Source organism: Nylanderia fulva, unplaced genomic scaffold, assembly GCF_048542155.1.
Source record: "Nylanderia fulva isolate GAGA-0341 unplaced genomic scaffold, ASM4854215v1 Scaffold84, whole genome shotgun sequence".
In the NCBI taxonomy this organism is placed as follows: Eukaryota; Metazoa; Arthropoda; class Insecta; order Hymenoptera; family Formicidae; genus Nylanderia; species Nylanderia fulva.
Window position 1 is genome coordinate 1 of NW_028190961.1, and position 144,179 is coordinate 144,179.

Here is a 144,179-nt window from a genome sequence, read left to right on the forward strand (position 1 = left end):
TCCTCCATCGAGCAGTGAGTATTCCAAACGCACATTCTATTGATCGTCTAGCGTGACTTAATCTATAATTGAATTTTTTTTTCTTGTGTCAAGATTATTTCGTGGATACGGCCTTATCATAAATGTAGTAACGGGAATGCTTCATCTGCGACTAATACATACGGCAACTTTATATTACTATTCGCACTAATACATTTTGCCGCAGGTAATTGAAGCGATTTATCGTAGAATCGTTTGGAATATTGTGCTATCACATTGTCTTCCTTCACTGCCAATATCCACAACAGTAAAACGGTTGTTAGCATCACATATTCCAAGAAGAATGAGGCTGTGTTGTCCTTTATAATTATAATATGTAGAACCACTATTTGGTGGTGCCTACAAAATACAAAATGTAGATTAATGAAAAAATTTTAAAAAAATATTAAAATTAATAAAATAAAAAATAATTAAATTTATAATCAGATAAAAAAATAATAAAATATGATATAAATAATAGAGTAAAATAAATAAAAAATTAAATAAATAAATAAATGTAAAATAAATTAAATTAATAATAAAATTAATATTAAAAAATTGTGCAATTTATACAATATACTTAAATATATTTAAATAAAAGTTTTTACCTGTATGATAACATGTTTTCCATCAAGAGCTCCAATACAGTTGTTAAACTGGCAAATATTTTCAAAATGTTCTGCGATGTTTTGCCAATTAATTGTACTCGGTTGTAAAAATACTTCGTCTTTAAGAGAATTCCAAATAGCGTCACAAGTTTCGGAGACAATTTTGGAAACAGTATTATGTGCAATATGAAAAGCATATGATATTGAGATTATACTGTCTGTCGAGGCTTACTATAAGAAAGCACGTGAGCCAGCTATGACAACAATGTGACCAAGCGAGAGGTCATGGAACGTATGCGAAATTTGAGGACTTACGGGCAGACACAGTTTAGCGTTCGTACCGAGACGATGTAGAAAGAGTTTATTAGTAACCGTCGTAGCGATTAGATGTAGAGTCAATTTAGCTGTCGTCCTTTGAATAGACATATAGTTAGGCGACAGCCGTCGTACTCAGACGACGAAGAAGAACGAAAGCAATGTATTATTTGTGATTATTAAAGTATTGTTGGAGCAAACGATTCAATTATCCATTACAAGCCTTTACACTGTCTCCAGAAGCTAAATATCGCAAAGTTACTTGCAAACGAGTGCGCGCAGGTATTGGTGTTTGGACAACCAGTTTCTTTTGTAATATATGGTTTCTTTTGTAATATATGGTTCAATGATACTTAGCAGTTTTTCAAATGTTTCTAATGACATCCGAAAGTAATTGAAATATTTTTCTTTATCTATATATTCCATTTCGCGAACCAGATTATCGCTCGCTCCCTGCATTATTCTTCTTTCTTCTGAAAATATTGATTGTACCCAATACCGACGTTTATTTCTCTTTTTATTCTCTCTCTCACGTCGTTTAATTATTACATATAATAAATGTAATTTAAGCATTCGTTTCCGAATGATTTGCTTTTGAAATGCAGAATAAGATCTATTCCTAAATGAAATCCATAATCGACAAACGCTATATAGAATATCTTGTGCTTCCATAATTAAAGAATTTATTTATCTGTCAACAGTATTATTTTTTTTAATTATTGTGTTTTGTTTATCATCGCGATTCCGCTGATGTATCTCTTCTAATGTCCCATGAAGCGGTAAACGCGGTAGCGGAATTAAGTTTCAGCCAATCATGAAATAGATTTACATTTACGTCAAAAATACATGTTATAAAAATCAAATTCTATTGTTCACCAGTTTATTATATATATTATTATATGTATATTAAAAGCTATTCCAACTATTATAAGTATTGTAAATAATATAAAAAGATTGATTTTATATCATTCCGCGTAATCCGTTTCCGCGTATTTCGCTTCATGGGACATAAGAAAAATGGAAAAGACGAAGTAAAGAAAACGGAATGGCTGTGATTGGTTGCGCTGGTTCCGCGCGTTTCGTTCCGCTATGAATTTCCGCTCAATGGGACGTCGGCCTAAGATTCTGGAAGTTTTCTAAAATGGAGATTACTTCATCGGCGGTCAAATTGCCCGTCATAAAATCACAAACGACGCCAACTAATGCTTTAAATAACAATTTTAGCATAAACTCTTCTATAGCTCTATCAACAATTGTGCAGTTCATTTATAAATTGTAAAAGAAGTCAAAATTGTCCTCGGGATATCTTATAATTTCTACTCTTAATTTCCCTTTGGGAATATAAAAGATTTTCTAAGAGGACTGTGAACAAATCAGTATCTATTAATCCTGTAGCTAAGTCAATTAATAGTCCAATAATAATATCGATAATAGAATAAAAACCTATTTTCCTGAGTTTTTGTACAGTCTTATCCGAAAATTTATTAAGTCCCATTTGAATAGAAATTAACGAATAGATAGTTTTATTTTATTTTATTGGGTATTTTATATGGGTATACAGATGTTACTTTATTTAATTTTGCAAATAAGCTGTGTATTGATCTATTTCCGTATGTCTCTCTGGTAATTATTGATCCTTTAATCTTATATTTAAATCGATAGGTGCATGATAGCTCTTCGCTTGTGAGGTATCTTCTTTAGATTTGGATTTTTGGTTTAATTCTAGGTAAGTTAATAGGTCTGAAGCGGCTGCCAGGAGATCTGGAGTGTGGCCTTCCGTAGGCTCAGTTTTAATTCTGTTAGACGCGGGTGTTAAAGTTGCTTGTGAATTGGTAGAGTTAGAAGAAATGCTAGTCCTCCAGAAGCTGCAATATGTATCGAGGGAACGAAATTGTCTGGATTGTTTTGATGCGAGGTTTATTAGCAATCTGTTCGCGTGTTAACCAACGCAGGCACGAGGCTACATGCTTTGTACGAGTCTTTACGCCGGCTCGATGGTTTCGTTTACTTCGCCGTTCGTTTTTAGCTTTCCGATTGCTCATCTACAATGGAGTTACCAAGTAGAGATATTTTATCTAAATTAATTAGAATGTGTCTAGATCAAAATATTTATTTGGTTTTATGTAGTAAGGGGAGGTAAATCTCGGGTAATTCTCGGGTGGTGAAAAATGTTTGGTGGTGGGAAATAAGGCGAATCATCAAGGGCAAAAATGCACTTCTCGACAATTATAAAAGAATAGAGGAAGAAGGCGCAAAATCATCAAAGGCAGAAATGTACTGCTCGATGATTATAAAAGAATAGATCGAGCAGGCGCGAAATAATCAAGAGCAGAACGCAATGCTCAATGATTATTAAAGCATTGACGAGACGAAAAAGAGGTGTTCGTCAATAGAGAAAGAACGCGCAAAATCGTCAAAAGCAGGACGCAGTGCCGGACGATTATGAAAGAATAGAGGAAGAAGGCGCAAAATCATCAAGGGTAGAACTGTACTGCTCGATGATTATAAAAGAATAGATAGAACAGGCGTAAAATAACCAAGAGCAGAACGCAGTGCTCGAGGATTATTTAAAGCATTGACGAGACGAAAGAAAGGTGCTCAACAATAGAGAAAGAAGACACAAAATTGTCAAGAACAGAACGCAGTGCCCGACGATTATAAAAGAATAGAGGAAGAAGGCTGAAAATCATCAGGGCAGAAGACAGAATTTTGCACTGCTCGACGATTATTAAAGAATAGGGGAAGAGGGCACTGGCGAATAATAGTAGGATGATATGATAATTATTGATCTAGCGCGACTTCTGAACAGAATTCAGATTCTCATGCAAGTAATGTATTAGAGAAGTCTTTGTTAGTGTGAAAGGTACTTACCTTGCGTTGGATGAACTTTTATAGCGTCAATCTGCAGCACGTTTATCTGCCGTCACCTTCTTAGAAGACCTCGGTCGGGATGCGCGTAGCGAAATCAAAAGTACACAGATTCTATGCTTTAAAATTCTTTATTGTAACTTTCTTTACTTTACAAACTATGCACGGTCAAGAATTAATGAAGAAAGTCAACGTCGTCGACAGCGAACGCATGACAAAGTTTCGTACAGAAATTTAGAGTGACACAATGAGATGCAGTATTTAATGTGCCGTAATATGCCATGTATAATTATGCCGCGCAAATGCTAGGACCGCAGAGCTTATATATACTCACCGAAATCGGGAAAAGTCCTTGTGCTTTGCGCTCTTTGATGGGGGTTCCTTCATAAACTGTATCTCGAGATCATTGATGCAAGTGATATGTGTGAAAAAAAGGAGGAGAGCCAATGGATTGTCTAGGAGAGCAAGAGTTCCAAATAGAGGCAGAATTTATGACATACATATGAGCTTTGGCGCGTAGGGTATCGAGGCGATGCGATATGGAGGGAGGGTGCATAACAATTCGGCCACGATACAAATTTCAAGAAGCGTCGAACAGTAGCGAAGGTTTTCGGCCGACAAAGAGCTGAGAATTATGTCGCCTTAAAACTAACGGATATAAATTCAATCAACATGATTATTTTAACGAGCGTATTTCAGAGAGTTTGCGCATAGATGTGCTTATTTCTTACAAACGTGAAATCGTACAATTCATATAATTTATTTTATATTACTTAAAATTGAGGAATAAAATTATAAGGTAGAAAATTATCGCTAATATATGAGCGAGAGCGCTGAGAATTTCTAAATTATACAATTACAATTCCACGATGTAGTGGCGAGAGTTCGGTTTATATATTTCGATTACATGATACAATATATGCCCTTTCTCTTAGTTATATTTACGTAAACCTTATTGTAATTTATTTATTATAAATTAGATCTTAAAATCTTAAATTCTTAAGATGTCATTTTTGGTGAGATTATTCAATAATCTAGAAGGTAAGGTTTCGTGAATATAATTGACAAGTTAACGCCCGATAAAATGGCGTTTCTCAGATTAGGCATCGCTAGAGATTTATGGAATCTTCATAATAACTTTATCAAGGCTAAAGCCTTTATTATAAAGGTGGTTGAAGCATTTTATCAATCATTCGAGTATTCGAAATATTATAATTATATTATATTATTATGTTATGATTTTATAAGTTCTATTGTTTCTTAATTTTGAACATGTTAGTGTCGCATTTATATGCGGTTCAGTTAGTCGCACGAATGTATACGTGTGGTTGGAAGTATGCGCTCCGGTATGGTCTAGTGACGCTGTCCAATTGGCTGAGCCGCTTAATTAGAACTAGAAGACCCTATATGTTAGTACGGTTAGTAAAATCGTCCCAATAATTATAAATAATGAATAATAATAATGGAAGAGCAGTCGCCCGGCAAGCGGAAGGTCTTGGGTTCGATTCCCGATTCAGCCGACTTTCGGACCAATATTTTTCTCGTCTATTTCTTTACAGGGGATGTTAGGAGAAGGAACAAGGGGAATTTCTGAGATCCCAACCATAGGATTCAAATTCCTTAGTTTCCAAATTTTCTTATCTTAATTTGTCGCAATAACATCGCGTTTGGCTCTTTAGTCAAGATGAATATGATGATTTAAAAATTGGAGAGCCGACTTAAAAATATTCTTATTAATAATAATAATATTGAGAAATACAATTGCGTTTCTTAAGTAATTATTTAGAAGAATTTGTAGCGCACAAAAATACGGTTTCGAAAAATGACGGAATGTTACACTGCCTTTGCTGTTCGTTCAATTGAACTTCACCAATAGCAACAAACTGCTGCGGCAGTATGCTGTACATGAAATGATACTTTTAGTCGGGTTTAATAACATCCGTAGTTGTAAGACTGGCCAATCACAGCCGTTCCTCTGAAAAATGGAACGGCTGTGATTAAATTCAAAAAGTTAAAATCGGGGGACCAAATTAAAGAATATAAGGCCGATTTTTCCAACTTCCTAGTAAGTTTTATCCGACAGGTACCATATTTTCGTCTCCTTTCAGATAAATTCTAAAAAAAGAGACGAAAGATATGCTACTTGTTAGGTAAAACCACTGATGAAGTACTGTTAGGTTCTAACAGTACCTCGTCAGTGGTAAAACTCAAGATCCGTAGATGAACGATGGGAGAGGAAGTAAAGTCGTCGCATTCATATTTCAGCATTTGGCCTCAATATGGCGCCGCCAATCCAGCCACCAAACAGCTGTTCAACTATAGTTTTTTTTTTCACTAAAATTTCGTATGACACACACCGACATATAACACACATAACTTTGTGGTCTCAAAATGGCGGCTCATGCAACGACCTTCCCCTCCCGTCGTTCATCTACGGACCTTGGTAAAACTTACCAAGAGTTGAAACATAAACGAGTATAGAAGCACGGTTCTCGGTATCCCGTGGGTCGCACGAGCTGAGGTACTTTGCTGTAGTTTACGTCACGTATACTATACTGAAATGCTATAGATAGTACAGTATACGTGACGTAAACTACAGCAAAGTACCTCAGCTCGTGCGACCCACGGGATACCGAGAACCGTGCTTCTATACTCGTCTATGGCTTAGTTTACATTAAGCACTTGATACGCGTATCAAATAGTAAATTACTAGTAAATTGGTTCAGTTATTGGCTGACCAGTTCAAATACACTAATTGATACGCGTATCAAGTGCTTGATGTAAACTAGGCCTACAATCTTTGACCGTGCTTCTACCAGAGAGAAGAATGAGAGGCGCCAGGCCGTCAATCTTCGTACGACGTTTTTTCTAGGCTGCGCACTAGCGTCACGTATATCCATCGACATATAGAATGGACTGAGCATTGCGATATGTAAACGCGCGCCTGCTTTAGAGTGAGAGGTACTACATCTGAGGCCTATGTTTGTCTCTCTTGCAAGCTTCTGATTTGTTATTTCGTCCCCCTCCAGAATTCTAGCAGTAACATAGCATTAAATTTTTGACACCTCACCTTCGCCTACTCGCTTTGGAATAACGTGAAACGTTTATCTTTATCTTTAAAAATTAAAAAATGGTTTTAAGGTGTTTTGTGTGCAAAATTACGTATGATAAAAATAAAAAGGATATACAAATGCATAAGTAAGTACATTAAAAGTATTTTTTATAGGACATTATTGTAACACATTCTTTAAACATATTGTTTTAAAGCTGTATATAATTATATTATATATACGTAACTTGCATAGTTTTGTTAAATATATATTAAAATTATATATTATATAATAAAATTAAGATATGTAATAGTATGTAATAAAAATTGTGTAAAGTAAAATTATAAAAAGTTAGGTTAGATTATGCGTTTTACAAATAAGAGATATTTAGAACATTATTTTAAATATTTTGTAATATAATAATAATTGAATTATACAATATAAAGCTAGTAATACATTATCATTATTTTCAGAGTTCCAGAAAAAGAACACATAAAGAAATTGTGGTTATCTGCATTAAACATCAAGCAGATTAGTCCAAATGCAAGAGTGTATTCAAAACATTTTAATGAATTATATTTTATATTTTATAATAATGTGTAGTATTGTAATTTTTTATAAATGTAAATAAATAAAATTTTCTATATATCAACAATATAATTTTTTTATTATTTATAACATTAGTATAGTGTGTAAATAATAATAATATTTATAATAAAATTTGTAAACATATATCTATTTATAAAACTTTATAATTAATAAAATATTAATATAAATATAATATAAATTAAAGCAAATTTATTGTTTATTTATAAATATATTAAATATATTAAAACAAATTTTAAAATAAATTCTAAAAAAATCTATTGACTACACATTTCATAGAAAAATGCACATGGTCCGCAATTTTTTTAGACGGCCCTGCAAAAAGAGAGACAAACATAGGCCTCAGATGTAGTACTTCTCACTCTAAAGCAGGCGCGCGCTTACCCATCGCGATGCTCAGTCCATTCTATATGTCGATGCGTATATCCATTTTACGGCCGCCCGGAACTACATGGCCACATCCACTTTCGATGTCGGTAAAAGAGCTACTTTTGTTTCATGTCCGTGCTGTACATCCACAATTTATTCGGCTCTTTACAATGAAGACCAGAGGGTAGATTGTGTATCTTGGGTGAGTTGCTCACGAGGTAAAAATTACAAAAAGTAAGGAAATTTACTAGAGTACCCACGGTTTCATTTGTCGATATCTAGTAAATCTTTTCACTTTTGTAATTTTCATCTCGTGAGCAAACTCACTCAAGATACACAATCGACCTCCAGAATACCTATTACGATTATTTGGGTGAGTTTGCTCACGAGATGAAAATCACAAAGGTGAGAGATTTACTAGATTTTGACCAATAGAAGCGTAGACAACCTAGTGAATCTCTCATTTTTGTGATTTTCACCTCGTGAGCAAACTCACCCAAAGAACCGTAATAAGTACCCAGAGTTCAAGATAAATGATTTGGACTTTTTTTTTTTACTAATTTTAAGTTATAATAATTTTTAAATTTACAATGCATCACTATACTACACGTTTATAAATTTCGTTATGTTTTGAAGCAAGAACTATTTTAATTATAAATTTAAAGTGTAAGATAGGCAATAAGAGCCAATCGCGGAAGACAGTGCGTTATTCCAACGAAACTAAATTTTTTCGGATAAAGGATCTGAATAGCCTCAGTTGGAAGAGCAGTCGCCCGGCAAGCGAAAGGTCTCGAGTCCGATTCCCGATTCAGCGACTTTCGGATCTATATTTTTCTCTTGGATTTATTTATTTCCGTAGGGGGTTAAAGGATTATTGAAATTAAATCTCAAAAATGAGATTATTTCATATTTTAAAATCTTGGCCGTGACCAAGTAAAATTTGGTGCCTTGTGCACAGATATTTAATTCTAACGAAAAAATTTAGTTTCGTTGGGATAACGCACTGTCTTCCGCGATTGGCTCTTATTGCCTATCTTACACTTTAAATTTATATTTATATTACAGAGCCGTGTTAAACTCTTAACTTATATTTTAATTATATATACTTAATATCTATATTAGTAGTATTAAAAACACATTTAATACGTATGTATTTTATATTATTTATTAAAAATAAATGTATAATAAAATCGATCTAAAAATTAAATTATTGTTATTAAATAGTTGCAAAATACAGTTTAAAAGGCAAATTTGTTAATATATGCAATTAAATATGTTACATAATGTAATATCTGTACATAAACCGATTGTGTTATTTTTATCAATTATTTTTGTCGATTTTAGTATGCACACATACTCCCACACGCACATTTACATATTTGCTATTCTTACTATTTTGTATTATTTAGAATAAAATATTCATTATAATTTAAAAAACAACTTGTATATATTTTATCTTTTAAAAATAATCAAATTTTTTAAATAACTATTCATGTTTTATCAAATAGTATAATTTTTACACTTTACGATATGGAAAAAGTAATTTAATAAAAAAAGTAACAAAAATAATCCTTTTTTTACTACAATTTAAATTATTAATACACACATTTTTGTATACATATATACATTATACATATAAAAAATATTTATTTCCTGCAAAAAAATAATAAAAATATAATAAAAATATAAATACAAATACAAAAAGATATAATAAATATTGTAAAATAATATAAAGTAAATAAAGTAATAAATAATGCAAAATATTAATTTAAAAACTTACCGAAAATTAATAAAAATATAAAAATTATTAATAATATTGTTATATATAACAATAAAAAGATAAAATAAAGCATATTTATATTGAAATATTTTTTTTTTTCTAAATTTCATATTGTGTTCTACGTTATTTTATTATTATTTACTATTATTTCATGTTATTTTTTTTCTTTACTTTTTCATTAACTTACCTTCTTGCTTACCTTTATTTTTAAAATTTGATAGTATTTTCTGTCTTTTTCTTCCAATTTTACTTTAAACGGAAGAAGGAAATAATGGAGGAAAAAAGTAAAATTGGAAGAAAAAGACAGAAAATAATATAAAATTAAAAAAATAAAGGTAAGCAAAAAGGTGAGTTAATGAAAAAGTAAAGAAAAAAAATAACATGAAATAATAGTAAAATATAATAAAATAACGTAGAACACAATATAAAATTTAAAAAAAGACAAATAAATATTTCAATATAAATATGCTTTACTTTATCTTTTTATTGTTATATATATCTTGTCTTAGAATTTTGTCATTGTAAAAAGAAATGTTTGTTATACAACTGTATCATGATCGATATTACAATCATTAAAAATATGATTACAAATCATGTTACATTGAATAATAAATTAATATTATCTTTCTGTAATAAGAAAAACAAGTATATGAATTTTTTTATTTCTTAGAAGATTGCAATCATAGTTGAAATAATTGCATAAATCGTTAACTAGCAGATATAATCACGGAATGAATAAAAGGTTTAAATACAGCCATGCTAAGAAATATTAAAATCATCCCAGCAAACACTGATATAATTGTTACATTGCTATAATAAAACGGAATATAACAGGTAATATAACGTGTACGTTACATGTAACATCCATGTTAGTTGTAATTTCCCACTCATAGATGTAACATTTTAATATAACATATATTACATTGTAGTTATATTGTAATTATATACCAAATAGCACATTAATGTATTGATAAGTCAATGCTATCTTGGGATATATATAATGACAATATAACTACAATGTAATATATGTAATATTAAAAATGTTACATATATCTATGAGTGGGAAATTACAACTAACATATACGTTACATGTAACCTTAGAGCATATATACCTGAAGGGGGAATTGCTTTGTCTGTCGTGCTAAAAATCTATGTCCAAGTTTGGTGCAAGAGAGAAAGATAGCTTTTAACCTTTATCCGCAATGCGCAAATGTAGATGACGTCACGGTGACGTCACGCTCACCGCGCCGTTTGAAACTGGAAATGTAATTGGTGCTTTCGCTAATTCGCGTTTGCGCATTGCGAACGGAGGTAACAATCTACCCTTCTCTTTCCTTAAAAACGTGGTTCTCTCTTGCACCCAACTTGGACACAGTTTTGCGCTCCTATTCCCCTTCCATATCTATATGTTCTAACTGTAAGCATGTAACATGCTTGAGTATATAACATTTATATACTGTGTTTGCTAGAAACATGTATGTACATACATAAATATTTATTACTTATATGAATTTTTTAAACAATTTTTGTGTTCTACGTTAATAAATTTTATTAAATATAAATTATTTAACATTTTTTATAAATATGTTTTAATAATAATATATGTTTTTCAATTATAGCATTTATAAAAATAATTTACAAAATTCTAATTTTTAATTATTTAGAAACTGATTTTGATATTGATTTTTGTTATAAAATTGATTTACAATAAAATCAAACGTTTTTTAGAAATAAAGATCTTTTAAATTATACACTATATGAAACTATGGTATCTGATTTTACGAATAAAATATTTTTTATTTTTTATATCTACATGTTTCAAATGTAAATAAAAGTTAATGCAAAAAATTCTTCAAATTTTGATCTTTAACATTTATATAATATTATATTGGTAAAAATGGATACTAGTATAATTTTGTTAAATCTTTACATGTAAAATATATCCCATTATCCTCCCCTATTTTCTTTTTTATAATTAAAAAATAAAGTAATAACATTATTTAACATATACAGGGTGTCCCATAATTCGAGAATCACCTTTCATGGGCAGATAGAGCGTGTTAAACTGAATAGAAAATTCATGTATCATTTTGCGATATTCGTAATAATTATTGAGTTATTTATTAAAATATCTAAACGAATAAGCAAGTAGAAAGCATTATTTGATCGAGAGGTGGCGTCATGCAGCGAGCGGCGACCAATGTAATGGCGCCGAAAAGTAAGATGATACTTTTGATACTAAGCGGTACATGCACACCGAGTCCGGCCTACCGCTTTCTACCCGCTCATTCGTTTAGATATTTTAGTTAATAACTTAATAATTATTACGAATATCGCAAAATGATACCGGACTTTTCTATTCAGTTTAACACGCTCTATCTGCCCATGAAAGATGATTCGCGAATTATGGGACACCCTGTATATACTTATCACGTACTTATAATTCTAGTGTATTTACAATATTTATATTTCTTTTTATATTTCTACCCATACAGCACTGATAGATTGCAAAAACATTACAACAATCTTTCACCGCAATATTGCAATATTGCAAATTCACTGCAAAATGTTGCTACATCATTGCTGTTGAATTGCAGCAATGTTAAAATGTCCGCTTTTTGGAAGATTGCAACAAAATATTACAACAATATTGCAATGTTATGAATTTGCAATAATGCATTGTTATTGCAACCATAAACTAATGTTGCATATACAGGTATATACATGTAAATAAATCATTAATGAAAATACGTTGTAGTTAATTTATATATATTACAATATATAAAGTATAGAATTTGGATTACATGCAATATTTCCGAAATATTAATGTCATGTTGCTACAAGTGTGCTGGAATTTTGTGCACCTATATCTCTGCAATGTCTTTATAATGTTGCATTGCAACTTGCAATATTGCAACGTTGCTGCAATATAATTGCAATAATCTGTGCTGTATGGGTATCTACACTTTATATTGAATAAACAAATATAAGAATATAATATATTTATAATAGAATGTTTTATATAATTTATTTACAGAAAAAATTATTTTAAAGAATTAAAATATCAAACAGATATATATTATTATATTTTTATTAATTTTTGGTAAGTTTTTAAATTAATATTTTACATTATTCATTACATATACTTTATATTATTTTACAGTATTTATTATATCTTTTTGTATTTGTATTTAAACTTTATTATATTTTTAATATTCCAGGTAGCAAGTATTAATACACACATTTATGTATATATACATTATACATATAAAAAATATTTATTTCCTGCAAAAAAAAATCTCAAGTAGCAAGCTCGTCATTAAACATCAAAATGACGTTATTTTGACGTTTAATGGCGTCAGCTTGCTACTTGAAATTTTTTTTGAAGGAAATAAATATTTTTTATATGTATAATGTATATATACAAAAATGTGTGTATTAATAATTTAAATTGTAGTAAAAAAAGGATTATTTTTGTTACTTTTTTTATGAAATTACTTTTTCCATATTGTAAAGTGTAAAAATTATACTATTTGATAAAACATGAATAGTTATTTAAAAAATTTGATTATTTTTAAAAGATAAAATATATACAAGTCGTTTTTTAAATTATAATGAATATTTTATTCTAAATAATACAAAATAGTAAGAATAGCAAATGTAAATGTGCGTGTGAGAGTATGTGTGCATACTAAAATCGACAAAAATAATTGATAAAAATAACACAATCGGTTTATGTACAGATATTTCATTATGTAACATATTTAATTGCATATATTAACAAATTTGCCTTTTAAACTGTATTTTGCAACTATTTAATAACAATAATTTAATTTTTAGATCGATTTTATTATACATTTATTTTTAATAAATAATATAAAATACATACGTATTAAATGTGTTTTTAATACTACTAATATAGATATTAAGTATATATAATTAAAATATAAGTTAAGAGTTTAACACGGCTCTGTAATATAAATATAAATTTAAAGTGTAAGATAGGCAATAAGAGCCAATCGCGGAAGACAGTGCGTTATCCCAACGAAACTAAATTTTTTCGTTAGAATTAAATATCTGTGCACAAGGCACCAAATTTTACTTGGTCACGGCCAAGATTTTAAAATGTGAAATAATCTCATTTTTGAGATTTAATTTCAATAATCCTTTAACCCCCTACGGAAATAAATAAATCCAAGAGAAAAATATAGATCCGAAAGTCGCTGAATCGGGAATCGGACTCGAGACCTTTCGCTTGCCGGGCGACTGCTCTTCCAACTGAGGCTATTCAGATCCTTTATCCGAAAAAATTTAGTTTCGTTGGAAAAAAATAAAAAGATAAAGTAAAGCATATTTATATTGAAATATTTATTTGTCTTTTTTTAAATTTTATATTGTGTTCTACGTTATTTTATTATATTTTACTATTATTTCATGTTATTTTTTTTCTTTACTTTTTCATTAACTCACCTTTTTGCTTACCTTTATTTTTTTAATTTTATATTATTTTCTGTCTTTTTCTTCCAATTTTACTTTTTTCCTCCATTATTTCCTTCTTCCGTTTAAAGTAAAATTGGAAGAAAAAGACAGAAAATACTATCAAAATTTAAAAATAAAGGTAAGCAAGAAAGTAAGTTAATGAAAAAGTAAAGAAAAAAAATAACATGAAATAATAGTAAATAATAATAAAATAACGTAGAACACAATATAAAATTTAGAAAAAGAAAAATATTTCAATATAAATATGCTTTATTTTATCTTTTTATTGTTATATATAACAATATTATTAATAATTTTTATATTTTTATTAATTTTCGGTAAGTTTTTAAATTAATATTTTGCATTATTTATTACATTATTTACTTTATATTATTTTACAATATTTATTATATCTTTTTGTATTTGTATTTAAATTTTTATTATATTTTTAATATTTTTTTGCAGGAAATAAATATTTTTTATATGTATAATGTATATATGTATACAAAAATGTGTGTATTAATAATTTAAATTGTAGTAAAAAAAGGATTATTTTTGTTACTTTTTTTATGAAATTACTTTTTCCATATCGTAAAGTGTAAAAATTATACTATTTGATAAAACATGAATAGTTATTTAAAAAATTTGATTATTTTTAAAAGATAAAATATATATACAAGTTGTTTTTTAAATTATAATGAATATTTTATTCTAAATAATACAAAATAGTAAGAATAGCAAATATGTAAATGTGCGTGTGGGAGTATGTGTGCATACTAAAATCGACAAAAATAATTGATAAAAATAACACAATCGGTTTATGTACAGATATTACATTATGTAACATATTTAATTGCATATATTAACAAATTTGCCTTTTAAACTGTATTTTGCAACTATTTAATAACAATAATTTAATTTTTAGATCGATTTTATTATATTATACATTTATTTTTAATAAATAATATAAAATACATACGTATTAAATGTGTTTTTAATACTATACTAATATAGATATTAAGTATATATAATTAAAATAGTTCTTGCTTCAAAACATAACAAAATTTATAAACGTGTAGTATATAGTGATGCATTGTAAATTTAAAAATCATTATAACTTAAAATTAGTAAAGAAAAAGTCCAAAATCATTTATCTTGAACTCTGGTCTTCATCGTGAAAAGCCGAATAAATTGTGGATGTACAGCACGGACATGAACCAAAAGTGGCTCTTTTACCGACATCGAAAGTGGATGTGGCCATGTAGTTCCGGGCGACCGTAAAATGGATGTACGTGACGCTAGTGCGCAGCCTAGAAAAAACATCGTACGAAAATTGACGGCCTGGCGCCTCTCGCCTCTCATTCTTCTCTCTGCTTCTACACTTGTCTATATTCTGTGACATAACCCCCAAAATATTTGATAGATTTGGTTGTGTACAGTGATAAATAAGTCGAAAAAATGTCATTAAAAAGAAAATTGACGCAGACTGATTTGCGTAAAGCGATGAGCGAGCACAAGAAGAGGATCGGTACAATTAAAAAGATCGACTCACCATTAGCAAAATATCCTTTTGATATTAATTTTGCAAAAAATTTACAACGTATTTTTAATCCTTAAAATAGTCACATTATTACATAATTTTTGATTATAATCTCAAATCAATTAAGAATAAATGGTTTTTTAATTATATTATATTTTATCCATTAAAAAAATATATCTCTGTTTAATTTTAATTAAGAATTTTCAGAACTTTAACAATCAATAAAGCAACTTGAGTTAATATGAAAAGCATTAATTATAATATACATTTTATCAAATAATTATTTTTATTATTTTATATAATTCTGGTGACAATTGAGTTTGAAAATATCTTTAACTGATAAACACATATACAGATTCAGGTCAACTTATGTGCATTTTATGCAAATTGGTTGTACGCAGTGAAACAGTTTGGCCTGTTCATTTAAACTCCAAAACACATAAGGAAAATGTAGCATTAGCAAAAGTGGCAAAACTGGAAATGGAAAGCTTTGCAAAGACATCTAACGTTTTACCATTCAAAAGACCTTCTTCTCCATCTCAAGACAATTTTGCAAATAAGAAAATAAAAGGAATATTGAAAAATTCTAATCGTCCGGAAGTGCAAACAAAGTCAAGTTTATCAAAAGATTTCTTTCATAATAATAATTTAAATCAAGTAAATGATACATCTATGCAAAAATTAGAAAATGAAGATACTATAGCGAGTACTGCAGATGTGCAACACATGGAAACAGAAGTAGAGAAAATAAAGGATACAAATCCAGCTATTCTTCCAGAAGGATTTTTTGATGATCCAATAATGGATGCTAAAGTAAGATTGATATCAAATAAATATAACATTACCAAAATTTATTAACAAAATTTATTTAATAAAATTATATTAATTTAATATTTATTAGTATAAATAATAATAATACTTAATATATAATACAATAATAATAATATTTAAAATATTTAAATTCACGCTCTTATAAATATTAAATATCTAAACAATTAGTAAAAAGACCACTAAAGAGCATTAAATCTGGATGTAATATGAAATATTTTGTGTTTATTAAAGACAGTCAAATTTGGTATACGTTTCGGCTGTCACAGCAGCCTTTCTCAATACAAACATAAAAAAATAAAAAATATAACAAATTGTAGTATAGAAATTAATTATTAGTATAAACATTAAACTTAAGATATGCGAATGAACGGTGTAAAAATTACATTTGCTCTGGTGTCGAGACTTTAGGACTATTTTGTTTAATGCTTACGGTGTTAATAATGTGTGAGACAAAGATAGTTAGAAATTATATACAACATGATATAAATTACATAAGTTAGAGATAATTGAAGACAATTTTCATTGTTGGAAGGCGATAAGATGCTTGTCAAATGATGTATATGTGTAGTCAAAGTCATTATTTAAAATCTCAATTTGTAATCATTTCTCAACTGAAGTAAAATAAAAAGTAAACTGTAGTCAAATGTTGTGTGTGTGGATGGTATAAGTATATTATGTTTCAACATCTTAGCACAAACAATTCTTAAGACATACTGAACAATAATATTTAATAAAATACAATAGAAAAAATAGAAATTTTTAAATATTACAAATATTAATAAATAAATAAGTAAAATAAAGTAAAAAAGAATGAGTTCATAGAAACATTAGATATCAAGTACTATTTCATTGAAATGCAATAGCATATTCAATTAGACTATTCTTTTTTCAATTTACTATTCTCTTTTTCTTCAATTACTCTTCTACTTTTCCATCTACTTTTTAATTTTTTTGTTTTCAGGTACGTAATGTTGAATATAAAGATCCTATTGAAGAAGAATGGGAAAAATTTCAAAAAGAAATTAAAGAAGAGACTGCGCAATCTGCACAGATTATTGCTGATGATCAGGAGGAAGCAACAACAGAAAGGCAATTGGATGAAATTGAAGAGCAAATTAGGCATTGGTCTAGGTAAATATATTTTCAGTATTTATATTTGAGAAATTAAATATGTATATATATATATACATATATTAAAAATTAATTTATTTATTAAAGGGTAATAGATCTTGCAAAACACATGGAACAAGTGCAAGGTACTGATAGAAAGAAAGAAAATATTGATGATGATGTATTAAGCAGTGATGAAGCAGAATTTGAGGAGTTTCTCGACTGGCGAGCAAAAAATTCGTATAAATAAATCATTTTATGTGTGTACAGTGATTTTGTAAATAATACTTTCTTGACAAGAAAACTATTTATTTAAAGTTACAAGTGTATTTTTCTTAATTATCTATACATATTTGCTGTAACTTTTTCCTTAGCTATAAAAATTATTTTAAGATTGATAAACTTATGACATTTTCATGTTTTAAAGATTATTTGTTACATAGTCATTGCAAAAAATGTTAATGCATCTAATTAACTTTGTATTAAATTTTTGTTTGAAAAAAATAAACAACTTATTCATTATAATTTGTCTTTTTCGTATTTTCACGATTTATTTAACTTTATATATAAAGATTTCTTATTCTATTTATATATATTTCTGTGTGATATTTAAACCTTGTCAATTTGACTACTATTCTAGACTATTCTAGACTAAATAACTGTTAAGGAAAAGATCAAATTAATATAATTCTTGTACAGTGTGTATTAAGATTTTATTAAAATGAATTTGAAGAATCAGAATATAATAATAATAAAAGTTTTAGATACATCATTTGATATAGATTACTTATTAATCGTTGTAAGAGTATTAAACTATGTAATACGAAAAGTATAATATAAAGACATAAGATATGCTAAGTCGCTAATAAAATTAATATAGATATATGTAATTACGATATAGGTCATACATTATTTAATAATATCTGCTTTCATTTTGCACATATTCTTTACAAAATGAAATGAAAAATCAGAAGAAGTAGAAGTTATACAATATATTCATAACCAACACCTAATCATATTGTATTTATTAAATGCTATCAATATTTTTATTTGATTGCTTTCAAAGTATGCAATATAAATTGTTTAATGAGATCCTATATATATAAGTACGATACAATGTGATCAATAAGCGAGTTGCTTGGAAAATTCTCATTGCTGCCCAAAAATCCATCACTATATCGATATTTTTTTAAAGACTCTATATTGGTATAATTATAGTGTTAAAATATTTGTTTTTATTTCCAAATTTATTTGTCGCGTAAATCTGCATTTATGTTTAGATCAATATACAATTTGTCGTCAATACAATTTTATACACAGGGTGTCTCATTTAATTCGGGCACACATCTTGAATTTCTCCATTATATTCTAAAATACGGTAAAAAATGGAGGAAAAGATTATGTAAAATTTTATTATGAATATATACAAAATTTTTCTAGATTATATTTTTTTCTAAGAATTTTATTTTTAATAAGGCTAACGCGATTTTGTAATAGGACTATATATTTTTATTAATTATCGTATTTCGGAGATAAGAAATAAATTATTAAAAATTTTTTTTATTGAGAAAAAAAGAGGCTTTTGCAGTGCCATCTAGCTTGAACTTTGAAAAATTAAGTAACTGCCCTCAGTGTTCAATTGGATGTTTTTTGAAGGCATCCAATATGTAACTTTTATGTAATCTTCAATATGAAAAATCCAGAAATGTATGAAAAATAGATTGTTTTTACGATGATTTTGTTTATAGATAATTATTTTTACCACTTAAGAAGATGCTGCCGTTGTTCTGTTTTACCGATTTTAAATTAGGTTAGATTAAGTTTACTTTTTATTGAATATACAGATTGAAAAATCCTCCACAATGAAAGTACTGATAATAATGAATGGGAAGCGCTGTCCGACAACTAATTTTTGCTGTTTTATGCCTCGACATCGATTTCGTACGCAATTATACATACATAATTAATTCAAGTACTAATCTTTTGATACAGGCTTTTAAACTCTTAATTTTTATTACTTTTGTATTATTCTTTGTATTATTCATGTCATCTCTATTGGGAGCGCCATATTTTGTGCACAAATAAACTGCAGAACTTTTGCATCAAATAAGTATTGTTATCAGCTGATGCAAGAGGCCAATAAAAAAACTGTAATTTTTTAACTTGTATTGTTTTTTTATACGAAATTACAGCACTTCCCGTTCATTGTTATCAATATTTTAATTGTGAAGAAGAATTTTTCAATTTATATATAGCCAATAAAAAGAAAAGCCCTTGAACTCAAAGTCGGTAAAAAAGTTATGATCAGCATCCCCTTAAATATGCATATTTCCTTTGAAAATTTAAATATAGCTTCGACAATTACCCAACATTATCCGACGTTATCTAAGTAGCAAATTAAGCAAACTGATGTTATTGGATATCGAAATGACGTATGCTTGCTACCTTAGTGTTTTTATACGAGGTTTCTGAATTATGGCCGATTTTTCCAACTTCTCAGTAAGTTTTACTTGACAGATAGCATATTTTCGTCTTTTTCAGATAAGTTATAAAAAAGAAGACAAAGGTGCTACTTGTCCGGTAAATCTTACCAAGAGTTGGAACAACCGATCCTTAGAGATATAATTGAATTATACATATATAGGTATTAAAGGTAACTGAACTTTTTTTTATCGAATCATTTAATTTATAGCCCAGTAAGCAAAATGCGCGCAAAATGTTAACAGATTGATAACAAATTTTACATGAATGTTGCCAGCAAATTGTCATCCGTTATATTCATAGGATAATGATTTGTTAGCAGAACCTGCTTACAGAATCTGACAGCAGATTAACAATAGAAACCGAGAAAAATCTTGAGATCAGATTGTGTGCGCGCAGATCCTGCTCGGTTTCTGCTTTCTGCTAACAATTTGACCTATAAAGTCATATGTTAGATTCTGTCGGCAATTTGCTGTCAGATTCTGTGAGAATAGTTCTGCTCGATTGTTGACACCAATTTGTTGATTACATCAGTAATATAATTACTTCTGCAACAAATCTGTAATCTCTTTTTTATGATAACATTTGACATCAAACATTTATTGGCATGATCTGATATCGGCAGACTATCTGATTTGGCTCCTGGGAGCATTTTAAATGGACAAAAATATGCAAAAATTTTTTGATCATTGAGTTATGAGCTATTGAAAGAAATTCTTATAGTTGAAAAGTATACATATATATACGAGGTGTGGCAATAAAGAAACCGGACTCATGCTCTAATCCTTTATTGAAAAAAAATCAGACAATTGAAATGTTGTCCCCTTCAATGTAGTCCCCTTCCCGATCCCTACACCGCTCCATGCGAATTTTCCATTTTTGGAAGCAGTGCTGCAGGTCTTCTTGTGTTATGCTGTTCAAGAGTTGCGTCGCTTTTTTTTCATTGCATCCACGGACTCGAATCTGGTTCATTTGAGCGCAGTTGACGAAAAACAACATTCCAGTGATGGAACATCCACCGTACTCGCCGGATCTAGCACCGTGCGACTTTTTTCTCTTCCCGAAAGTCAAATCTGCGCTCAAATGAACCAGATTCGAGTCCGTGGATGCAGTGAAAAAAAAGCGACGCAACTCTTGAACAGCATAACACAAGAAGACCTGCAGCACTGCTTCCAAAAATGGAAAATTCGCATGGAGCGGTGTAGGGATCGGGAAGGGGACTACAATGAAGAGGACAACATTTCAATTGTCTGATTTTTTTCAATAAAGGATTAGAGCATGAGTCCTTCTTTCTTTATTGCCACACCTCGTATATATATATATATATACAATATATATATAAACGTGTAACGTACACGTTATATTACCTGTTATATTCCGTTTTATTATAGCAATGTAACAATTATATATCGGTGTTTGCTGGGATATATATGAACAATATATAATGGATGTCCGCCTTTCAATATATTTATGTAGCTGTAAAATATTAAATAAAAATTTTTTATAATTATATCTATTCTCATACATTTTTGCATATAAAAAAAGTCATATTATAGATATGGATCATTAAATTGATCTTGATCTCAGTTATTAATTACAATGCGATAATAAAAATTGTAATTTATCATATAAAACAAAATGATCGATGACCTTATATATTGAAGTCTCAAAAAATATCATCTTGAGAAAATTTTTGTTTATTATAATATTTTTTCCTTTTGACAAATAATCTTTTCCTTCGTTTATTTTTCAGATATTATCAAAACTTAATGAAGATATTCTAGATGCCCAAATTATGTGTACATACAAGATTTCACTTAAATAAGTAACAGCAGAAATATTTTGGATGGACAGAGTAGATTATATATATATATATATATATATATATATATATATATATATATATATATATATATAATCTTTTTTGTCATTTTAAATATACTTTTGTTAAAAAATACTATAATCACAATGTGTCGTGAGTCATGTATGCAACTATCATCAACAACGATAAAAGAAGGCAGACAGAAATACTCGTGAACAATATAATATATAAATGCAAGCATAAAGTTGAAGAATATACATATAATATACAATAAATTTTAGCGCGATTCTCAAAAGCTTATAATAATAGAATATTAATATATATATATATATATATATATATATATATATATATATATATATATATATATATACATACCGCATAGTCTTTCAAGAGCAAGCAATGTTAACGCTCAGATTATAAATCTTATCGTTATATATAGGTAAGAAAAAAGCACTTATTTCGTTGACTTACATTATTATACAGTAATTAATGTGTTCATCTGTGTGTAAGTATATAGAAGTACAATATTATAGTATCAGTGCTGAAGTGATGATAGAAGACTCGCAAAAGTTCGTAAATTTGTAGGAGCATTAATTATTTTTCAAGATTATCAAAAAGTACCGTCGATTCTGCTTCACATGTTATATCATTGAAATGATCATCATTTATATATGCTTTGTCTTTCCTTATGCAAAATCGTTTACTTTATTGACGGTAATATAATCGTCATTTTACTGCCTAATTTCGGGACAATATAGTACTCTTATGCGCTTCTACGACAATTGGGACACTTGTGAAAATATCGAAATTAATCGATCAAAGTGAACCGATGAATAGAAAAATCTCGTTCATCAGAAATTCTGTAGACATGTTATAGAATATCGCTAATTTATCTTTTCTATTATCGCAATAACTTCTTTATATTATTAATAACTTTTCTTTTATTGTGTGTATATACCTAGGTAGCAAGCGTACGTCATTTTGACGTTTAATGACGTCAATTTATTACTTGGGTATATATACACATATATTGGTCAATGAACAATTGTAGATTACTTGCATAGACATGACATTTTGTAATTTTGCTGAAATTTTTCTATTGAATATTCTTTGGGAACGAGGAGTGATCCAAACACTTCCCCATATTTGGATCACAACATCATTTCTCATAATTCGCTCTATTATCTATTCCTCAATACAATATTAAGGAAATCGAGCATCCTAATTTATCATCATTGAGTTTTGGTCGATTTGTCGATTGATAATATAGTGGATTGGTTTGGCACGCGATCATGCGCAATGCAAACACTTTTGAGATGCGTACAACTGTTAAAGGTACAATCTCACATTTACGAATTGTTTAGTGGATAATTATATTATATTATATATATATATATATATATATATATATATATATATACATATTCAAGAGTATAATTAAGATTGAAGCTAATTATACAATAATATACACATTTGAAATCGAATCAGTGTGTATAAAATGAAATTAATTCTAATAAGAGAAAGTTTAATTATACATATAATTATTTATCTACGCTTATTATCGACTTATAATAAATAAACAATGACATCGAACAATGAAGAAGATTATATATATATATATATATATATATATATATATATATATATACAATACATACTTAAATATGTTTGTAAGATTCAATATTACAAAGCACCAGCACTTTCGAAAATGTTATTTTTTATTGGCGTTGTTTATTTTTACTGACAATGAGAAAACTTTCTTTACTGAGAAATAATCATAATGTGCGAAACACATGACTTAATTCTTACTCATAGAATTAGTGATTTTGTAGAGTTATAGAGATATACTTATTATACACTAAAGTGTATGAGTGAGCATCTTTGAGTAATAAAGAGAGAATAGGCACTCTGTTTGTTCCTGCTTTTCCTTTTTTTCTTTTTTCTTTTTTGTTTGAGAGCGGAGAAAAAGATTTGTGCACAGCTCATAGATATATTTGGATATACAGTTCCGTATCGTCGAAAAGCTTTCAACTATATATGTAGATATAATTATATTTTCTAAAGTTTATAAGAAGAAAGGAGGATTCGCTCGCTATCCTGCCAATGGGGACCATGATCTATCTAGATCTATTTTATACTGATCATTACGTGATTGATCTTGGGAGGGGGAGGGGAATTGCTCTCTGCTGTAACGCTTATACACAAAATTCTTAGACCTATTTTAAAGATAATTTATACTATATAATACTTATTATCGCTTGCAATCGCACGATTCTGGAACAGAAATTTTCCCCGAATTTTGTTTTTGAATCGTTCCGACGACGTCGATTAATATGTTTTATGTCTATTTTATTATAATTACATAATATTTCTTGTGCATTAAATTTAATATCATCAAGTATACAGCGTGTAACTAAGCAAAGGTATACGAAGTACACTACTATCAGGTGTAGGACGATAGACTAAATCGAAAAATCCTGAGCAGTTTTTTAATCTGAGCTTTATTTTTGACGCTATAAATTGTTAAAGTTTGCCAATTAGCGCGCTATAGTAGACGCCGCCTTATAGTAGGCGTACTAAGGTCTACTAAAGCAGTGCCTATACGTTGTTTTCCGTTGTAGCCACGCGCTAATTGGCAAACTTTAATAATTTATAAGGTCAAAAATAAAGCTCAGATTAAAAAATGGCTCAGAACTTTGCGATTTAGTTTGTTGTCCTGCACCAGATGGTGTGCTTTGTATATATATCTTTGTTTAATTACACCTTGTATATACGTACATACACACATGCCATGCATCATCCCTGATGCTTTCGTTTCATTGCATATGCATCTATATTAAAAATAATAATAATAGTATTTTTTCTTCGCCCCAAATATGCGACTCCACTAAGATTGAATCCTACGATATATGCCAAAGTGACAAAGAACTTAGCTCATTTTGGGCCATCTATATATATATATATATATATATATATATATATAATCACTATTCGTCAATTTTTAGAGAGAATACTAAAAGCATTAATAAAATTAATAAAAAAAAATAGTTTAGACACACTCAAACTTCTGTTAAAAGTTATTTTATTAATTTATTGATTTTTTTATAAAAGTCAACCTAAGTCGACAAATTCAGAAGTTATCCAGATATTGGCATTCAGATATTTGGTACATCCTATATATCAAATAAGCTTCACATAAGTGACCGCCATTTTTTCATATACCCAGCAAACACAGTATATAAATGTTATATACTCAAGCATGTTACATGTAACGTATATGTTAGTTGTAATTTCCCACTCATAGATGTAACATTTTTAATATTACATATATTACATTGTAATTATATCCCAATAATAATTATATTGTCATTATATCCCAAGATAGCACTGACTTATCAATACATCAATGTGCTATTTAGTATATAATTACAATATAACTACAATGTAATATATGTTATATTAAAATGTTACATCTATGAGTGGGAAATTACAACTAACATGGATGTTACATGTAACGTACACGTTATATTACCTGTTATATTCCGTTTTATTATAGCAATGTAACAATTATATATCGGTGTTTGCTGGGTAGAAATATTTTTTTAAAATTGCTATAGTTTAGCATTACATATTCTTTTATAATGTAGCATATTAATATTAATATATAACCTTTATATGATATTATATATATGTTTTATTAATATATGTCTATATATGTATACCTATTTATTATTGTATATGCCTATATTTATTATAATACCTATACCTTATTAATATGTTTATTGTATTCTGGTCAAGAAAGATTGAATAATGCTGATTACTATCAGATATTAGTTTACTATCAGTTATGTATATTAGATGTCGCTCATCTTTAGCCATTACCATGCTCTCCATTTTGCTTATTTGATATTTTTAAAAAGCTATTTATGTAAATTATTTTTCGGTTAATATCGGAAAGCTATCGAAATTCTCATCATCATCGAATATACATAGAATTGAGTAATCTCTGTTAATATTTTTTATCTTCCATTACGTGACTTAAAACTGTTTTCTCTATTCAATATTTTGCTCTTAGCATTACAATCTGATGATATACATCTGAATAATCTTGCAATGGAAGGCAGTATACAAATGCTGCTGCGCCAGCTTTTTTTATCAGGCAAATGGATTAAAGACTCTGTATATGCTAAATGTGATTAAAATACCTGAGATTTTGAAGTTGCCATTCATAATTTCCACATATCAGAGTTTTGTGATCAATCGTGAACGATTAGAATGATGCAATTGATATCCTATTAATCAGTAGGAATGATCATTTTTAGAACAAATTCTTCATTTTGAAGATAACATCTTTATCAACGATAAATATATCATCAAATATTTTTTTTCGAAATCTTACGCCTTAATTGTTGATCATTGACAGAAAAATATCGATTTTATTATTTTAGTATTCAATATATCTGCAACAAATTAATTTGCAACTTTTTTTTTTAAAGTAAAGATGATTTTCGAAAGTTTCTCTCAAGTATCATTTTTAATTACCAAATAAAAAAGAACTTAATAATTAGAAATGTTTTGCAAATAGATAGAAAAATCGTAAGTATGTATATATATATATATATATATATCACAAATTAATATATTATAAGTCTTCAAATTCGAAATATATATAGTTCTGTGAATGATCTAACAATAAATAATCTAAAAATGGGCCAAGTTCTTTAAACACAAACAGTTAAGTGTGGAGTAATAATATATTAAGCGAGTTTATTTCTGTGCTCCTCGTGACCCAAGTAGCAAATGTGCGTCATTTTGACGTCAAATGACGTAATTTTTATGTTTAATGACGTCAGTTTGCTATTTGGGGAGTAATTATAATAGCGATAGCAATTATAATGATGACAATGTTGATGATAATAATAATAATAATAATAATAAAATAATAATAATAAAATAATAATAATAAAATAATAATAATAAAATAATAATAATAATAATAATAATAATGCGACAGTATAATAGTGACAGTAATTAACAATAAGAATAACCATTAAAATATGCTTGCGAGAATAATCACAGCTATGTATTGCATACGGATCACAGAATACGGAGACAGTAGCTAGACGTTAGAGAAATAATCTATACAAATAGTATAAATAGTGCTAAGCTTGTATTAAAGGGATCCTAAACTACGGCCTGTTTTACCGATAAAATGCTCATTTTTCTGTACGCTTTTCTTGTTATTGGTTGCATAGAATAATAAATCCTTTTCCACGATTAAAGTACATATATATAGAAACAAAGCCGGAACCTACTAATTTTATGTTAAAAATAAAAAAAATTTTAATTAATTTTTTTGTTTAGAATTTCCTTAATATTTGTTTTCACACATACATATGTATCTATTAATATATTTTATAGATCATTTTGCAATTTGAGTATATGTGTACATATATATGCATACATACGCATGTTCAATACAATGTAACTTTTATATATATATATATATATATATATATATATATATATATATATATACATATATATGTGTGCGTGTGCATATATACTTATTATTTATTATGAGTACATACAGGGTGTTATAAAAGTACCGGAACAGCAGAATAACTCAAAAAATATGTGTCCTAGAAAAAATGTTAAGTAGTGGGTTTTTATGATTTTTTCCTGGCTATCTGACAATGACCTTAGCCAGGAAAAAATCATAAAAACCCAGTACTTAGTATTTTTTTAGGACTCATATTTTTCGAGTTATTCTGCTGTTCCGGTACTTTTATAACACCCTGTATAATACTCAATTGATAAATTTCAATTTATTAACATTACTATAAATACGACAGCGCAGGCACTAAATTACTGAAATATAATTATATTGGACTACCGTCGTTTATGTATTCTTACGGATTTTATTACATTGCAAGTTTTCGATATCTTGTGCGATTAATAAAATATTCGTATAAAATTGCGTGTCCAAACTTGTATATATAATTGTGTATACAATCGTAATGTTTTTGGTCTATCTAAAAACGGAATTTTTTTTATACAACGTGTCAGATATCTGGTCAGAAATCAAGTATGTTTCTCTTGAACATGATAAATGCATGTGCAATATTTATCGTACATTGTACGTGTATGATGTACGTATTATTATTTTTAATAAAGTAATGTAAAAAGCATATTTAGTGATATGTTGTAAACATAAAATCATAGAAATCAAATGTGTCATAAAGATAAAAAAAGTAATTAAAAGAGAAAAATGGTGATAGAAGAGCTAACACTCTCATAGCTGTTAGCAATATTTCTACAATCTTAAAATATATATCTTAAGACTTTGTGTGAGATATATGTGTGCATATTCTTAAGAGATTACTACAAATTAAATTTATGCCGCTACTTTTTAAAGAATCATATCTTTCAATATCCGTCAATCCCTCAAAAATTCTTCTATTACTTAATTTTATCTTATTTTTTACTTTATTATTAATGATGAAAAACTATGAATTTCGGTCTGATACATAGTTTTGCGTTATTATAGTAATCATTACCGACGTTGTCAGCGTTAAATTCGACATACGTTTACATGTTTAATAAGCTGAATTTATTTTCAATGTCATCTGTATCACACACATGAGCATCGAACTCTAAATCTAATCGCGTATTTAACTATTTTCGAAATTAATATATTAACTCGGTAAGAATTGCACCGAAGATATTGTATAATTTCATAGCGTGAGTATTTCTAAATGTAGTAAAGAAAAATTATTCTAATAATACATGAAATAAAAATATATTATATTATAATCGTGTTATCATTTTTCTTCACATCACATCATCGCTCATTTAATTCAACATAAATGTATATAACGCTTTTTGTGTTCTTTTTTATTACAGGCATTGCAAAATATATCAATGATCAAGTCTCCGAAGAAAAGAAAAAAGTTTATTCACATAAATATCTAAAATTTAAGTTTCTCAAGCTTTTTTAGTTTCCTTAATCTTGGGTAATTTCTTTAAGTTTTCTCTACATTATATACATATATATATTTAAAATAAAAAAGAGAATATTTCAAATTTTCGTGTTCTGTTTCCTTTGTTAACATTTAAATAAAAATATTATAATAAAAATATAATAAATTTAAAAAAAATAAACAAAAAAGAAGCTTTTAATATACTTCTAAGAAAAAAATTTGTCAAAGCTTATCTTCTTTAAATGAGAATTGTTTGAAAAAATGTACTCGCGCACTCTGATTACATGCGTACATAATTAACGCGGTTATTATTCAATATTACGATTGTGGCTTAATATTTATTATATTTGTTTAAATAAGGTTATATATAAGAAGATTAAAACGTTCTTTCAGCTTATATACATTTCCCTTCAAAATCTATAATGCATTGCGAAAATGGCGCGGAGCCAATGATAAAACATAACTCTATTAGTTTAGCAAAGGTGACATGTAGCCTCGCGTGGAAAGTCACGGGCTTGCTAGGCGAGAAAGGTCCCAGGTTCGAATCTGACTCGATCCTAAATATCTCATATGTCTCATAAGAGGTTTTTAGAAAAGAATTTGTGAAAGAAGGAGAAGCAGTTAAAGAAATTATAATTGTAAGGTAAAGTTTGTGCTTTATGGTCAGGTTATAAGAAAGTTAAAGTAATATTGTAAAAGATTCGAGAACGCTCCTTAAAAAAGCGCCTCTATAACCTCAAGAGAATCAAATAAACGTGATTTATTTATTAGTTTAGCACTTTAGCGACTGCGTACTCTGTATAGCATTATGGATAATCGAGGGGAGGATGTCTAAACTTTCTTATATATAATCTTAAGTTTAATTATCACCACATAGCATCTAAATACATCTGGCAACGGTCCTCGCTTTTAATTTCGTACTTTCGAAAGAGAAATGTCACTTGAAATACTCTCCTCTGGTCCCTTTCCATTGGCTTATAGCGAATCAAGTTCGTAGCATCGCTTTCGATATAAAGGATTAAACATTAATATCCCACGATTATCGTCTTTCCGCGTTTATCTATCGATGGTGCAACATTATATCGAGAAAACTTTCAGAGAAAAGGCTTGCGCGTTTGATCATCTCGATCATTGCTTTGACATTGAAAATAATTGTCCTTGTTTCTATTGAATTTAATATAATTAATATAATTAATTAATATAATTTATACTGTATATATGAATCTAATCAGCATTAAACAAAGAAGCTATCGTATCAATTTTGTGTTTATAATTCTATTAATATTAATTGCTGTATGGATCAATAATTTACAATCGCAGTTGCTATTTTCCATGAAATAATTTTCTTTATATTAGTATAGATTTTTTTCTCCCTATTGGACTTTTCATGGATTATTCCGCAAGCGAGTACTGTATCTTCTTAATGTACAGATGGGGTACTAATTATATATATATTATATATATATATATATATATATATGTAATTACTAATATAATCCTCGTTAAACAGAATAATCAATTGCGGTGCTAAAACCGCTTGGTCCGAGAAATATGTTACACATTCACACTTTACACACACACACATTGGCGCACTTTGATTGAAAATTAAAATAGCACAAAGCAAATCAATGAAAAAACTATGTACATTAATAGATGAATAAGTAATAAAGTTACATCGTCCAATACAAATTGATATGACATTTTCCATCTGTTTTCAATTTTAAGTAATATTAATGCATTGTGATAACTATTTTATTAATAATGTTTTTTCAAATATTCTCCCTCTTTCTCTCTCTACTTTGAACCTTCTATACGCTGTTCAACAAGAGAACGTGTATTGGATTGGACAAAAATTTCATCCATTTCCAATTCGGGCAAGTTTTCGTCTTTCACTGTTTATTTAACTTGTCAAGTATGTCTATAATAAATGGCACCAGGCTCCCGAAGCATTGAATCACTGGTATCTCTTTCTATTTTGTTCGTTTGTGCACGTTCTCTCGTTGAATGGAGTATAGAATACTTTCCAACTCAAATATATTGAATGTATGTATCGAATTTCAAAATCAGTTTCTTATTATTTTCATAACTACACAAATAACATTTTATACATATATTAATAAAATTTATTTTTTCAAAACAAAACATATGAAAGTATTTTTTCTACATTTTTGACGCGCATTTGCAGAAGAAATCACATTTACTTGTACTACTATTCAATGACTCTTCAAAATAAAGATTTTTAAAAACGAAATATACATACACATTTATAGAGTAATAAAAATACACACATATATATAGAGTAATAAAAATTATGCCAACGCTCGTGAGCAGACAGGGCAATAAACTGAGCAAAAAAGTCTTTTACCATTTTGTGATTTTCGCAATCATTAATGAGAATGTGAAAAAAATCGGCCAATCCGCGCAAATAGATTAGTGTATTAATTATGTGGTTGTTGAGCGCGCAATGAAGCATTAGGATTAATAATGAAGCATTTAGTTATGTATATATTGCACAATCGCGTAATTGTCTCTTCTTACCATGCGAGATGATCGATTTATTTATCAAAAATTAATCATTGCGAAATGGTAAAAGACTTTCTTTGACTTAATACGAGAGGTCTCTACTTACATATCAGAGTTGATTACCAAACAATCTTTGGCGCGTGTATGTGTGTTAATTTTGATTATGTCAACAGAAATATATATATGTATAAATATTTTTGTTGATTTATATCCCAGCAAACACCGATATATAATTGTTACATTGCTATAATAAAACGGAATATAACAGGTAATATAACGTGTACGTTACATGTAACATCCATGTTAGTTGTAATTTCCCACTCAGATGTAACATTTTTAATATAACATATATTACATTGTAGTTATATTGCAATTATATACCAAATAGCACATTGATGTATTGATAACTCAGTGCTATCTTGGGATGTAATGACAATATAACTACAATGTAATATATGTAATATTAAAAATGTTACATCTATGAGTGGGAAATTACAACTAACATATACGTTACATGTAACATGCTTGAATACTTACATGTATATAACATTTATATATCGTGTTTGCTGGGATATATATACCCAGCAAACACAGTATATAAATGTTATATACTCAAGCATGTTACATGTAACGTATATGTTAGTTGTAATTTCCCACTCATAGATGTAACATTTTTAATATTACATATATTACATTGTAGTTATATTGTCATTATATCCCAAGATAGCATTGACTTATCAATACATTAATGTGCTATTTGGTATATAATTACAATATAACTACAATGTAATATATGTTATATTAAAATGCTACATCTATGAATGGGAAATTACAACTAACATGGATGTTACATGTAACGTGCACGTTATATTACCTGATATATTCCGTTTTATTATAGCAATGTAACAATTATATATCGGTGTTTGCTGGGTGTGTATATATATATATATATATATATATATATATATATATAAATCATAGACGTAGGAAGTATCTGGACGGAGCGTAAAGTACCCCTTTTAGACGAGGGGTTTGAAGCCTGAGGGGTGAGAAGGAAACCTGTGGCAGCCATCTTGATTGTACACATGAATATATGTTGACTCTTCTAATTTCACGGAACGCGACGTTATTTTAACGTTTTTTTCGTGACAATGCATCTAAAATAGTTTAGTGTGTGAATCGGTGTAATTATAGTTTATTGTGTTGTTGCGTAATATATTGTGTTATTACGCAAAAACGTGAAAAATAACGTGAAAATAACCGTGAACCGTGACATTAGTCTTTACCAGCTGCCATCTTGGTTGTTGAATTCGTGGAATTAGTCTTCATTCTCTTCACCCCTTAGGCTTCAACCCCCCTGCCAAAGGCTTCGTCCAGACACTTTCTACGTCCATGATATATATATATTTCGTTTCTGAAAAATCTTATTTTGAAGACTCATTGAATCATATAATACAAGCGGAATGTAAATAATTCTTCTGTAAATGCACATTAAAATATATACATCCCAGCAAACACCAAGTAACAATTATATTACTGTTTAGTTAAAATTTCCCATTCAACAATGTAAATGTAATATAACACGTGTGTTACATTACATTTACATTGTTGAGTGGGAAATTATAACTAACAGTAATATAATTGTTACTTGATGTTTGGCACATACTTATAAAGCGACTTATTTTAATATTTTATTTATATAGATCAATAATTTTAATAATATTAATAATTAATTCGAACTTGAATGCCCTTATCACTGTTTATTATTCAATTTAATCTATTAAGATATATAGTTTTTCTCATTAAAATAGCATAATATAGGCGTTCGAATAATATGTATTACTGATAATTTACATCATTTTATGCGCTGTTTTTTCTCTAAATATGATTTCTTCATATAATATCTATCAAGATAATGCAAAAAATTAATCCAAAATTATTTTGTTAATTTATTATTCATTAAATATGAAAATATCAATTGTCAAAAAAGACATTTAAAGAATTTTTCGTAATTAACGTAAATAATTGTTTTACTGTTATTAAAGAACAATAAAATTACAGCGCAATAAAATATATATATATATATATATATATATATAATTTACGAGTTATTAATAACTTATTATGCCTCAACCTTATCTAGACTTCGACGCTTGAAATTGTCAGTGTCGCGATTTATTTAATTATTATTTAAGTAAAGTATTTCTCGATGAATATTATTAAATTAGCGAATACAAAATTTTCATCTTTCAATTATTTAACAAAGTCTAGAGCAACAAACCAATTATTCGTGGATGTATCGAAGATATATAGATGGAGGTAACGACCTTTTATGTAGCGCCGTGTATGTTAGCTATACAAGATTATAGTGATAAACGGGAATGTTGATCGGACCATTTGTTGCAGCGGAAAGACGATTTATTTATGCCTTTACGTCGATCTCGACGGTGACGTTCTCCGAAACAGGATCGGTGACGTTGTTCATATGATTTGGCGATTTGTTGGATTTCATCGAAGCACCCGAAGCGTTCCCACTGCTGGTACGACTCCCACGTCGAGATCCTGGCTGTGACCCTGGCGACAGAGATTTTCTTGCTAAAGTATCGCGTGCTTTCGCATGACAGCGCGGCAGCACGACGCGAAAAGCCAGAATAACTTTAAGCATGAAGACCTGCGCGAAAGAAACGCATTAGTCAGAGCAAAATAGTCAATCATTAGAACGTCCCAAGTAGCAAGCATACGCATTTTGACGTCGAACGACGTCATTAGACACCAAAATGACGTCATTGTGACATTTAATGATGTCAGTTTGCTACTTGGGATAGGGCGAATTCGCGTACGTGCGTGTATAATGATACATATTATAATCCGTTTAATAAGATAATGTACATCGGTCAAAAATTTATTAAACGTCAAAATGACGTCGTTTTGACGTTTAATGACGTCAGTTTGCAATACTTAAGGCACAGATCGATGCACATTTTCTCCGTTAAACGGAGTATATAGATTTCTTTTTCTAATGAGAAAAAATTTACTTAACTTAAAACACACACAAAAAGTATTGGCTATAACAGGGGATAAATTTATCAATTAGGGGAGCAATATATTTCTATAATAAAATATAATTATACTATAATCTCATATATTGTCAAGGTCATGACCTTCAGTAAGATTTGATAAATTTTATTATAAAACTGTATTAATATATCTTCGTAAGTTATATCCAATATTTCATTGATAATACGTTATTTTACAACTTTACAATAATACTGTAATAAAATGTTTTTGTAATATAATATTGTTACATACATGTTCCTTTTATCTTGCTACTACGCGACGACACCATGCGAAATTATTTCGTATTTAAGGGGATCCTAAACGCCATGCACGTATACACAATATTGGCAGCTTGTACATATAAAATAAGATCAGTTTCAAATAGAAAATGCTTGAATAAATATAAATAAACTTTTAGATATAAATTTAAAAGCCTAATAAGAACGATTATCGTATAATAAACTTCCGTGCATATATGTACGTCATATATGTATGACGTACATATATGACGTACATATATGCACGAAACTGCTTGAATGAATATAAATGAACTTTTAGATATTATCTATAAAAGTTCATTATTTATATTCATTCAAGCATTTTCTATTTGAGACTGATTTTATACTTACAAACTGTCAATAAAAAGAATAACCAATCTAAAAAGAAATAATTGCTCGGTCGATAAAACAGAGAGTTTAGGACCTCTTTAAGGGGAAATTAGAACGCTTTCTCCTTTGTTAATATTAATACTTTAATTTGTACAGGGGGGCGGGAAAGATTTATCAATCTGTAAAGTCTCATATATCTTTGATTACAGAATTATAAATTCTAAGCATTCACAATTCTGTAACCAAGATATATAAAACTATACAGATTGATAAATCCCCCCCCCCCTGTACAAATTAAAGTATTAATATTAACAAAGAAGGAAGCGTTCTAATTTCAGATAAAAAAACAATCGGTATAGCCAATAAATAGATTTATAGTTTATCTGACCTCATATTTTGTCGATAAGAAAGGAAAAAAACATTTGACTTCTCAAGAATGTTTAGGATCCCCTTAAGGTAATCTTGAAACCGACCTGTTTTATCGACAAAACATTTATTTTTGTGCACGCTTTTTTATTGGTTGAATAGAATAATAAATGCTTTTCTACGATTAAAGTACATATAGAAACAAAACGGAGATCTATATTGATTTTATGTTAAAACCCAAAAATATTTAATTAAATTTTTTTATTATAATTATTTTTTATTGTTATAATTATTGTGATAAAAAGTTTATTCATGAAAAAATGTCCATACATTCATTTTTATTTAAAAAACATTTAAACATCCCCAGATAGCATTTATAAAATATTTAAAGAATATTTATAATAATCATTTTAATATTTTATAAACATTTATCATAAATATTTTATAAATATTTTTGGAGTCTTAGATTTAATAGATCATAAATATTTATTATAAATTTATTATAAATATCAGAAAATATTTACGATAATTATTATAGTAAATATTATAAATATATTTATTAAATCATATTATGATATAGATTTTTTTAAATTTATATTTTCTTTATAATAAATATTCAGTAAGAAATTATGAGTTATAAAGACAGTCAACGATTTCTTAATCAAAACGATCGGTTGATATAGTCTAATCTAAAATTTGGTTGATTAGATGTTTTTGTGTTTTTCAAACTCTATTAGCCATATAAAAAGTTAAAAATGTGTAAAAAATGTTTATAGTAGTATAACTTATTAGACATTTTACTATACATTTTATTAGACATTTATTTTAAAATAGAATATACAATTATAATATACACTGAATATACTTATTAGGTAACAAAGTAGTTTAACAAATAAATTTACATATATATCTATATATACGTAAATTTATTCATTAAAAGACATTCTGTTGCAAAATGTAGCTCAAAAATATAAATAATTTCATGACATTTTATTAATTTCTGTTTTTGCCAGCCTTATATAATTCTCACGACTAATATAGCAAATACGAAGAAGATACGTCACATAGCAGTAAATGAAAGAACTAACAATTTAGTTAAAAAATATTTACATAATTATTACTATAAATATTTATCTTTACATACCATAAATATTATATGAAATATTTAATTAATTTAATCTACGTTTTAATAATATGTTAAATAAAAATTTTTATAAAATATTTTTAAAGTATTTATAATATTTGAAAAAATATAAATATTTATGAATCTTTATCATAAATATTGTATGCTGTCTGCTGTCTGGGTCCTATATATAGATAAATTGTTTATCTTTGATGTCTATATACAATATATATACGCATTAATATATCTCCGTAAGTTATATCCAATATTTCATTGATAATCTAGAATTTTACTTTAGGGATTTTTATATATTGTAAATAATTTAAGCAAATATGTTGCGGCTAAAGTTTTTCAAATGTTACTCAAAGCCATGACATCTTGAGAACGTTTTAAGATCAAGATTGTCAAAGTCAGAATTATTGGAGCCAGCTCCAATAACAATCGATATTGTTTACATATTGTATATTTACACTCATGCACACAAGTGTATGTATATACATATATGTTTGTATATACATATATATATACATATGTATATATATGAAACCTTTTATTTTGAATAATCATAATAATATATGTATATATATGTTGTTAGAATCATGATTGACTCTGAATAACGTTCAGAATGTTTCAACAATTACGTTTTGTTGTTTGTTAAAAAGTTAGAAATAAATGAAAGTTTGTGCAAAGTAAGAGATTCGTACATAGACTAACCAATTACTAAAGTTCATTATTGGATTTATATATGGAAATTTATATTAGATTATATATATATATTAGATTTTATATATCAAGAGACACGGTAGTGTCTCGCGACCAGTTAAGGGCGTAGCGGAGACACCGTGTATCTTAACGCGAGTCGGACATTTGAGTCTTTATAATATTTCGAATCCTCAATAATGGCTGAAGCAATCGAGTTTATACTAGACTTAATCGATAGATTGAGTTCGAATTATATAATAAAAGTGTCTTTATTTCTGCTCTACGTGATTTGTAAGCAGAGATATATAAATGCAAAGTCGAAATATGAAAAATTTCTATTAAGAAACGTCCCCGTCATCATTATCATCATCATTATCATCATTATCATCATCATTATCATCATCGACCACGCATACATAGTAGTATCGTGCTACACGTATTCACACGTATACAACACATGCGCACACATATATCACACGTACACAACACATGCAAGATGCATGTAGTGGTAATTTTGTCCATCTCGCACGTTTTACAACAGATGGCGATAGTGGCGCTCCGCCATATCGGCAGCGTGCGGGGTTATGTTGGCTAACTCTCTCTCTCTCTCTCTCTCTCTCTCTCTCTCTCTCTCTCTCTCTCTCTCTCGCTCTCTCGCTCTCTCTCTCTCTCTCTCTCTCTCTCTCTCTCTCTCTCTCTCTCTGTCTCTCTCTCTCTCTCTCTCTTCTCTCTCTCTCTCTCTCTCTCTCTCTCTCTCTGTCTCTCTCTCTCTCTCTCTCTCTCTCTTACACACACACGCACGCACACACACACTCTCTCATTCTCACTCACTCACTCACTGTTCGTCTTGTGCACTTATTTAGTACATTCATGATCGGCAGCGTGCGGGGTTATGTTGGCTAACTCTCTCTCTCTCTCTCTCTCTCTCTCTCTTTCTCACACACACACGCACACACACACACACTCTCTCATTCTCACTCACTCACTCACTGTTCGTCTTGTGTACTTATTCAGTACATTCATGATTAAACATCTATATGCATTAATGTGAAATTTACTTACAATTAGTTTACTTGAAATATTCAATCTCTAAAGTGTTTATCTTATAAGATAGACAAAAAAATCTGAGTAAATAATAAGAAAAAAAAACAAGGATTATTATTGTCATAATTTTTTATCAATTAAGTACTCTCAACTATCCAATAATTAAATAAATACGTACAAATGTGCGCGCGTGTACACACATACACATATTGATATTAAAGAGATTGAAGGAGAGGAAGGAGAAGATAAAAATTTAAATATTCACATATATTTTCAAATATTATATATGAATTTATAGTTTACATATCTAATTAATAATGAATTTCTAATTATATTAAACATATTAAAATAAAGACATACATGTATTTATCAAATGAATAAAATTATTGAATACAGACTTAAAAAATTTATTAAACATAAACTTAAAAAATTAATTAATTAAACATATTCCAAATTTAGAAAAAATAAACTTTATTTATATATGCAACAGCTTTTTAAACTAAATTTTTAAATTCTATTTTATATTAGACAATTATCTCAATCAACATCTACGTCCACATTAGCTGCACTGCAGACTACCTCTACAGCCACATTATCTGCTCCGCGGATATAGCGTTATGCCAATACGATACATTACATGTACTTACTTACTTGCCTTTACTGTACCAACTCTTGTTCTTTCCACGTAATCATGTTTTTACAGTTATCGTTTGCTGTATATCTTCCAGCAAACTTTATTTCGTGTGAAGTGTATTTAATTAATTAAATCTCTGCGAAAGATTGAGAAGATGAAGGGATAATTCAAACTATGAAGACATGGTTACATGGAAAAGACAAGAGTTGATACAATAATAAAGACATACATGTATTTGTATCCTGCTGGCATAAGGTTATAGAAGTTGATTGAGATTGAAAAATAATAATGAAAATAATAAAAAAAATAAAGACACATGTATTTGTATCGTGCTGGCATAAAGTTATAAAAGTTGATTGAGATTGAAAAATAATAATAAAAATAATTAAAAAAAGGAAATATTCAATCATCATTTAAAAGCATATTTGAAATCTGTAGAATAAACAGTTTTTGCAAAAAATGTGGAGCATTAGAGCTCTAGTAAGTCTAAAAATAAATGTAAACATCAATTAATAATAACTGATGTTATATATATATTATATATATAAACCAATTTGTTGCAATATTCACTATAAAAGGTTGTAAGGGTAAGATGGCTAAAAGTGAATAATTTAAAAGATAGTTAACATAATTTTACATAAACTGAAATATTTCATAGAATAAAATATTTGTAATATTTCGAAGTTTATGTAAGATTATGTAAAAATTATACCTTTACAACTTTTTATAGTAAATATTGCGAGGAATCGATTTATATGAGAAAAATTAAGGTAATTCTATTTTGAAAATATAAGTGACCTTTAAATAACCTTGAAAATCGCCGTTTAGGAAAAAGTCTGTGTCAACTTTTTCTTTTTCGAAATCCTGCAACTTTTATCTAAATTTAATAGAAAATGTATAAAAAATGCTCGACATTAGTACACACACACACACACACACATATGGGTAAATTTATATAAATAGGGTGCTTTAGGAGGAATGATCAGGATTCTAGGATATGATTGTACACATCATTTTAAGCAAAGAAGTTTAGATAAACATGTTTAATAATTGTTCTATTCCGCTCATAAAAATATACAAAAATGAATGATATAATCTCTAAAAACTCACCTTTAAAAAAAGGTAAAAAAAGGCGACCAGTTAAGGGCACGCCATTAACAAAAATTATCCATTGCAAACCCATGTAGAATCCTATCCTATTGCAAACCCATGTAGAATCCTATAAAAAATTAATCATTGCAAACCCATGTAGAATCCTAGGCAAAATTAACCATTGCAAACTCATGTAGAATTGTATTAAAAATGATCCATTGCAAACTTATGTAGAATCCTACATTGCAAACCCATGTACAATAGAATTGTATGAAAAATTATCGATTATAAATTCATGTACAATCGTAACAAAAGTAATGAAATAAAAAAAAAATTGCGCCAAGTGAAAGTAGAAACTTGTACCAGTGGAAAATTAAAGTTGCAGACATATATAGAGTCGTATAATGAATCAGTAAAAATTTAAATTTGCAAATGTAGAATCGTACCATAAAAAAACTTATCTTTTAAAAAAAAAGATAAACAAGATGCCAAGTCCATGCGCCATGTAAAAAAGAAATAAAAAAATTTTAGTTAAAAAAACTGGGAGCGCTGCTAAATAATATTCTAACAATATTAAAATTAAATTGTTACTTTTAAACTCATTACAGTTAAAATATGTTTTGTGTTTAAATTAATTAATGTTACTTTAAGGTGCATTGTAATTTTGAAACTTAGCAGCGCGCCCAGTTTTTTTAACTAAAATTTTTTTATTTCTTTTTTACATGGCGCATGGACTTGGCATCTTGTTTATCTTTTTTTTTAAAAGATAAGTTTTTTTATGGTACGATTCTACATTTGCAAATTTAAATTTTTACTGATTCATTATACGACTCTATATATGTCTGCAACTTTAATTTTCCACTGGTACAAGTTTCTACTTTCACTTGGCGCAATTTTTTTTTTATTTCATTACTTTTGTTACGATTGTACATGAATTTATAATCGATAATTTTTCATACAATTCTATTGTACATGGGTTTGCAATGTAGGATTCTACATAAGTTTGCAATGGATCATTTTTAATACAATTCTACATGAGTTTGCAATGGTTAATTTTGCCTAGGATTCTACATGGGTTTGCAATGATTAATTTTTTATAGGATTCTACATGGGTTTGCAATAGGATAGGATTCTACATGGGTTTGCAATGGATAATTTTTGTTAATGGCGTGCCCTTAACTGGTCGCCTTTTTTTACCTTTTTTAAAGGTGAGTTTTTAGAGATTATAAAAATAAACTCCGCTATATAAGTCCCAAATCTGGGATTACATCAAACAAGAGATAGGAAAAAGGAGAAAGAGGGGGGGAGAGGAAGGGAGGAGGAAAAGAGAGAGAGGGAGAGAGAGAGAGAGAAAGAGAAAGAGAGAGAGAGAGAGAGAGAGAAGAGAGAGCGAGAAGAGAGAGAGAGAGAGAGAGAGAGAGAGAGAGAGAGAGAGAGAGAGAGAGAGAGAGAGAGAGAGAGAGAGAGAGAGAGAGAGAGAGAGAGAGAGAGAGAGAGAGAGAGAGAGAGAGAGAGAGAGAGAGAGAGAGAGAGAGAGAGAGAGAGAGAGCATAACCTCGTTAAAAAATTAGGATTCATCTGGTCCGGAGGATAGCATCTTTTAAGAGCTCCTTAGGGGACAAAATTGCTGTCTTGTAAAAAAAGAAAATTTAATAATAAGTTTCAAAATATAATACAACGTTAGATCGTGAAATGCTACAGGAAACTAACTTTAATCGAAAATAACCTAGTCTTCCAGGTTTGGGGTTAAGGCGTTAGGCCAGCTAGCTAACACTTGGAAAAAGATAGAACATGCATGCTAAAAACTTGCCTCGGAATTTCGAACGGATCAACTCGAACGATATATGGTAAAGAAAAGGCTTATGAACGTTGTAACGGAATACACAAGGCAGTGAAAATAAAATAAAGAAAGTAAAGCGGGGAGCACACACTTTCGCATAAACGTAAACATAAAAATCTTGATTGGTCTATAAACGTATGCATAAAAAATTCAACTAATCGAATTTCTTATGCATATGCTTATGCGCTTATGCAAGAGTGTGTGCTCCCCGCTTAATAAGTGAGATGGAACAATTGAAGATTAAGGTAACAATCTTGAGAGAAACAAAGAAAAAAGGGCATGAAATAGAAATGTTGTAGAAATACATACACATTTGTTCAATGAGATTTCCAAGGGCTCATATGCTAAAAGGGAAGTGGCAATACTATATAATTTATAAAATTCAAAAAGCATATCATTAATAAGGACTTGTATCAACAAAAATATAAAACTTAATATAATATAATAATTGGCCGAAGAATAACATTTCTAGATGTATACACTCTATCGAATGACGAAACTGCAAACCAAAGATTATTTTTTGGACTACCTTAATCAGGTTATGCAGGGATTTGGAGCAACTAGAAAAATTATTATTTTGGGAGATTTTAATAGTCAAAGTAATAGTCGGGTTGTAGAATTCAAGATCACAAGTGAGTAGGACTATATCGAGAAGAAATACCAACAATAATGGAGAACGATTAATCGACCTCTGTTCATCAAACGCACTCATCAAAATAACCAATGGATTCTAAACACAAAAGAATACATAAATACATCTGGGAACAACACACAAAAATCAATCATAGACTATACATAATTGTAAAACAAAACACGAAATTTAGAATACAAGATGTACGAGTACAGGTGCTACCTGTGGATTTGACCACTATACCTGCTTAAGGCAAGAATTTGTTTATCCAAATGAAAAGAAAGAGCAGAAGAAGACATTCACCCCGAAACATGTTCTGAAAACGAAAAGACTGATTATCTCAAATACAATCTGGAAAACTTAATGGAAGGAAGTACTAATTGTAAGTACCTATATCAGCAAAGATTAGATAAATGTCTAAACAAACTGAGGGAGGATTCACACCTTGGCAGAAAAGCAGAAAACATAAAAACAGAAGCCAATCAAAACTTGCGTTGGCAGTAAGCTTACTAGATAGTAAATTCGGTGGTAGTAAACTTACTGCCAACGCGAGTTCTGATTGGCTTCTGCTTTTATGTTTTCTGCTTTTCTGCTAAGGTGTGAATCCTCCCTTAAAGATTTTTGTGAAATGTATCAAAATATAATTGAAAACCTACACAAAGCAGAAAATGAAGCTCTAGGAAAAAAGGAAGTTAGGGCTAAAGCTCAGCGTTGTTTGGCTGTACTTTACGTAACAATTACTCTTTTGTTATAGAAAAAATTATTCAAGACTTTCAATTAATTTTTTGGTGAGGAATAACGCATGTACTTAGTGAGCAGTCTTTAAGTAACATCCTGTATAATACTAATACTAGTTTTCTGTTTTAAAGTTCATTTTTTAATTGTTATTGTATGATATTTCCATGATATTTTATTCTCGAGGTACACCATTTTAAAGACATTAAACGGCATCACCTATCTTTCTTTGAATTTATTGACTTTCTTGGATTTTCATAACTGCGCTGAAAAAGTCTCGAAAGAAACAAAAGAGTCACTTGCTTTGTTGGAAATGGGACTTTGTATAATAAGGTTGTCTCGGGTGCTTTTTAGCAAGCAACACAGGCAACACAAAGTCACACTGTGTGCGACACAAGTGCTTTTCTACTATTACGCAATATAACACAACTCAGCTCTTTAGCTAAGTCGCTTTGTGCTCAATTGTGTTACACTAGTGTTACACAGTGTTTATCTGTGTCTTTCTTACTGAAAGGCACCCTTAGTAAGATGTGAATAAAAAACTTAATACAGCTAACTCTCTATGCTGTGAATGACAAAAGTGTTGAACGCACCTTGTGAAGCGTTTGGCGAGTGGGGTCTCAAGGAAACCATCGAGGGTTGCCTTGATGGCATTCGTACACTTGCTCTTGAACCACGTCTCTCCTGAGCGTGTAAGAGTTTGTTCTCTCTTAACAGCGATACGTTCATCAATCGTGCGTTAGGTGTATTAAAGATGGTGCGATTCTCTCGCCAGCGAGCCCTGCAATTTTACATCGTGCCAAATGAGAATATATTTGAATATAATAGATATGGGTAAAATTAAACAAAGGTATACGAAGCACACCATCTGGTGCAGGACAACAAACTAAAACGAAAAGTCTTGAGCTATTTTTTAATCTGAATTTTATTTTTGACGCTATAAATTGTTAAAGTTTGTCAATTAGTGCGTAGCATAGTGTAGGCGCCGCCTTAATAGACGTACTATAAGCCTTACTAAGGGCGATGCTAATTTTCAAATTTTAACAATTTATAGCGTAAAAAAATTAAGCTTAGATTAAAAAATGGCTTAGGAGTAAAAACTCAAAAGATTTAGTTTGTTGTCCTGCACTTGATAGTGCCCTTAGAACATATAGATATGGAAGGGAAATAGGAGCGCAAAACTGTGTCCAAGTTGGGTGCGAGAGAGAACCACGTTTTTAAGGAAAGAGAAGGGTAGATTGTTACCTCCGTTCGCAATGCGCAAACGCGAATTAGCGAAAGCACCAATTACATTTCCAGTTTCAAACGGCGCGGTGAGCGTGATGTCACCGTGACGTCATCTACGTTTGCACATTGCGGATAAAGGTTAAAAGCTATCTTTCTCTCTTGCACCAAACTTGGACATAGATTTTTAGCACGACAGACAAAGCGATTCCCCCTCCAGGTATATATGCTCTAAGATGGTGCCCTTTGTATATCTTTGTTTAGTTACATCCTGTGTATTTAAAAATTAGAAAGAAAGAGAAAAAAAACAGAAAGTTTTTTATCTAAACAGAACAAAAGATCCTACACTAATTCACTGGAAAATTGCTTTCCATTGAATTTGCTTTTTTGATAAATTATAGTTTAAGGTATTTTGATCAAAAAATTTGATAGTTTTCAAGCTAAATAATTATTTCAAAGCTAAATGATGAACAGTTACTGAATTACAACCAGTCCAACAAATTGCAGAGCTCGAGTTTTTCGTGTTTAGTTGGCTGTAAATCAGTAACCGTTTATTATTTAGCTTTGAGGCTATTACATTTTCTGTTTAGCACATCATAAACTACAACATATGAAAAAAATCAGCTGATCTTATCAAGATTTGTAACTCAGTAACTGTCAATTATTTATAGCTTTAAAGCTTTACATTTTTTAATCAAAATGCCTTAAACTATAACATCACGAAAATTGAACCAATTCGACGGAAAGTCATTTTCCATTAAATTAGTGTGGGGTTCATTTATAAATGATATATAATGTATAAACAAATCTATAGATGTAATTTACAAATATTAATACGTCATATATTTGCGCATTTATCAAGATAATACACATGATAATACATTTAATTATGTTTAATATCAATCGGGTTGCTTTGCTTACTTGCTGAAGAGTCTAAGAACGACGCAAATGATAATAAACATTAATGCCATGCCAACGAGAACACCGATCATTGCTGGATCAATGTATTGGAGACTGGGTGGCTCTTTGACTTCGGCTGAAAACAAAATAATCGATTAAAAACTGCAGAAATAGAAGTAAATTTCAATGCAAAAGGCTTCCGGATGGATGCCGCATGATTGAACAGCGTAATGCCGACGTTTCGCAAACGTTGCACTTTGCATCTTCAAGGCTGAGAGCTCCGATACTGAGCCTTCTTGGGTTATGGTCCTTATATACAGGGTGTCCCAGACCACCCGTATACTTTTTTTCTTTCAAAAATAAACATTTTAGGGAAAAACGTTTAAACAAAAATTATATGGTTTTCAGAGGAACATAAGATGGTGCCATTGATTTGACTTTGAAAAGTTATTTGAAGGTCACGTAAAGGTCAACTTTAATTTCTTAAATAGAATTACCTATTTTTCATTACATATTCTTGTAGGTTATCTCAACAGCTTTCCAAAACCCTATAATAAAGTATTTTTTCATGGAGTACTCTTTGAATTATAAAGGTTTGAAGCTAACAATTTTTTTACATAAAATGTAAAATATCTTGTAAAATATTCAATTTTCGATAATCATGCCTTAATACTTTTCTGCATAATATAATAAGATACCAATCAATTGGTATAAAGAAAACAAATAATTGTTTTAAAAAGAATATGTAATATTCAACATATATGTAGCTGCATACTTTTTTTATAAGCAACTATGTATTTTTTTACAATTGATTGGTATCATTATTCCGGAAAAAAAGGCTTCCGGTTCCGGTGAGAGTGTGAGTGACAGGTGTGTGAAAGCGTGGCAGGTATTTGTGAGGAAAGAGTGAGAAAAGGGGTGAGGAGAATAGGAGATAGGAGGTGAGAGGGCGTAGGAAAAAGAGGAGGATAGATTGAAAGGATAGGAGAAGGAAAAGGGGTAAGGAGTTAGTAAATAGAAAGCAGGAAAAGGTGAGACACGTGGACACGTAGACACGTGGAAGAAAGAGAGTAGGTGTAGAGAGCAGGTGCAGATAGAAAGATAGGGAATTTAATAGGGAATTCACTAGGGAATTCACTAGCGAATTGGAGCGAATTAGAACATAGAGTAAGTGAATCAAAGAAAGAAAGCGATAAGAGAAAAATGAATAAGGAGGAAAAGAATGTTAGTGAAGAGAATAGTAGAGATAGGAGGATAGAGACTACTAGAGATAGGATGGTTGAGGAAGGGGGAAAGAGGGGAGATGAGGAGGAAGTAAAAAAGAAGGCAGGGAGGCCGAGAAGAGTAGATGAGTTAGCGAAAGAGAGGAGGAGCAGTATGGGATGTATAGAGGATTTCTTGAAAAGGAAAAGGGAAGAAGGGGGAGAGGAGGATAAGGATGAAGAGGAAAGAAGTCTGAGAAGGAGCAAAAAAACAGAAAGGCTGAACAGAGAAGTAGGGGGGATAGAAAAGGAGGAGTTAAAGAGGATGATGGAGGAGATAGGAGAGAAGATTACAGAGAAGTTGGGTGAGGAAATAAGAAAATTGAAGATTGAAATATGGAAAAAGGAGGGGGAATGGAGAGAAGAAAGAAAAGAAATGGGAAAAAAGATAGAAAGACTGGAGGAAAGGGTGATAGAGTTGGAGGCAAGAATAGAGAAGAGAAGTAAAAAGGAAGAAAGAGAAAGAGAGGGGGGGAGAAGGAGGGAGTAAGGGGTTAGGTGAGTCAATAATGGGGAAAATGAGAGACATAGGAAAGAAGTTAGAGTGGAAAGAGAAAGAAGAAAGAAGGAATAACATCGTGATAAGAAGAATAGAAGAAGGGAAGAAAGATGTAAAAGAAAGAGTGGAGAAAATAATGAAAGAAATAGGAGCGAAAACGGAAATAGAATGGATAAGAAGGTTGAAAGGAAAGGAGGGAAAGGAAGGAGAAATGGTGGTTGTAAGACTAGGCAGCAGAGAACAAAAGAGACAGGTAATGGAAAAAAAGAGTCTGTTAAGAGGAAAGAGGGTGAGGATAGAGGACGACCTAACATGGGAGGAAAGAAAGATGAAATGGAGAATAATGGAAATTGCGGAGGAAGAAAAGAGGAAAGGGAACAAGGTGTGGACAAACTACGGTAGGATAAAAATCAATGATGTTTGGTGGAAATGGGAAGAGGAAGAAAGAGTGCTCAAGAACTGGAAAGGAGAAATTAGAGAAGGAATGGAGAAAATGGAGGTGGAAGAGGGGGGCATGAAGACAAGAATGGAGGAAAAAAAGGGATAGAAGAGGGGAGAAGAGAAGAAGGAAGGAAAGGAGAAGGGAAGAAGAGTAGTAAAAAGAGAAAGGAGGAGGGAGAAAGGGAGACGGAGATAGAAAGAAGAAAGGAGCAAGAGAGAAAGGAAAAAGGAGAAGTAAGAGAGGAATGGAAGATAGGTTTTTGGAATGTGGCAGGGTTGAAAAACAAGGAAGAAAAATTCTGGAAGGAAATAGAGGATTGGGAGGTAGTGGTGATGATGGAAACATGGATAGAGGAAAAGGGGTGGGAGGCGATTAAAAAGAGGTTACCGAAAGGATATAGATGGGAGAAGCAAGCAGCAAAAAAGAGAAAGAAGAAAGGAAGACCGATGGGGGGAATGATCATGGGGGTAAAGGAGGAGAGGGGAAGGATAAAAGTATCAGGAATGGGAGAAAAGGCGGAGGGAATAATGATGGCGGATTTAGAGGTAGGAAGAGAGAAGTGGAGGGTAATAGGTATATACATTAACGGGGACATGGAAAGGAAAATGGAGGAAATGAAGGAATGGATGGAAGAGAAAGAAGAAGACAAATGGACGATTTTAGGAGGAGATTTCAACGCAAGGACAGGTAGAAGGGGGGGAGTGATAGGAGGAGAGGAGGAAGAGGAAAGAAGATCGAAGGACAAGAAGGTAAATGAGGATGGGAGGAAGTTGATAAAAGAGCTAGAAGAAGTGGGATGGGGAATTTTTAACGGAGGGATTAGAGGGGATAGGGAAGGGGAGTACACATATACAGGAGGAAGAGGGGAATCGGTGATAGACTATGTGGTGGGAGAGGATAGAGTAAAGGAAAAGATAAAGAGAATGGAGGTGGGAGATAACATAGAGTCGGACCATCACCCTTTGATTGTAACGTTAGAAAGAAGAGGAGGTGCTGAAAAGGGGAAAAGGAAGGAAGGAAAAGGAATAAGAAAAAAGGGGAGATGGACGAAGAGGGGAGGAGAAAGAATAAGAGAGGAAATAGAATGGGGAGAGGGGTGGAAAGAGGGAATAGAAGAGGAGCTAGAGGAAAAAATAGGAAGGATAGAAGAGGAATTGAGAGAAGGAGAAAAAGAGAGTGGAGAAGGAAAAAAGAAAGGGTGGTGGGATGAGGAATGTGAGGAGAAGAGGAAAGAAGTGAGGAGAAAGCAAAGGGAATGGAGGAAGAAAGGAGGAGGAGGAGAAGGATACAGAAAAGAAAGGGCAGAATATAAGCTAATGTGTAAAGGAAAAAGGGAGGAGGAGAGAATAAGATGGTACAAGGAAGCGATAGAGGCAAGAACGGAAGGAGAGGTATGGAAAATTATAAACAGGGAAAGGAAGAAGAGAGAAGGAGTGAATGAGGAGATAAAAGCGGAAGAGTGGAAGGAATATTTCATGGACTTATTGGGAGGGGTAGAGGTTAAAGTTGTAAGAGGAGGAAAAGAGAAAAGGGAGAGGGATGAGGAGCAGGAGATAAGCAGGGGGGAAGTAAAAAGGATATTGGGAAAATTGAAGAAAGGAAAAGCAGCGGGGGAGGATGGGATACCGAGTGAGGTATGGAAATATGGAGGAGAGAGGGTAGAAGAGTGGGTATGGGAAATGTGCAACAGAGTCTGGAGAGGGGAAGGATGGCCGGAGAGGTGGAAAGAGGGGATAATAGTACCACTGTTAAAAAAGGGAACGGGGAATAGGGTGGAAAACTACAGAGGGGTGACTTTGATGCCAACGTTATATAAGGTGTATGTGGGGATTCTAACAGAAAGGTTAAAGGAGGAAATAGAGAGGGGGAATATGTTGCCGGAAAGTCAAACAGGCTTTAGGAAGGGAATGGAGGTGATTGACAGTATATATGTGCTAAACTACCTGATCAATAAAAAAGTGAAGAAGAAGGGAGGTAAGGTAGTAGCGGCCTTCATAGATCTGAAGGCGGCGTTTGACTCAGTGGATAGGGAGGTGTTAATGGAGGCGATAAGGAAGAGGGGGGTAAGAGAAGGGTTAAGTAGTAGGATAGAAGAGGTATACAAGGAAACGAGGAGTAAAGTAAGAGCGGGGAAGGAGGAAGGAGAAAACTTCTGGACGGCAAGGGGTGTGAGGCAAGGTTGTCCAATGAGCCCACACTTGTTCAATTTGTTGATAGCGGATATAGAGGAAGTGCTGAAAAAAGGAGGCTGGGGAGGAGTAAAGTTGGGAGGGGAAAAAGTGCACTGCTTGGCATATGCTGATGACATGGTGTTGTTGGCGGAGGAGGAGGAGGGGATGATACATATGTTAGGGAAAATGGAAAATTACATGGATAAAAAAAGGCTAGAGGTAAATGTGGACAAGACAAAAATAATGAGGTTTAGAAAGGGGGGAGGAAGAATGAGGAAAATGGAGTGGAGATGGAAAGGGAAAAAATTAGAGGAAGTGAAAGAGTTCAAGTATCTAGGATATAAGTTACAAAGGAATGGAGGACAGGAGGCGCAGGTGAGGGACAGAGTGAGGAAAGCAGGAGCGGTGATGAGACAAGTATGGGGTATGGGAAAGAGAAGATTTGCAGAAGACTGGATGAAAACAGTATGGTTAATGGAAAGGTTGGTGGGAACGGTGATGGAGTATGGAGCGGAAATATGGAAGTGGAAGGAGAGGAGAGAAGTAGAGGCAATGCAGGAAAGATGGATTAGGTGGACGCTAGGAGTAGATTGGTGTACGCCGGGGTATATGGTAAGAGAAGAGATAGGAAAGGATAAATTCAGGATAAGAGCAGGAAGAAGAGCGATAGGGTATGAGAAAAAATTAGAGGAAGGAATGGGAGGAAGTTTAGCGAGGAAATGCTATGAGGAGATGAACGAGAGGGTAAAGGAAGGAAAGGAGAAAACGGTGTGGGAGGAGGAGAGGGCAAAATTTTTTGAAGGAAGGGGGATAGAAGAGAGGGAGATGGAGGAAAAAAGAGAAAGGGGGGAGGAAGTATATGAGGGATGGGAGCAGAAGGACAGAGAAAGGCAAAAGGAGGAAAGATGGGAGAAGATAAGAGAGTCGAGATACAATAGATGGTATGGAGAATGGAAGGAGGAGGGTTTACCGGAATACTTGAGAAAGGGATGGGGGGAAAGCAGATGGAGAAGGATAGTGAGGTATAGAATGAACAATGAAATGAGGGGGGCGAGATACTGGGAAGAGGAGGGGAAAAGAAGATGCAGACTATGTGGGATGGAAGATGAAACTTGGGAACATGTAATAGGAGAATGTGGGGGAGAGGGGAATAAGGGAAACTGGTGGGAAAAAATGAGGGAAATACTGCAAGAAGGAGGAGAGGGAGAAGGATGGATGAGGGAATTAGAGAAAAAGAGGATGGAGGGGAGGGTGGAAGGGGAAGAGGAGGAAGGAGGTATGAGGAGAATGTGTGAAAGTATGAATGAGGTGTTGGGGAATGTATGGGGAACTGGAAGCCGAGGCGAAGCGAGAAATAGGTTAGGGACAGCTCTTTCTCTCTCTTAATTAGTAAATAGGTAGATTAAGTTAGAGATAAGATAATTGTAAGATAGATGTAAGAGTAGAATGTAAGAGTAGTCTATAAGTTAAGATTGTAAGAAATTTGTAAGGTTTGGGTACGCTCCTCAAAAGCGCCTTTAATCCCTGAGGGGGCAAATAAAGTATTGATTGATTGATTGATCATTATTTCGGAAAAAAAGTAGAAGGGTATAATTACCAAAAACCGAATATTTTACAAGATATTTTACATTTTACATTGTCAAAAAATTGTTAGCTTCAAATCTTTACAATTCTATAAAAAAATATTTTATTGTAGGGTTTTGGAAAGCTGTTGAGATAACCTACAGTAATATGTAATAAAAAATAGATAGTACCATTTAAGAAATTGAAGTTGTCCTTTACATGACCATCAAATGACTTGTCAAGGTTAAATCAATGGCACCATCTTATGTTCCCTTCAAAACCATATAATTTTTGTCTAAAACATTTTCTAAAATGATTAATTTTTGAAAGAAACGTGGTGTACGGGTGGTCTGGGACACTCTGTATATTGCGGGAGGTTTTTCATCTACGGAAAAGTATTCCGTTATGACGCCCCCTAGTAGTGTGAGTGTATAACTTAATATGCTCTTAGGCAGTGTGCCAAATAAGGTTTGTTTGATAACCTTTGTCACGGTTGAGGTTGTCGGGATGCTTCAGAATTTATAGGGCTTCACGATGTTTCCTAGCAAAATAGCTTTGCGAGAAGATTAGTCTGGTTGCTTTGTCGTATTGAACGGAGTGTCCCGTCTCCCTGAATAAAGAATTAGAACTAGATCTCAACCAAGTTTTGACCAAGAATGGGTACAACAGCAAAGACATCAATCGAACAACTGAAGGCTGAAAAATAAAATTTCCAGTTCTACAAATATTGATATATCAAGTGAAAAAGAAGAAGAAAAAAAAGATAAAAATGAACGATTCTTCTGTATCTTCAGGGTACAACAGAACGTATTAGCAGGATCCTGGATAAACACAACATCAAAGTAATTTCCAAACCTCAAAAAAAGATTGCGCAACTACCCATATAGTAAAATATATGCATTCTGTACTCATATTTCTTAAAACATGATGACAAAAATAGAACAGATGCAGACTCATATGCTACACAAAACACGGACATATTATGTCTTAAAAATGTTTGCAAAAAAATGTCATTATGGGCACATAAATATACTCAAATTAATATCTGAGCTCACATTTTTCATCATATGTATAAAACTTGTACTCATGATACCTATTATCATAATATGATTACAAGACATACAACACATTTCAATCATATTAGAAGATGATGACATGATGAAATCTGATCATTTCTATCTGGGTACTTTCTAACCAGAAATGATATCAAATCGACGTCAATTCATCGTCGAATTGACGTCGATTTATCGTTGAATCAACGTCGATTAGATAAATTGATGTCGAATCGACATCGATTTGATGTCAATTGATTATTCATTTCTGACTGGGTTCCTAATCCCTAGGTTCAGAGACTACTCTTAGAAACAGCAGGTGTATACAGGATTCCTTGCTCCTGCGGAAAAGTATACGTAGGAAAAACTGAGAGAAAGATCAGTACACGAATTAAGGAACACCAACGGAGTGCCAAATACGATCATTTTAGTTAATCAGCTTTGGCAGAACATTGGATGGAGACGGGACACTTGGTACAATATGACAAAGCAACTAGACTATTCTCCTTGCAAAGCTATTTCGCCAGGAAACATCGTGAAGCCCTACAAATTCTGAAGCATCTCGATAACCTCAACCGCGACAAAAATTATCAAACAAATCCTATTCGGCACACTGCTCTTAATATACACTCACACCAGGAGGCGTCATAACGGAATACTTTCCTGTCGATGAAAAACTTCCCGCAATATATTTAAGGGCCACAACCCAAGAAGACTCAGTATCGGAGCTCTCAGTTCTGAAGATGCAAACTGCAACGTTTACGAAACGTCGGCATTACGCTGTTCAATCACGCGGCATCCATCCGGAATCCTTTTGCATTGATGATTCCAATGGCCGCAAAAGCCTCAAAACTAGAAGTTTTGTAAAAATTTTGTAAATTAAAATTCACATACGTGCGTGTATTCTAAGAATATCAAAAGTTAAATCGTTAATCATGTTATCAAATATTATTGTTATTGATAAAATGAGAAACAATTATAAAATTAAGAAAAAGATTGCATTAAATTTTCTCTCTAAAAAAGGCATGTTATTGACATTGTCTTAGCTTTTCCGCAATGCTGATTGGTTGTCTCAATTTGCCGTTGTTATGCGTTAGATTTCTAGCATCGAGCAGCTGTTGAGAGTTAATAGTTTGATAGTTGTCAAAATAAAATTTATATATAAATTTTATATAAAAACTAAAAAACACAAGCGCGCGCTTCGCGCGCGCCAAACAAATTTTTACTCCGCGAATGTATATATTGTAATTTTAATTCGCCGAATTTCAATTATGTGCATAACTTTAATTCACGAATTTCTATTATACATATACATAATTTAAATTTGCTGAATTTCTATTATGAATTTAATTTTAATTCGCCGTATTTCTTTTATATAAATAATTTTAATTTTTGATTTTCCATTATGTTCATAATTTTAATTTTTGAATTTCTATTATGTACATAATTTTAATTCGCCGTATTTCTATTATGTAAATAACTGAAATTGTATCTAATAGAAATTCGGCCAGTTAAATTTATGTACACAATAAAAATTTGACAAATTGAAATTATAACGCATAATAGAAATTCAAGAGTACTTATGTATTGTACATAGTAAAAATTCGGAGAATCAAAATTTAAAACATAATGGAAATTCAAGAATTAAAATTACACAATAAAAATTCAAGAATAAAATTATGTACATATAGAAATTCAGCGAATTAAAATTATTTACATAAAAGAAATACGACAAATTAAAGTTATATACATAACAGAAATTGGGCAAATTAAAATTATTTAGATAAAAAAAATACGGTGAATTAAAATTATGTACTTAATAGAAATTAGAAATTCAATGAATTAAAATTATGTACATAATAGAAATTTGGGAATTAAAATTATGTACATAATAAAAATTCGAAAATTCATGAACATAATAAAAATTCGACAAATTAAAATTATGAACATAATAGAAATTCACAAATAAAAATTGTGTACATAATAGAAATGAGAATTAAAATTATGCACGTAATAGAAATTCGGTGAATTAAAATTATGTACATTACCGAAATTCGGCAAATTAAAATTATGTGCATAGTAGGTAAAAATATAGAATTAAAATTATGTACATAATAAAATTTCGGCGAATTAAAATAAAAATAACGCTTCCCTGTCGCAATGCGGCACAACAGTGGTCTAAACAAAAACAAAAAAAATAAAAACAAAAGAAAAATAGAATAACAATTTCGCACATTTATGCTATTAATATAAAAGTATTAGACAAGGTAAATATTTAGTCTTTAAAAAATAATCCTAAAATAAAGCAATCGACTGATATAATACATAAAATTAGGTTCTAGTTTTGAGACTTTTGCATGCAAAAGGTTTCCGGATGTAAACCTTTTGCATTCATAAAATTAGATATCTAATCATCATATAAATTATAGAGTTTTGCATGTATTTTACCCGCGACAAGCAACTTTTGCATCGCCAGATTCAAAATGCAAACTATCGTTATTTAATTCTGAATAACTAAAACGTTTAATATTAGGTGTTAGCAAACAGCTCATACGTGATTTTAAAGCCAGGTATTCCCTCAAAGGTCTCTCTACTTTCTTGTCAGTGCACTTATTCAACACAGAAATATATTTTTTAACTGATATAATCTTTGTGCTAGACTTTATTTTAGTGATATCCAATTTATTTTCTAAATTCACCTAGCTATCATTTTCCTTATTATTCTCGAAAGAAAGATCGATTGGACATGGTGACTGAATTCCAGAATTGTACTTTCCATCTCTTTCTACAGTTTTGTTAAATTAGTATCAAGCGTTTTATAAACTTCTTTCGGAATATAACTGTCTTTAATATTAATATTATTGCTAATCGTACATAGCGATTTTGTGTTTGTATCATTCATTATTTTTATATTATTATTTAAATTTTCAATCATCTCCTTCAAAATCTTGTTGTCAATATTACGGTTATTGATTTCCTTTGTTGTTATATTTAACATAGATAATACATCTGTAATAGTATTACAATATTAGTAAATATTGATTTCAAATTCGATACTATATCTTATAATAGAAATATGTACATAATCTAAATTAACTGAATTTCTATATGTACATAATTTCACCGAATTTCTATTTCCCTTTCTAACTGAGAAACTGTAGTCAAAACCACTCAATCACAAAATTAATAAACACTCATTTATCAGATTTTAACTATCATATACATCAAATCCTTTAATATACATCACTACACTAACCCCTCGATACATACAACTGTCAAAATATGCCAGCCGCAATGACAGCCGCTCACGAAGTAAACGCTGACAGAACCAATCAGCATCGCGGAAAAGAGGCTTCAAAACTTCGATACAAATTGAATTCACACAGTTAACATGCCTTTTTTAGATACGGATATATTAAGATATTAGTTATTTTTCGTTCTGCATTCGTGCGTGTATTTGTACACGTTCGGAAGATCATATTTAATTTCATATGAAATACATTTGCTATTGCCAAGAGGACAACAGAGCAGAATGTGAAGTAAGTGAATCCATTATATATATATTGTACATAATTTTATAATTCGCCGAATTTTTATATTATATATCATTTTAATTCACCGTATTTCTATTATGTACATAATACTAATTCCCGAATTTCTATTACGTATATGTATAATTTTAGTTATCGAATTTCTCTTATATGTACAAACGTACATTTATTCAAATCATCGAATTTGCATCATGTACATGATTTTAATTCATCGAATTTCTATTATATTTACATAATATTAATTCCCAAATTTCTATTATTTGAGTACATAATTTTAATTCACGAATTTCTATTACGGATACATAATTTGTATAATTTGTATAATAATAAAATCATATATTAATAATGAAATTTATTGTAATTATTTAAACTATGTAAATTAATAACAAAAAGTGTTTTTAAAAATATATAACTCGGAAATTAAGAAAAATAAAAATTTTTTTTAATTCATGGAAGCTACTTTTAATAGATAAAAAAAAATTAAAAAAATAAATATAAATTTAAAGATATAAGACAGGCAATAAGAGCCAACTCGCGGATGACAGTGCGTTATCCTAACGAAACTAAATTTTTCGTTAGGATTAAGTATCTGTGCACAAGGCACCAAATTTTACTTGGTCACGGCCAAGATTTAAAATATGAAATAATCTCATATTTGAGATTTAATTTCAATAACCCTTTCACCCCCTTACGGAAATAAGTAAATGCAAGAGAAAAATATAGATCCGAAAGTCGCTGAATCGGGAATCGAACCCGAGACCTTTCGCTTGCCGGGCGACTGCTCTTCCAACTGAGCTATTCAGATCCTTTCGATTCTATACTTTTCTCTGCTATATGTAATAATGTTGATAAACAAACGCGTTTAAGCCAGCGTATATAAATTAAGAGTTTAGGGTAGGGGGGTGAAAGGGTTATTGAAATTAAATCTCAAATATGAGATTATTTTATATTTTAAATCTTGGCCGTGACCAAGTAAAATTTAGTGCCTTGTGCACAGATACTTAATCCTAACAAAAAATTTAGTTTTGTTAGGCTAACGCACTGTCATCCGCGAGTTGGCTCTTATTGCCTGTCTTATACCTTTAAATTTATATTTATATTACAGAGCCTTGTTAAACTCTTAAAAAAATAAAATCAAATAAGAAATATTTTTATCGGCTCTCAATATTAAGAATAATATATGATATTTTTAAATCGGCCAATAGAGCCCAAGCGCGAAAAATTAATTCTTCGGAACTGTATCTCTTGGTTTGAAATTACTAAGTGCCATATATAAATTAATCTCGAATTTATATATGGAGAAAATAGGCGAGAAAAATATAGGTCCGATATTTACTAACATCTACTAAAAAGGCAAATGAAAAATATAGGATCAAAAGGGTCTGAATAGCTTATTGTTAGTTGGTAAGAGCAGTCGCCCGGAAAGTGAAAGACGCGGGTTCGATTCCCGCTTCAGCGACTTTTCGGACCTATATTTTTTTCGTCTATTTTCTCCATATGTAAGTTCGAGATTAATTTATATATGGAACTTAGTAATCTCAAACTAAGAGATACAGTTCCGAGAATTAATTTTTTGCGCTTGGGCTCTATTGGCCGATTTAAAAATATTATATAAAAAAAATAAAGTAAATAAAAAATAATCGGAGAAAAAAGTAGTTGATTTTGGAATGCCCCATATAGGTATATTCTTTACACATATTCTTTAAATAGTCACATTTATTCTATATTAATAAGAGAGCAAACTTGTAATGTTAATTCATATTTTTAATATTTTTATGTTTTTAAATAAAAAAAAATATATCTTTGAAAGACATCGGAAGCAGGAATTTTATTAATCCCATGCTTTTAGTTTTTGCCGAGTCATGTTAAAAATATATGTATAGACGTAACAGGATCTTCATTAAAATGATCAGATATTTTGTTTCGTGAGAATTTCATTCCTTACCGACGCAGGTTATAACACCGTCAGGTTGTGTCACCGGGACTTTCTCGAAAAGGCAGATACATCGGCCATCGCGGCATTCTGTTTGTCTCACTCGTGCTTCGCATTGTTCGTGGAAGAAACAGGACTCATTCACATTTGCCGCTAAAAAGATTTTTAATATTATGAAATAACATTTGTGCAACCAGCGCGCGAAAAGTCGCCCTTTACGCACATGTGGGATTTTAGAAAGGACTCCCTTTTCACGCACCGGTCACATAAAATATCCTAGCCAACATGTGCGGGTCATAAATCGGCCGATCGTGCGGATTGTCACACTCGACTTCGCCTCGTGCGCCAAACTTTCGCACTCTCGTCCGATTTACGATCCCCCGCACTTGTTAGCTAATATACTATTATATGTTGTCAAACTTTTAATATGTATATTGTGTGGAATAATAATTAAATTAGGGGTGACATGTGGTCTCGCATGGAACGTCACAGACTAATATGCAAAAGATACCAGGTTCGAATCTGGTTCAAGCCTAAACAACCCCAATTCCTACTTACAATAAAGGATTGTAGAAGAAAAAATGGATTTCGAGAAAGAAGAAAGAATTTAATAAGTCTAATACCTTTGTAGAAATTTATTACTAGTAACGCCAATTAATCACTTATTTCGAGTACTTAAAATACTGATATACAGTAATTTAAATATTCAAAATAAGTGATTAAGTACTCGAAATAAGTGATAAATTGGCGTTACTAGTGATAAATTTCTATAAGGGTAGGTAAGGAAAAAAAGAGATAAAGCAAAAAAAAAAGATTTGATGGCAGGAGAAAGAAGACAAGGATAAAGAAGGAAAAGAAGAAGCCGCAAAGAAAGAAAGGAGAAAAGGGAAATTGTAAGATTTTCAAGATCAAGTTATAAAGAAAGTAATGAGATTATTGTAAAAGGTTCGGGGAGTACATCCTTTGTAAAAAGCGCCGTGTATAATCTCAAAAGAATTAAATTGATAAATATTCTATACTAATAATTAACTTAAAAAGGAATTAACTAAATTACTTTATGTTAAATATGTTAAATATTTTATATAAAAACATATATATGTTTTTTATATAAAATATTTAACAGTTACATTTAACATATATGTATATACAAAGTGTTCAACGTAAGTCTGCACGATTTTTGAGACATTTTTGACAGTTAAAAAAAAAGTTTATATAATAAACATTAATCTATTTTACGCAAGTTATTATATACAATACAATAGTTTAAAAATAAAAATTTTTCAAAAAATTAATGTCAAATTGATTTTTTAATGGAACCACCATATTGTGTTTAATATAAATTGATTTCTTAATAATTACTTCTTTATTGTAAGTGTTAATAAAAAAATTATTAAAATGAACTCTTTACGATATATTTAAAATCAAGGTTATGCTATATAAGTTTTTACAGTTTTGTTGATTTATCATTATTATTTTATATACTGTTGTATAAATATTATGTTTTATAACTAAATTTCTCTAATGAATATTCTCGGTAAGGATTTTAACTTACCATGTCCGCATTTATCGAGGTGATTTGTGGCTTCGAATTCTTCTTTGCAAGCACAAACTTTTTTTTTCGGTTCGCAATAGGAACCTGCAAAACCGCACTCATTGTCCACCTCACAAATGTCGCCAAATTTTTTAGCACCCCTGCCGGATAGATCTGAAAAAATACATAATAGTTAAAAAGAATTACAAATAAGTTTATAAATATTTTTTCATAATAAACTTGATTTTTTATGCATTTTTTTATAATAAACTTTTTATTTTTTATTAATTATTGCAAAACACTTGTACAAATATAAAATTAAAACATTTATTAAATTATTAATATAATTTAAATTAAATAGCGGCAGATTGTTTCATTCTAAAAAGAGACAATCTAGAAATATTATAACGTCTGCGCATGTTTGTACTTTTATGTATACTTTTCATGTTAACTTTTTTCACTTCTATTATTTTTATATTTCATTTTATGTAATTGTTGAAGCAAATCCAATGAGACCAAAATTTTAATTAATAAATAGTGCCTATAATTAATTAGGAGATTTCCATTTGCGCCTTTATCTCGTGATTGGTTCTTTTACGCTTTTATTATTATTTATATTGAAATATTCAGAGTTTTGTGTTTTATTATGCAAATATATGTATTTAGAGAATATATGTATACGGGGTGTTTCAGGAGGAAAGGTACATATTTCAGGAGATTGTAGTATGGACCATTTTAAGTACAAATGTTCATATTAACATGTCTAATTTTCAATAGGTATGGAGTTGCAGCCGTTTGAATGTTAAGCACAACGAAATCTGCCACAACTGAACAAGAGTATAAAAATGACTTATATCTGCAAAAAACTTACAATAATTAATGAAGACCACATGAAGAACTTGCTAATAAAAATACAAAAAACTTATTGGTGCTTTTATTGATGCAAAATCTATTTATGTTTGTAGGGTTTTTGCATCAATAAAAGCACTAATAAGTTTTTGTATTTTTATCATAATACTTTTCTGCACAGTATTTTCATCCATAATACTTTTCTGCATAATAAGATCAATCAATTTGTATTAAGAAAACAGATAATTGCTTTTAAAAAATATGTAATATTCAATATGCAGTTGCATACTTTTTTTTATAAGCAACTATGTTTTTTTTATTATCTCATTATTCCGTGCAAAACAGTATAAAGGTAAAATTATCGAAAACTGAATATTTTACAAGATATTTTATATTTTACATTGTCAACAAATTGTTAGCTTCAAATCTTTATAACTCAAAGAGTACTGAAAAAATATTTTATAGGATTTTGGAAAACGGTTGAGATAAGCTACAAGAATATGTAATAAAAAATAGGGGGTTCCGTGTAAAAAATTCAAGGTGACTTTCATGTAATCTAGAAACGACTATTCAAGGTCAAATCAATGACACCATCTTATGTTCCCCTCGAAGTTAAACAATTTTTGTTCGAAACATTTTTTCGTATCTCTAATATCTTTCGAGATATTTGCGTGGATTATTTAAAATGGGACACGCGTATATATTTTATTTGTCAAAATACGAATACAATTTAGAAAATCCAGTATATATCGAAATTATATATATAATTTGGTGTTTTTATAATTAAATTTTTTAAAAAATTTAAATTATTTAACATTACAATGTCATGCTACATTTTTAGATTTATTCTTATAATATATAACTTGTAGGATATTATATTTACAATATTTTTGTGGCGTCGCTCTATTAATTCATATCACATTAAAATTATATAGAGCTGTAAAGAATTATATGACCAGGTGTATATGCAATATAAATCCTATTTACATGTATCGCTTTATATTCGTGCAAATTAGCTGCTCCTTAAAAAATCAACTTTTCATCAATTATTGCAAAGATTACAAAATAGTAGAGGACTTTTTTTCTCGGTTTTCTATTCTTCTTATTTGTATACAAGGAATTCGACGATTATTACCAAGTATTCTTTTGACAAAAACATTAATAACAATTAATATTGAAAAAAAGTTTGTCAAGATAGCTTTATTTAATTAATAATTAAAATTTAATTCTAATGACAATATAAAATCAAACTTTCTCTTAACATGTTTATAATTTTTTGGAAAGATCTTAATAGATATTATGTCAATTAAATACAGATTATTTTTTATTATTGAAAAATGTATATTTAATGTAATATTTAATGTAAATATTTAATGTAAATTTACGTAAATATAAATGAAAACAAATTATTAATTTTTGTTTATATATCCAAATAATACATAGAATAAAATAATAATTTTAAAAAGATAAATATTTATACACTTATAATTAAATAATATATTTATATACTTATAATTTAATAAAATAATATATAATTAATTTCAAAATAAAATATATTAAATTTCAAAATATATTAAAGTTTCAAAATTTTATTTAAGGAAATTTTTTTAATAATTCTATTAAATGTAATATTTTCAAAACTCTGATTTAGATATGTTTTTCCATAAACTGTATTAATTATACTTTGCGCTGAAAATTATCACAAAACATACTAGCTACAGTCTCTCGTCATACAATTTATTATATAATATCACTTTTTATTTTCTCAATTTTATAAATAAACTAGATAATACCAGCGCGCGCTAAACAAACTTTTTTTCCGCGAGTGTACATAATTTTAATTTGCCGAAATTCAATTATAATATATACATAACTTTAATTCTTGAATTTTTACATAATTTTAATTTGCCTAATTACTATTACAAACAATTTTAATTCGCCGCATTATTTTTATGTAAATACTAGATAAATACAAGCGCACGCTTCACGTGCGCTAAATAAACTTTTTCTCCGCGAAGGTACATAATTTTAATTTACTGAATTTCAATTATGTGCATAACTTTAATTCTCGAATTTCTATTATATACATAATTTGAATTCATCGAATTTCTATTTCCCTTTCTAACTGAGAAACTATGTAGTCGAAACCACTCAATCACAAAATTAATATACAATTATTTATCAGATTTTAACTATTATATACACCAAATCCTTTAATATACATTACTATCACACTACACTAACCCCTCAATACATACAACTATCAAAATATGCAATGACAGCTGTTCACGAAGTAAACGCTGTGACGAAACTAATCGGCATCGCGGAAAAGAGGCAATAATACTTCGAGGTTTTCGAAATAAACCAATACATTTGAAAATCGACTTAACAGGCCTTTTTTAAAAAAAGGATTATATCAATATTATATTAATGTAATTAAAAATTGTTTTTAGATAAAATACATAAAGCATATTTTTATTGGCAATACTTAATGTGAAATTATTTCTGAAAAGTAACAACAGTGATATATTATATAGCCCTGTAATTATTGTGTGCTATAAAGATATAGTAAATATATCTTTATATGCTTATAAAGATGTATAATAGGTATTATAAAAGTATAATAACATGCTTTTCTGATAAAATCGTCGATGATGTTAATTTTATGTGATTAGATGTTTATATGTACTAACTATTTAATATTATTTTAAATATTAAATATAATATAAAAACAATTAACGATATACTGATATCTATAATATTTTTTATATTTATTTTAAGAATTTATCAAATAAAAAAATCATTTTATGAAATGAGAAAAAGAAAGGACCTTTCCTTTGAAGCAATTGCAAAAAAGAAATTTAATTATTTTCCAAAAACTTAACATTTAATAAATATTATAAATTCAACATTTAATTAATACAAGTAAAACAAATTACTTGTGCTTACTAATAAGAAGGTCATTTGTAATAGAATGGCGAAGAGAAAAGCTGTATTTATAAAATTAATAACAAATCCGTACACGACTTGAAAATGTGGAATTAAAAGTGGCGACTATTCGACGGCTCGAAGTTAAAATGGCGCCAGACGGGTCAATCTATGCATTAAAAGTGGGTCAGTCCACTACGGCATGTCGCCAATGCTCTCACATGCGAAAACTCCCACGCCTACCGTCGTCACTCTACTACTCTCTTTTTTTCTTTTGAATTACTTTCAAGTCTGCGTGCATACGCCCACTTGAAGGCTTATATGTGTGCACTTATGCATTAGTCTCTTAATGTGCTCAATGTCGAAAGCCTTATTGTAAGAAAATGCTTCATTGAACATTTATGGGTTACACATATTTATAACTGCAGCTATAGTAAATATATTAAGTATATATAGTATATATAATAGGAGTAATAATATACAATATATATAGTATATATAGGAGTAATAATATGCAATATATATAATACTATATATAATAAGAGTAATAATATGCAATACCGGTACCTTAAAATAATTAGGTTGTATTAGAAAATGTAATTTTAATTAGTAAAATATTTAGAAAATTATTCAACGATTCCGGTGGATAACTCTATTATCTAATGTCTAAAAATTAATATATTATTTAAAAAATAAATAATTAAAACCCAGATAGCACAGAATATTTATAAAATATTTATAGAATATTCATAATAATTATTTTAATATTTTATAAATATTTATCATAAATATTTTATAAATATTTTTGGAATCTTAGATTCAATAGATCATAAATATGAAGGAATCTATATGAAAAAAATCTACCTAAAAATAAACTTTTTAAGATTTTTTAAATAATCGTGGAAACTTGTTAGGGCACATATTGTATAAGATTAAAGTTGAAAAAATAAGGATTATATGCCTCACATCCAAGATCGAAGATAGAACGTTTTAAATAAAAAAAATTTTTAAAAAGTAAAAAAATAAAAAAAATTTAATTTTTTAAAATTAATTATTAATTTAATTTAATTTTTTTTTAAATATAAAAAATATTTTAAAATTATTTTTTTTAGAGCTGTTTGTTGAAAATATATTTTTATTTATGTAGTATGAAATAATTAGATTAATAAAAAGTTTGATATAATAAAGTTTTTCGTAGAAATTTATTCGAAATTCCCATTTTATTTAAAAACAATACTCGTTTACGAGTGGATCTCATTGCGATCCCAAAATTTCTTTTATGGTACCATATTCTACATATATTGAAATATTTTTGAGTTTTTTTCAGATTTTTAAAAGTGGATATAATTTTCCGTTTATTTACTTTAAACTAAACAATTGATTTTTTTTGTACTAATAAATTTTTTCCATTAAAAATAACTTTTCTACCTAAAAGTACAGGAAAAATTCTAAAAATTATGTCTGTAAAAATTCTATATATTTTGTAATTTTAATTATAAATATCAAAGAAAAAACAAGTACTTAAAACGTTCCATCTTCGATATCTTGAATGTGAGACATATAATCCTTATTTTTTTAGCTTTAACCTCATACAATATGTGCCCTAACAAGTCTCCACGATTAATTAAAAAATCTTAAAAAGTTTATTTTTAGGTGAACCCTTTTCACGTGAAATGCTCCATATTTATCATAAATATCAGAAAATATTTACGATAAATATTGTGGTAAATATTATTAATTTATTATAATACACCCAGCAAACACCGATATATAATTGTTACATTGCTATAATAAAACGGAATATAACAGATAATATAACGTGTATGTTACATGTAACATCCATGTTAGTTGTAATTTCCCACTCATAGATGTAACATTTTAATATAACATATATTACATTGTAGTTATATTGTAATTATATATCAAATAGCACATTGATGTATTGATAAGTCAGTGCTATCTTGGGATATAATGACAATATAACTACAATGTAATATATGTAATATTAAAAATGTTACATCTATGAGTGGGAAATTACAACTAACATATACGTGACATGTAACATGCTTAAGTATATAACATTTATATATTGTGTTTGCTGGGCAGGTTTTTTAAATTTATATTTTCTTTAATAAATACTCAGTAAGAAGAATTATGAGTTAAAAAGACAATCAATGATTTTTTAATCAAAACGATCGATTGATATAGTGTAATAAAAAATTTGATCAATTAAATGTTTTTATGTTTTTCAAACTCTATTAGCCATTTATAAAAAATGTTTATAAGTAACATATTAGACATTTATATTTTAAAATAGAAAATAGAATTATAATATACACTAAATATACTTAGGCAACAGAGTAGTTAAACAAATAAATTTACGTACACATCGATATATACGTAAATTTATTTGTTAAAAGATATTCTGTTGCAGAATATAGCTCAAAAATAGAAATAATTTTGACATTTTTAATTTTATTAATTTTCGTTTTTGCCATCCTTATATAATTCTCACGACGAAAATCAAATACGAGAAAGATATGTCACATAGCGGTAAATAAAAGAATTAACAATTTAATTAAAAAATATTTACAAAATAATTACTATAAATATTTATCTTTACATACCACAAATATTATATGAAATATTTAATCTATATTTTAATAATATATTAAATAAAGGTTTTTGTAAAACATTTTTAAAATATTTCTATAATATTTGAGAAAAATATATATTCATAAATATTTATGAATCTTTATCATAAATATTGTGTGCTGTCTGGGAATAAAATGTTACAAACTTTCCACTGTAAACAAATGTCACTGTAATTTAATGTAATTTTCACTATAATTTCACCTATAATAAATTTTATATAATGAAATTACAACAAACTTTGTATGGCATTGTTTCAGTTGCGTTTTATTTAAAAATAATGTGATAATTTTTAAATATTAAATATTTATGCTACAGTCATCAATTAATTTGATGGATATTAAATAAATTCTGATAAACTCTCTCTTTCTTTCTCTCTCTCCCCTCTCTCTCTTTCTCTCTCTCTCTCTCTCTCTCTCTCTCTCTCTCTCTGCGCTTTAATGTATTATCTTCCGAATTTTTAATACAATTTTTATTTTAATGTAATGTAGAATAGATATTTTTTTCTCATATTTTTTTACGAGAAATTTGATAATTATAAGCATTTAAAAATGAATTTTTTAAATTAATATAGCCATTTGATATCATTTTGATAACATTTTTAGATATAAAAATGCATAAGAAAATTATCTTATACTTTTTTCTTGAAACAAGTTATTGATTATTATTGATTATTGATTATTGCTATCAATTAATTATTAAATATAACAATCATTTTATAGTAACATTTAATGTTTCAATATTTTATTAAAAATTAATTTTTTAATGCTTATAATTATCAAATTTCTCGTAATATGAAAAAAATATCTATTCTACATTACATTAAAGTGAAAATCGTATTAAAAATTCAGAAGATAATACGTACATTATAAAGCGCAGAGACAGAGAGAGAGAGAGAGAGAGAGAGAGAGAGAGAGAGAGAGAGATTTAATGCGGAATATATGTACTCTAAAACTCTAACAATAAGTAATATGGACTTCATCTTAAAACTCATACAGATATAGATTAAGAACTTGTTCCTCTTTTGAAGAATTGTTTTCGAAAGTCAGTGACAATAAAATAAGGAGATATATTTAAATTTAAATATCGTAGACATATATGTAGAATGTATCGACGAAATTGGACATATTTTTTTCTTTTCGCATCCAAGCACTGGATAGTGCGTAAAATGATTTTCATTTTTCATGCAGAGTCAAGAACCTATTCGAAAGTTGATAGAATAATCGATTTTAACCTAAATCCTCAGAGAGTGAAACGGAGTGGGGGGGAGGGGCAGCAAAAGGGTAGGAGAGATGGTAAGAAGAGGGGGAGCGTGACGTCATATAGACAGGGCTGTTATTTCCCCGGTGTTGGTACAGAATTTCCAGACGATTCCGGAGAGAAAATCTCCGGATTTCCAGCTAAGAAAGAAAACTTTTTAGTAAATATGATAGTGATCAGAGATGCGCATTATTTGAAACAGATGCATTTCAAATAAAAATATAAAATATAAAATGCCTATTTTGTATTTCGCATTTTAAATGCATTTTTTTCAAAAATTATTTTATTTCTATTTTAAATTTCTATTAATTAAATTATATTTAAATTATATTTCTATTTTAAATAATTTCCATTATTGATTTCCTATTTCCTATTTCAAATACATTTTTATTGTAAATTAAAAATTAATCAAGGTATCAATAATATACATATATGTACAATACAATGAAATGGTCCACGTGTCTTCATTTTGGTTATAATTATGAAATCTTATAGAAAGAAAATGCAGACTCCCTCTTTAAAAAATTTGTTTTTTCTAAAAGTACTTCCACTTCTAAAGAGCATTGTAATTGACATATCGTTTTAAAAGAATAACTACGGAACGTTTGTAAACAATATAGGTAACCATTTTTGTAATCTCATGTGCAAATGTTTATGTAATTCAATTTTTGTAATTCAAGTTTTATAAGAAATAAGAATGTATAAATAGAAAAAAATATAAGTAGTAAGAGAAATATAAATAAAAAATAAGAATTAAAATATAAATAAATATAATATAAAAATGTAAATATTAAACAAAAATATTTTTACTTTTAAAAACTTATTTTAAAAATGCTTATTGTTAAAATTGCTATTTTCTATTTTCTATTTTAAATAGGTATCTAAAAAACATTTTCTATTTTAAGTGAGTTTGGACATTCATTTTGTGTACATCTTTGATGGCGATAATTTTTGGGGGTAATTTTTCAAATATGGCAACGTAAGCGGCAAAGATACGAGATGGCAAATTCGAAAAGAGCACCTCAAAATCTATCAAAATGCCAAATATCAAAACTCCCGGAGAACTTTCCAGATAACCTTCATTTTTCAATTATTGAAAACACCTTAACGAAAGCGAATCTTGGATGTAACTTTAGAATAACTTCGAAGCAATGCGAAATAATAGTTCTTCGGCAATTCTTCATCTTTCATATACATTATTCTATTCTTGCTTTTATATTCTTATTATAAGATGAAAGTAGTTGAAGGTTCTGATAATTCATAGATAAGGAAAACAGGCCAATATAAGAACCAAGTTAAGTTAGGTTAATTAGGTCAGAGATATATCAATGAAAATCAGTGTACAAATTATTTTCTTTTAAATATTATTTATTGAACATTTCAACAATTAAAGGTTGATATGTATAAGTATCACTTTATAAGATTTGGAAACGAGAGTGATTAATATATTCTTCCTACAACTCTTGTATTGTAAATATGTAAACGATCTTGCTTCGGCGGTTCCCTCTTCAAAGCTCAACACACTTCGTGTTATACATATATTCAACTCATTTTACCAGAGGTTACAGTTTATAATGAAGAACGAAGTCAACAATCGGCTAAACTTTTTTACTGTTACGATGGTTCTGATGAAAACAATTTCATATATTTTGTACTGGTCCACAACTTATTTCTTTTCAGAAATATATCTACACTTCGAGTTTCGATATCCTATTTGATAAAAAGAGGCATATTGTCTCATTGATAGAGTCTTCTAGTTCTTCTACCGAAATTCCACAAAAAATTCAAAATGTCTGTGATTAATACATAATAAATGGATATATCCTCTTATTTGTGTATTTCGAATACTAATAATGAGCGTCTAAAAACACTAATTGAGACGGATAACAAAAGAATAACAATATGAACATATAAACTCTATATATAACAATGAAAAAAATCGAAAATCTATTTTATTTTAATATTTCATATGTGTCAATATTTTGCGAATAAATCAGACCTGTGATCCACGATTTAAAAACAAAGTTGTCTTACATACCATAAATAATTTAGACGATTTATTTGTGTATAAAAAGACCTCTTACTCTGCCAAACTGCACAGCACTGCACTGTATTTACAAGATTTTTTGGAGGGATTGCGATGCTTAATATATTGAACAGATATGGAGTGGCAGAGTCGTAAAAACTCGAACAATGAAACATTATATTAATAAAATCATGTTCTTTTCAGAAATGTTTCCTAAACGTCTCCAAAGTTTTTTAACCGTTAAAGCACCAATAAAAATTGTTTCGACAAAAACGTTTTTGAAACTATAATTTAAGAAACGTTTTTTTTTTTTAATTATACTTCCACAGCACGAAATTTTGCTAAAATATTGCAATAAAATAAATATTTCAATATTGTGCCACATTACAAATATTACAGCAATATTATGCAAATATTTCCAGCAAACACAATATATAAATGTTATATACTTAAAAATGTTACATGTAACGTATATGTTAGTTGTAATTTCCCACTCATAGATGTAACTTTTTTAATATTACATATATTACATTGTAGTTATATTGTCATTATATCCCAAGATAGCACTGACTTATCAATACATCAATGTGCTATTTGGTATATAATTACAATATAATTACAATGTAATATATGTTATATTAAAATGTTACATCTATAAGTGGGAAATTATAACTAACATGGATGTTACATGTAACGTACACGTTATATTACCTGTTATACTCCGTTTTATTATAGCAATGTAACAATTATATATCGGTGTTTGCTGGGTTATAAGTTAATATTTTATTGGAGACATTGTAAAATATTACTGCTATATTATAATGCAATTATATATATTGTAAGTCTTTCATTTACTGCTATGCGTCGCACGTTAGACTATTTATCTTATATTTGTTTTAATTACAAGAATTATCCCAGCAAACACCGATATATAACTGTTATATTGCTATAATAAAACGGAATGTAACAGGTAATATAACGTGTACGTTACATGTAACATCCGAGTTAGTTGTAATTTCTCACTCATAGATGTAACATTTTTAATATAACATATATTACATTGTAGTTATATTGTAATTATATACCAAATAGCACATTGATGTATTGATAAGTCAGTGCTATCTTGGGATATAAAGACAATATAACTACATGTAATATATGTTATATTAAAAATGTTACATCTATGAGTGGGAAATTACAACTAACATATACTTTACATGTAACATGCTTGATGTATATAACATTTATATACCGTAATAAGAATATTTATAAATCAGCTCTTTAAATTTTAAACCACAATCTACACTTCATTCCTCTCGACCAATAGAGCCAAACGATTAAGAAAGAAAGAAAATTTGGAAAATTTGGACACTAAGGAATTTGAATCCTATGGTTGGGATCTCAGAAATTCCCCTTGTTCCTTCTCTTAACATTCCCTGTAAAGAAATAAGCGAGAAAAATATTGGTCCGAAAGTCGGCTGAATCGGGATGTTAAGAGAAGGAACAAGGGGAATTTCTGAGATCCCAACCATAGGATTCAAATTCCTTAGTTTCCAAATTTTCTTTCTTTCTTAATTGTCGCAATAACATCGCGTTTGGCTCTATTGGTCGAGAGGAATGAAGTGTAGATTGTGGTTTCAAACATAAACGTTTCCCTTAATGTTTTTTGAGTGGACATTTTAACTAATTAAAAACGTTTTTGAGATTCAATTATAAAACGTTTTGAAAAAACATTTGTAAAACATTCCTGAAACGAGTTTGTGCTATCTGGAATATTCCATTATCAAGGATTACCGATTGATCATCATTTAATCATGAATTTACATGGACAAACTTGCAGTAATAATATTGTATTGGAATATATGAATTCATCCAACTAGTATTCCATGTTGTGTTTTCCCACATACGAATTCACTTCTATAATTCACACTTTATCGATTTATAACTTTATGCTATATATGATGATTGGTAATGATCTAAATCTAAAAAACGTTTAATAAATATATATTTGAAAAGAAAGAATAATAGAATCTTTCGAACAAAGTCACCAAGATAGCATAAGAAATGTAATATATACGATTCATGCAACTGAAAAATTTTGTAAGGAAGAAATAAGTGCCTTTTATTCTTTCGAGAAGATAAAAACCTATTTATATTTTGCACTGATATGAATTTTATATCACTATGTCAGTTTGTGAGCTCATCATGGTGGTATTTATGTCGGAAAGAAATTCAATACAATTACTGCAGTGCTTTGAGACGTAATATCTCTGATATCGATCATTCACTAGCGAGGCTTAACAATAGACGTCAAGGTGATCTACGCACGCATAAGTGTTGGAAAATTACGTGTGCGACAATAGATGGAAAGACAAATACTCACAACGACAAAAGAATATTAATCGTAAAAGTATTTAAAAACAATTTTAATTTAGCATTTTGATCATATAAATTCTTAAGCAGAAATGGGCACTTTTTATTTGAATAACAAATAAAAGATAATATTTGAAAATAAAATGTAATTCAAATACTTTTTTATTTGTTATTTGCAAATAATATTTAAAAAATTAGTTATTATAATGGGAACAAATCCAAATAATTTATTTGAAAATAAATTATCTAGAAAAAAATTCAAATAATTATTTTCAAATAAACTTTTATACTATTTGACTAACCAAACAAATAATTTTATAATAACAAATAATAAGAAAAATGTAACATTAAATATATAATATGTATATAATATTGAATAAGTATTATTAGAATTCTTTATTAGAATTATGCAACCTAGTCATTGATTGTGAATTAATATTTTAATATATATATATATAGCACGTACAATGACAATTCTATATGAAACTATTATTTGACAATTTATTTTGTAATCATCCGCAAATAAAAAAAAATATTTTAAAATACATTATTATTTGCAAATAATTTATTTGAAAATAATTTATTTGTAAATAATGTATTTTAAAATAAATAAAAAAAATTATTTAAAGAATTACTTAGATAAAAAGTATTTTAAAAAGTTATTTGCAAAAAATTAAATTTTTATTTCAAAATGTATTTGAATATTATTTAAATAATTTTTTAATCAAATAATGCCCATGTCTGTTCTTAAGTGCCTTTTTAAACTTTTCTATTTAGAAAAGAGCATACGTACGTACAATATTTTACAAAGTTTTTAAGTTCTCTTATCTACCTTATCACGCTTCAACTCTCGAGTCTACATCAGTAAATAGGAGAAAAATATTTACTTTATTTAAATTTTTTTACGAGAATTTTTCAAAAGCGGTTACATTAAAATATATAATTAAGATGAATAAAAAGAGCATAATAATAAGGATTAATGAAAAAAAAAGGAAAAGAGAGAGAGAAGAGAAAGGAGAAGAGAAGGGAAAGAAGGAAGGAGGAGAAAGAAAGAGAGGGGGAGGAGCATGCTTGAATAATATTTAATTTTTTATCGTTTAATCTGAATTTTAATTAATAATAATAAATGAAAGACGAGGGGGGAAGAGTCTTTTTAAAGATGCCCTGCCCAAGGCACACAACAAAGTTCATTGTGCCGCTGAATTTTAATTAACATATAATAAATATTTTTTCATTATATTATACCTTCTTTGACAAGTAAAATTTTGTGCGGATTGACAGAAATTTTTTCTTTTTCTTTTATGAAAGTAGATTTCTTTTTCTATATAAATAAGGAGTCGTGCGACATATGTTTTATAAATATATTAGAAATTTTTGTAATAAACTTTGTTTGAAAAATATAACTTATTATTAAATTGATTTTAAATGTACAAAGTAATAATTGCTTTTTAATTGTATGTCCTTTAATTGTATGTCCTTTAATTGTAGCTTAATTATTACGGTGACGTTATATTATTTCAAAAATTATACAAGTTTTTTTATTGGCTTGATATTTTGCATTATTGGCTTTCTAATTTTTTGATCGTATACGATACAGCCAATTTCTGACTTCATTGGCGATTAATCCAACATCTATTTATTAGACATATATCAACATCTATACTTATTAGACATGTCAATATTAATGAAAGAGTCAAAAGTTTCATACTCATAATAAAGTTTAGTTATAAAACTATTTAATTTTATATATATTTGTTATAATTAATCTATAATTTATGTTATAATTAATCTATAATTTATCTTTGCTTTAATAGTTTAGGAAATAAAATAAATAGATGGGAAAAAATAAAGGTGTTATATTACATTCAGGGAATCCCACTGCATAAGTAAAATTCCTGAATATAATAACACTTTTTATAGGTTAGGTCTTGATATCAAGAGGCACGGTAGTGTCTCGCGACCAGTTAAGGGCGTAGCGGAGACACCGTGTATCTTAACGCGAGTCGGACATTTGAGTCTTTATAATATTTCGAATCCTCAATAATGGCTGAAGCAATCGAGTTTATACTAGACTTAATCGATAGATTGAGTTCGAATTATATAATAAAAGTGTCTTTATTTCTGCTCTACGTGATTTGTAAGCAGAGATATATAAATGCAAAGTCGAAATATGAAAAATTTCTATTAAGAAACGTCCCCGTCATCATTATCATCATTATCATCATCATTATCATCATCGACCACGCATACATAGTAGTATCGTGCTACACGTATTCACACGTATACAACACATGCGCACACATATATCACACGTACACAACACATGCAAGATGCATGTAGTGGTAATTTTGTCCATCTCGCACGTTTTACAACAGATGGCGATAGTGGCGCTCCGCCATATCGGCAGCGTGCGGGGTTATGTTGGCTAACTCTCTCTCTCTCTCTCTCTCTCTCTCTCTCTCTCTCTCTCTCTCTCTCTCTCTCTCTCTCTCTCTCTCTCTCTCTCTCTCTCTCTCTCTCTCTCTCTCTTTCTCACACACACACGCACACACACACACACTCTCTCATTCTCACTCACGCACTCACTGTTCGTCTTGTGTACTTATTTAGTACATTCATGATCGGCAGCGTGCGGGGTTATGTTGGCTAACTCTCTCTCTCTCTCTCTCTCTCTCTCTCTCTCTCTCTCTCTCTCTCTCTCTCTCTCTCTCTCTCTCTCTCTCTTTCTCACACACACACGCACACACACACACACTCTCTCATTCTCACTCACTCACTCACTGTTCGTCTTGTGTACTTATTCAGTACATTCATGATTAAACATCTATATGCATTAATGTGAAATTTACTTACAATTAGTTTACTTGAAATATTCAATCTCTAAAGTGTTTATCTTATAAGATAGACAAAAAAATCTGAGTAAATAATAAGAAAAAAAAACAAGGATTATTATTGTCATAATTTTTTATCAATTAAGTACTCTCAACTATCCAATAATTAAATAAATACGTACAAATGTGCGCGCGTGTACACACATACACATATTGATATTAAAGAGATTGAAGGAGAGGAAGGAGAAGATAAAAATTTAAATATTCACATATATTTTCAAATATTATATATGAATTTATAGTTTACATATCTAATTAATAATGAATTTCTAATTATATTAAACATATCAAAATAAAGACATACATGTATTTATCAAATGAATAAAATTATTGAATACAGACTTAAAAAATTTATTGAACATAAACTTAAAAAATTAATTAATTAAACATATTCCAAATTTAGAAAAAATAAACTTTATTTATATATGCAACAGCTTTTTAAACTAAATTTTTAAATTCTATTTTATATTAGACAATTATCTCAATCAACATCTACGTCCACATTAGCTGCACTGCAGACTACCTCTACAGCCACATTATCTGCTCCGCAGATATAGCGTTATGCCAATACGATATACATTACATGTACTTACTTACTTGCCTTTACTGTACCAACTCTTGTTCTTTCCACGTAATCATGTTCTTACAGTTATCGTTTGCTGTATATCTTCCAGCAAACTTTATTTCGTGTAAAGTGTATTTAATTAATTAAATCTCTGCGAAAGATTGAGAAGATGAAGGGATAATTCAAACTATGAAGACATGGTTACATGGAAAAGACAAGAGTTGATACAATAATAAAGACATACATGTATTTGTATCCTGCTGGCATAAGGTTATAGAAGTTGATTGAGATTGAAAAATAATAATGAAAATAATAAAAAAAATAAAGACACATGTATTTGTATCGTGCTGGCATAAAGTTATAAAAGTTGATTGAGATTGAAAAATAATAATAAAAATAATTAAAAAAAGGAAATATTCAATCATCATTTAAAAGCATATTTGAAATCTGTAGAATAAACAGTTTTTGCAAAAAATGTGGAGCATTTGAGCTCTAGTAAGTCTAAAAATAAATGTAAACATCAATTAATAATAACTGATGTTATATATATATTATATATATAAACCAATTTGTTGCAATATTCACTATAAAAGGTTGTAAGGGTAAGATGGCTAAAAGTGAATAATTTAAAAGATAGTTAACATAATTTTACATAAACTGAAATATTTCATAGAATAAAATATTTGTAATATTTCGAAGTTTATGTAAGATTATGTAAAAATTATACCTTTACAACTTTTTATAGTAAATATTGCGAGGAATCGATTTATATGAGAAAAATTAAGGTAATTCTATTTTGAAAATATAAGTGACCTTTAAATAACCTTGAAAATCGCCGTTTAGGAAAAAGTCTGTGTCAACTTTTTCTTTTTCGAAATCCTGCAACTCTTATCTAAATTTAATAGAAAATGTATAAAAAATGCTCGACATTAGTACACACACACACACACACACATATGGGTAAATTTATATAAATAGGGTGCTTTAGGAGGAATGATCAGGATTCTAGGATATGATTGTACACATCATTTTAAGCAAAGAAGTTTAGATAAACATGTTTAATAATTGTTCTATTCCAATCATAAAAATATACAAAAATGAATGATATAATCTCTAAAAACTCACCTTTAAAAAAAGGTAAAAAAAGGCGACCAGTTAAGGGCACGCCATTAACAAAAATTATCCATTGCAAACCCATGTAGAATCCTATCCTATTGCAAACCCATGTAGAATCCTATAAAAAATTAATCATTGCAAACCCATGTAGAATCCTAGGCAAAATTAACCATTGCAAACTCATGTAGAATTGTATTAAAAATGATCCATTGCAAACTTATGTAGAATCCTACATTGCAAACCCATGTACAATAGAATTGTATGAAAAATTATCGTAAATTCATGTACAATCGTAACAAAAGTAATGAAATAAAAAAAAAATTGCGCCAAGTGAAAGTAGAAACTTGTACCAGTGGAAAATTAAAGTTGCAGACATATATAGAGTCGTATAATGAATCAATAAAAATTTAAATTTGCAAATGTAGAATCGTACCATAAAAAAACTTATCTTTTAAAAAAAAAGATAAACAAGATGCCAAGTCCATGCGCCATGTAAAAAAGAAATAAAAAAATTTTAGTTAAAAAAACTGGGAGCGCTGCTAAATAATATTCTAACAATATTAAAATTAAATTGTTACTTTTAAACTCATTACAGTTAAAATATGTTTTGTGTTTAAATTAATTAATGTTACTTTAAGGTGCATTGTAATTTTGAAACTTAGCAGCGCGCCCAGTTTTTTTAACTAAAATTTTTTTATTTCTTTTTTACATGGCGCATGGACTTGGCATCTTGTTTATCTTTTTTTTAAAAAGATAAGTTTTTTTATGGTACGATTCTACATTTGCAAATTTAAATTTTTACTGATTCATTATACGACTCTATATATGTCTGCAACTTTAATTTTCCACTGGTACAAGTTTCTACTTTCACTTGGCGCAATTTTTTTTTATTTCATTACTTTTGTTACGATTGTACATGAATTTATAATCGATAATTTTTCATACAATTCTATTGTACATGGGTTTGCAATGTAGGATTCTACATAAGTTTGCAATGGATCATTTTTAATACAATTCTACATGAGTTTGCAATGGTTAATTTTGCCTAGGATTCTACATGGGTTTGCAATGATTAATTTTTTATAGGATTCTACATGGGTTTGCAATAGGATAGGATTCTACATGGGTTTGCAATGGATAATTTTTGTTAATGGCGTGCCCTTAACTGGTCGCCTTTTTTTACCTTTTTTTAAAGGTGAGTTTTTAGAGATGGTGTAATACTGTAATGGAAAGAGTAATACGTGCTACATACATGACGTAAATAAATAACAGCTATATACGAGGCTGCATTATGTTGTTTATTGATTTATTTGGTGTGTTTTATACTTAGCGCCCTACATAACACGGATGTTACATCAATTACATTATATTCCAAACCATTGTAAACATTTTATCGTTTTCTATAAAAATAAATAATTTTATTCTACAGTCTTGAAAAAAAAATGTTAATAATGCTCAAATTATTTAAAGACAGACTTACATAGACTTTTAATTAATGCTAACAGTTTTTATGATTTTCCCAATGTTTACAAGTTTAATAGTTTCTATTATTAACTGTTATTAGAATTAGATATTAAATTTTTAAAGTTAGGATTAGAGTTTTGATAATAATTTTAACTTTACAAAAATAATATAAAACGGAATTAAAATATATATGTTCAGCCATTAAATTCTCTTATATGCGTTTTGTTCTTGGTAAATATAAATTGGATACTTTCAACTAAGCGATTCGTGCATAGATATCTCGTAATTTTGCATGTGATTTGTTATACATAATTGCTGTGCAAGACACTACCGTGTTTCTTGATGTGATATTGGAGATATATTTTTGATACGTTGCCAAATAGTGTTAAACAGAGATATCCTCCAAAATATGCGTGTTTTCCAATTTTATTATGCCAGATTATACATTCAGTTATTTGTTTTAAATGACATTTTGATTGCACAATTGGCCTTTAGAAATAGAATGTGCTTTCAGAAAAAACAAGTTTTTAAAAGACAGAATTACCCATTTTCTTTCTACAAGCAGGTTTCATAATTATAGAATTAATGATGCTAGAATGAGGCTGTAGTACCCACCAGTGGTTTTATTGCGTTGTATATATATTTATTATCGATATCTCGATTAATTTTTAATTTATGAGAAAAATGTAAAAGTAGACAATAGAAATAGAAAATATAGGGAATGAAAATTATTTAAATGGAAATGTAAAATAATTTTTGAAAAAAATGTATTTAAAATATGAAAAAATACAAAATATCTATTTTGTATTTCCATTTGAAATGTATTTATTTTGAATAATGCATATGTCTGATCATGCTAAATAAGATGTAAATCCAACGTACAACATAATATTTCTAGGCATATGCAAGGAATACCGATCTTGACTTTGCAAAATCGATAGACGTTTTAATAATATAATTTGTGTTTTATAAAGCGTTTATCTCGTGGGATTATTCTGATTGCACGTACGCTACCTGATGCTTCTATTCCGATATCGCGGAGTCCAATCGATATAGGCTCGTTTAAAATTGGTTTGGCACAATGCCATTATTGAGGTCAGTACGATTAAACTTATAATCGGACATTTGATATATCGCATCAAATTTCAACGGAATTTTTGTAATATTTTATGTCACATAATTAAATTAATGTATAAATCCTTGTAATTATATTCACCGATAGGATGAGAGAATTTAGGGTTTTAGATTTTTATAAAGGATAATATAGAAATATGATGATAAAGTTTAGAGTTTTGGGCTACAAAGATTAACATAGAAACAACATTTTAGTTTTTGATATTGTAGATACATATTTCTAATTTGTAATAATCAAAATATGACGTAATATTTGAACAACAAAAATTAAAAATTGATAAATCGGCGAAATAAAACTGGTGAACCAATACAAGTTAAAGGGTAGAAAATTATACCGAGATGTATCAAGTAGGCGGGATTTTGTTTTGTATTAAAACGTTGTGATAATTTATTTTGATTTCTCATTATATTAGTCTACATTTTATAAATTTAATATTTAATTTATAATTTATAAGTATATTTATTTTGCAATTGACAGTTTCATAACTTTTCATGCATTATTATTAACTGTTACTAATAAGTGCATATGTAATTTATTAAGGTATTTTCGATATTCCTTTTCTTTCTAAAGATTCTATTATCTTTGGTGGCATTAATAGCCAATTATTTCGGGCAAGTTTACTTATCTCCTTATTGTTAGTCATTCTAAACATTTTGAATTTATCATTCAATTCTGCGTTTTTTCTGTTGATGTAAAAACCCTTCTATATTCTTTTTCTATCAAAAAACATCCTATATTAAATGTACAATCTACCATAAATGTCTTTCCCCGCAAACACGAGTATATAACTGTTACATTGTCATAATAAAACAAAATGTAACACGCAATATAACACGAATGTATAAGGTTATATACATTAGTAGTAATTTCCTATTCGTATATATTACAGCTATATATAACATTTATTAATATAATACGTAAATAACATGTTATATAATTTTCTTAAAAATTATATAATACTTATATAACATGTATATAAAAATTAGTTTAAAAAATAGTTAAAAAGTTAGCTTTAATGTAAATTATAGATCTAAACGAAAGCAAACTATTTCATTTGCTTTCATTGGAATTAATTCAAAGACTTTTCTGAAATTATATGTGCACACACAAATGGACTTATATAATAAACAATAATAAGAATATTTTTAAGTCAGCTCCTTATGTGTGGTTATATAATAAAATTTAAATGATTAATTTTATAACATAAAACATTTTATTTATATAAAAATTAGATTTTTATACAGTTTAACTAGTATAATAAATGAGTGAATTTTCACTAATTTGGGGAGACGTATTTATTTGTCAGATTTCTGAATTATCCAAGTTCAGTATCTGAAGTCCCTGTTGAGATCGTATCAGAAAAAATTAAATTAATATAATTATTTTTCTTACATAAATAATTATTTTATAATATATTTTTAATCTTAATAGCTACTTTTTGTAAGCTTGATATTAATGCTCATGACTGAAATTTAAATACAAGATAGATCTAACTCGTCGCGCGCCGCATAGCGGTAAATAAAGTAACTATATTATTTGTAATATTACATATGTTATCTAATATTAAAGTAATGCTAATGTAGCATTTGTTATATAACATGTAATATTATAATTATATTGCTGTTATACTGTTATAACCAGTAAATAACAAAGAAAAAAATATAACCGTTTTAAAACAGAATTATATATAGTAGTTATAAAAGAAAATTATATAACATAAATATTAATAATGTATAAATCATGTTATATTGCTTGTTATTTCTAGATTACATAATAGTTATATGTTTGCTCGGTTTCTTATTGTGTTAAAGTGCTAAAGGCTATAAAGTGCTTAAAAGAATAGTCTTTGACAAGTTCTCAATGGAAACCAGTGTTCTTCAAAGGTTACCTGCTGTCTCTTACTTTTTTCATCTATATTATAATGAGTTTATTTCCTCAATCTGCTCCTTTATGTCGATCAGTTTCAAATTTATTTACTTCCGTCCTGCTGACTTTGTGTTAGAGGCTATGGAAAGAGTCAGTAAGGATATTGATACAATCAGCATTCATTGCAAATCCCCTGAATCTTCATGCGAATAAAACAACTAATGATAGCTTAGGGACGCTTCGTACATACGTAAATTTTTAGGTTTCGAAAAAAAATTTAAATTTTTAGAACTTCCCATATAGCCAAGCGTAACGTAGCATATTGTGCAAACAAATGCATTGCATGTGTTGTTATATATTTGCTGTACGTTAATTGACATCAAAATAGAATGTTACGAATGCAGCTACATGTTTGCGTATACATGCAATTAGTTGACGAAATTTCAAAAGCAAATGATGATCTGCAATACTGATATGTTACGTTGTTTAAAACAGAATAGCAACATGACAGCAACAAATAAACGAGTAGCAAATTGTTACTAACACGTTGCAATCAATTTGCTGATATTAGAATTAGAATTCCACGTGAGTTCAACCTAGCAGATACTATGCTGTCTCATCTTGTCTCTAGTTTGTCAAAATTAGTTGCTAACGATTGTCAGCAACATGACAGCAAACTCACTGCATTTGGCTATCTGGATTGAAGTACACAGGCATAAAAACTATGTGACTTTTGTTTCAAACATTTTGTCATATTTCTTTTTGTTTTGATGATATTCCCTTGGAAAGAAAAAATCTGTTTTTTTTTACAAGGATGAATCACCTCCTAAATCTTCGATTGGGCACGTATAAAAAATATGTCTACCTTAAAATTGTATATTTTATAACATATTATAAGGAGAATCGGCGTCGGACATTTGAAATGCCCCCCCCTTGTTAGTGCCCAAATTAGTCTACAAGTAAGCTACAAGTATATCTCGTACAGTTTATTAGATGTCTTTATGTTCTTAGAAAATTTGCCTTAGAGATCCTCTAATAAGAGATCCTTTAAATATACAAAATTAATTCATTTTGTTTTTCAAGAGCAATTTATTACTATAATAGTTGTGATAGCATCTCTGTCTTATTATGAGAAAAATAATCAGCATAAAATAAAATATTAATTTTGATAATTAATTTTATTTAATTGTAAAATTTAATTTAATATTTCAAAATTTCAAAATTAATTTAATTTAATTTAATTTTTGTTAGTGGAAAAAATTTTTTAAATATTTTATCAATTTTCGAATATTATTATATTTCTATATCTTGAATTGAAATTTAATTTGCGAAATATTGTTTTAAAATTAAAATCATTGAAAATTATAATTTTCAATATTATTCAAATATTATTCTTCTTATTTTTTATAAACAAATATTTTTTAAATTAAATTTTAAAATTAAATAAAATGAATTATTACAATTAATTTACACTATGTAATTTGTACAATAATGATAACGTTCAAAAAAATGTTCAAAACAAAAATATTCTATGTACCATGCATAATGTATAAAAGCCACAAACATTGCAATATCTTAAATTAAAATTTAATTTGTAAAATATTTCAAAATTAGAATTGTTTAAAATTAAAAATTTTCTAATATTATTCAAATACGTATAACTAGACTCTTTCTATTTTGATATTATTATGATATAATGTATGTATTACAGTACAGAAAGATTACAATATAGATAATATATTAATACATATAGTAAATAAGATACGTATTCTCTTACAAATATTATTAATATTTAGCATTATGTATAGTCATGTTATCATGTTATTATAATTTATGCTGTATCATGTTATTATAAGTTATGTATTGTAAAAACTTACAAAGAAAACAAAAAAAAGTCGTTATGAAACAGCGAGCAAATAAATTAGTATAGATAGCGCGTGTACCTTTATATTTTATTTCTCAAAAATTATAGTTTCCACAACATAACTTTATCATACATGATTCATTTTGGCGCAACATAAGCTTTAATATAATATAAAAATTTTTTCAAAATATTGAAAAATAATAAGTAGTGGGAATATTTTAAAAAATTGTACCATTTTTTGAAAATCCATATATACCATTGTAATTTAAATTGTAAAGTACATTGGAAGCCATAAAAAGCTTTTCTTTAAACAATTTTTTTATAATTTTTTTATTTCAATGATACTCAGGATGCCGGAGGTATGTTTTTACCGACCGAATGCGAATATTAATTATTTTGGGATATCTTTTTATTGATTACACAGATCAATAAATCCTTTTCCACGATTAAAATACTTATAAAAACGGACCGCGCTAGCTATAATTCCATATATAAATCATATAAAAATGAAAAATTATAGTTTTATTATCGGTTTTTTTTGTGTCAGTTTGTAACAATACTTATTTAATAAGAAAAGTTCTACAGTTTGTCTGTGCATAAGATATAGCTCGCGCAATAGGGATACATGAAAGAATATTAATGAACAATTAGAAATGAGATTACAAATCTAATAAAAAAGTTATATATTAATTTACACTATGTAATTTGTACAATAATGATAAAAGTTATATATCAATTTTCACGCATATGTGTGTGTATGGTATATGCGTGAACATGTATATGTGTATACATGCATACTCGTATGCACGATTATGTGTTGTGCTAATCTATCGGAGTTCAGTCGTCAGTCTGGCATCCCCTTAAGGGGTTGTTGCCACTTCTAAAACCGGTTTTTTTAACACCAACAAAAAATCGTTTCGTCATTATAAGGCCTACTACTTTATAATTATGCAAAAAATTTCAGATTTTTTTTTTAATTTTTGAGTTGTTAAATGTCCTTTATCAGTTTTGTTGCCCTTGATATGTTGTCAAGATCATAATTCTGAGTAACATTTAAAAAAGTTTCAACCGACACTTGCGGTTTATTAAAAAATTATTAATAAATAAAAATTTGATCGCTTAAATATTATTCAGTGAATAAAATAATAAAAATTGATAAATAAAATTCTTTAAAAATTCTTTAAAAAAAATTACCTTTAAAAAAAGATAAAAAAAAGGTGTTAAGTTTACGTAAAAAACTGTTTGCAAAATAGTGTTATTAACCCTTAAAAATTTTTTTAAATTTTTTATTCCAGAAAATGTTACATTAATATAACTACAATGTAACTTGTAAACATAACATGTTATATACATAAGTAGGAAATTGTAGCTTACATGTACGTTACATGTAACAAATTTGTAATATTACTTGTAACATTCCTTTTTATTGCTTTTATATAACATTTATATAACAGTGTTTACTGGGATGTGAGTGTTTGTTAAGTATAATCTTGTGTAGTAACATCTATATGTACATAAATTATTGTAAATAATATTTAATCTTTCATGTAGTTTAATTACGTTCTCAAATCTCCGTTCATATGTATATTTTAATTTTTAGTAACTTTTTGTAATAATATAACGATATAATGATGGGGCAATAAAAATTAATCTAATCTAACTCAACCTAATTTAACCTAACCTATAATTAATGATCCTTAATCTAACTAATTTAACAAGTTAAAATTAGAATTACAATTAATTTAGATTAAAATTGTTTGGAGGTGCAGATAGAAGAATAGAATTTGTTTTTCGTTCATGTATATATGCATTACCTTTTGTAGAGCAAATTGCATTAAAATTATGAAAAGCTAATATTTATTTATAATCATATTTTAAAAACTATATACAAGCGTGGATTAAAAAAATATTAATGTAAATTATTATCCTCACTTTTATAACATACATGAAGATTAGAATTATTGTTGAGATATCATTTATTGTAAATAATTATTTAAAAAATAGCTTCAAATTAATAAAATAATTTTTATTATAAAGGAGCTTTTAAATATAACAAATGAGATCACAGAAAAGGTATATTGTATAAACCGAATGACAAATGCGTATTTACTTTTGTTGCCGTAATCAATACTTCTTATTCAGAAATATATTGTACAGTGTTAACAAGCATTATAGTTTATTTTTAAAAATATTATTTAATTACAAGTTCTTTTTAGACATCATTTTTTTTACTTTTTATCGGCATTAATTTATGCTTGTCATTGATATTGATATATCATGTACACTTCGTACGTGTAATATGTTTGTTATGACGTCAAAGTGTCAACAAATGCAGCACTTCTTTAAATATGAGGACCTCTTATGCATTTAATACTGCATCATTCAATGCTTAAGTTCAAATAAAGAATGTTTACTTTTTAATCTGACATGATACAATGTCCTTCACATGACACATTTATTAATTATGAATGCAATTGCAACACAGGAAAAGATAACAAAAAGATAATGAAATTATATGTATATATCAACGAAACGCATATCATGTAAGGTGACTTTATCTAATTTGCAAAGTAAACAGAGCATTTTAATGATTGCATATTATCGAATTGTCAAATTATTTAATTAGTACATTAATTATTAAATTTTTATTGAAACTATATGAGTAAAATTTTAAAAACTTTGATTTATTTCACGTTATTTATTGCAAGAGAATTATTCGATATCTGCTTACACGCAGATATTGCTTATATGATATTACTTACGAAATATAATTTACATATATATCTGTTATGTGCATATATGTATATACATATATATATATATATATATATATATATATGTAAACTATACGTGTAAAACTTAAATAAAAATCATCATGTATATAAGATAAGTTCCTATGAAAGTAGATGAATGTTTATAGTTAATTAAGGATGTATAGGAGATACAATCGGAAACAAAAGAATCAGCTCTATTCATCTTATATCTTTCGTGCGCGCTAAACAAACTTTTACTCCGCGAGTGTACATAATTTTAATTCGCTGAATTTTAATTATGTACATAACTCTAATTCTCGAATTCCTATTATACATATACATAATTTTAATTTGCAGAATTTCTATTATAAACATAAATTTTAATTCGCCATATTTCTTTTAAATAATTTTAATTTTTTATTTTTTATTATGTTCATAATTTTAATTCTTGAATTTTTATTATGCACATAATTTTAATTCGCAGAATTTCTGTTATGTAAATAATATTTATTGCGTTTCTATTATGTACATAATTTTAATTATAAATTATGGAAATAATCGGCCAAACTAGCAGATAAAATCGTTTATTCAATTTCACGACGTTTCGACCATATGGTTGTGGTCCTTTTCAAGTGAGACTACAATAATTATTAAACATATTATTATTATAAATCGAAAACACTGAATACAATTCGCAATTTGAAACGCACGTAATACTTACAAGTAAAATAATAACTAACCAACTCCTCTTATCTATCCATGCAGTGTCAAATTATAGTAATATCATATAAGTCACAAATAAAAATTAATTAAAATCAAATTTAAAGTAAAAATAAGAGACTGCCACAACATATCCCAACCAAGGAACGTCAGATTCTGATGTTTATATTTTACGTCAAATTATTTAAACGACCTTAATTATTTTATTGTATATATCGTTAAAGACTCTCTGTATCCCTTTGCGCGTTTATGTTGTTATTTAGTTTTTTAATGTAAAACATTTCGGTTATCTCTCTCTTTCTCACATGTTTTTCTGTATGTCAAATGCTAAATCTATTCCATTCGAAATTATGTTCAAATTCAGATCGATGTTTACTTATACTAAATGTGCACTATGATGTAATTTGATATTATTACAATGTTCCTTAACACGTGTACTAAGATGTCTCTTTGTTCTATGTATGATGCAGAACAATCTCTGCAATTAATTTTATAGACAACATTGGTCGCACATTCGCTAGATAGTAAATCGTTACCATTATTTCCATAATTTATAATGAATACTAGTGACTGTAATTAATAATTTGGATTTTATAATTTTAATTCTTAAATTTCCATTATGTACATAATCTAAATTAACTGAATTTCTATACATATATCATAATTTTAATTCACCGAATTTCTATTTCCCTTTCTAACTGAGAAACTGTAGTCGAAACTACTCAATTACAAAATTAATTAACACTTATTTATCAGATTTTAACTATTATATACAAATCCTTTAATATATATTACTATCATTACACTAATCTCTCGATACATACAACTGTCAAAATATGCAATGACAACCGCTCACGAAGTAAACGCTGTGATGGAACCAATCGGCATCGCGGATTAAAGGCAACAATTCTTCGATAAATTCGAGAATAAATAACATGCCTTTTTTAGAAAGAGATTATTGTTATTTTCTTGTAAATGGTTTAGTGAATGTTAATGTAATTTTACATTATTCTTTAAAGTTTGTTATACATGTAAAAAATTTAAAATACATAGTACTATTTTTTCGATATTTTTAACATAATATAATCAATCAGAGTAACGAATTTGCATAAGATATATGTAAATCTAGCAGAAATTTAAGTTGCAATAACTTTTAAATGAGTTAATGAATTAAAAGCCAAATATGTATTAACAGTAGCTTTAGTATTAAAGTAGAAGCAATTTATATAATTCTTATAAATTTTGTAGAATTTTTAGATGTTTTCCATACATCCTTAAAACATTGATTTTGATACGCGCTTGTTATTATAAAGATGATGAAAAATGTTATAATTGTCGAGTAAAGTGCAGTTCCAAAAAGGGATGACGCATAAGATCCTGAACATCATGCAACGTCGAGCGAGTAAAGTTCTATTACCTTCCACTGTCGTCAACTCCGGCAGACCCAAGGCTGGCTGATCATGGATAATCCATGTGACCAGAATGACACCGAGCAATCGCACAATGGTATTATCGTACCAGATAGTGATACTTCTCGACGATGAGCACATCGACGATGGGTTGGCTGTCGCGACGACGTGCATTTCTACGACTGCTCGTTCCCGGCCCCACGCGGCACACCTTACAGCTTTACACGTCGTACTCGCTCGCACGCACGCACGCACGCACCCACCCACCCCTGTACGCCCGTATCTGTACACCCACGCAGGTCAATCCTGCCTGGCCTACTTCCGGTATCACATCTCCAGCCGATCGTGGAGACGCGCGCGATCGATCACGCGCATAGGCGCTCTCTGTCACGGAACCTGACCTTATCCGTAGCTATCTCACGTCTTGCTCGCGTGGATCCTCCCCCGCGCCTCTACGCGGATTTAACACCCTTCACTCGTTGTCGTTTAAAAAAATATGCCCGATATCATCGGATTCCTTTTCCCGATCATAAAGCGCGATTCGTAAATCGAACAATTCAGACGGCAACCAGATAGAATCGTAATTCCCACAACTTATGCTCGTGTACACTCACTCCGTGCGATTGTGCCACGTAGCGCAGCGAAAAGGCGCGGGCACCAAGCGACGACTCACCCCGCGAAAGGGTCGTCTCGACGCCACGGCGCCGACGTTCTGCGCAATACGACGGAGCCACATTTTCACTTCCTTGACCGCCGCGTAACGGTGATGTTGCTCTGCGGCGCATCCACCTCCTCCTTTGTTTTTTCCGCCGCACTGCGCCGTGCGGACGGCAACGGAGCGCAGTGCCTGGCAGTGCCTTTGAAAATTCTCTCTCGAGGGAGACTGTCGATCATACATATCGCCCCATTGAAGATATATGCTATTGCATATATATGCTATCACGATCAGCAAAGCGTAAGATATCGTGGTAATGACGCACGTAGGATACGATTGTACACCATCCTTTCTTTTGAATAGGGTCTTTCCGGCATTAATCTAAGCTTTTAAGAGCTGCACGATCATGCAGCACATTGACGATGTCGTCAGAATTAACGTGGTATCATTTCGGGCGATGTGCTAACTTTCTATGTATTTCTTTAGTCTGCACAAATAAAAATAAGGAATATACCAAATTAGGAAAAAGACTATACCCAATTTTATAGGAGAAAATTGGACCTCCAGTGAACATCAATGAAACGAGACTAGAATTGTAGGGCATCAACAGAAGATTAAAAATGTTCCATGAGTAGAATCTTGGAATGAGTCCCTTGAGTGCTAGAGCTATCTAAAGTTTGCTGTTATGACCATGTGCTACTATCTTGTCCGATGTCTTATCCGAGTTCCGAGGTCAATAATTATACAATTACACATAAGTTTGCAACTTTCTGCACGTATATGTAGTTGCATTCGGACACAGTCTCATTCAAACATAGATTTAATCAAATAGATCCGATTGAACAAAGCTCCACATGAGTTTATGATTTTTTGCGCGAAGCGATTTACTTTTAGTGTGATAAGATCAATAATTATATACAATTACACATAGGTTTGTAAGTTTCTGCACAAAGGAAATTTATTTTACTTCTTTGATACAAATTGTGTCAAATTCAAAATTCACTTATCTTTAGCATAATTTCTGAAAACATGTTTTCAAGTTAATATTTGCAATAAAAAAATTTATAAAATTACAAAATTAGGAATGGAAAAAGATTAAGAAAAAATATTTTAAAATATGTGATATAATAAAAGGCCAACTTAACGAGCTTATATGCTATTAATTGAAAAATTTTATTTATTAATTTACGTCATACTATACAAAAGTTGGGATAAACGTTTCGACTGTACGACAGTCTTTCTCAATATCCTAATAATATGTTAAAAAATTAATTTAGTCATTTCGACATCATAAATAAATACAACAATTATAAGATTATATGACGAACGCAGTACAAATTCATGTTAGTTGGCATGAGTTAAAGCGTCAGATGCTGATTATATTATGTAACGACACTGTGAACAAATTAATATATCCGCTCAAATATTACATTTAGATTTTTAATAAATAGTATTAACTTACTTTTTTGTCAACGAACATAACACTTTTTTTAAAAAATTATTTCTTTTTACTTAACATAATCACAATGTGTACTTTTTTAAAAAACAAATCGATATCTGTATCTTACAATGTCGGCGCGCTGTATATATACCCAATTTTTAAGATGACGTAGACAATTTTTTTAGAATATCATAATAAGAACCGTCAAGACGCTCGGTGTCCTTTTTTAGGTTGATACTGTTGTTTTCTTCTTTAAAATTTTTTAAGTTTTTGAAAAAAGTACACAGATATAGAGTACATAAAAAACTGCGGTAATTATATAGAGAGGAATCACTTCTCAATTTCGATAATTTTCAAGTTATCGAGATCTTGAGTGTGTAATATTATATAAAGGTTTTATAGTCGGCGCTTCTTGTTTATTAAAAAGTTAATAACAAAAAAGTTTATTAAATAAATCGCATAGAAAGTTGTAAACCTATGGCCTTTACACCGATATACTTTGATACGCATATTAAGTACAACTGCGACCAATCATAGTCATTCTATTCTTTAGAAGAATGGCTGTGATTCATCAGTACGGCGTTTGAAACGTGTATCAAATAATTGGTGTAAACTAGACCTATGTGGAATTGTAGAAACGTAGACCTCGTTTTGCACTGGAAACAGGGGATGATGGAGGTGGACCTTTGCTTTGTGTGAAAAAAAATTCAATCGCAAACCTAATTATAAAAGTAATAGATAGATCTCGATCCACGCGACATACGTAGTTTATTTTCTCAAAAACGATTACAGTTTAAAAAAAATGAATATTTTTTTGTAGATAATTTAATAATATTTTATTTCGATAATAACTGTTTTCAATAAAAGTTATAATAATATTTTATGAGATATTTTATGTGCAAAAAATCGAAAAAGTGCACTTATTTTGCAAGATGATGATAACAGCTTATCTTTAATTTTTCAGGACTTTTTGTCTGTTTATTAGTAAGCTTAAATAATCTCTATTAATTTTCAAAACTTTTGGAATTATTTTTGTTATTTACTTAAAATGAACCTTTATTATTGACTGGGCTATTGGCTATTGTATAATTCTGTTAATCATACGTGCGTGCATGTTTTTTCGCGGACACTGAATAATTGTGCACGAGAGACGAATTTTGCTTAATATAATGTTAAATCTTTATTTCGGAATTATGTATATCTCAATTCAAGATTATCCTCTGAATATCTTTCGAATATGTTGTGCTATTAGGGAGGAATTAAAATTGAAATTTATTTCTAAGTAAGGTTTTAGCAATTACTAAACAAATTTCATGTTTCTCGTACATAATTATAAGAATAGCGAAATATTAATTTTTACTATCCGACGCACAAGTATCCGCAATTTTAAATATATATCCCAGACAGCACAGAATATTTATAAAATATTTATAGAATATTTTTAATAATTATTTTAATATTTTATAAATATTTATCATAAATATTTTATAAATATAAATTTTAAAGTGTAAGATAGGCAATAAGAGCCATTCGCGGAAGACAGTGCGTTATCCTAACGATACTAAATTTTCTCGTTAGAATTAAATATCTTGTGCACAGGGCACCAAATTTTATTTGGTCACGGCCAAGATTTAAAATATGAAATAATCTCATTTTTGAGATTTAATTTCAATAATCCTATAACCCCCCTACGGAAAATAAATAAATGCAAGAGAAAAATATAGATCCGAAAGTCGCTGAATCGGGAATCGAACCCGAGACCTTTCGCTTGCCGGGCGACTGCTCTTCCATCTGAGCACGAGATATTTAATTCTAACGAGAAAATTTAGTATCGTTAGGATAACGATTAGGATAACGATTACGCACTGTCTTCCGCGAATGGCTCTTATTGCCTATCTTACACTTTAAAATTTATATTTATATTACAGAGCCGTGTTAAACTCTTATTATTTTATAAATGTTTTTGAAGTCTTAGATTCAATAGATCATAAATATTTATCATAAATATCGAAAAATATTTACGATAAATATTATAGTAAATATAAATATATTTATTAAATCATTATGATATAGATTTTTTTAAATTTCTATTTTCTTTAATAAATACTCAATAAGAAATCATATGAGTTAAAAAGACATAATCAACGATCTTTTAATCAAAACAATTGGTTGATATAGCCTAATCTAAAATTTGGTCGATTAGATGTTTTTGTGTTTTTCAAACTTTATTAGCCATTTATAAAAAGTTAAAAATGTATAAAAAATGTTTATAAGTAAGACATTTATTTTAAATTGGAATATAAAATTATAATATACTGAAATTATAATTACAATATACTGAATATACTTAGGCAATAGAGTAGTTTAACAAATAAATTTACGTACACATTGATATATACGTAAATTTATTTGTTAAAAGACATTCTGTTGCAGAATGTAGCTCAAAAATAGAAATAATTTTATGACATTTTTAATTTTATTAATTTCCGTTTTTACCAGCCTTAATTCTCACGATGAAAATCAAATACAAGAAAGATACGTCACATAGCGGTAAATAAAAGAACTAACAATTTAGTTAAAAAATATTTACAAAATAATTAATATAAATATTTATCTTTACATACCGTAATATTACATTCATAAATATTATATGAAATATTTAATCTATGTTTTAATAATACATGTTAAATAAAGATTTTTATACAAAATCTTTAAAATATTTATATAATATTTGAAAAAAATATATAATTATAAATATATATGAATCTTTATCATAAATATTGTGTGCTGTCTGAGATTTAATATTATATTTTTATCTCATTGATCAACTAATTCACTCCGTGCAATTCAGAAAGTGGACTTTCTATTAATCAGTATTCAGGATTGATAAAATAAAATGTTAAGATTTTTCATCTCCAAAAATATTGTTTTTAGAGAAATTAGATAACACAAAAGCGCGCGCTTCGCGCGCGATAAACAAATTTTTGCTCCGCGAGTGTACATAATTTTAATTCGCCGAATTTCAATTATGTACGTAACTCTAATTCCCGAATTTCTATTATACATATACATAATTTAATTTGCTGAATTTCTATTATAAACATAATTTTAATTTTTTATTTTCCATTATGTTCATAATTTTAATTCTTGAATTTCTATTATGCACATAATTCGCCGAATTTCTATTATGTAAATAACTGAAATTGTATCTAATAGAAATTCAGCTAGTTAAATTTATGTACACAATAAAAATTTGTTGAACTGAAATTATAACGCATAATAGAAATTTAAGAATATTTATATATTATACATAGCAAAAATTCAACAAATTAAAATTTAAAACATAATAGAAGGTCAAGAATTAAAATTAGGTACACAATATACATGAAAATTCAAGAATAAAATTATGTACATATAGAAATTCAGCAAATTAAAATTATTTACATAAAGAAAATACGACAAATTAAAATTATATACATAATATAAATTGGGCAAATTAAAATTATTTAGATAAATAAAATACGGTGAATTAAAATTATGAACTTAATAAAAATTAGAAATTTAATGAATTAAAATTATGTACATAATAGAAATTTAGGAATTTAAATTATGTACGTAATAAAAATTCGGAAATTAAAATTATGTATATAATAGAAATTCGACAAATTAAAATTATGAACATAATAAAATTTCATGAATAAAAATTGTGTACATAATAGAAATAAAAGAATTAAAATTATGTACATAATAGAAATTTGGTGAATTAAAATTATGTACATAATAAAAATATAGAATTAAAATTATGTACATAATAAAATTTCGGCGAATTAAAATAAAAATAACGTTTCCCTGTCGCGATAGCCTACAACGGTGCAAAAAATAATTATTATATATATTATTTATTGCCTTTATACGTGTTAAACATTTGATTTTTATAATCCGGCCATTTTTAGGCATATTAAGCCTTATATTTTAATCATTATCGATTTTTTCTATTTTCTAAAATTTCTCTATTTCAAATTAATTTTTTCTTTCATTTACAGTTAGAATTCTCCTTTACACAGCTTTATAAACAAAAGCTAAACAAAAGAAAAATAGAATAATATTTTCGTTCTGCACATTTATGCTATTAATATAAAAATATTAGACAAGGGAAATATTTAGTTTTTAAAAAATAATCCTAAAATAAAGCAATCGACTGATATAATACATAAAATTGGGTATCTAATTATCATATAAATTATGAAGTTCTGCAAGTATTTTACCCGACAAGCAAGCTTTTGCATCGCCAGATTCAGAATGCAAACTATCGTTATTTGATTGTGAACAACTAAAACATTTAATATTAGATGTTAACAGCTCATACGTGAAAGCCAGGTATTTCCTCAAAAGTTTCTCTATTTTCTTGTCAGTGCACTTATTTAACACAGAAGTATATTTTTTAACTGATATAACCTTTGTGCTAGACTTTATATTAGTGATATCCAACTTATTTTCTAAATTCACGAAGCTATTATTTTCCTTATTACTCTCGAAAGAAAGATCGATTTGACATGATAACTGAATTCTATAATTGTACTTTTCATCTCTTTCTACAAGTTTCGTTAAATTAGTATCAAGCGTTTTATAAACTTCTTTTGAAATATAACTGCCTTCAGTATTAATATTACTGCTAATCGTACATAGCGATTTTGTGTTTGTATCATTCATTATTTCTATATTATTATTTAAATTTTCAATCATCTTCAAAATCTTGTTGTCAGTATTACTGTTATCGATTTCCTTTGTTATTATATTTAACATAGATAATACATCTATAATATTAGTAAATATTGATTTTAAATTCTATCTATTATATCTTATAATGGAAATATGTACATAATCTAAATTAACTAAATTTCTGTGTATACATAATTTTAATTCACGAAATTTCTATTTCCCTTTCTAACTGTGGTCAAAACTACTCAATCACAAAATTAATAAACACTCATTTATCAGATTTTAACTATTATATACATCAAATCCTTTAATATATATTACTATCACTACACTAACCCCTCGATACATACAACTGTCAAAATATGCAATGACAGCCGCTCACGAAGTAAACGCTATAATCTCTAAAAACTCACCTTTAAAAAAAGGTAAAAAAAGGCGACCAGTTAAGGGCACGCCATTAACAAAAATTATCCATTGCAAACCCATGTAGAATCCTATCCTATTGCAAACCCATGTAGAATCCTATGAAAAATTAATCATTGCAAACCCATGTATAATCCTAGGCAAAATTAACCATTGCAAACCCATGTAGAATCGTACCCATTGCAAACCTATGTAGAATCCTATGAAAAATTAACCATTGCAAACTCATGTAGAATCCTATGAAAAATTAACCATTGCAAACCCATGTAGAATTGTATTAAAAATTATCCATTGCAAACTTATGTAGAATCCTACATTGCAAACCCATGTACAATAGAATTGTATGAAAAATTATCGATTATAAACCCATGTACAATCGTAACAAAAGTAATGAAATAAAAAAAAAATTTTTGACAGAACTTGATACTTTCAATTTAACAACAAAGCGAATCGAGATAAACAATCAGCACCGCGAAAAAGTGGGAACGATACTTGCGAGAATGCCTTTTTTAAAAGGGACATAATTTTAATTCCCCAATTTCTATTATGTATTATACATAATTTTAATTCGCTCAATTTTTATTATGTACATAATTTTAATTTGCCAAATTTATATTACAATTTTAATTCAAATTTCTATTTATTATGTATAAATATTATGTACACAATAGAAATTCGATGAATTAAAATCATATATAGATGATAAAAATTCGGTGAAATAAAATTATGTACTCGTACATCATAGAAATTCAATGAATTAAAATTATGTACATAATAGAAATTCAGAAAATTAAGATAATGTACATAGAAATTCAGCGAATTAAAATTATGTATAGGTATAATGGAAATTCGCTTACTTTACATTTTGTCTGCTGTCCTCTTGCCAATAGCATTAAGTTGAATGACAGCAAATGCATTCCATATTTTATATGAATATGATCTTCCGAATGTGTACGAATACACGAATAAATGCAGAACAAAAAATAATATATTTATATATTTTATATAAAATTTATACATAAATTTTATTTTGACAACTGTCAAACCGTTAACCTTCTCAATAGCTGCTCGATGCTATGAATCTAACGCATAACAACAACAAATCGAGACAGCCAATCAGCATCACGGAAAAGCGACAACAATGTTAATAACATACCTTTTTTAGAATAGGATAGGATAGGAAATGTTTCAAATAAAAATTGTAGGTTTTCGAAGGGGAAAGAAATTGGCCCTACTGACTTTTTTCTAAAGAGCAATTTTCAAGGTTATTTGATGGTGATTTATGTTTTTTAAAAGAAACCACTATATATTTTTATTACATAAGTCGATTCTTTGTAATATTATGCATAAAAAGTTATAAGGATATAATTGTGTGAGATATTTCATACTTAAATTTAACATAATCTTACATAAACTATGAAATATTTTGTAAAATACTAATTTTCCGATAATCTTACCTTTTAATACTTTGGGCGAGCGTGTAGCTTAGCTCGATAATTATTGTTCTATCAATATCGCGAATCGGGAGAGGATCGTTAAGACGGAATAGTTATCAGGTGTTATAAGTATATTGTCTTTCACTGCGTTTATTCGGATTATCAAATACAGACTTTAACTCTCCACCGAGGAAAAACCGTGTATCGCGAGCGCGAGTCAAAATCTATCTGCCCTTCGAGGCCGCGTATTGTCTTGCTTCTCTTGATTTTTCCACGACCTTATTTTTATTTTTAGGTGATTAGCCTATCTATTATTTTGAAAACTTTCGCTTTTTATTCTGTTCGGAAATCACAATCTACCTTCGTCATGCTAGACGCTTATTTATTTATTTATTATTTTGTGTCACCGGTCGCGATATCCTTAACACTCGTCGCTTGTCATATATTTTTATTTCGTGTACATTTTATTTTATATATATTTTAATATTCTTGTGGCATTTATCGCCACAGTACCCCCCTTCTAGTGGTTTTCTAATTTTTTTTTTTTTTTTTTTTACCGCGTGTTGTTGCACAATTATTTAATCACCGCCTATTCGTCGATTCAAGTCGTCATTAGTCACCGCGTCAATGTATAATCTCGCGTGGAGAGATAATAGAAAAAATAAATAAATAAATAACAATATAAATTAAAAAATTTTTGTCCGACACGCCGCGTTACATAATATATCGGTCCGGAAATCGGACCCTTCGACCGCTCTTCGTTCGTGTCTCTCGTCCTTCACTTGCTGACTACGCCTTATTTGACTGCTCCGGGTCCAGTCTCATTTCTCTGTCTCCAGGAGTCCTTGCCGTCGGCGACGTTTCGTTAGCCTGTTTTTCTGAAATTAAATATGCTGGTTTTAAACGCTCGATGGATATTGTTTGCTCTTTGCCGTGCATGCGCACGACAAAGGTTTTTTCGCCGCGTCGAACCACCGTGTAGGGCCCATCGTATGGCATCTGCAATTGTGTTTTCGGCCCGTCGTGCCGAACAACACGCTCTCCGTGGTACCCAGCTGCTTGAATACGAACGGGCGTCGTTCTCCGTGCTGCGTGATCTCGATCGGCCGGACCTCCTCGAAATGACGTCGCAACTCCTTCACGAAATTGCTGGCGTCTCTCTTCTCGCCGGGCTGCTTATTCAAAAATTGTCCTGGCAGTCTGAGCGTCTCTCCATATACCAGCTCGGCCGCCGTCGCCTGCAGATCGTCCTTCCACGCCGCTCTTATGCCCATCAGAACCGTCGGCAGTACATCCGTCCACCGATCCTTCTGATGGCACTTGATCGATGCCTTCAATTGCCGGTGCCATCGTTCTACCATGCCGTTGGCTTGGGGGTGATAGGCCGTCGTCCTCAGGTGGTTAGATCCTAGCAATCCGCTCAACTCCTTGAAGAGGTGCGCCTCGAATTGCCGTCCCTGGTCGGTTGTTATTCTCAACGGCACGCCGAATCTGCTTATCCAGCCGTGGTAGAACGTCCCTGCGACTGTTTCTGCCTCCTGGTTCTCCATAGGAAACGCCTCCGGCCAGCGCGTGAATCGGTCGATGCAGGTCAAACAATATTTGTTTCCGTCCGATATCAGCATATTAATAATGTCCATGTGCACATGCTCAAATCTTTGACTCGGTAACTCAAAAATGCCTCTCGGTGATTTTACGTGGCGTGTAATTTTCGCTCGCTGGCACTCGGTGCATGCACGTGCCCATGTACTGCAATCCTTTTTTATTGACGGCCAGACGTAACGCTGTGTCACCATCTTCACCGTCGCTCGTATCCCCGGGTGTGCCAGTCCGTGTAGTAAATTGAATGCGGCCCTCCGATAAGGCCTTGTCAAGAATGGTCTCGGAATCTTTGTCATTGTATCGCACCATATCGCAGTGCCTGCGTCTGGAATCTCTATTTTTTCCAATTTGAGTCCGCTCGTGCCCTCGATGTATTCGTTACACTCCGCATCGTCCTCCTGCGATCTCGCGAGTGCCTCGTAATCCAGCGGTGTTTTCACTTCCTCTATGCGCGATAGCGTGTCCGCCACCACGTTCTCTTCTCCTCTCACGTGTCGTACGTCCGTCGTAAATTGCCCGACAAAATCAAGATGCCGAAATTGTCGCGGCGTGCATTTTTCGGGCTTTCTATGAAATGCATACGTGAGAGGTTTGTGGTCCGTATAAATCGCAAAGGTCCGTGCCTCGACCATGTGGCGGAAATATTTGATGGCTAAATAGATCGCCAAAAGCTCCCGATCGAATGCGCTGTATTTCGCTTCCGTCGGGCTTAATTTTTTTGAGAAGAAGCCCAGTAGTTCCCATTCTTCTTCCGCTCGCTGCTGTAGTACGGCTCCCACGCTGCTGTCCGATGCATCCGTGAATAGGGCGAGCTCCGTGTTCACCTTCGGGTGCGCTATCAGGGTAGCTTGCATCAAGCTACTTTTTGCGTCCTTGAACGCCTGTCTCGCTGCCGGCGTCCACTTGATAAGCGTCTTTCCTTTAGTATCGCCATGCAGTAACTCGTTTAACGGCGCCTGAATTTCCGCGGCTTTTGGCAGACATCTCCGGTAGAAATTAATCATGCCCAGATATCGCCTCAGTTCTTTCGCCGTCTTCGGCTCCTCGAACTCCTCGATCGCCCGTACGCGCGCCGGCAATAGTCGCGTGCCGTGTCCGCTCACTTCATAACCGAGGAATTCGACTTCCGCTTGTCCGAACACGCACTTTCCCGGATTAATCACGACGCCATATGTTTGTAAACGCTCGAACAATATTTTAAGGTGTTCGCTATGCTCTTCGGCCGTCGTTGACGCGATCAGAATGTCGTCAATGTACGCGTAACAAAAGTCGAGTCCGCGCAAGACCTCGTCGATGAACCGCTGGAAAGTCTGCGCAGCGTTTCTCAATCCGAACGACATAAACGGGAACTCGAACATGCCGAACGGCGTAGTGATCGCGGTCTTCGGAATATCACTTTCCGCCACCGGTATCTGGTGGTACGCGCGCACCAGGTCGATCGTCGAGAACACCCGTTTGTCTCTCAATTCCATCGCGAAATCCTGAATATGCCGGACCGGGTACCGATCCGGGATCGTCCGTGCATTTAAAGAGCGATAGTCACCGCACGGTCGCCACTCTTCACCTCTCTTCGGCACCATATGTAGCGGAGACGCCCAACTACTCTTCGACGGTCTCACGATTCCGAGCTCCATCATTTTTTCAAACTCTTTTCGCGCCGTGGTCAATTTATCCGGCGCAAGTCTCCGCGGTCTGCACACTACCGGCGGCCCCGGGGTTGTCTCGATAAAATGTTTCGTGTTATGTCGCACCTCTTTCGGGCGCCCGTCAGGTCGTACGATGTCCGGATAACACGCTAAGAGTTTGTGATACGGCGTCACTCCTGTCACCGTTCGTACGGTCGGCATTCCGCACTGTGCGCTACGTCCCCCGGCTACGAGTCCCGTCGCCTGATCGACTAGCCGACGATTTCGCAAGTCCACCAGGAGTCCATAATAGGACAGAAAGTCCGCGCCGATAATCGGCCTCGACACATCCGCGAGTACGAATCGCCACGTAAAATTCCGTCGTAATCCGAGATTCAACGTCAACGTCTCGGTTCTGTAGGTATGGATCACCGTTCCATTCGCTGCGGATAACTCGTACGTCGATTTCTGCCGCGGCCCACGCACCATCCTGCGAGGAAAAACGCATAGGTCTGCGCCTGTATCCACGAGGAAGTTAATTCGCGTGTCGCGGTCAGTCACGAACAGACGGCGCGAATCCTGGCCTTGATCACCGGCCGCCATCAGTGACGGGCCATCGCGTTTCCCTGCTGCTGTCCGGCACACGGGGGCTCACATCTTCGTGCGTCCGGTCCGAATCTCCAATAATAGTAACAAAGACCGTTTGACGCGTGACCACGGACGCGAGAGCGCGATCGCGAACGCTCCCGCCCGCGACGGCCACCGCTGTTGCTTCGGCGAGGTTCTCGCTCTCCTAACGCCTCAATGCATTTTCGCAAGCCGGTTATTTGTTCTGCGAACTCCTGCTGCATGGCCATACGCATCTGAGTCATTTGCACATTGATTCTCGCCTCCAGTGCAGCTATTCCGTTTCCGTCGGCACCCGCGAACGTCGTCGGCCGAGCCGCTTCCGCGACGTGCACCGCGGGCGCTCTCGTTGCCTCCACGATCGCGTCCGCCATATCCGCGAGCGTCTCCAGCGTATCTCCCACGCGCGTTACGAGATGCGGCTGCAAATAAACCGGTAGTCGACTTAACCAAATGGTTCGCAGGACTTCATCCCCGACGACATTACCGGCGAGACCTCGAAGGTGCCGCAAAAATTGTGTCGGTTTGCGGTCGCCTATCTCCTCATGCTCCAGGAGCCGTCGCGTCTTGTGCTCCTGCGATAAACTCAGTCTTTTTATGAGCTCGCATCTTAAAGTTTCGTACGCGCGTTCCGCTGGCGGGTTCATTATTATGTCGCGTACCTCCATCGCGTGTCGCGGACCGATCGCCGTAAGAACGTAACCGAACTTGGTCGCGTCCGTAGTAATTCCAGCGGCCTGGAAGCTCCGATCTATGATATTGAACCACAGTTCCGGATCCCCGGAAGTAAATTCCGGCATTCTCATGCCTACGCGATTTACCTCGGCGCCCGCCATGAACAGGCTAGGTCGTTCAACCGCTTATTGCGTCCCTGGCACAGGCAGTGCATCTCGTCTCGGCTGCTCGATTTGTATTAACGGAGGGGCAGCTCCATCGTCACGCGTCAACACCATACTGTCACTTTTTCAAAAAAATGCACTCTCCAAAATCTGTATCACGACTCGCGGCAATGTCCACAGCACTTCGCGTCACCCAGATCACGTCGGGGTCACCACTTTGGGCGAGCGTGTAGCTTAGCTCGATAATTATTGTTCTATCAATATCGCGAATCGGGAGAGGATCGTTAAGACGGAATAGTTATCAGGTGTTATAAGTATATTGTCTTTCACTGCGTTTATTCGGATTATCAAATACAGACTTTAACTCTTCACCGAGGAAAACCGTGTATCGCGAGCGCGAGTCAAAATCTATCTGCCCTTCGAGGCCGCGTATTGTCTTGCTTCTCTCGATTTTTCCACGACCTTATTTTTATTTTTAGGTGATTAGCCTATCTATTATTTTGAAGACTTTCGCTTTTTATTCTGTTCGGAAATCACAATCTACCTTCGTCATGCTAGACGCTTATTTATTTATTTATTATTTTGTGTCACCGGTCGCGATATCCTTAACACTCGTCGCTTGTCATATATTTTTATTTCGTGTACATTTTATTTTATATATATTTTAATATTCTTGTGGCATTTATCGCCACAATACTTTTATGCATAAAATAATGAGAGAATTCAATCGATGATAATAAAACATAATTATTTTTAAGAAAAAATATGTAATTTGCAACTAGCAGTTACGTTCAGCAAAAATGAAAGTCTCAAAACGGCACAAAGTCATTTATTTGCTCCATGATAATGCGAAACTCTATATCATAGCTCATGTGTTTAAACAAATGCTGTATGATCTTGAATTCTTCTTCATTAAGCGTATTCTCCAGACACTACTGCACCGTCTGATGATTATCACTTATTCCGGTCGATGCAGTACAATCTCTCCGACATAAACTTTCAACATGAAATAGATGTCAGAAAATAAATCGACTTTATCGCGTCAAAAAACAAAATGTTTGTTTGCATTCATATACTGCCTGAAAGATGGCAAAAGATATGGTAGATGCATAAACGACAAATATTTTGAATAAAATGATTGAACTGTTTCTTTTGCATTAATAAAAGAATTTTTGTATAAAACTTAGGGAACTTACAATTAGTTATACTCCCAAAGACTATATTTCTTACACATTTGTTAGGTGTAGTAAGATTGTGTATAGTTGTACAGGATATCCACAACGTGATGTCCATACTAAATTATTGTATATTCTTGGTGTCATTCTAAGTCAAAAAGTCTTAATATGCATATATGCTCTAAAGTCGATTATTGTTTTAAAGTTACATCAGAAAAACAAAATTGCATAAAATAAAAACAGTATTTGTGTTCTACGTTTAATTTATACCATGTTGATTAGTGTTGGTAAGGGAGTCACTGCTCCGCTTCCTTCCTGACGATGGTCACCGTTAGGGAGACACTCCGACGGCCGGACGGTTTGAATAGGGAGGAGAATAATATTTAATTTATTTGCGGATTGTATGTATACGAATTTTATAATTTTCTGATTGTACCGATTATCTTCTATTTTTGTTTCTTTGTATTTTTGCAGCTACTGAAGAAGACCCGAAGTGGGTCGAAACGTTTAGAATTTAATAAATGAGTTTGACTTGAGATCTCATTTTAATTTATTAATTTTGTGCATGTCATCCGCATAGGCTCCGATTGCCGTCGAGATTTTATTTTTATTGTAACACAATAATTCGAGCCGAGATTAATAGTTTTTTTATATTGAATTTACGCTGGCTGTAATAATGCGTCCGTTGAGGAATTTCTTCCAATTTGTTGGACACAGTTTTAATTGGAGCGCGGTCAAACATTTGAAGGATTGGATTAAATTAAATAAGAGACTGATTAGATTAAACTTGCGAATCAAATTTTTAAAAGATTGTTTAAATCAGGATGTTACACCGTCTCATCTGATGTTTCTTTCTCGTTATGCTAATAATTTATATCATTATAAGTCTGTATTGAAACACAAATTTATTATAAGACGTACTATTAAAGACATTTTAAGAAATGAAATTTATGATGCTCATAGACAGAAGCACAAAGTCAGATTAGATATTTATGAACTCGTTCGTTACATCATGATAGATCTCCCAGTGTTTTATTGTGATGGGTTTTTCGGTGAGCAAAGCAAATCATTACATTATTTTTATAATAAGGAGCGGGTTCGACTGGATGATAAATTTAGATGGCTCTTAGATAAACAAAATAAATTCAATAATAGGAATATCCGTTCTATCCAATATTATTACACGTGTATGAAAGAATTTTCTTCAAGGCCATGTGAGTCAGGGCCGTCTCAGTCTCTCAGCGTTTCCTTGAGCCCGACTTCCTTTGTTTCTTTAAATCCTGATGTTGCTGACAAAAGAGATAAATGGTTTTTAAATTTATCATCCGTATCGATACCGTGTGAAATTCGAGATTTGTTGCGGTTAGGAGAGAATTTCTGTCTGCCAGTATTTGACAAAGATAAAACCACCATAGAGTTGTTGAAAAATATGGAACAAAATATTTTTAAACTCCCTGTGGAAAAACGATCTGCAGTCAGAAGTAGAGCCTTTCCCATAATAAATAAATTCCATATTTCCATGTCAGAAAAAGCTCACACAAAAAATAGTTTTTGTAAGGCTTACAAATTGACGGGTAAATTCATCCAAGACAATCCCGATATTTTATTTATGAAGGCGGATAAGGGTAATATCACGGTTGCGATGAACAGAGATATGTACATGGACAAAATGTGTGATTTGCTGGCTGACCGGGATACTTATACTGTTGTTAAAAAAGATCCGACTAGGAACCTAATTAATCAATTACACGGAATTTTAATGAGATGGAAAACGAAGAATTACATTTCTTCAACAACATATAAATCCCTGAACTGCACGGACGGGGTTTTACCGAGAGCGTATGGTCTGCCGAAGGTGCATAAACCGAATTGCCCTTTACGTGTCATCGTGTCATCTAGGAATACACCTCTTTATTACTTGGCAAAATTTTTACATAAGATAATATATAAGGCAATTCCGAAACCTGATTCGGCTATTTCTGATAGTTTCCAATTAGTGAACAAATTAAATGGTTTATGTGTGGATAGTGATGTGAAGCTAGTTTCACTAGATGTTACATCATTGTTCACCAACGTACCATTGGATATGGCTATTGATAGTTTAATTAACAGATGGGGGTATATTGAAAAAGAGTGTATTATTCCACGAGATGAATTTTTATTGGCAATTCGTTTTATTATGAACTCGACTTATTTTATGTTTAATAATGTATGTTATCAACAGACTTTTGGCACGCCTATGGGTTCCCCCCTCTCACCGATTATTGCGGATATCACGTTGCAAGATTTGGAGAGTAGAGCGATTGCTGCGATTCCATTGTCATTTCCATTTTATTTTAGATATGTTGACGATATCGCGTTGGCGGCCCCACCCTCCATGCTTAAAATAGTTTTAAACACTTTCAATTCTTTCCATCCTAGATTGCAGTTCACCATGGAGGAGGGGGTTGACAACCGATTGAATTTTTTAGATGTCACCATTATTATAAATAATGGGAGCATTGAGTTTGATTTGTTTCATAAGCCGACGTATTCAGGTAGATATTTAAATTTTGAATCGCAGCATCCTCTCTGTCATAAAAAAGGCACCATTATCAGCCTCATAGATAGAGTTTTTTGGCTATCTCATCCGAAATTCCATAAAGTTAACTTTGAGTCTATGATTGGAGTTCTTTTGTCTAATAATTATCCTCTCAATTTGATATTTCACACATTACAAGCGCGGTTAAAAAAGTTGTTCTTCCGCTATAATAATAAGTTGCATAACAATAGAGCAAATGTATGCAATGACAAGATTCTAACGCAGAAAAAAGTTTCGTACTTTAATATTCCGTATATTAATAATGTATCGAAGAGAATCGAGGACATTACACGTGATTTGGATGTCATTCCATCATATACAGCAATTAACAGTCTCCGTAAATTCATTAAAGTACACAAGGATAAGTTACCAAGAGAACTCCATAATAATGTAGTTTATAAAATTGATTGTATGGATTGTGATGCGTCGTACGTAGGGCAGACGGGTAGATTGTTGAAAACTAGGATGAAAGAACATCGCAACAACATAAAAAGAAACGCGTCACAATTATCAGTCATATCGGAACATAGATTATTGAACCATGAATTTAATTGGGAGGATGTAAAAGTCTTAGACGAGGAGCCTTTTTTAGGTAAACGTTTGATATCCGAAATGATCCACATAAAACGTCAGAGGAATAGTTTAAATTTACATAGCGACACTGATAAATTAAACGAGAATCTTGATCTGTTAATAGAAAAATTTACCAAAATCTAGCTTTGTGATTTTACATAGCCGGGTTTTTTTGTTAGACTTTTGATATGAGTGCCGATTAGTTTAGTTGTTTTTATTTTTATTTTTATTTTCATATTTTATTTTTATATTTGTTTTTTGCGTATATATGTATCGACTGTGTCGAGGTAGAATACCGCACAGTCGTTAGAGTGATGTGTCACGTGTAGCATCGTCTTCTCTCTGTTTTTGCTGTCGGGGTGAGTGTTCTTCCCGGTTCTTAATTTTTAATTCTTGTGAATTGTTCTACGTTTAATTTATACCATGTTGATTAGTGTTGGTAAGGGAGTCACTGCTCCGCTTCCTTCCTGACGATGGTCACCGTTAGGGAGACACTCCGACGGCCGGACGGTTTGAATAGGGAGGAGAATAATATTTAATTTATTTGCGGATTGTATGTATACGAGTTTTATAATTTTCTGATTGTACCGATTATCTTCTATTTTTGTTTCTTTGTATTTTGCAGCTACTGAAGAAGACCCGAAGTGGGTCGAAACGTTTAGAATTTAATAAATGAGTTTGACTTGAGATCTCATTTTAATTTATTAATTTTGTGCATGTCATCCGCATAGGCTCCGATTGCCGTCGAGATTTTATTTTTATTGTAACACAATAATTCGAGCCGAGATTAATAGTTTTTTTATATTAAAAACAGTATTATTTATTGAAGGTATTATTTATTAAACGATAATATTAAATAATAATTAACTACTTTTTAAATTTAGCGTTGGAAATATCTGAAAGAAAATTAAATTATAGTGATTTTCTATAATAGTATATTGTGTATCAAGTGCGGAAAGTGGACAATTGGTCACGAGTGCGGGAGATGGACGCACGAGCCAAAGGCGAGTGCGATCATCCCACACGAGTGAACAATTGTCAATCCGCACTTGATACACATACTATTTTGTATTGCAAGTGCAGGCAAAGTGGCTGTTTCGGCGCGTTTTCTGTGCGTGAGGCGGCCGAATCGCACGCCGCCATCTTGCCGCGGCACGGTGGGGGAATAGCCGGTTTCAATACATTTCCTACGGCTTGAGCCGTATACAATGACTTTTAACGCGGCTCAGCCGTAGATAATGGCTTTGAAACCGGCTTATTCACTCACCGCGTCGCCGCTAGATGGCGGCAGGGGAAATCGGCCGCTTTCGTCACAGAAAACCTACACCGAAAGTGCCACATTGCCTGCACATGTAATACAAAATGTGTAGATTTTCTATAAGATGAATAGCGTTGGTACTTTTTATCTTCATATGTATCTTAAGTTGAAATTTCAAATTTCAAAATGTTTTTTTATTTTGTGTCTACGGTAATTTTTCACCTAGTTTCAATGATTTGAAAATAGCTTAATTTTTAAGATATGAAGTGTTCCCTATTTTTTAGTAATACAAAATAAATGTTGTGTAAAATCCTACAAGTTTATGCAATTGCATATATCTACAAGTTTTATTTTATAATAAATCTGTTTTTTTTTCATAAATATCAAGTCTGTTCAATAATTCCTTAGTATTGTAATTGAAAAAATCTCAAAATATTATTTTGTTAACGCTTTATTATAATTTTTAAATTATAATCTGATTCGCAAATATTAAACAGATCTACAATCTGTAATTTACGCAATTTATGCGCCATGTGTTCGGAAAGATATAGATAATTGATATTCGAATTATTGAGGAGAATCTGATTCGATCAAAATTTAACTTCGAAACTCGACATTTTTATCAATGTTTGTTAGTTGTCAGTAAGTATCATTGAGAGCTGACTAAATCAATTAATATAATATTAGCAGATTAAAAAATTATATAAATTAGAAAATTTTTGTAACAATTAAAACTGTTTTATGCCAAAAAATACAACATAGTACTCAACATTTATATTTTCACTTTTAAATTTGTTGTACTAGACAACACAAGCGCGCGCTAAACAAATTTTTGCTCCGCGAGTGTACATAATTTTAATTTGCTAAATATCTATTATAAACCTAATTTTAATTTGTCGAATTTTTATTGTGCACAAAATTTTAACTTTTTATTTTTTATTATGTACATAATTTTAATTCGTTTTTTACTAGTTAGGCTCAGTAAATAATAATTAAAGAGTAACAAATAGGCAAAGAGCACGTACACGATTTTGGTGTAAAGTTGTAATAAAGCAGTAACAGCAATTAGTTGTCAAACGTTTTGGTTATTATTTAACCATCTTCAGTGACCAACTTTAGAATAGCAGTGATATCAGTCAAAAAACAACGATCTATGTCGACATATTAAACGGAATTGTAATAATTTTAATTCTTGAATTTCTATTATGCACATAATTTTAATTCGCCGTATTTCTATTATGTAAATAACTGAAATTGTACCTTGACACATAACCTTAAAGACAAGATCAAAGTTGAAAACGTCATATCCAAACGTTAAATTTTTCAATCTTGACATTTTTAGGTCAAAATTATGTATTTTCAATCCTAAAAAAGTCCGGTTTGACCTTAATAATAATCTTAACTCATGACTTTGAGAATAAGGGCAAAGTCACGGCTGAATGACCCTCGTTGACCTCTACAATTCTTATGCGTAGCATTGCTCCCTAGCAGGTGCATTTTCGAAGATATTCGCGTTTTCAACCTAAAACAAGCGTTTGACTTTTATGTGACCTTTCAAAGTTGGTCAAATTTGGCAGTGTTCAAGGTCATGTCCGAACGTAAAATTTTTCGCTTTTTTCATTTCTCAAATGATCAAAGATATGGGGATCAAGACTATGGGGCCCTATTTAAAAAAATAGATTTGACCTTAAAATGACCTTCAAGATCATTGTCAAAGTCAAATCCAAGGTCACCGTCAGATAGCCAAGGAAAAAATCATAAAAACCCAGTATTTAGCATTTTTTCTAGGACTCATTTTTCGAGTTATTCTGCTGTTCCAGTACTTTCATAACACCCTGTATATATATATATATATATATATATATATATATATATACACACAGGGTGTTATGAAAGTACTGGAACAGCAGAATAACTCGAAAAATATGAGTTCTAGAAAAAATGCTAAATACTGGGTTTTTATGATTTTTTCCTTGGCTATCTGACGGTGACCTTGGATTTGACTTTGACAATGATCTTGAAGGTCATTTTAAGGTCAAATCTATTTTTATATATATATATATATATATAATATACATTATTTTTATATTACATATACATATTGTGAAATTTCGAAAGAGCGAAAGCGATATTCAACGCGATACCCGAGCGCGTTAGATGGTTGCGAGAAAACTGAGAGAAGAGGAAACTGATTTCTTAGTGTTTCTTAACAGCGTATAATCTCCAAAATTCAGTAAACCGAAATATAGTGAGTTTTGACACAGTTTAGTGCACGAATTACAGTTCGCCGATTTCCGCAATCGCAAGTGCAACGTGCGAAGTACCGAGTGTTCGACCACGGAGCGCGAAAAGTAAATCAGCTATATCGTACTGCTTGCGTGAATGTTTTCGAGGCGAGTGAATAACAAAGAATTCGGATACAACGCAAAAAGGCGGCTGTATCTCTTCGACTCTCGAGCAGGTTCTTGAGTTTGGAGACCAACAAACGTTGGTCTCGTAACATTATTTAATGGATTGTCTCGGAAGTCAGGGGACAAAGCTGTTTATTATTCTTCATCTTTCTTATTTACTCGAGGGAGCGTTTGATTTAGCATGGTATTGCAAACGCGCACAGCGAATTGAGGCGCGCTAAAGCGGGAGCGCAAAAGAGAAGGCTGCGCGCGCGTGTGAGCGCGAGAGAGGACGGCGAGCGCGCGGATGCGCGAGAGAAAGAGAGAGCGACGGACACGCGAGACGAGCTGCGCTGATTAATTCTCTCTTTCATTGCGCCAATTAATTTTGTTCTCCCTTCTCGCGGGGAGATCCGCGACACATATATTTCCTAATGTTTATTTGGATCAATAAGACCGTCACACCAAACGTATAAATGAACAAATTAGTAATTAAATAAAATTGAATATATTTTATTTTGCAATTTTTCTGGAACGTTGCTGTAATATTCTCATAAAATATTACATGGCAATTATATGTTCTTGTAATGTCTCTAAAATGTTACATTGCAACTTGAAAGATTGTAACATTGCTGCAATGTAACTGCAATGTTCTGTGCTGTATGGGTAATTTGTTAGGGATAGATCGGAGGATAGCATAAGCATATAGAAAATATCATTCAGGTTGAATATGAATTGAAAATGTATTTTATAAATAAATGAAATATTATATATATATAATATATAAGTTTATATATATATATATATATATATACACAGATATGACAACCGTTATCTTGATTTTTTCCGATTATTGATGTTACATTGTATAACTCTCATTTCTTTCTCTCTGCTACATAATAACTTATGACGTGAAAGAACTTACGAGTAACGTATGATGGCTCAATGCAAGAATATTTAATCACGTAAAAAACTTGAGTTCAAATATATCAATATCAATTTTTTTATAATATATTGGAATATGAAAAATCATAGAAATATATTTGTATATAGGCGATAAACTTAAAAATTTAATATTGAAAATATTTTAATCATATTTTACAACTACACACACTATAAATATATAAATGCAAAATAATTCCGTAAATAAATTTCAAGTAATAAATCAATTGCACACATGCACACAGCTGGTATGTAGATTTTTATTAAATTTATTTTTAAATTTATTTTCTGAATTATTTTACACTTATATATATAGTGTATGTAGTAAAAATATTTTCAATATATTAAAAAATTTTTAAATCGCCGAAATATATTTTTTTATCATTTTTCTATATTTTAATATATATATATATATATATATATATATATATATATTATAAAAAAATTGATATTGAAATATTTGAACTCTAATTTACTGGATGATATACTGAACATCCTTGCATTGATTATACATTACTCAACGTTCTTTCACGTTATAAGTATTTGGAGCAAATGATACAATAGCATCAATAATCAAAAAGAAATCAAGAATAATCAACATATCCCTTATATAATATATATATATATATATATATATATATATATATATATATACGCACATATGTGCATAAGCATATATAAAATTTACAAAAAGTAGGTACTTATTAGCCTTGCTACGCTACTGCCTTCTGCTACGGAAGGCCAGAAAGCATTTTCAGGCCGTATCTCGCGAATACCGGCACGATAGAGGAACAAGGAGAACACGTAATTATCGGTCCTTGTCTCTCTACGGTGCGTCCGCGTGAGCAATGCAATAGTGTATGTACGTGTACAGACATGCACCACTACATAAAACCCGAGAATTGGTTTCTCGGCGTTGGCAACACTGAAATCGGAGTTTCGCGTTGTCACCGCGCGAGGTCTTCAACATCAATTCGGAGTCTGGGTACTTATTACGGTTCTTTGGATGAGTTTGCTCACAAGGTGAAAATCACAAAAGTGAGAGATTCACTAGGTTGTCTACGCTTCTATTGGTCAAAATCTAGTGAATCTCTCACTTTTGTGATTTTCATCTCGTGAGCAAACTCACCCAAATAACCGTAATAGGTACCCTGGCCGGACGATCTGTCGACCCTTAACATTTGACCATCTCATTATACTGACCAGTTAATGGCGTATGGGCTCCAATAGCTGAAGCCCAACCAGCCATAAAGAGAAGAAGAAGAAGCAGTCAAGCAGTCTAGTATTATATAGTCTATGGAAATAACGAGAGCTGATGATAAGCAAAAAGTGATTTTGTCGAATTTCGAGGATTTTAAGAATTTTGAAAAAAATAAAGATCAACTCACATAACACTTTTCTTTTTTTCACACTACATCGAGATATATTAAATATTTATCTGAAACATTATTACTCTTTAAGAATCCATTATGACACTTACAAATAAGGTAAGAATAATTTCAATTATTATCATTGCTTATTATTATTATTACATATGTAAAATACGGGGGAAGAGAGATAATTGTTATTAATTAGTATTTTTTATTTATAATTATCTAATTTTTTTAAAGATGGATATTGATGAAAAGAATATTAAAGGAGAAGGTTTTAAACCATATTACATTACAAAAATTGAAGAATTGCAATTAATTGTTGCTGAAAAAAGTCAAAATTTAAGAAGATTGCAGGCACAGCGTAATGAACTAAATGCAAAAGGTATATAGTTGTCTTAATGGTTAATATTTTTTTAATTAAGAAAAGTTTGATATTTTATATATTTTCACAGTATTATGTAAAACTATTACATACAATTATTATCATTATGTTTTCTCTCTTTCTCTAGTACGTATGCTACGAGAAGAGCTACAACTCTTACAAGAACAGGGCTCATATGTAGGGGAAGTAGTTAAACCTATGGATAAAAAGAAAGTCTTAGTCAAAGTACATCCTGAGGGCAAGTTTGTTGTGGATATAGATAAAAATATCGATATCAATGATGTGACGCCAAATTCGCGAGTGGCTCTGCGCAATGAAAGTTATACTCTGCATAAAATTCTACCAAACAAAGTTGATCCGCTTGTTTCTCTTATGATGGTGGAAAAGGTACCAGATTCGACATACGAAATGGTTGGAGGTTTAGATAAGCAGATAAAGGAGATAAAAGAGGTCATAGAGTTACCAGTCAAGCATCCAGAATTATTTGATGCTCTTGGAATTGCGCAACCTAAAGGCGTACTGTTATATGGACCACCAGGTAGGCAGTTTGATATAAAAATATATGTATTTTATTATACTTAACTGTAAAATAAATCAAGACTCAATCTATTTAATTACATATTGTAATAATGCAAAAAAATTCTTAGGTACCGGTAAAACTTTACTTGCAAGAGCAGCAGCGCATCATACAGAATGCACCTTCATTCGTGTATCTGGATCTGAATTAGTGCAGAAATTTATCGGAGAAGGTTCGCGTATGGTTCGTGAACTTTTCGTCATGGCAAGAGAACATGCACCATCTATAATATTTATGGGTGAGATTGATTCTATCGGTAGTTCCCGGATTGAATCTGGATCTGGTGGCGATAGTGAAGTATGTGTGACATTTTTATTTAAAAAAAAAATATATATATATATATATATACATATATAGAAAACAACATCGTGTTTTTAAAAAGAACGAAAGTTGATAATTTTAAATTTAAATTAAAGTTATTCTTTCAAGGTCATTTGGAGGGCAACCTAGTTTTTTTAAAATAGAATCACTAATTTTTTTATATAAATCAATTCTTTGGTGATTTGCCAGAAAAATTTAGAAAAGTAGGATGAATAGTTTACAAGATATTTTATATTTTAATTTGACATGATTTTACACTATTGAAACTTTGAAATATAATTCGTGGAATATTTATTTTTCGATGAGCTTATCTTAGTACTTTTATGTACAAAATAACGAGAAGAATAAATTGCTGTAATGAAAACACATTTGTCTTTGAGAAAAAGTATATGACTTACAATTAGCAATTATATATAATATTTTGTCTTAAAAGATTCCATTTAAAAAAATTAAGTTAACCTTCAAATAACCTTGAAACAATGAGTAATTTAAATTTAAATTATAATTAAAATTTATCGATTTCTTTCCTTCTTAAAATCAAACAACTTTTATCTGAGATGTTTTCCAAAGCGTGACTTTTTTTTTTATATATATATATTTAAGCATATTTTTGAAAATAGGACATCTTTTATATGCATATACGAATATAATTTCTTCTTTCCTAATTATATTAGAAATTATACTTTTAGGTTCAACGAACCATGTTAGAATTACTTAATCAATTGGACGGCTTCGAAGCAACAAAAAATATAAAGGTCATTATGGCTACAAACAGAATTGATATCCTGGATCCTGCATTGTTGCGTCCTGGACGTATTGACCGTAAGATTGAATTTCCACCTCCAAATGAAGAAGCTAGATTGGACATTTTAAAGATTCATTCTAGAAAGATGAATTTAACACGTGGAATAAATTTGAGAAAAATAGCTGAACTTATGCCAGGTGCATCAGGAGCAGAGGTTAAGGTAATGAAAAATTTAACTTTGATATATATATATATATATATAAAATAATTTTATATTAAAATAAAATAAATATATTCAAATATAATTTTTTGCTCTTAGCTGAGATATTTTTTTTCAAAAGTGCTTAGAAAGAAATTCTTAATAAGATTAAATAATAGATAAAAGTTGTAAAAAGATGTTTAGAGTCTTATTATATAAAAAGAAAGTATTTTTAGCAAATCTAGTATCTAGTAATTTAAATGTATACATATATGTTCTTCTCTCTCAATATATTATTTATTTTATAGGGTGTTTGTACGGAAGCTGGTATGTATGCTCTTAGAGAACGTCGTGTGCACGTAACTCAAGAAGATTTTGAGATGGCAGTAGCAAAGGTAATGCAGAAGGACTCTGAAAAGAATATGTCAATAAAAAAATTATGGAAATAAATCAACTTTGCAATTTTTTCAATGTTATATTTATTAATGATCTTCAATCTGTTTGCATTACTTTATGAGCAAATTAAGACGTGTAAATGTGTAGGATCTTTGTATTAGATTACAGCTAAATGCTTTATAAATTATATAAATGCTAATAAAACTTTAATTTAAAAACACTTTTTATTACAATATCAAATCATTAATAATTGTATTTACACAAATGCCATATGATTAAATTAAAACAATAAGTTTTAATAATTATGTGTGGTAATAACAATGTCATTAAATTAATATAAGATTTCTATATATCTTTAATAGCAAATTGCTCTATTATTTAAATACTTCCTCATGAAATATATTTAAGAAACCGTATAATAATTATTTCTTTTATTCTCGATTTTTATTAAACATAATTCTAAATTTTTCTCTTAACCTTTAGAGGACGGGAAGCCAATATTTTGGCTTTGAACTATTTTCACTTTAAATATTTTATATAAGGATGTTTTTAGTAATTCGAATTGAAATTTTATTTAAAAACTGAAGTTTTTACGGATTACATCAGTTGATGATATACTCATATATATTTTAGTGAAAAAAATTTTGTTAAAACAAATATCTATCATATTTTGTTTTTCAACTGCATTATTTTGTGTAATTCTGTAATATTGTCGGTCAACTTAAAAAAATATATGTATTACAAATTAAAAAATTCCTTTTTATGTATTGATTATTATTTTAACTCTATGAAATTCTCAAAATATATTTTCATAACGTAAATTTTTTAAAATGACCATTTTTCTCATTCGAAACTAAGATAAAAGATGAACTCTTTGATAATTATAATTTCATAATGGTTCTGTGAAATTTTTCTATTTTTGTTACCGTACCGGACAAGAAGCCAATATATTGGCTCTATAAGGGTCGCTTATTTTTTCATAGTACAACACTATAATAAAGATATAAAAATTTTTACTTTAAATTACAAAAGTTTACGAAAAAATACGCCCGTCCTCTAAAGGTTAATTTAACTTTCTTGCTAATATGCACACTATTAAAAAAAAAAAAAAAAAAAAAAAAAAAAAATAGAAAATACTTTTCTTATCCTAAAATAGTTTATGAAACTTGAATATAGAATTTTTCAAGACAAATTTTTTTATCGAGGTACAGAGTATCAAAAATATGTAATTTTCAGAAACAAAACAATGCGTTCTTTTTTAAAGCATAGAACGGAAAGATAAAAAATTTTTTTTAAACCCACAAATTTTGCGTTAAAGTTGAAACTTCAGGCTTCAAAATGTTTTTTTAATTTTTAATTCTACGATGATTTTTTGCCAAGTTTTCTTTGATTTGAAAATAGCATAATTTTTTTTAGGATAGAGTGTATATTTTGTATTTAAAATAGAGAAAATATAATCCTATATATTAATAATTTTAGAATAGAAGAAATCAACTATATTTTGTATCCAATAAATTTATTCTGTGTTATATGTGATGTAAAAATGTACGCGAGTATTAATAAAAGAATAGTGGTCGATAATTTTTGTTCTATTTTGTAGATATATAGAGCAAAATATTTTTCTATGATTACAAAATATCTGTATACTAAATATAATATATAAGACCCAAAAGTAGAATTTGTATATTGTCGCATATCTTCTTTTGTAAAATTTTTACATCCAATTCTTAAATAATGTTGACTCTAATTTTGTGAATAACTAAATGCTTCATAAATATTTGCTCCAAGAATTTTAAGTTCATTATTTAATATTAAATGTTGAAGCCAATCTGCTGCTATGTCGTTTGATGTTGGATTATCTGGAACTTGTCCATTTACAATAGGAATAATTTTGGCCAAAGCCATAGTAGTTTTATTAATATTTACAAATTCATTGGACGAATTATTTGTAGCTTCTTGTAAGTATGTGGAAGCTGAATTTTTGACGTTTGACTCCTCCGAACATGATGTACCTGGTACATCATATTCATTCTCCTTTTTAGGAGAATTATGGAAATATACAGATATGTGATCCATTAATAAAACAAATCCACTTCTGACATTTCTTTGCATTAAATCTTGCACCTCATCGCTCTCTGATATATCCAACATCTGATTAATCAATTTTATATAGATGGATGTGTCATTGTTTTCAGTGTTTTCTTGTTGCAACATATATTGCATCAAATTTTTTACAGGATCTACTGAGCTTTCGGCAGATATACAAGATGTAAGCGTCCAATAAATTTGCTCCAAATCTCTTAATGTTAATTGCTCTGTCAGAGACAATGACTGCGTAACCATGACCACTTTGCTCTGTATGAGATTGCTTAAAGCCTTAATGCTTTCGTATATAAAATAGCTAGAAAGTGTCATATACTTTGCTTGTACGTCATTTCCAATAATCCCATTGTCATTCACATTCTGTGCATCTTTATACATGTGTCCACTAATCAGAGAGAGCTGAATTCTAAGAAACGTAGCTAACATTGTATAAGAATAAATTATTACAGCCGGTCGTGTGATTGCTAATATTTTTAATTGATTCCAAGATGCTATCTTATTAGCAGAGCCATCTTTAAGTTGGTTTATAATAGTCTCTGTATTATTTTCTTTGATCACAGAGCTTCTTAAAGTTGTCGCAAGAGATAATATCGTTTGATTGCATGTCTTCTCTATGCTTTCATAGTGTTGTCGCTTCTTTGTCTTTTCCATTAACATCCTTATCTCATTATCCTGCCATTCTCGAAGCTTGCGCTGGGTATAACGTGTCAAAAAAATGACACTGCCAACAACGATACTCCCAGCTACAAACTTGCGCTTATGACGTTTAAAGAAACCCCAAATGCTCGAAAGCATGATTAACACAGTTGTACAAATCTAATATACACACAATATATAAATATATTATCAACTTTCTATAACTGACAGAAGAGGAATAAAGTACGATACATCCTCAGAATGATGAAATTATTCTAAACCATTCGCTTCAGGTTGCAAATTTGTTGCAATACGTTCTATTCTATTTGTAATATAATTAGTAGTGTCAATGAATCTTTCCACACAATTTACAAGACACTTGTGAACTTTAGGCTCCAGGCGTGGTGATGGTTTGTCCATACAAGTCTCCCAACAAATACCTGTTAGTTCATGCACTAATCCCTGAAATATTAATAAATTATAACTTCATATATTGTTCTCGTAAAGAAAGATACAATTAATAATCATTTACAGATTATAGATATAAAAATAAACAATAAACTTTAAAAAATAAATTTATACGTAAATCAAGTATGTATCACATTGGGATTGAAGTAAAAATATTTATTATAAAAAAATATTTATTATGTTCTTTCCGATAAAAAAGTATAAATATAAAATGTCTATCTACGAATTTTTACTTGCGCTAAATAAAATCGAAACTAACTTGAAATTGTTGTTTCTTCGTCTCAGTTTCAATAAAATGTTGTAGTCGATCATCTACGATAATCTGCTTATCTGAATCTTCCGTAAAATTCATAATTTTAATCCTCGTATTCTTCTTTTTTGCCACATTAATGCAAATTAACTAATTTATAATGGTAATTACTTTTTACCTTTGCACGATGATACTTGAAACTGATTTATTTACTCTGGCTGCGTTCCGAAATTCATTGCCAGAGAGCTGAAAATCTATAGTATACGTATCTATAGTGACGTAACTATAAAATTTCAGCACTAGCGGTAAATATTGGAACGCACTATGACCTAGTTTACATCGTCGAAACATTGGTACGCGTATTAAACAGCGTATTAAGCTAAGTCTACATTAGTCGTAGAATCGTAGATTGTAAGAAAATTGATCCAATCACAGTCGATTATTCTCCTCACATTTAACTATGATTGGATCAATTTTCTTACGATCTACGATTTTACGACCAATGTAGACCCGACTTTAAGTCCGAGCATAATTCGCCACGCACCCATATGATTGGTTGAACGGGATCTTAAGTCAACCTTCGACCAGACTTAAGGGTCGACAGGCGACATGGTGGAGACGCCTATCGGCCGGCCGGGAATTACGGATTCTTATTTTCCAGATATTAGCGAAAATATTGAATGAATCTTATTAAATTTAGGATATTCTTAATCAGTAAGCTCATTTGTAGTCCTCTAAAGAGCTATTTTATGAAAAAAAGATAAAAATAAAAATTTTTAATAAACTTGGGGGAATGCACAGCTAGGAACGGGTAAGGTTGGGTTAGCCGCGAGTCCGTATTTTATTTATTATAAATTTTTAAGAGCGAAAATGTAAAATCCGGCCTTTTAGAGGACTGCTTTATTATATAAAGAATATATTAAAAAATAATTCACGAAGTTATGTCACTTATTTAATGAAATATCTGGACGATAAGATTCTCACTAGATTCATAAGGAGCAGGGGAAATTTCTGTGGTAACATACTGACTGCTTGACAAGGAGAGAGCATCATTCCATCTTTGTCTTTCTTACATCGCATATGTAGTAACGTCCATGTAGGTACAAAAACTAATACGTGAGCACACGGATGCAAATATTGAGAGATAATGTCAGCAAAAAGGCTATCATATTATTTTTATTTTTTTGTATATGTATGCATATGTAAATAAAGAACAAAAATAAAAACTATTTTAAATAATAAGAATCTATTTGTGTGTGTGTGTGTGTAATTAAAAATTAATAAAAAAATTAAAAAATCAATTTATATACCATATATTTTTTTTATATCATATAAAAAAATCTTAGAAATGTACTTAAATTTTTCGTAGATCCTCGATTTTTTTCATTGCTTCTAAACATTCAGCTAAAAGAGCAGTTGAGACTATTCGAATAAAAAATATTTCATCTTATTTTTTGCAAATAATATAATATATTTTTTATTTAGGAGTCCAAAAATATATGTTACGCATAAGTTATTTATAATTTTCGTTCAAATTAAGAGAATATTGTATTGAATATATTGTAATGCATATACACATTAATTTTCATTAATTTACTTGTTTAACAAAAACATGGTTTTTTGATAATAATTTAAAATTATTTCTGCTCAGTGATTTTTAAATAGCAGCAGTATATTGACGGTGCAAAGGTAGCATAATCAATTGTTTTTTAAATGAAAACTGGAATGAAGGAATTGATTAAAGCTGTTTTAATTTGTAGATTTAAAATTTAAATTTTAAGTTAAAATTCTTAAAAGAAATTATGGGACGAGAAGACCCTATTAAATTAATATAATTTTTTTATTTAAGGAAATAAATTTTATTTTAATGATTATATTTTATTGGGAGGATAATTAAATAAAATGATCTTTAATTTAAAGATAATTTTAACATTAATTAATGAAATTTTTATAAAGGATTGATTATTAAATTAAGAAAATTTTTTTTTTATAATAATTATAAAAATTAATTACCTTAGGGATAATAGCGTAATATTTTTAGAAAGATCATATTAATAAAAATGATTGCCACCTCGATGTTGAATTAAAATAAAAATTAAATAAAGAAGTTTAATATTTTAGTCTGTTCGACTAATAAAATTTTACATGATTTGAGTTCAGATCGGTGTAAGCCAGATCGGTTTCTATCTATAATAAAATTAAGAAAATTTTGTACAAAAGGACTTTTTTTAAATTATATTTTTTTTAATGAATAAATTTAATTGATCAAATATATGTAAATAAATAAAATTACTTTGGCAAAATTTAAGTGTATTAAATTTAGAATTTTAATGATGTATAATAGAAAAAAGTTATACAAGTAATAATTTGTCAAAATTTAAGATTATATTTTTATAGTGCGTTAAATATATTAAGATTGTTAATTTTGTTATTAATTATATTAGTTGGGGTAGCTTTTTTAACTTTATTGGAACGAAAAATTTTAAGATATGTACAAATTCGTAAAGAACCTAATAAGGTGGGATTTATAGGATTATTTCAATCTTTTAGTGATGCTATTAAATTACTTAATAAAGAATTATTTTATGTATATAAATCTAATTATAATTTTTTTTATTTATGTCCTATAATTAGATTTGTTTTAATAATAATATGATTAGTATTTCCTTACATTACTAATATTTATTTTTTAAATTATTCTATTTTATTAATAATTGTTTTTATAACTATTAGAGGGTATGTTATAATTTTTATGGGATGATCAGCTAATTCGATTTATTCAATAATAGGAGCAATACGATCAGTTTCACAAATATTATCATATGAAGTAAGATTTATTTTAATTATTTTAGTTATTATATTAATAAGAGAGAGGAGAGATATTCTTTTTTTGATTTTATTAATTATCAATTTTATTTATGATATATAGTAGTTTTATATCTTTTGTTTATTATAGTGTTTATTAGGATTTTAGCTGAATTAAATCGAAGTCCTATAGATTTTATCGAAAGTGAGTCAGATGATTTAATATTGAATATTTTAGGGGTGGGTTTACATTAATTTTTTTATCTGAATATGGAATAATTATTTTTTTAGATTAATTAGAATTTATATATTTAGGAATTTATTAAAATATTCAATAATTTTAACTTTTATTTTAATTAATATTTTATGTAGAATAGTAATTTTTATACATGGAATACTTCCTCGAATACAATATGATAAATTAATATATTTATGTTGGAAAATTATTTTACCAATAATTTTGGTTTATATTTTATTAATTTTTGGATTTAAATTTATATTATTAATAATAATTTAGTAAAAAAAATTAAATGTTTAAAAGTTAATAGAAAATTAAAATTTCTTTAATATGTTTTCAAAACATAAACTTAAATTCAAGATTATTAACTTAATTTAATAGTAATTTATAAAAAATTTAAATATTAAATATAATTATTTTTAATATTTTAAATTTATTTATAATAATAAATTTTAAAATATTTATTTAAAAATAATTAAATCTCAAATTTTTATTAGGAAAGGTAATAAGATGAAATAAAGAAAGTAACATAATGATAAAATTTGTCTAATAATGATAAAAGGTTGAGCTCCTGCTCATGTTAATAGAAAAAAAATATTAATGAAAATTCAAAATAAATATTGATTTAAAGGATAAAATGATAATGAATTAAATTTTATAGAAATTAGAGGTAAAAAATATAAGATAATAATTGATGATAATAATGCAATTACACCTCCTAATTTGTTAGAGATAGATCGGAGGATAGCATAAACATATAGAAAATATCATTCAGGTTGAATATGAATTAAAAATGTATTTTATAAATAAATGAAATATTATATATATATAATATATATATATAAGTGTATATATATATATATATATATATATATATATATATATATATACAGATATGAAAGAACTTACGAGTAACGTATGATGGCTCAATGCAAGAATATTTAATCACGTAAAAAACTTGAGTTCAAATATATCAATATCAATTTTTTTATAATATATTAGAATATAGAAAATCATAGAAATATATTTTTTATATAGGCGATAAACTTAAAAATTTGATATTGAAAATATTTTAATCATTTTACAACTACACACACTATAAATATATAAATGCAAAATACTTCCGTAAATAAATTTCAATAAATCAATTGCACACATGCACACAGCTGGTATGTAGATTTTTATTAAATTTATTTTCTGAATTATTTTACACTTATATATATGTAGTAAAAATATTTTCAATATATTAAAAAATTTTTAAATCGCCGAAATATATTTTATCATTTTTCTATATTCCAATATATATATATATATATATATATATATTGTATTATAAAAAAATTGATATTGATATATTTGAACTCTAATTTACTGGATGATATACTGAACATCCTTGCATTGATTATATATTACTCAACGGTACGTTCTTTCACGTTATAAGTTATTGGAGCAAATTATACAATAGCATCAATAATCAAAAAGAAATCAAGAATAATCAACATATCCCTTATATAATATATATATATATATATATATATATATATATATATTATTATACGCACATATGTGCATAAGGATATATAAAATTTATAAAAAGTAGGTACTTATTAGCCTTGCTACGCTACTGCCTTCTGCTACGGAAGGCCAGAAAGCATTTTCAGGCGGCATCTCGCGTATACCGGCACGGTAGAGGAACAAGGAGAACACGTGATTATCGGTCCTTGTCTCTCTACGGTGCGTCCGCGTGAGCAATGCAATGGTGTATGTACGTGTACAGACATGCACCACTACATAAAACCCGAGAATTGGTTTCTCGGCGTTGGCAACACTGAAATCGGAGTTTCGCGTTGTCACCGCGCGAGGTCTTCAACATCAATTCGGAGTTTGGCCGGCCGACCTGTCGACCCAAGGGTGACCCATAAATGATTATAATCTGTCTATCAAATTAGCCTGGGAGGGAAATATGGACATACAATTTATTAGAGAAAAATCAGAGTTTTTAAACTCATATTTAACAAAATACACGACAAAGTCGGAAAAATGCAATACAGACTTTGAAGTGATAGATTCGAATAAGTCCTTGGCATCGAAACTGTGGAATTTTGCAATGCGTTCATTAAATAACAGAGAATGCGGTGCTTTAGAAGCTGCGGATACACTATTAGGGAATCCCTTGTACGGTACGGATAATGATACCATGGTCAAATGGATCGATGTTAATGAGGTGAGAAATAGAAAAGTTAAAACATTTAATGAAATTTAAGCTCTCGATGAAAATTCTACGAATATTTACTGTTCGTCACTCATCGATGATTACTATCCAAATAGATCTCAGGAATTAGAATCATTAAATTTGTACGATTTTGCCAGATTCTAGGAAATTACGAAACAGATGTCAAATAATGACGAAGTCAAGTGTTACAAACTGGCATCGGGTTTATTTAAAAAAAAACGAAAAAAGGGTTATTTAATTAACCATTATCGATTTAATATAAAAACTGAGCCCGAAAAATACTTTTACTCGCTGCTTCTTCTGTTCAAACCATGGAGAGATTTGAGTGAACTCAAAGGTACATTCGAGACTTACACGGATGCCTTTAAGAATTCAGAGTCTGTTTTAACGAAGGCAATGAAATATCACGAAAGGCTCGAAGAAATACAGAAAGCTTTTGAGAACGTTGCTGAATTAATCGAGAAGCGCGAAAATGATCTGAAAACAGCAGATAGAGACAAATCCGATGACGATGAACTGGATTGTAATCCGATAGAAGCTGACGACGCGATGAAAGATCTGGAAGATTTTGGTAAGATTGACGACCCGATTGATTTATCGCAAATGATGTCGCAATTGAACGAAGACCAGAAAAGAGTCTTTGATGGAGTATGCCAAGTTTTACAAGATAAGAATCAGATTCTGCGACTGTACGTAAGTGGCGAGGGTGGTACAGGGAAAAGTTTTCTAATTGAAACGATTAAACATTGGATCAGAATAAATTTGGAAAAAACGACTGCCATATCTGCTCCCACGGGTATCGCAGCATTCAATATCGATGGCTTGACAATCCATAGAATGTTTCAACTACCGGTTAGTCATGAATCTACACCAAAATATACGCAATTGTCAGACATGGTCTTGAAAACTTTGAGAGACAAATTAAAGAATGTCGAATTATTTATAATCGAAGGAATTACATGTAACAATGCAATGATGGATTTAGGAACAACTGTATTCAGTGATGGTCAAGCCTATGTAGGTTTGTCACGAGTAAGTAAATTGGAAGGCCTACATTTGATAAATTTCAATCCAGCATCAGTTAAAGCAAACTCGAGAGCCATTGTAGAATATAATCGACTGAGATCTATATTCAAATCTGAACTGCCACAAATCAATCCGTCCGAGAAAAAGGTTGTGAAAATGTACGATCGTCGATGGGATATCTCTAATATCATTGATGATATGCAGAATTATGATTGTGAGGAACCAGAAAGTATAGTTACGTGGAAAATATATGGCCTTTGCAATAACGATGCTGTTTCGTGTTACGCTAATGTAATATTACAATGTGCGTTTCATTGCGTACGTGTTAGGTAACAAATACTGAAAAATAAAGCATCGAATGCATTGATTGATGCTATCTGCGCGTATGGTGAACGTAAATATTGCAACATTCAAGCGGTTAGAAGATCTGTCGGAAAACGCTTCGAAGAACGAACACAACAAGATGTTTCGGAATTTTTTAGGGCTCTAATGTCGACGTATTCCGACATCAATAATGTATTAAAACTCGAATTAAAGCACGTAACATGTTGCTCGAATAACAAATGTAATTACAATGTAACTAAGCTGGAAAGCAGTAGTTTGTTAATATTACCTATACATTCGACATTAAAAAGGAAAAAAGGTGTCACTCTACAAAGTTTGATTAATGTAGAATTTTCTAAATGGGAAACGATAAACGGCAATTGTAACGAATGTAAGGGCACCGTGTTGAAAAAGAAAACCGTAATCGAATCAACTTTATCCGTCGTAGTAATACAGCTCAATTTATATACTTTTGTAAATGGTGCTTCTAAAAAAATTATCAACAATCGGATTACCGCCGTGCCGACGAGTAATATCACGATTAATAAAAAAAAGTACAAGCTAATAAGCGCTATATTTCACGAAGGTGAAGAAATGAATCGTGGTCACTACACGTGTATGTTGAGAGCTGACACAAAATCGGAATGGTATTACTCTAATGATATGAAAGTGTTCAAGAAAAAATGGCCCAAAGGAGCACAAGGGGCATACATATTGTTCTTAGAACAGATTAAATAATGGCGCTGTATAAAGGCTGCCGTAAACGCTACATTAAAACATCAACTGTTCTAGCGCTGTATAAAAGTTGCCGTAAGCGCCAAAATAAAATATCGGCTGCTCTGGCGCTTTATAAAAGCTGCTGTAAGCGCTGCATTAAAACGAGTGCAATAAGTTTCTAATTTGACCTAGGCTTCATGACATTTCAAAAAGTATCATCCAGAAAAAAATTATCAGACAGAAATATGTATGTCGTGTTAAAATCGGAGAGACGAAGAAAAATATGGTTGCGTTCTCACGAGAATGGGCGATGGAGGGGCCCATTCTTTATTTTCAATATTCATACAAGAATATAAATTCATTCTGTTGCAATTGAAATAAATGTGCAATGTATCGTTAAAAGTTATTACAATTATACAAACATTTACATATATGATTAAATAAAATATATATGTATACTATAATATAATTATATATTTTATATATGTACATATATACCATATATTTCAATTATTTTGAACTGTATTGCATAAATTGTTACTTATACAAAGTTATGTGATAAGAATCGAAAATACATATATTTGTGATACTTGAATTACTAGAAAGCTGCTCTATATATCTGTACTTTAAAAAGTAAGTGATATCCTAAAAAATTCATAAAAATGAAAAGGTCAGGCCATGTTCAAAAGAAGGTACTCAAAAATTTAAACGATCTAATCAAGAGACACGGTAGTGTCTCGCGACCAGTTAAGGGCGTAGCGGAGACACCGTGTATCTTAACGCGAGTCGGACATTTGAGTCTTTATAATATTTCGAATCCTCAATAATGGCTGAAGCAATCGAGTTTATACTAGACTTAATCGATAGATTGAGTTCGAATTATATAATAAAAGTGTCTTTATTTCTGCTCTACGTGATTTGTAAGCAGAGATATATAAATGCAAAGTCGAAATATGAAAAATTTCTATTAAGAAACGTCCCCGTCATCATTATCATCATTATCATCATCATTATCATCATCGACCACGCATAACTTACTCCCTGAAAATACGGTATAACACAAATCGGAAGTTGATACGAAAATTCGTAATTTTACTAAAAAAAGATTGGAGATTTTTAATTTATACAATTTTCACAACTCTTATTTCAATTATTTATTCTACCCATCGAAAGTTTTTTGAGAGCAGGCCGCCATGTTATTTTTCTGAGTCATTAACAAATTGGTACTCTAGAATTACGAGCAATTATTTTTCATTGTACGGGCTAGTATAAATTTCAAATCAAATCTCTATAAACGACTATTATATTTTGTGCACTAAGAATAACATATCGCACTTATTTTCTAGAATCAAATTGTAATCAGTTTTACTTATATGTATGTATATTCAATGTGAACTTGCACCTTGAATAAAATATCACAGTTACTTTTCATGGTAATATATTATTACTAAATTTAGATAATATACACTTTACGTATGTTCACTTTGAACTGGCACCTTGAATAACATATCAGTTACTTTTCGTGATAATTTATTATTAGATCGTTTAAATTTTTGAGTACCTTCTTTTGAACATGGCCTGACCTTTTCATTTTTATGATTTTTTTAGGATATATATATATATATATATATATATATATATATATATATAATATTTCATTTATTTATAAAATACATTTTATAAATAAGTGAAATATTATACAGACAATGTACAAGATGTTCAGTTTGTGCCATAACAAGCTTCAATCAATAATTATTATTCCAATGAGTATAATTCATAATAATTTTTATATAATATAATAAGTATTTGAAAGAGATGAGGGAAGAAAGAGAGGGAGAGGGTGTGTGTGAGAGAAGGGAGAGAGAGGGAGAAAGAGAGAGAGAGGGAGAGAGGGAGAGAAAGGGAAGAGTGGAAGAAATGAGAAAGGGTAACAGTAACCGGAAGCGGAGGTCCCACTTAGGTTAAGGAGTATTGTAAGAATCTCTTTGTCATTCGAAATATAAGTTGTTCTCACTAATTGTTCTTAAGAAGCTGAGCTTGAAATGCCCTGTTTGGGACAACAACAGGAGAACGAGGAACGGCTGAGGGTCTCAACTAAATAAGGAGTCACTTGATTAATGGACAGTATATTAGAGATATTCATTTAATATGGAAACACAATTGTACGGGTGCGGTTAATTATAATCGCCGGCCACACACTTCGAGAGATATCAGGATCGACTCACTATGTCTAATCGCGTCGCTATTTTCACGGTTACTTCAAATCAGAAATTGCGAGCGAGATACAAAAACGTTATCACGTTAACAAAACCGTTAGGTTGCTCTAGTCAAGTCGAATATCGAGTGCTACAACCAAAAGGGCAGATGCCTTTCACTCGAAAAATCTCTCGTAACTCTCTCTTCTCTCCTTTTATACCCCAAAAGCCTAGCGAGCGCGCGATCGGGAGAATACCCCCAGAATTCCGGGCCTGGGTCGCGTAACGGGGCGCCGACCGACCAATTAATCGGGTGTCATGCTTTCCCCGCGTGTTCGCCAGTCAGTTCGGTGGGGAAAAGGGGAAAAATTTCTTACAGTTCGTCCATCCTGATATTACATTCGTCTCGAATGTAGCCGATTTTTTTTTTTTTTTTTTTTTTTTTTTTTTTTTTTTCGATTAAGTAAACCTAAGAACAGAAATACACATTAATTATCCTGAGATTACAAGATAATTTTTCGCCATATATAATTACATTGCATAAAATCTTAAGTGAGTAATTCGGGTACATTATTAATATTAATCATACAAATAACCCCGCAATATAGAGAAAACTTATTTTTAACAGTGCGGTCGCCAAGGTACATATATTTCTCTATTTAGTACTGTCATTTATTATTCTTAATTACCGGCTTCGTCCAGTATTTCAATTTGACGGAAGACAAGATGGTATTGTAAGGTTTTTGCGTGATGTCGAACCCAGGAATGTCCTTTACAACATACCGGTTTTTATTTAGAACCTTGGCAATTTCATACGGGCCTTTATAATTTGGTTTTAGCTTCTTACTTATACCTACTTTGGCCTGAAGGTCGCGTATCAATACTCGATCGCCTTCCTTGTACACAGTCGGTTTCTTGTGGTGACGATCATAATAAGCCTTATTATATTCCCTGAGCTTATTGTTAGCTTGTTTGGCAATATCACGTGCCTCCTCTCTCTGTTCGTACATGTTATTATCTATTTCGAGCAAACAGTCTAAATAGTCTTTCAAATCTTTGTCTTCATGACATTGTTGCTCGTACCCTAACAGAAGTTTCGAGGAAGAGGTTTTTATTGCTGAGTTATGTGTATTGTTCACTGTGTACTGTACCGCGATAAGTTTATTTTCCCAATCATCAGCCGAATCGATCGATTTAGTTAGACTGCTTTTCAAATATCGATTAACACGCTCTACTATGCCGTTAGCCCACGGTGAGGCTACGGCGACCTTTCTAAAATTAATATTTAATTTTTCCAAAAATTCTGCAAAATCTCTTGCTGTAAAAGCCGAACCCCGATCAGTAACCGCCGTAACGGGTGTTCCAAAAATATGAAATAAAAATTTTAAACAATTGCGAGCTTCCTTAGTGTTCGTTGTTTTCGTAGGAAACAACCACGTGTACCGTGTAAACGCATCTATCACTACAAAGATATATCTTGAACCTTCTGGCGTTTCCTGCAGAGGACCAAAATGGTCAACGTGAATAATTTCAAATGGTTTCGTAGGGGCAAAATCATCTATTTGCGATTCGCCTTCGCGCCTATTAGTTGAGGAATTCGCATACAGGCACGTAATACAATTATCAATATGATCGCGAATTTTTTTTCGCATAGCTGGGAACCAATACGATCCGTGTACCCCTTGGTACGTTTTTTCAAATCCACAGTGCGACATATCATCATGATATATTCTAAGAATATTAGGGATCATCGCGTCGGGAATTACAAAGCGCGCGCGGTCCTCTCCTTTCCGATATATCAATCCATTGATTAATTGAAATTTATTATTATCATCAAATTCGAGACTATCAGCAATTTCTTTAATTCGCGGATCTTGAAGCTGTTTAAATTCTAGCTCCCTTTCCAAGGGTAAGATTTCTAAATAGAATACTTGGCGACTAAGCGCGTCGACGTGTGCCATTCTTTTTCCCGGACGGTGCTCCACCTTAAAATCATAGTTTTGTAATAGCAGCGTCCAACGAGCGATTCGGGGGTTCAAATTCGCTTTATTGACTGCGTAGACTAGCGCATTGCAGTCCGTAATTACTGTAAATTTTATACCGTATAGATAAATGTGGAAGCGTTCCACCGCTCGAACAATCGCGAGCATCTCGAGCTCGAAACTGTGATATCGCGACTCCGCGCTATTTGTCGTTTGGCTGTAATACGCAACGGGGGCCCATTTCGCGTCTGATTGTTTCTGGAGAAGTATTCCTCCAAGCCCCTGAGCACTTGCGTCAGTATGCAACTCAGTAGGTGCGGTTGGATGATACAAGCGAAGTACCGGATACGCAGTCAGTTCAGTTTTCAGTATTTCAAACGCGGAAGTACATTCTGCGTCAAAATTAAAGTCTACCGATTTTCGTAGCAAATTATGTAACGGTCTTGCTTTATGTGCGTAATTTTGTATAAACTTTCTAAAATAATTAGTTAACCCGAGAAATCGCTGCAATTCGTGAGTGTTTTTCGGAGCAGGAAAATTCTTCACGGCTTCCGTGTGACGATCGCTCATGGTTACTTGATTCTTGGAAATTATATATCCTAAGAATTCGATTTTTTTCTTCAAAAAACAACACTTGGTGAAATTCAACTCAAAACCGTATTTTTTTAAAACTAATAGGACTTCTTGTAATACTTCCAAATTTTCCTTTACCGATCGACTTGCTATTAAAATGTCGTCAATATAGACTAGAACTTTATCTTGTCGTATGAGCGGTTGCAGAACTTGGACGACGCGTTTTTGGAATTCAGCGGGTGCTTCCGAAAAACCGAAGGGTAATCGTACATATTCAAATTGCCCATCGGGCGTCGCGAACGAAAAGTACTTCGTATGCTGAGGGTTGACTTTGATTTGGTGAAACCCGTCTTTTAAATCGAGCAATGTAAAAACCGCTCGATCGCTCAATTGCGCCAGACAATCCTCGATCAGAGGAAAAGGATATTTTTGTTTAAGAATGCGCGCATTCAGTGGGCGTAAATCTACGCATAGTCGCAGGTTGCCATTTTTCTTCCGCACGGGAACAATTCTTGCGCAGTACGGAGACGTGCTGTTCCTGATAATGCCGCGTTCCAATAAATCATCGGTAATCGCCCGAATCTGTTTTCGCTCCTCTAGCGCAAATTTTCTAGGTGCGAATGCGTACGTTGAATGGTCTTTCAAATTAACCGATACGTAATAGTCATCGTCGATTACCTTAACCTCGGTATTTAAACAATCTAAGACCACTTCTTTGAGCTGTTGTTTTTCCGCTAGCCCGAAATCTATTTCACACTCATCTAACAAAGATTCCGCATTCATTTCAGTATAACAAACATCCGATTGTAAAAGGAGTTGCGTAAATGCAGTGGAATCGGACCTAGTCGGTCGGAAAATTAATGTTAAATTGTAGTTCTCTAGGAAATCACGTCCGATTATTAAATCCATTTCAGAAAAATCTGAATCAACTACGTGAAGACAGACTTCGTAAGTACGATCGGGGAATGATTTAAAGCTAATCACGGAATTAATTTTCCCCTGAACGTTAATCGGATTTTTCGGCAAAGCGTTAAATTTCCGATCGACTGGTTCTAACGCGGTTTGCGTACAATTGAAAAATTTCTGAAAATTACTCAAACTAACAAATGAGACTGGACTTCCTGTGTCCATTAGCGCGCTCAAATTACAATCTATATTATTGATTTTGTCAATTATTATTAACGGTCCAGAGAGGTAAAACTTATCCCTGTTGTTGTCCTCGACCGCCGCTGCCGTCGGCTGCGTGGAAGATGATGTCTTTTCCGGTGCCGGGGAGGAGGATGAGGCCGTTGCTACTGTCCGCTCTTTCTTCTTCAGCAGTGGACAGTCCGATTTCCAATGACCTTCCTTTTTGCAATAATTGCATGCTCCCTTGGTCGGCCTGTCCTTGTGGCCCTGTGTCTTCCCGTCAGCTGCTTTGTAGTCCTTCTTAATGGCTTTACTCTGATGATGGTTTTTTTTCTCCATGTCGCCCATACCGTAGGTGATCCTCCTCATTGCTTCCAAGAATTTATCTACAGACTGCGTGGTTAACGCCAAAGCCGTTGCACGAAGTGAATGTTGCGGAATGCCACCGATTATCAAGTTGATCGCATCTGTACTAGGGAGATCCAAACGATGAATTAATGTTAGCTTGTCAATTGAATATTGGTCAAATGATTCTTTAGCCGGATTCCATTTTCGAGCCTCAATTTTTTGCATCGCGGCCGTAAACGAGACACGACGATCAAACATCTTTATCATTGCTTGCTTTAGTTCGTACCACGACTCTAAGACGTGGCCGGATTGCATCTCGTACCACTGCTTTGCGAGTTTCGTCAATTTACTAGAGGCTGCGAGGAGCACGACGTCTTCCGACGCATGATGCACTTGAGCCACTCTGTCGACTCTTTGTGACCAAATATGGACGTTTTCCTCGTCCGTGCCGCCGAACTCCGGAATTTGCGGTGCTAACAAGGTCACCGCTTGTGCCGGCGATGATGTACTGACTGCTGGAGAACGAATCTGCTCCACTTCCTCCTGCTCTGGGGAAGGTCCCCTGGGGATAAAGTTATCTCTTATAGTTAGCGATCGTATCTCTTCCATCATTTGTTGTTGCTGCTGCATAAATACAGCCAAGGTCTCAGTGAGGCGGTCCAATGCCCCAGTTTGCGCCGCAGTTCCCGCGGCAGGTGTCACGACCACTGATGGCACCGACCCTCGCCGATCTGCACTGCCACTTCCTTTGCGTATCTTCCCGGTGGTAGTGCGGGAACCTGATGCAGAAGGTATCATTTCGTCCGTCGGACTATCGAGGGACAAATGTGCCGAGATCGCTTCGATCAACACCTCTCGATCAGCTGTTGCTGGCAGTTGATGACGTAGGGCCTCTTGTCGCAGATCATCCATAGATAGGGCTGTAAGCCGATCTCGCTCCATTATTTGCCACTGATCCCGCTGGGCTCGCGTTCCAACCATAGATTTCTTCGTCCGATGTGGAATCCCGTTCTTGCCTCGAACACAGTCTTAGACAATATCGAAGTCACCTAGCACGTTATCACAGGAACAAAAACATACGCGTCACCTTGAGCGTCGCGTGATGTTTTCGTGAAAACGGTAAACGGCGAGCTCAGGAATGCGGGACGCGGCTATCCCTAAATATACGTACAATTTTCTTAAGGGAAGGCGAGTACGTTATCCCACTTCTGAATTTTATACTGTAAGAATCTCTTTGTCATTCGAAATATAAGTTGTTCTCACTAATTGTTCTTAAGAAGCTGAGCTTGAAATGCCCTGTTTGGGACAACAACAGGAGAACGAGGAACGGCTGAGGGTCTCAACTAAATAAGGAGTCACTTGATTAATGGACAGTATATTAGAGATATTCATTTAATATGGAAACACAATTGTACGGGTGCGGTTAATTATAATCGCCGGCCACACACTTCGAGAGATATCAGGATCGACTCACTATGTCTAATCGCGTCGCTATTTTCACGGTTACTTCAAATCAGAAATTGCGAGCGAGATACAAAAACGTTATCACGTTAACAAAACCGTTAGGTTGCTCTAGTCAAGTCGAATATCGAGTGCTACAACCAAAAGGGCAGATGCCTTTCACTCGAAAAATCTCTCGTAACTCTCTCTTCTCTCCTTTTATACCCCAAAAGCCTAGCGAGCGCGCGATCGGGAGAATACCCCCAGAATTCCGGGCCTGGGTCGCGTAACGGGGCGCCGACCGACCAATTAATCGGGTGTCATGCTTTCCCCGCGTGTTCGCCAGTCAGTTCGGTGGGGAAAAGGGGAAAAATTTCTTACAGTATATAAGATAAGGCGAAAATAGTATATAAGAAAAAGTAGGATAAGAAAGACTAGGATAAAAGGGTCAGGTGTGTGTAAGAGCAGGCAGGAAGTAGGTAGGGTGGAAAGGCGAGGAAAGGCATGGTAGACGGCAAAGCGAGCGGCGTGGCGATTTTTCTTTTCTTTTTTGTTATGACTATATATATGACTGTATATATGATTGTATAGACTAAGTTAATTAGATTTAAGTTATAGGATTAAGTTATAGGTTAAGGTGGAATGTAAATGGAGGTATAAAGGTTTGGGACCGCTCCTTTAAACAAGAAAAAAGCGCCTTGTAATCTCTAATTGGAGCAGCAATAAACATATCTAATCTAATAAGTATTTGAATATATAAAAATATTTTTAAAAATTTATTTTAAAAATTAATTGAAAAAAAATATTTAAAATATTTTTTTATAGACTAGTATGTTATTGCTCCGACCTTGCGATACTCAAAAAAATTATTACATAAATTTTTTTTATGAATATAATAAATTATTTAATAAATGGTAATAATTCAATCGACCAATTCTGGCAAATAATTAAATTTATTGAATTTTCACAACGTTTCGGCCGTGGGTTTCGGCCCTTATCAAGCGCTATAATATATAATATTAATTATTAGAAAAATAAATATAAAAATAATAAAATATATAAAAATATTCACACGTTAATACGCAACCATACCTATGTTCTTAAATCAAAGTAAATCACAACTTTTTTAAAAAACAAAAATTCGATTTTAAAATATGACATCATATAATAACATGATAGTATAAAACGAAATAACTATGTTATCGTGTCGATTTCGAGCTCCTTATATACTCACTATTTTGATCAAACTAAATGACCTTTATTAATTTTTCGTAAACATTATTTAGATTATCCATGTCTTTTTGTAAATTAATTGTGTTGTCAAATTTTTTGATAAAAAACATCTCCGCGATTTCTCGTTTACTTACGTATTTCTCATGATGTAAAATTTCTGAAGTAAACCAATCGAAATCATGACCATTGTCCAATTTATGATCACTTATGACTGAGTAATCACTATTGTGTAATTTAAAATTATTAGAATGTTCTTTTATACGTGTGCCTAATTGTAATAAATTATTTATTATATATATTTTTATTTAATTATTTATATAATAATTATATTTTAATATACAGGGTGTCCGGTAACTAACGGACCAATGATTAAGGGCGGATTCTCTGGCCAATTTGGAGACGATTTTTCTTTAGCAAAAAAGTTGAGAAGTCAATAATTTTCGAGTTATAAGCGATTGAAAAAATGGATTTTTTGAAAACTAAACGTTTTGGAGTTAAAAGTCTAACATAATTATATTTTTCAGTTAATTTCAGGTAGAGTTTACTATAATAAAATTTTAATTTGAGACTTAGTTATAAAGATACATAATGACAAATATTGGAAAGTTGTAAAAAATGATGACCTTTTTCGACATTTTCGCTGAGGAAAAATCATTCCCAAATTGATCAAAGAATCCACTTGTAATCGTTGGTCCGTTAGTTATTGGACCCCCTGTATATTACGCACACGGATAAGAAATATTTTACATTTGCTCATCACATATAAAAATATAAAAGTAATGGAAATTAAATTTTACATTAATTTATAATAGTATTATGAGGTAGTTAATACATGAAAATTATATAAGATGAATGCTGTACATCGATTAGCATATGATTACAAGTCAATAAATGATTTTGCTAATATATTATTTTGAATAAAAATTAAAAAAATATAAAAACAAAAGAAATTAATAAATTTTCTTCATTCTTTGTTTTCTTCTTCTATTAATTATTTTTTCTATTATTTGAATAAAAGATGTAACGTGTGTAATAGATTAAATAGATAGATAATTTATATAAATATATAATTACGTTTTGAAATTTATATATATATATATATATATATATATATATATTAATTTCAATATATACATATATATATAAATTATTATTTATCTATTACATACGATATGCCTTTTATTCAAATAATAGAAAAAATAATAAAAAAAACAAAGAATGAATAAAATTTATTCATTTCATTTTTAATTGTTTTTATAAAATTTTTATTCAAAATAATATATTACCAAAATCATTTATTGCGACTTGTAATCATAATATTACGCTAATCGATGTACAGCATTCATCTTATAAGATTTCCATGTGTGTTACTACCTCACAATACTATTATAAATAAATGTGAAATTTAATTTGCATTATTTTTATATTTTCATATATAATGAGCAGATGTAAAATATTTCTTATTCGTGTGCGTAATATATTGGTTTTTGTATTTATACTGATTTTACACATATCAAATGCAAGAGAGACAAAGATAGAATGATACTCTCTCCTTGTCAAGCTGTCAGTATTTAAGAACAATCTTTTCGTGGTACAGGAATATATAAAGTTCGTGCGGATTACAAACGTGCGACTGTACGCGGCGACTGTCGGTAGCGGAATCTCCATCCTGGCTTCCTGCATCGCACTTGGGGCCGCCTGCATCGCGATCGGGGCCGCCTGCTGCATCCGCACACGCGGCTGCTCGTACGCCCGCGCCTCCGTCTCTACGCGCGAACCGATCACTCCATCGTCTCGCGTGACAATCATGTCAAATTGTTTTTTTTTACACGCAACTGGTCACTGTCACTTTTCCGGGTCCGATCGAATAGATCGTCTCACCGGTCGTCACAATAAAAAGTAAAAAATGTACCGCTCTCTCACGCGAGCACAAAAGAATCGCGAATTCCCGCTCGCTCGCGATCACGTCGGGACGTCACCACTTTAGCGTCTCTTTCCGCGGGTCGCGGATACTTAAGGAACGATGCGGGAATTAAATAAAGTTATGCAATGATTAAATTAACTGAATATATTCTTCAATGTAAACGGTACGCGTGAATACATAAACTTGATTCGCTCGGATTAATAAAGTAATGCGTCCGTGCGCGGCGACTATCGAAGACGGTATATCTCGTTATCTAAAAATCTCCTATTTATACCTTGCCTCAACAACGCCCTTCGCTAGGCTTCGAGAGGCTTCGCGAATTTTCTATCTATTTTTACTTCTTTGTTTCTGTCCTACTCGTCTTTCGTCTCGTCTGTAATATTTTATTTATATTTATTTGTGCCTTTGTCCTTTTCGTATATATATGTCAGTGTTCGTATTCGTATGCGTGTTTTCCTTATTAATCTCAGGGAAGTATGTGACGATGTAATCGCCACAAGTATGATACCACGAAAATTTCCCCATGTGAGTATAGATCTGGTGATATATATATCGTAACCAAATTACAAAATTCATCGTTTTATAAAATATCTAGATATTTTATTAAATGCGGCCACATTCTCAAATTATGGTATATTGAAAATAAAATGTTTTTCAATCTGGCTAAGAATTTTAGTCTTTTTATAAAAAGAACTCGCTGCATTGTCAAACGCAACGATTGTTTGTACATTTATTTTAGATTCTGATGGCTAATTCACTTTAGTTATTTAATAAACAGCATGACTGATGTTATTTTTAGTAATTTTATAAAAATTTTAATATTTTTATAAATTTTATATATTATAGTACGATCTCTTTTTATAAAATCTAATTAACACATTTATTACATAAGAACGTAGATATTTGAGAATCGCCAGACAGAATATAAAAAAGGTAAAATTCTTCTCTCGACCGTACTGGCAAATATTATTTATTCAATCACAACGTTTCGACCCTTCTTTGAGTCCTTATCAAGTGATCTAGATTTTTGTCTTTGGAATAATAGCGAAAATATCGTCAACGTATCTATAATAAGTCGGAACATTGAAACTAAGTTGACTTAAACAATGTGTTTCAAGATCATCCATCACGCGCATGTCCGCTAAGATGGGTAAGAGAAGAGATCCCATGGGACTGCCAAACATTTGTTCATAATATTGTTCATTAAAGCTAAAACTAGTAGAATCTAAAATAAACATCTTAAAATTATAATTTTATTTTTATTTTTACAAGTATGTTTTGCTTCTTTTTCTTTTTATCATTTTGTAATATTGTTAGTGAAGTAATTTTGTTTTTTTTTATTGTATTAATCTCTGTCTATATATATATCTAGATCACTTGATAAGGACTCAAAGAAGGGTCGAAACGTTGTGATTGAATAAATAATATTTGCCAGTACGGTCGAGAGAAGAGAATTTTACCTTTTTTAAATATAATATTCTTGCAGAGAAATATTTTTAAAAATATTTTTAGTTTTTAAAGATATAATAAATAATTAAAAAATAAAATAAATAAAGAAGTAAGACATAAAAATGTTTTTGTTTATTTTTTAATTACATTGCACCGGTTGATACAAATAATGAAAACAAAAAATTTCTTTCTAAAAATATATTATTTATGTTACGATCATTGTGTGTATTTTAAATATATGAGAAGATTATGCGTATATATCTAACAATAAATATATGTTGAATATTTATTTCTACGTAACAAATAATGCATATAACATGATATACAACATAATAAAAATTTTTTTAAATTAAAAAACAAAAAAAAATATGACAGCTCAAATTTTGAATCTAAGGGATTTCTTAATTATTATTTTTGTGCTATCCCGCTGCGCTAGTAGCACTGATCAAACATGCATCTTTCTTTAAGTCTTATAACAAACATAAAAATTTCTCTAAATTACAAGAATAAAAAAATATTACAAGGCGCATTAGACGAGAGAGAGAAAATCTCGAACACAGATCAACTTAATTTTAATACAAATTTATCACAAAAAAAGAGATCGGCGAAGAATCAACCACGACCTTTCCTTGATAATATACTTTAAAAAAATTGTAATTTCATTAAATAAAGTTACTTGAAATTTTTAAGACAATCGTTTCTTTATATTTCACAAAATTAAGTTTTTTTTTTGTTGTCGTCAAATATTTTATATATTTTCAAGAATTTTGTTAATTGAAGATCAATAATTGACAAGATAAGACTTCTAATTTCCGGTCAGCAAATGCCAATAAAACATAAAAGAAGAAGAGAAAAATTTTGTATTTTTACTTACCAGAGTTTATCCAAATGTCAAATCTTTCATCAGTCTTCCGTGGAAAACGAAACAATTTACAGTTGTCTGATTTAATATTATTACAGTCTTTGTATGCACGTCTGTCGAATATCGTCATTTTCTTCACATTATTGTTATCCCTTTTGATCCACAAAAAATACCTGCAAGAATCGAAAACAAATCGCCGGCCGCGAACAGAAAACGCCGACAAAGCACATTATCTCCGCGAATTTCTACGAATCTCGTGATTTTATCGAAACTACAATTTTGTTAAAACTGTAGATTCGTAAAATCAGATCACTGCACACACACACGTCACAATATTTTTCAATAATTACGAAAAAAATCACAAGATATTGAAAACTGCAAATAAAAGCACAATGGGAATTCGTTTTGTGACACGGTCGCGATGTGGTCATTCGAGAACACCAGAAGCTTGTGAGCTTACAGCGATGAGTAAAAACAATTGCGTATCTATTTCATTGCATTTATCTGTTTAAACGCGCGCTTTAATTTTTCCAACGTTTTCGCCTCTTTATATTTTAAAGGTCCTCTCTTCTAAAAATCTTGTTTTAAAGATCCTCTTCGCGAGCAAAATTCGAAAACATGGATTATTTAATATTTTTACTTTATTATTTGTAATCCTCGGTAATTTAAAGATTTTTCTATTTGAACATTATTAATTTTCTATTGCCAATTAATTTTATCACAGACTTTATTTTTACTTCCATTGCACTTTTGTTTGCGGTTTTCAGTATACGATTTTTTATCGTAGTTACTGAAAATTATTATTGTGAATTATATTTGTGCAGTGATTTGAAGAATTTACAATTTCGTTGAAATTGTTGATTCTTCAAAAAAATTACGAGATTCGCGGAAATTGCGTGCTTTCTTGGTATTTTCCGTTCGCGGCAGGCGGTTTATTTTTGATTGTTGTAAGTTTTTTTTTTTTATTAAAATAGATAATAATAATGAAAAATAAATCACGATATTTGACAGATGTGCATATATATAGAAATTGTAATAATAATAATATCATATCATAAAATTGTAAATAAATTGTTTCAGTTTTTTATAGACTGCGATAAAAGATTTTACATTTGGATAAGAAACTGCGGTAAGTAAAAATATAAAATTCTTGAAAACATGTACCAAAAATATTGATAACGTAAAAAGGTGAACTTTGTGAAAAATAAAGAACTTAAAAATTGCACTAAGAAATAAATGGGCTATATGTGAGCCGTGCGCGGATGTAAGGTGTGTGTTATATCGAAATTTAATTAATAGAATTGAGAATTAATCCCAATTTTAAGATAGCCTATTTATCTCTTATACTTTATTTTAACCCTTATAGAAATTTATCACTAGTAACACCAATTTATCACTTATTTCGAGTACTTAATCACTTTTATTTTAAATACTTAAATTACTGTATATTAGTATTTTAAGTACTCGAAATAAGTGATTAATTGGCGTTACTAATGATAAATTTCTACAAAGGAATAAGGAGCTTTTAAATTCTTAATGTAAAAAATTTCAAGTAACTTTCTTTAATAAAATTTAATTAAAAATTTTTGAACACCGTGTTATATCACATTTAAAATCGTGATTATTTAAATAAAAAAACCTTTCATGTGTAAAAAAAATATATTTTTAATATTTAATAAATTTAATATATATATATATATATATATATATATATATGTGTGTGTGCATATGTAAAATTTTCTCTCTCACACACACACACACACACACACACACACAACGGGGGCCAAATCTCTCAAATTGGTGTCATGATCAATTAGCCTGGATTCGCACCAGGGGCAAAGTCTGTTGGTAATATCAAACGAATTTAGCCTGGACTCGCACCAGGAGCAAAGTCTTTTGGTAAAGTCTACGAAATTTAGCACGGACTTGAACCAGGGGCAAATGTGTCGGTAAGGGGCAAAGTCTATCGCACAAAGATGGCGGTCTCTTCTTTAGGCAGGCCTTTGGCGATCTGTCTATTAATCTATGGCAGTAAGCACTACAGTACGAAATGAGATTTGCTCATTTCGTTACTCCCGATGAAATGAGTGAATCCCATTTCGTACTGCTTACTGCTTATTCTTGTACTCTGTACTCCTGCTGCCATTGTAGACCCCGCTTAATAATAATAATAAGAATAAAGATAGAATGATGCTTGTGTCGACTTGTGTTGCTAAATGAAAAGTACCAAATAATTAGAATTAACTAGTTGTGTGTTCTTCGGCTTTGCTGCCTTTGCTGTTCGTTCAATTGAACTTCACCAATAGCAACAAACTGCTGCGGCAGCATGCTGCACATGAAATGGTACCTTTACAGCTTACTACATTCATCTATTGTAGATCCGGCCTTAGGGTGCGATTACATGGACGCGCGGAAACGCGGAAACGCGGAAGAGAAAGTAACTAAACTTTACTAGAGTCCCGCATTTCCGCGCGTTCCGTTCCGTCTGTTTTGATTGCCTTATATTACATGGAGCACATTTTGAGCGGAAAAGCGGAACGGGGAATTATAAAATATTAATATTTAACTATATTTATTGATTAAAATGCTTGTATTCAATAGATAAGTTGAAAAGATGAACATATTAAAAGGAATTACAATGAATTAAGTAAATATAAATTTAAAAAATTAATACAAATGTCTATTTGTCACTATACCGTTCCGCTTTTCCGCTCAAAATGTGCTCCATGTAATATAAGGCAATCAAAACAGACGGAACGGAACGCGCGGAAATGCGGGACTCTAGTAAAGTTTAGTTACTTTCTCTTCGCGTTTCCGCGTTTCCGCGCGTCCATGTAATCGCACCCTTAGAGATTCCAGGAACTTTATAGAGTCTTCTAGGGATTCTATCACTAATGTACCCATCTACATGCATCCGATATGATTTATGGTCTACTTCGTCGATATAAACAACAGGTACACATCTACGTCGACAATGTTTCCGTGGCATAAATATGTAAATATAGTATGGTCGAAAAGAAGCGGAAGCTCGCACAGTTTCTCGAAACATTACAGCCAAATGCGATTGAGATAAAGTCGTAACATTTTTTCTTGCTCGACGTAGCAACGTGGATTCACAAACTCCCGAGCCGAATGACGTAAACAATCTCCCCCGGGATCTTTCACGGCGTATTTCGACCGGTTTGACAGGAATGTCAATGTTCAGTCGCCAAGTGTTGAGAGAAGGAGCGTGAAGGGGTTCGCGCGCGCGAGAGAGAGAAAGAGACACAGAGGACTAGATGTTATGTTTATATTGCATTATTCGCGAGATCAGGCGAACACACGCGTTCGCTGAACGCGCGGACTGAAAAAAGAAGGTAATCGAGGGTGGGCAGGAAGATGGAATGCGCCGAACGGAAGTATTTATGCACAATTCACTAATACGCGTTGGCTATGCCACGGCAATCGTACGCTACCGCGTGCTTGCACCCTGACATTACATTCGTCGAAGATGTCAAAGTTGTAGGCGGCAACCCTACCATGGACACGGACGTTGAGCTCGGCAAGGCCGAGAGCTGCGAGACGATCCCGGGCTGCTCCGGTTACTCCAGCATGGTGCACAGTAAGAAGGTCATCAAGCATGCTCTACGCCAGCAGGCCAAACGACGTAGGAAGAACACGACGATAGCCGCGGGAAACTCCCGGGCTCTACCCAGAATCGTCGTCAAACCCTTACCTCCGCCACCGCCTTCGAACGATCCACCGTCACCGGTTAATAATGTACAGCACATCAATACTGGTAATTTAATTATGCTACTGCGTCATGCACAGGGCGTTTGTAGCTTGGCTATGTGTTCCTGGGACTGTTCCGAGGAGGAAGAATGGCTTCCGATTGGAAAAGATTATTTTTTAATTTTATTAATGTTATATGTTTCTTTATTGAATCAAATTAGGATTTATTTTTATCTGAATTTATTCAGAATTGTAATATAAATGTAAGATTTAAATTCAGAATTAAAATTCTGATGATAACAATGTTAATTCTGATAATTACAACTTTGTTTTAAGGATTACGGCTTTAAGGATTGTTTTAAGGATTATGTTCTGAATTAAGTTTGTGAATATTTTTTTAAAATAAACTGATAATTAAATTGGAAATATTGACAGACTAAAATTATTATTTGGGATTTATAATTTTATGGAGGAATTATAGTTTGGATATTTACATTGACTTTGGACATTTTTACTTGAAATAATCCCAAGAACACACACATAGTCAAGATATGGATATTTTATTATAAGACATCCTGTAATGCTTTATCTTTATTTTTGAAAATTTATTTGCTATACTATAGAATATACTTCTTTTTAGCATTATAAAGATTATTTTGGGACACAAGCATGTTTTAATTGTATATAAATTGCTACTTTTTTCTTTAATTAATTATGTTTGTCGCATGATCTATTTATTGAAATTTTATAGATATTAAATAGAAATAGAAATAAAAAAATGAAAAGAAAAGAATATCATAGAGTAACTTTGGTTTATATATATGATTTATAATCAATAATCAATTATAATCAATGTTATATTTAAAAAGATGCATTTTTAACTTAAATAATATGATCCAACATAATATTTTTAGAAATATTAATAGAAAAAAGCTCGAATAATATTTGATAAAAATATATTTCCATTTTTATTTTATTTATTACATATGTACATTGGAATATAATAATAACAATACTGAGATATGAGAGTTAATTAACAGTTATCATAAAAAAAAAGTTTATTTCATTTTCTTTATATTTTACATATAAAATATATATAATTTTAGTACAAAATTTTATTTATAATAGTTGTGTGATATTCTTGAAAAGTGAATAATTCTAATAAAATTTATATTTTATGTGACTACAGCAACGGAAGAACCTGCTGCCACAATGAGAGAAGTTCTGGCTAGTTTACCCGGATTCAGCTTGAAGTCAAGCCGCAGACGATCTACAAAGAGATTGTCAGCGACTGCACAACTGGAAGCAGGCCTGGTGGATCTAGAATCTCCAGCGAGCATCTTAGCTAGTACGAGCTTACGTGCTCTGTTAAATAGGCATACATTTCAAGGCTTACCTCCGCTGTATCAACGGAAGCTTGCGCAACTCTTGCCTGCTGTAGATAGACAGGTACTTCCTCAAGTCTCTATTTTTATTTAGAAATTTTTCCAGTACCTCTGATCGAAAAATCAATAAAGATTCATCCTTGTTATTCCGTAGGACGCTGCGATCTCCGGGCTGAACAATGAATTCTTCGCAAGAGCTTGCTTGGAATGGCGGAAACGTTTGGCGGAGGGAGAATTCACTCCAGAGAATCAGCAGCGCCTGAAGATGGAAGCTGAACGGGACAAAAACAAGCTGGATCCTTGGAAGGTGAAACACTTTGAGCCGATATGGGGCGAGAAACGGGAGCCTAAGCTTAAATCGAGCCTGCACTACATCACCGAGTCGCGTTCCAGCGGCGCAGTGACGCGTTCGAGTTTGAGACTTCGTTTGGAGTCCAACGTAGACATCCCCGCGTCGGAGCACGTCTATCCGGTCATGATGATGGAGGAGAAGGTCGACGCCGGTTGCAAGACCGAAATCGGCATAAAGACTCCTGACAATCTGACTAATTCCGAGGAGGTACAGGAGAATCTAATCACCCTGGATTACAACGCATTGGACAATTTGACGGACGAAAAGCACCTGGACGATTCCATGCAAGCAAATCCTTCGGAGATAACGGAGGAGATTCAGATACGCGACAGCAAGACGGAAGAAGAAACGACCGCGAAGAAGATCGAGGATATCTGCGAAAAGCAGGATCTAATTGAAACCGATGACATCACCAGGCAGCTCTGCCAAGACACGGAGGACATCGCGAACGTCTACGAGGAAGAGGCGGACAATTTGCAACCCGCGGAGAAGAGTGTGATCGAAACGCTGGAAGAGGAGGCTGTGCTGCTGCCGGATGGCAATTCGTCGTCGTCGCCTGGATCCAACGAGCAAGTGGAGCACGCGTCCGGGGAATCGATCTCGCAGTTGTCCAACGAGTACATTTCGCAGACATCCATAGATCAGATAGAGCAGATCTCGAAGGAGCAGATCTCGCAGATATCCAATGAGCAGATCTACCAGATATCGGATTGCGAGACCGCCGCGAGTATACTCGAGAGCTCGTCGCCCAAGGATAATCAAGTTAGACCCGCGGATATCGTTATGGAGGACGCTGGTCTGATGAGCGACAATCAAGCGGAAGCGGCGCACGAGAATCCGGCGGACAGCGAGTCGCAAATTCCGGAAGGAATGGAAATTGATAGCGAGACCTTGCAGCGTATTCACGAACTCGAGGTAGACAAAAGTTTTAATACACGTATTTGGGCATTTTATTTGATTTGAATCCATGGGACACGTATTTGTGATGCAATAAATCCAATTTTATTTTTAAAGTTTGTTAAAATTATAAATAAAAATATTTGAATCCACGGGATACATATTTGTGATACAATAGATCCATTTTATTTTTAAAGTATTTGTTAAAATTATGATTTAAAAAAATAGGTTTGCTTAACTTTTGATCAACAAATTTAAAATTTTTAAAAAAATAAGCTTAAATAAATTAAAAAACATTGCATTTAAGAAGAAATGTTTTGAACAAGTTATTTAGTTTTGAAGGGGAAGATGATAATCTTGAATTTTAACTAACGTTATTTTTCAAATTTATTTGAAGGTCAGTC

The 144,179-nt window shown here is 30.8% G+C and overlaps 7 protein-coding genes, 1 long non-coding RNA gene and 1 pseudogene across 15 annotated transcripts in view; 4 read left to right on the forward strand and 5 right to left on the reverse strand.

Annotated features, from left to right (window-relative positions):
- Nucleotides 1–188: 188 nt before the first annotated feature.
- On the reverse strand, nt 189–1,325 carry LOC114945857 (uncharacterized; annotated as a pseudogene). Its single transcript, XR_014926334.1, has 3 exons — nt 1,161–1,325; nt 627–844; nt 189–378 (listed from the first exon to the last, which is right to left on the reverse strand). The product of XR_014926334.1 is annotated as an uncharacterized LOC114945857 (transcript).
- A 5,385-nt stretch (nt 1,326–6,710) lies between these two features.
- Nucleotides 6,711–7,505, forward strand: LOC146719837 (uncharacterized). The gene is made up of 2 exons (XR_014926335.1): nt 6,711–7,007; nt 7,333–7,505. It is a non-coding gene; the product is annotated as an uncharacterized LOC146719837 (long non-coding RNA).
- Nucleotides 7,506–15,440: 7,935 nt separating this feature from the next.
- On the forward strand, nt 15,441–18,099 carry LOC114945858 (zinc finger protein 830). The gene is made up of 4 exons (XM_029322196.2): nt 15,441–15,655; nt 15,981–16,446; nt 17,426–17,595; nt 17,683–18,099. Exons 1-4 carry the CDS (start codon nt 15,552–15,554, stop codon nt 17,822–17,824), a joined length of 882 nt encoding a protein of 293 aa, XP_029178029.2. The 5' UTR covers nt 15,441–15,551; the 3' UTR covers nt 17,825–18,099.
- A 3,632-nt stretch (nt 18,100–21,731) lies between these two features.
- jus (EB domain-containing julius seizure protein) lies at nt 21,732–87,936 on the reverse strand. 6 transcript variants are annotated; one of them, XM_085489458.1, is made up of 7 exons: nt 87,226–87,936; nt 59,368–59,520; nt 57,828–57,968; nt 45,364–45,478; nt 43,812–43,999; nt 42,162–42,196; nt 33,826–33,960 (listed from the first exon to the last, which is right to left on the reverse strand). In XM_085489458.1, exons 1-7 carry the CDS (start codon nt 87,389–87,391, stop codon nt 33,895–33,897), a joined length of 864 nt encoding a protein of 287 aa, XP_085345584.1. In that variant the 5' UTR covers nt 87,392–87,936; the 3' UTR covers nt 33,826–33,894. The 6 variants fall into 6 exon arrangements, 5 of the variants coding, with proteins under 5 accessions (XP_085345582.1, XP_085345584.1, XP_085345586.1 ...); XR_014926336.1 differs by lacking the exon at nt 42,162–42,196 and adding an exon at nt 42,727–42,799 and having other exon boundaries at nt 33,900–33,960; XM_085489456.1 differs by lacking the exon at nt 42,162–42,196 and having other exon boundaries at nt 21,732–33,960.
- An 11,784-nt stretch (nt 87,937–99,720) lies between these two features.
- Nucleotides 99,721–100,581, reverse strand: LOC114929633 (uncharacterized). The gene has a single exon (XM_029301208.1). The coding sequence runs from the start codon at nt 100,579–100,581 to the stop codon at nt 99,721–99,723; it is 861 nt and encodes a 286-aa protein (XP_029157041.1).
- Nucleotides 100,582–110,759: 10,178 nt separating this feature from the next.
- On the forward strand, nt 110,760–113,566 carry Rpt6 (26S proteasome regulatory subunit Rpt6). Its single transcript, XM_029301191.2, has 6 exons — nt 110,760–110,990; nt 111,114–111,258; nt 111,386–111,796; nt 111,906–112,132; nt 112,846–113,121; nt 113,409–113,566. Exons 1-6 carry the CDS (start codon nt 110,973–110,975, stop codon nt 113,547–113,549), a joined length of 1,218 nt encoding a protein of 405 aa, XP_029157024.2. The 5' UTR covers nt 110,760–110,972; the 3' UTR covers nt 113,550–113,566.
- Pex3 (peroxisomal biogenesis factor 3) lies at nt 113,488–116,394 on the reverse strand. The gene has a single exon (XM_029301196.2). The coding sequence runs from the start codon at nt 116,392–116,394 to the stop codon at nt 115,240–115,242; it is 1,155 nt and encodes a 384-aa protein (XP_029157029.2). The 3' UTR covers nt 113,488–115,239.
- Nucleotides 116,395–116,416: 22 nt separating this feature from the next.
- Nucleotides 116,417–117,194, reverse strand: LOC114929623 (mitochondrial import inner membrane translocase subunit Tim8 A-like). The gene is made up of 2 exons (XM_029301197.2): nt 116,963–117,194; nt 116,417–116,697 (listed from the first exon to the last, which is right to left on the reverse strand). Exons 1-2 carry the CDS (start codon nt 117,053–117,055, stop codon nt 116,506–116,508), a joined length of 285 nt encoding a protein of 94 aa, XP_029157030.1. The 5' UTR covers nt 117,056–117,194; the 3' UTR covers nt 116,417–116,505.
- A 23,214-nt stretch (nt 117,195–140,408) lies between these two features.
- The window catches only part of Asx (transcriptional regulator additional sex combs), a 14,986-nt gene continuing 11,215 nt past the window's right edge, over nt 140,409–144,179 (forward strand). For both annotated transcript variants that reach the window (XM_029301193.2, XM_085489448.1), the window contains exons 1-3: nt 140,409–141,208; nt 142,331–142,590; nt 142,681–143,793. In XM_029301193.2, coding sequence (XP_029157026.2) covers nt 140,863–141,208; nt 142,331–142,590; nt 142,681–143,793 — 1,719 coding nt within the window. In that variant the 5' untranslated portion in view covers nt 140,409–140,862. The remainder of the gene's footprint in view (nt 141,209–142,330; nt 142,591–142,680; nt 143,794–144,179) is intronic.

What these genes read in the sequence shown, in the direction of transcription:
- LOC114945858 (XM_029322196.2), top strand. Translation starts at nt 15,552, where the DNA reads ATGTCATTAAAAAGAAAATTGACGCAGACTGATTTGCGTAAAGCGATG. An exon ending in ATCGACTCACCATTAGCAAA is followed by an intron (nt 15,656 to 15,980) that starts ATATCCTTTTGA and finishes ACTGATAAACAC; the next exon opens with ATATACAGATTCAGGTCAAC. An exon ending in CAAATTAGGCATTGGTCTAG is followed by an intron (nt 17,596 to 17,682) that starts GTAAATATATTT and finishes TATTTATTAAAG; the next exon opens with GGTAATAGATCTTGCAAAAC.
- LOC114929623 (XM_029301197.2), bottom strand. Translation starts at nt 117,055, where the DNA reads ATGAATTTTACGGAAGATTCAGATAAGCAGATTATCGTAGATGATCGA. An exon ending in CGAAGAAACAACAATTTCAA is followed by an intron (nt 116,698 to 116,962) that starts GTTAGTTTCGAT and finishes TTAATATTTCAG; the next exon opens with GGATTAGTGCATGAACTAAC.
- jus (XM_085489456.1), bottom strand. Translation starts at nt 87,391, where the DNA reads ATGCACGTCGTCGCGACAGCCAACCCATCGTCGATGTGCTCATCGTCG. An exon ending in CGGTGTTATAACCTGCGTCG is followed by an intron (nt 45,479 to 57,827) that starts GTAAGGAATGAA and finishes TTTTGTTTTCAG; the next exon opens with CCGAAGTCAAAGAGCCACCC. An exon ending in GTTCTTAGACTCTTCAGCAA is followed by an intron (nt 44,000 to 45,363) that starts GTAAGCAAAGCA and finishes GTAAAATTGCAG; the next exon opens with GGCTCGCTGGCGAGAGAATC.
- Pex3 (XM_029301196.2), bottom strand. Translation starts at nt 116,394, where the DNA reads ATGCTTTCGAGCATTTGGGGTTTCTTTAAACGTCATAAGCGCAAGTTT.
- Rpt6 (XM_029301191.2), top strand. An exon ending in TAATGAACTAAATGCAAAAG is followed by an intron (nt 111,259 to 111,385) that starts GTATATAGTTGT and finishes CTCTTTCTCTAG; the next exon opens with TACGTATGCTACGAGAAGAG. An exon ending in GATCTGGTGGCGATAGTGAA is followed by an intron (nt 112,133 to 112,845) that starts GTATGTGTGACA and finishes TTATACTTTTAG; the next exon opens with GTTCAACGAACCATGTTAGA.
- LOC114929633 (XM_029301208.1), bottom strand. Translation starts at nt 100,581, where the DNA reads ATGGCGGGCGCCGAGGTAAATCGCGTAGGCATGAGAATGCCGGAATTT.